The sequence below is a fragment of the Alosa sapidissima genome, chromosome 15, assembly GCF_018492685.1.
Source record: "Alosa sapidissima isolate fAloSap1 chromosome 15, fAloSap1.pri, whole genome shotgun sequence".
Classification (NCBI taxonomy): domain Eukaryota; kingdom Metazoa; phylum Chordata; class Actinopteri; order Clupeiformes; family Clupeidae; genus Alosa; species Alosa sapidissima.
Window position 1 is genome coordinate 20,859,002 of NC_055971.1, and position 144,179 is coordinate 21,003,180.

General features: G+C 41.1%; 8 protein-coding genes and 1 long non-coding RNA gene across 9 annotated transcripts; 4 read left to right on the top strand and 5 right to left on the bottom strand.

The window, feature by feature from the left end:
* The first annotated feature begins 867 nt into the window (after positions 1-867).
* On the top strand, positions 868-3,710 carry LOC121684588. Its single transcript, XM_042064648.1, has 2 exons — positions 868-2,118; positions 2,241-3,710. Exons 1-2 carry the CDS (start codon positions 868-870, stop codon positions 3,708-3,710), a joined length of 2,721 nt encoding a protein of 906 aa, XP_041920582.1.
* An 18,378-nt stretch (positions 3,711-22,088) lies between these two features.
* Positions 22,089-23,564, top strand: LOC121684589 (piggyBac transposable element-derived protein 2-like). Its single transcript, XM_042064650.1, has one exon. It carries the CDS (start codon positions 22,089-22,091, stop codon positions 23,562-23,564), a length of 1,476 nt encoding a protein of 491 aa, XP_041920584.1.
* A 1,805-nt stretch (positions 23,565-25,369) lies between these two features.
* LOC121684590 (olfactory receptor 52E4-like) lies at positions 25,370-26,305 on the top strand. Its single transcript, XM_042064651.1, has one exon. It carries the CDS (start codon positions 25,370-25,372, stop codon positions 26,303-26,305), a length of 936 nt encoding a protein of 311 aa, XP_041920585.1.
* A 9,051-nt stretch (positions 26,306-35,356) lies between these two features.
* LOC121684591 (olfactory receptor 52Z1-like) lies at positions 35,357-37,294 on the bottom strand. The gene is made up of 2 exons (XM_042064652.1): positions 36,361-37,294; positions 35,357-35,412 (listed from the first exon to the last, which is right to left on the bottom strand). Exons 1-2 carry the CDS (start codon positions 37,292-37,294, stop codon positions 35,357-35,359), a joined length of 990 nt encoding a protein of 329 aa, XP_041920586.1.
* Positions 37,295-39,196: 1,902 nt separating this feature from the next.
* LOC121684593 (olfactory receptor 52Z1-like) lies at positions 39,197-40,180 on the bottom strand. Its single transcript, XM_042064653.1, has one exon. The coding sequence runs from the start codon at positions 40,178-40,180 to the stop codon at positions 39,197-39,199; it is 984 nt and encodes a 327-aa protein (XP_041920587.1).
* A 24,667-nt stretch (positions 40,181-64,847) lies between these two features.
* On the bottom strand, positions 64,848-66,325 carry LOC121684475 (olfactory receptor 52K2-like). Its single transcript, XM_042064539.1, has 2 exons — positions 66,268-66,325; positions 64,848-65,842 (listed from the first exon to the last, which is right to left on the bottom strand). Exon 2 carries the CDS (start codon positions 65,802-65,804, stop codon positions 64,848-64,850), a length of 957 nt encoding a protein of 318 aa, XP_041920473.1. The 5' UTR covers positions 65,805-65,842; positions 66,268-66,325.
* Positions 66,326-74,698: 8,373 nt separating this feature from the next.
* Positions 74,699-75,634, bottom strand: LOC121684594 (olfactory receptor 52J3-like). Its single transcript, XM_042064654.1, has one exon. It carries the CDS (start codon positions 75,632-75,634, stop codon positions 74,699-74,701), a length of 936 nt encoding a protein of 311 aa, XP_041920588.1.
* Positions 75,635-81,928: 6,294 nt separating this feature from the next.
* On the bottom strand, positions 81,929-82,864 carry LOC121684597 (olfactory receptor 150-like). Its single transcript, XM_042064657.1, has one exon. It carries the CDS (start codon positions 82,862-82,864, stop codon positions 81,929-81,931), a length of 936 nt encoding a protein of 311 aa, XP_041920591.1.
* Positions 82,865-121,942: 39,078 nt separating this feature from the next.
* Positions 121,943-123,541, top strand: LOC121684700. Its single transcript, XR_006023176.1, has 3 exons — positions 121,943-122,001; positions 122,621-122,734; positions 123,482-123,541. It is a non-coding gene; the product is annotated as an uncharacterized LOC121684700 (long non-coding RNA).
* The last annotated feature ends 20,638 nt before the right edge of the window (positions 123,542-144,179 follow it).

Here is a 144,179-nt window from a genome sequence, read left to right on the forward strand (position 1 = left end):
TCAATACACTTCTGGCAGTGCATCCCTCAATCACAGCACCCCAGCCACGAACAGGGGGCTGACCAGCAATATCGTCCACTGTCAGCCACCTGTGTTTGTCTCGAGAAGGGTTGACACGGTGGCTGGCAGGCTTGGAATACGTGCATGTGCAGCAGGCCGAGTGGCACTGTTGCTGAGGCTGCAGCTAGCAGACCAGTTTCAGGCATTGAAGCATGGAGACTGTGTGGCCCTTATGAAAATGTCTCAAGCACTGTGATATGTCTGTCTGTCTCTTCAGAGAGTTTGGCTAGCATGCATTCCAGATCAAGTCCTACGAATGTCAGCTTTTGACTGGGTTTGAGCCCACATCCAGCATAGTCAGGAGCGAGCCTGAGCAGAGCCATGTGATGTGGATCTGGACAGCTGATGTCGACGTCCTCTCTTGACCATGACCACGGCCCAGATTATTGTATCCTATATTCCTACTTGTATCTCTTTGAGGCCAAATTCCAAATCATAAAAACTAACTTTTCCTGACATCTTCTACTGTGGTGTGGATCATGAAAAACTCCCTGTCACGTTTAAGGAAATGGTAGCTTCAGCGAAAGTTCTATTAGGAAGACTCGTAGTGTAGCCTTACTCCTCCCATGCTTACTCGGAGCCAATAGTAACTGCCTACTTTCGGGAAAGCCCCGCAATCTGATCATTCACTCATTTAATCAGCGCTAGCCTATAGGAATTCAGCGGGCTCTTTAAATATGTACCACCTAACACTGCTTCTACTTCTCAGTACGCTGACCTTGACGTCCTATTGCAGTCGTCTTTGTTGCTCTGAACGAATCACGTTTCAACCTTACCTTGCCAATCTAGGGGCCGAACACACGGACCATGTCCGTCGGTTCTCCTCTGCTCCAAATCGAGTCGTCTGACTCGGACTCGGACGTCGTTCCTCCAACCCAGCCCAGGAGGAGCGTCAGGTCGATCCAGGCCAAGTCCGACTGGGCCCGTTTCTCCGCTGTCGATATCGCGGCGGCGTTGACGGAGGCGGGGATTCCCTTCGACGCCGGCCTGCGGAAGGGTGACCTCGTGCTTCTCGCACACAATGCCATCGGCAGTCCCGCTGTCCCCGTTGCGGCTGGTCTGTCGGGTCCCGTTCCTGCTCCCGCGGCCGACCCGGAGGAGCCTGAGCAGCCTCCGAGGAAACGCCGTGCCAAGGCCAGGCACGTCGCCCCGGCGCCGCGTGGGCGGCCACCTTCCGCTCGGCCCCCGGCCACTCCAGCCCCGGCTACCCCCGCCCTGGTCGCTCCGGCCACGCCTCAGCCCATCCTGGATGCCGTTCTCTCCCTCGCTGCTTCGGTGAGGGCCATCGATTCCAGGATTCAAGCGCTGGAGACCCGGCGCCCGGCCCCTCCGTCGTCCTCGCCTCCCACGGCGCCTCCGGCTCTCGCCTCTCTCCAGTGGCCGGCCTCCCTCCCGGCCCCGAGCTGCAGCGCAGCTATTCCGCCTGCAGCGTCTGCCGCTGTTTCCCTCTGCGCTCTGGCCGTGCCTGTCTTCAGCCTGGCATCGGCTCTCCCTGCTCCTCCGCTGGGTAGGGGCTTCGTTGCTCCCTCCGCGGTCTCAATCTCTCCGCAACTCCGGCAGAACATCATTCAAGGTAAAGACGTTAATCTCGCTTCCTTGTTATTGCCATCTCCCGCTGTCGACCGTCAGCTCGTTGACTGCGGTGACGTCTCAGTCATCCTCAAAAATTCTGACCCGAGGCTTTCAAAGAGCCTGTCGTTCTGTGACTTCGTGATTGCCTTCGGCATGTACCGCAATGTCCTCTGCAGTGCCTTCCCTGATCGCCGACTGGAACTGGACACGTATCTCGCTATGATGGCCGATTTTAATCAGCGTTATGGGGGCACGCTGTTCTATCAATATCACAACTCGTTCTCCGCAAAGTCTGCTTCCTACATTTCCCTCTACAATTCCCGTTTAGACTGGTCCGTCGTCGACACGGAGCTGCTGGTCAGGCACTTCAGCAGTCAGCGATCGCTCAGCTGCAATATTTGTAGCTCCCACGGCCACTCGGCCAGTCTGTGTCCTCAGACAGTCTTCAGCGCACCTTCCGTTCCGGCCACTGCCCGGGGCGACGGCGTAAGGGCTCCTCTCGATAGGCAAGGGTGGCCCGTTTCCTATTTTAACGGGCTCGCTATCTGCAACAATTTTAACGAGGGCGTCTGCTCCCATACTAACTGTCTTTTCTCCCATGTCTGTAGCCAGTGCAAGGACCCTCATCCAAAGTCCGTATGCCCCCGTCGCGTAAGGCCGCCGCGGGGAGGAAAGGTGGTTTCTGCAAAGAAATTCTAGCGTCTCACCCGTCCACGCCTATTAATGTATCCGTTTTGTCATATTATCTCTCTGCCCATCCTGACTCTGTGTTTGTTGATTTTTTGCTCACTGGTCTCTCTCAGGGGTTTAGGGTTGGTGTCCTGTCCCCCCTCTCTGACTCGTACGTGGCTAGGAACCTGCAGTCTGCCCTGGCCGAACCTTCTGTCGTGTCCGAACTCCTGTCAAAGGAACTTAATAAAGGCTATATTCTCGGCCCTTTCTCTGTCCCTCCTTTCTGCCCCTTCCGCGTTAATTCCCTCGGCGTGGCCACTCGGAAGTACTCCGGTAAGAAAAGGCTGATCTTCGACATGTCCTCGCCTCACTCCGACATCTGGTCCAGCGTTAATGAAATGATTCCCCTTGAACCGTTTTCACTCCACTACGCTTCCGTCGACAATGCCATTTGCCTTATTAAAATCGCCGGCAGGGGCGCTCTCCTGGCTAAGGCCGACATCACAGACGCGTTCAAGGTTATGCCGATTCATCCCGCTGATTGGCCGTTGTTCTGCGTTAAGTGGCAGTCCAACTTTTATTTCGCCGTGCGGCTCACGTTCGGCTGCAGGAGTAGTCCCCACATTTTCAATTGTCTGTCGGAAGCACTGTGCTGGATTTTGCTCAACGTCTGCCGCCTCCCGTTCGTCCTCCACCTCCTGGACGACTTCCTGCTAATTGATTTCCCAGCGGGGTCTAGTTCAGGTCTGGACGTCCTTCGCGCTGTATTCTTGGAGCTCGGTGTCCCTCTGTCGGCGGAGAAGACTCTGGGCCCCGTTCACTCTCTCGAATTTCTGGGCATTATCCTCGACTCGGTTGCAATGCGGGCCTCTCTCCCGGGGGAAAAATTAGCTAGGATTCGCGAAGTGTCCGCCTCATTTCTCTCTGTGGGCACGGTGACCAAGCGAGACCTTCTCTCTCTCTTGGGTCATCTGAATTTTGCCATGCGCATCATTCCGCAGGGTCGCTCCTTTATTTCTCGCCTGTTAATTCTGGCCCACTCCGTTGTCAATTTATCCGACCCCGTCGTGCTCGACCTGGGTTGTCAGTCGGATCTTGGTTTCTGGTCTAAATTGCTTGCTGAATGGAACGGCATCTCATTTTTCTATAATGATCACTCTGATTCGTCTGTCTCTCTCGAGCTGTTCACGGATGCCGCTCCGTCTCTCGGTTTTGGGGGATTGTATAAAGACGCGTGGTTCGCAGAAAGATGGTCGGACGAATTTATGGCATTCGCCTCCGATGCTGCCTCGTCCGCCCTCTTCGAGCTGTATCCCATCGTGGTAGCCTGCGTACTCTGGGGTACCCACTGGTCAAGAAAGTGCATCACTTTCTTCTGTGACAACGAGGCAGTAGTGGCATCGTAAACAAAGGTCGCTCTCGCTGCCCTAAAATAATGTCCCTTTTAAGGAGGCTCACCTGGCACTCTGTTATACACAATTTCATCGCAAATGCCATTCATGTCCCCGGTTATTTTAACGTTCAAGCTGACGCCCTCTCTCGTCTCCGTTTGCAGGAATTCCACCGGCTCTGCCCTTCAGCCAACAAAGTGTCCACACCGTGCCCTCGTTTCGCCGAGCTGATTCTGGATTAAATCCTCTTTGCCTCAGTTCACTATTAGAGAAAGCCAAAACGTATATGTTAAAAGGCGTCGCTAAGTCCACAATCAAAGCCTATAATTCAGCCTGGTCCTGGTTCTCCATATTTTGTCAGCACCACCACACACCTATCCTCCCAGTTCTCATTTCTACCGTCTGCGCTTTCCTGGTCTACTGCTTTGATCACCGCGGCCTCAAACTTGCGTCAATTCGCAAAACAGTCGCCGGTTTACAATTCCACGCCAGGCTTCACGACCCTTGTTTTCCTCAAAGGCTTCCAAAATTCTTCCCCGCGCTCCATTGACACTCGCCTCCCCATTACGGCGGATATTCTAAACATCATGGTGGCGGTGCTTAGACGCGGCTACCACTCAGAGTACGTTGATAGCCTGCTGGAGGCCGTCTTCCTCTCGGCTTTCTATGGCTTCATGCGGTGCGGAGAATTCACTACAAATTCTCTGTACGACCCCACGCGTAATCTCTCTCTCTCTGATCTTTCTTTTTTCCCCACTTATTTCACCATTTGTCTGAAATATTCTAAAACCGATACTTCTGGTCGTGGTACTACTATTTCAATTGTAAAAATAAACAATGCATTATGCCCGTTCGCCTCCATGGTTCATTACCTTAAATTACGGCCTCATACTTCACCAGTTTCCCCCCTATTTATCACACCAGACGGTCAGGCCATGACTCGTCGCTGGTTCAGCAGCCATCTAGCTAACGTGCTGCTCAAATGTAACCTCTCTCCAAAGAGGTTCACTTCACACTCATTCCGGATTGGCGCAGCCACGACTGCCGCCCAAAAAGGGCTGTCCACGTCATCCATCAAAACGCTAGGAAGGTGGTCATCCGACGCCTACACATCATACATCAGACTAACGCCTCATGATGTTTTCGATGCTCAGAAATTACTCTCTCACGCTAACTCAGGTACCTCTTTACCTTCTCAAATTCTGGTGGCGGTGGTTAAATTCTGGCATTCGCCTGCTCTAATCGCCGTAACGTATCGGGGCCCAGCATGCCGGTAGCTTGCGGTGATTTAGTCTCAGCCACGGGCCTGTTGCCCTCTTCACTGGTTGCTCGTTCGACGCTTATGGTTCAGGTCAATACTCGCCGGTTGCCCGGCTCGTGATGCTCGTCTAGGTTGCCCTAGACGCTGGTTGCCCAGTTTGGTCCAGGTTGCCCTGGATGCCGGTTGCCCGGCCATCACTTGGTCTAGGTTGCCCTAGACGCTGGTTGCCCAGCTAATGGTCCAGGTTGCCTTGGACGCCGGTAGCCCGGCACGTCTCGTGGTCTAGGTTGCCCTAGACGTTGGTTGCCCAGCTCGCATAAGCACTAAAATCCAGGTTGCTCTGGATGCCGGTGGCCTGGCTCGTCACGATGTACTAGCTCGCTAGTCACTGGGCGCCCAGATCGTGAAGTGCTTATGGTCCAGGTTGCCCTGGACGCCGGTTGCCCGGCCGCCGCATTGGTCTAGGTTGCCCTAGACGCTGGTTGCCCAGCTCGTCAAGCTCTAAATCCCACTAAAGCGAAAGCATGCTGCGGGCCCCACTACAACCCTAGGTTATGGTTAACACCTAGCTACCTTAAAATTCTGTCGGCGTCCTGGCACGTCATCACCCCGGCCTGGTCATGACGTTTAATTCATCTTGTATGTATACTAATGTCTCTGCTCCTCTCAGAACCAGATTACTGAGTCACCGCCCCGGCGGTCATCACTCATCCTTTTGGGGGTAGGCTCCCCGCCCCTGCCTTCATCCATCGGCAGGAGACGAGATCCGCTCATCGCTGGACGGATCCGAGACGGGGCCTACGCCAAAGACCGTTACCTATTCAGGACTCTATCATGCTTGTATCCAAGCTGTTCCGTTACTCATTAAATTGTTAACTGATCCTATTCTGTCTACTGAGTCTTTCTGGTAGAACTGGCTCTTATTTTCACCTCACAGCGAATTATCGATCCAGCCTTCTCCAATCCCTGACTGATTTGAAATAATAGTTAACAAGGCCTCATTTTGCTGCACCTGAGTGCTCAATGGTGTTTTAAGCCCCCACCTTCGACTTCAAGGCAGCACTGCAACCGTCAACTTCAAGGCTCCTAACCCTAACCTTAACCCTAACCCTAATCCTAGTGCCTTCCAAGCAGCGCTGCCTGGAAGACGGCATTGGGGGCTTAAAACATCAAACACCCACCCTGACCACCAGAGGGAAGCACAGACTACTGGTGTTGAAACTGTCTGGCCTTCACCTAGGAATGGGGCCCATTCAGGATTCTTCTCTCTCTAAAGATCATATTAATGAAACGTTATAAATTGTTTACCAAGGTCATATTACTGTAGAGCTATCAGATTATCTGAGATATGGACACTGTGCATTGTTTTATGAGTTATAGAGGGACATGCATAAGAAATATGCCTTTGGCCAACATCTTTTTAAGAAGCAAACACAACTAAGTATAAGTATATATACTCTTTTGATCCTGTGAGGGAAATTTGGTGTCTGCATTTATCCCATTTAGCACAGCCAACCCCGCATCGCTGTTTAAACATTTGTAGAGACTGGTCCAATCCGGTGAAAATATATGGCCGCAACCAAAGGAGCCATTGTTGCAGAACATCTAGTTAAGATCTTTTCGGCAGCCTACTGTCCGAAGCACTTTCAGAATGACATTTTATTTTTCTTTATTGCATTTTGCATTTTACATTATCCATTCATTAAGTCAACATTGTCTTTGTAATCCCTGGAATATGTCAAGATATGACATCATTTTCATTTAGCAAGTTAATATAGAACCTCAAAAACTCACATACCACTTGTTTTTTCATTTCCATTTAACTTAATAAGAATACTGAATGAACGCAAAAGTACATGGACCGTGGAAGAGGCAAACAAACAATTTTGTTACATTCAAAAGAGAAAAATGGACAACTGAAGAATGAATGCTTTTAACATTCAGTTACATTTCATTAAAATATTTTAAAATTCAATTGTGTTTTTTTTTTTCAAAGTTACATTTCATTCACAATTATCATAGACAACAATTACAGAGAAATCAGAGAATAAACATGGACATGCACTGGCTTCTCTGAGATGACATTTAGTATTTCCCTCTGGGGAAAGACCATTTTGACAAAACATTTTGACAACAATGAAAATTGTGTCATATTTTCTTTTCACATGGTCCTCCTGCCTATTACTACCCTGGAAATCAAGAGTTAGACCCTTAATCTTTCTAGATTACTAGGGTCTGGATTTTCCAGGCTAGCCTATTACACAAATTGAAGTAGATTTGACATACATTATCTGAAACACTTACAGAATATTCTGTATTCAGAAAACCTAATCTAATTATTAGATTATCTAATTAATTAATTAATTCTGTTTACAGGGTCATGACTTTTTAACTTTAATGTGTTAATTTGAATTGTTGTAAGTCACTATGGATAAAACTATCTGCCAAGAAACAAACACATAAACATAAACATATGAACATACTTTATACATAAAACATACCTTATACATGCTAAAATTGAAGGACCATTTGCTATCTTTGTATAAGATGTCAAATGAGGCTCACCCAGTTATTGTGTTCAGTCTTGGTTTCCCCAAATCATTTCTGTGAAATATTTTGTGGTTGTATAACTGTTTTATCTTCTGCTTTATCTCTTTTGTTTTTGCTCCATATATGATTGGGTTGAGACAAGAAGGAAATAATACAAATGACATTGCCATGAACTTCTTCAGATTTACAGGGCTTTGAGGAATTCTGTATACAAGAACAACTACAACAGCAGAGCATTCATAGACCACAAACACAAGGAAGTGTGTAGCACATGTATACAAAGCCTTTGATCTAGCATCTGAGTCCTTATTTCTGAAACATGCAATTAGAATAAATGTATAGGAAAACACAATTGAAAACAGACCAAGTCCATGATAAAAGCCTGTGATAAATAAACCGTAAATATTGTTTATGGTGATGTCCTTTGCACAAGTCATCCTGAGCATTGACATATTGTCACAGTAAAAATTTAGGACATTTGTTGAGCAAAATGGGAAACGCAATGTGAGCCCAAATACAAACCCCACCAGAACAAAATTAATGAACCAGCATAAGATTAAGATATACTTGATTGCACTTTTGGACATAATTGCATGATATCTAAGAGGGTGGCATATAGCAATGTATCTATCAAAAGCCATTGCTGACAAAATTAGGTAAGAGGCACCACCATACCAGTGTATACATAATCCTTGAAACAGGCATGCAAGGAAACTTGTGTGTCTGTATTCTGACAGCAGGTTATAGATGACTGGTGGAACCATGGCACTCACACCTATAATGTCATTGAAAGATAAACTGAACAGCAGAATGTACATGGGCTGATGCAGATGTGCATGGACAGCTATGATTCCTAGAAGAAGCAAATTAGCACACATTGCAAATAGATAAATTAAAATTCCAATGACAACAGTAACATAGGCCTCTTCGGGTGCTAAGTCAAAGCTACCAATTGTAAAAACCGACAGGAAAACATTCACAGTTCTGTTGTCTGTCATATTTGGTCGTTTTCTCACTCAGGGATTTGAAAGAGGTTCAACAGTCTGAAGTGATGTTAGAATTTCTACATTCATATAAAAGTCAAAAAACAGCAGTGATCAGTCAGTTCCAGTCTGTTCTTTTAATATGTGATGTAGTCAGTGGTTTATCAAGGTCACTTATACATTCAACTCTCCAAAGACAAACACAGGAGAGCAAATCGGAATACGTCATCTGATTTCATCATCAGGCACACACCACTGAACTGTGCTGTGTTTCTATGGGGGCCCACTAAACTGTACATTACTGTAGCCTTATGGCAAAATAAACATTATTGCACTATACACAGCAAAGGGGAAATAAATCATTGACCAAAGTATCAGTTTTGAGATTAACCCTCCTTGAAGGGTACCTGTCAGATGATCTGACCTCATCCGGTAACACCAAGGCCATTGTCAAGAAGGCCCAACAGCGGCTGTATCCACTCAGCAGGTTTAAGTGGGCTAGCCCATCCACTACAGACCTTACCACCTTCTATAGCGGGACCATTGAAAGTGTTCTGACCAACTGTATCAGTTGCTGGCCTTTTTTTTATTCAATTATGACTTTTTCCATAACCAATTTCTCTGCCTCATCTACTTTTTCACAATATATAACAACCCTGGGTTTTTGAGAGGTGCAATATTATTATTATTACTGCTGGTTGTGTAGTCCATGGAACCAATGTCAATGACATTGACTACATCATGTTATTACTAGTGGATGTTACATGTTATTGCATGTTATGGGACCTAATTTAAATTATTTCAGTCAGGACCACTTTAGTCAAAATAGTTTATTGATATGTAATAAGTTACATTTGGCGGTATGGCTCTGTTCTGGGACCTCCCTACCCTTCCGTCAACACAGAAAGCCTAAGGCAGGGAGAGCAGCAAGGTAGATCCCCCCATAAGCAATACAGAACAGAGCAAGCATCAATGACAACAACATTGAATAAGACAATAACCAATCAGGTGGAGTTGGGGGTGGAGGTGGGTAGCAGAGTGGCTTGCAAAGGGAATGGCAAGCCCAGCCATGTTAGAGCAGCTTAAAAGTAGGGCCTAATCGCCTCTCAGCCAATGACGAGCTAAGGGTACTCTCAGCTGACAGGCCAGCTGATCAACCAGCTGATCGGCCAGCTGATCAACCTGGCTTGACTCCGTGGCCTGCCAGAACTAACGCTGTGCTCAATTTAAATGAAATTGTTAAAATCAGATTTTTTCATGGCTGTCGCCAAGTCACATGAGACAATGAGACATAGAACAGAATCAATGTGGACAGAGAGGACATTCAACAGTCGGATGCAGTGAGGATTCTCTCTATACACTGTCAATCTTGTGTGTGTCAAACACACACGTCGGCGCAGGCCACTCATTTGATTCTCGCAGCCACCTTTTGGGGAACCGTGTCATAAGGAAAACACAAGATGGGGACAACAAGGGGAAGTCATCCCTGCATGACGTCATTGATCGGAACCAATTACCAACCAACTATTTTAGGGAATTTTTCGCAGGCCTTTCACTATATAAGGGCACTCCACAATAAACTAGTCCTCTTTTAGACCATCTCATGTTCTTTTTCAGTCAAGTTCTCACAACGTTAACCAATGGGAAAACATTTTGCAGTCCTCATTGTGGCGATGGTCACGTAATTCACTGAGAACCATCAGTGGGTGCTATTGCACACAAATGACTGATAAGCTACAAATGGTAGCTGTAGGGTACATGGTAGCTGTTGGGCACATTTCCTCTCAGTTCACCTGTAAGCCAAGGTGACTAAGTGTGGCCATCAGGTGGTGCCAGGGATGGATTACTGAACGGGCCTACAGGGCCCAGGCCCAGGGGCCCAAGGGGTCAGGGGGCCCTGAAGCCCAAGCCTTTGCATGGAATCATTGCCTGAATATCAACAAGTCAGGATATAGGCTATGAATCTGATTGAATTTAGTATTGGCCATCCCCAAAATGCACCAGAATACAGGAAATCACATCAAACAATTTAAAAAATGTTAAATTAAAAAAAAAAACCCACCCACATATACGACAATTAGTGGGGGGCCCTTAATACATCTGGGCCCAGGGGCCCGGAAGTTCATAATCCGCCCATGGGTGGTGCTACAGGATTGTTGGAGAGGGAGCCATCAACATCCAGTCATCTAAAAAAATGAATATGCAGATGCTAGCTTGTCTCAGGAGAGCTAGGGCCCCATCTATGCATTTCAAAAAAGGGACAGTCTTGGCCTAACTGGTTAGGGCTTCGGGCTTGGAACCGAAGGTGCATACCGCACTAAGAATAATAAACTGCTTGCTATTGTGGCTGAGACATCATTCCTTTGAAATACTGGAGTGAACCTGTTACGGTCTTTCCAAAAGTATGTGTACAGACATCCCAAGTCTCCCGGAAGTTCAGGGAGTCTCCCGCATATTGATAACGGCTCCCTGATGCCCGCAAATTAGATAAAATCTCCCGGAATCTAGAGCAAACAAACAGGAGCGCACACACGAGACCGAAACCTCAAATCGTGTGTGCATCTGAGTGTAGCGCGCACACGACGGGGATGAAGAGACAGAGAGAGAGAGAGGGAGGTAGTGTGTGGGTGCCTGTTCAAGACAGAAAGCATCCTGATTGGCATGTTTCAGTTCAGTTCAGTAGGAACAGGAGCGTCATGGCAGAGGCAGAGTGCCCCCCTAAAAAGACCCATTTCACATCAGACTACACGAAAGTGTACCCTTGTCATAAGAGTTCAAAATAACGATAGTCTTGCATTTTGCACTGTTTGTAACAGTGACTTTAGCATTGCCCATGGCGGGTTAAATGATTGCAAAATACATGTTTAGGTGATTTTAACAAGTGTCATTTCATGTGCATATTATTCAGGACTAGTCAGCTAGATGGCTATTTGCCAACATAAAGACCAAACTACCAAAATCTACATATTTTATCATCACAATTTCTAACTATAGGCCTTCCTTATTTGGTGTGCTGAGTAGGGACAATTAATTAACAAAAATAGGCGCGTGTTTGGTCACAAGCGGCCCACGGTCGCCCGATATTTTAATCAACCCGACCGCAACTCGGACCGCGAATATTAATTAGGACAAAATTATACCCGACCCGCGATCCGACCCGCTTATTTACAAAATGTGTGCTTTTGGTTATAGCCTGCATGCAGTGTGACAGTAGGCCATTTCTGTAAAACAAACTAATTTATTTGCGAAACTTTATGCAGTAGAACTACACGCAGTAGGCATGCAGGACATAATGTTTGCGCAGGAGAGAGAATGAGAATAAGAGCGCAAGCACGCACGCAACCACCAAGGATTAGAACACTAGAATAAGATTTGAAGGCCATGCACATACATTTTTCTTTCGAAAACAGAAATGGTGAGGCAAGGTAGGCAAGAGAGATACATTGCTGGTCAAAACGTTAGCGTAAGAACTGGTTTATAATGCTGAATGAAGCACAAAGCTTTACTAAAGCACATTCACTGTTTAAAGGCACAAACACAACGAACTAAGGTAACTTTTATGCATGCGCGAACCTATACATACCGGTAGATATGGCTGTGTAGTCTGTGCCATAACATTTATTCCTGCAGGCTGCCCGTTTTGGCTGTCATACTTTTAAATGGCTTCGCAAGAAGTAGGCCTACATAGACCATAACTTGTACTACTGTCATCTTCTTTAAGAACTTTTCCCAATATTTCTCATAGCCTATATCGCTTTTCCTGAAGGGGTGTCTTTATTATTTTAACTTGCGTCTTCAGCTTCTTTACTGTTGACTTTACTGTATTGTAGTGATGGCAGTCTGACACTGAAGCTTCAATACGTGCTTCAAACCAGTAACTAGTGATGGGCAAATGAAGCTTTGGTGAAGCACTGAACCACTTTGAACAATTGATTCAAAAATGGGTTCATTACTCGAAGCTTCAGTAACAGCGACTTCTCCTGGTGAAAAGCCAAGACTGCATCTAAATTCCCGGCTAGATAGTGGACAGGAAGCTTTACTAGTGAAATAAATCTAGTGCACGCACCTAACCACCCCACCCCCACACATACGTAGTGCACATGAATAAGAATGGGATATCATTATTTATACAAATAAAGATTGATCAGGAGCCATCAGAATAAAGTTTTCCCACGTAGCCTATCTCTTACATTGTAATAAAAATAAATCGATATGAACAAACTATGCTTGTCACAGTAGAGGCTATGAACCAAACGCAATGTTTTGCATTAGCCTAAAGTGTTTATGCTTTGAGCGTGCTACAATTCAGACTAGAAACGAGGCCGTGCCAGTTGCAGTGGCAGCACGATTGGTTCACGAGGCGGTGGCGCTGCGAACCACTCAGGTGATTCTTTCAGAGAATGAAGCAGTTTCTGCTTCGGACGTCATATGTCACGTGATTTTTTCCGTAGCAAAGCAAGCTTCTGAGCAGTGGTTCAAATAAAATTGTAGTTACTGGTTTGAAGCACGTATCGAAGCTTCAGTGTCAGACTGCCATCATTACCAGTAACTACAATTCCATTCCATTCCACTCGCCCACTCTGTCAAAGAGACGTGAATCATGTTTTGGCCTACAAACCTTTTAAAATATCGAAAACGGATCATTGGTCGGAAAAAAAATATCATGGATCAGGAAAAAATAATTTTCCTCGGCCCTCCCCCCAGGCCAAAAACTTTCTCCTGGGCCTTCCCCTAAGGCTTAAAAAATTCTCTTAGGCCCTCCCCCCCCCTGACGACCGGCCTTCCCCCCCGGTAAATATCGTACAGTCCCTTAGGGTTTAGGGTTTAGGGTTAGGGTTCATGTGTCATGACAGTGTCATGTGTTCATGACAGTGTCATGTCACTCTTATGTCGACACTGTCAAGTAAAGTGTTACCGGGGATTTTAATGCTGATCTATTTGCTCACTATTTGCAAAGGATCTGACACTAATCTAATTTCGTCTAGTCAGTTGTTTCTGCCGAACAGTTTTACATACGTTAGTGATGCCTGGCATACAACCTCATGGCTTGATCATTGCATATACAGCAGATGCTCATTCCTCTATAGTCAATGTAACGCTAAACTATGAGATGTCCACTTCTGATCATGTATCAAAATAGTGCCCCTAGGATTCCCATTCCATTTCACCCAAAAACGACAATGCGGACAAGCTTAAAAGTGACGCTCGGACGTAGCCTAATTATGCTTTTAAACTAAAGTTCGACTCAGGTGCATTCACAAAAACACCCTAGGATGCATTTTAGCGAAAGTTTTTCTTTAAGGTACACTATGCAAGATTTTCACCTTTATGAAGCCAATTTGATGGCAAACAAACTTGTAATAGGTGAATCATTCACCTAACATAGCCATACAGCATAGACGTAATAAATGAAGGCACAATACAAAAAAATATGTTCTGACCGTTATGTAGGCTACACAGAAAAAGTGCTATAAATAGCAGCCATTCGTTATAAAGTCGTTATAATAGGTAGGTCTCCCACCCGGCAAGAATGGATATTGACACTAATTGTGAACCATGTCACATCATCACGTTACAACCAATTGCATTCTAGTGAGTATGGATCAAATGAGGTCACCGAGTGAACTGAAACAATCGGTTTTACCTAGCTTGAGTTGCTACAGCCAGCAGCTAATGCAGCTAGGCATGCTACAGCACTACAGTCTGGGGGCATGTACATGGGAATTCACAGACATGCCCCCAGAGGGTCAAGAAATGTAAATCCATGTGGAAACTCGCCAGATTTTTCCTTTAACTTATTCCATAAAAAGATAGCTTGAATATAGAACATGTAGAAAGGATTGTGTCAGGTTACTTTTAACCACATAGATCTCAATACAAATTTCAAGTTTTTGCCTGAAATTGCACTGTGCCTATTTACAAGGGCATTGTTCCCACCTCTTTTGGGGCCTACCATCAAATGTTGGACCTCTATAGAAAGCTGAGAACCTGTAGTTTTCATAGGAAACAGTCAAAATAACTGTGTGATGTACACAGAGTTACAGAGGCTAGAATATATTTTTTTCTTTCTGCCGGATTACAAGCATCTCTGAACTGACCACATTTCAGCCCTCTGGGTCACTTGGTAGCCCTTAGAAACACAACTGAGCCCTAGCACCAGGTCTTGTGAGGCTGTGTGCAAAAGTAGTTTTGGTTTTTTCCCCCCACTCCAAGTTTTTTTGTAGAGCACTTATTGTTCAAAAGCACTTTAAAACAATTTTAGCACTTATCTGGACTTAGCCCCTATCTCCTACTTATCCCTCTCCCCCAGTCCCAACTCCTGACCCTAACCCAGTCCCAATCCCTAACCCCTTCCCCCAGCCCCATTCTTTAACCCTAACCCTTCTCTAACCCCAACCCTTCCCTAGCCCTTACCCCTCCCCCTGTCCCAACTCCTAACCTTAACCCTAGTCCCATGTCCTAACCCCAACCTTCCTCATTCCCCAGTCCTTACCCCAACCCCTCCCCCTGTCCCAACTCCTAACCTTAACCCAGTCCCAACTCCTAACCTTAACCCAGTCCCAATTCCTAACCCTAACCTTTCCCCATTCCCAATTCCTAACCTTAACCCAGTCCCAATTCTTAACCCCAACCCCGTCCCCTAGCCCCAATCTCTAATCCTAACCTTTCCCCAGCCCTAACCCTAACCTCTCCCCCAGTCCCAATTCCTAACCCCTACTCCTCTTAGCCCCAATCCCCTACTACATGGTTATTACACAGTTATTACACAGTTATCACACATTTCTCAGTTATTACACATTTATTACACAGTTTTTACACATGTATTACACTTATATTACAATAATATTTTATTTTTTGTACACATAGTCTACACCAGTTCCCACCTTCTTGTTTGTTTCCTCTATGTTCCTTTTTGTTTTATACTACCCTCCGACACAAGACAGTTTTCCCTCACTTCCAGCACCAGTCTGTTCCGACCCAATTGGCCAGCGCACTCTAGGCGATCTTGCCCCCAAAAGATAATTTTCCCTTCACCTAACCCTAACTTGTTATGACAAAAACCGAATGTCACTTAATAACAGAAGCATTATGTCATAAACGTTTATGACTTGTTTGTGACACATTCATGACAGTGTCATGTCTCTCTTATGTCGACACTGTCAAGTAAAGTGTAACCAATCCTTGTTATATAACTTAAATTATTTGATACCATTACAGGTTAGATACCGGGAAGATGAGCTCTTGTCAGTTAACCGCTGGGACAAGCGTCTCCTCAAGAGAGGCCAATCCTTGAGGCAATAGGGCTCAAAACAAGAGGGCTTTAAAATCGCTAGCAGCAACCAAATTTATAGGATATGGAGTGGTATCTCAATCTAGCATACAGTACCAGATATTCTGACAACGTTGTTGTAATTGCTCTAATGTCATCACTTTGTTTAGTTTTATCTAAGACACAGACTAAGTATTGTAAGTACTTTTAGTGTCAAACCAAACTGATTTTATTGTTGATTTCCATCAGCAATGGTATGCCATTTCATTTCCTCAGTCAGAAGCTTTACAATAATCCAATATTGGAATATTGAAATGACAAAATAAATATGTATTTTTCTTATCGGCTATTCTCAAATATTTTACAACACACTTATTTATGTACAGTCTGTAGTAAGTGTAACACACATTTTTTTCTTTTTTTTTTCTTTTTGCAATCAAATGTTTGCAGGCATTGCTACTACCGTTCACCACAGCCACTTTTGATTTTGTAACTATAGCGTCATCTGTTCTTGCCGCTAATTGGGTGGTACTTTTCTGATCTGATGAAAACATTAGTGAATTATGGTGTTCCAGACTAGTATCTCCCTGAAAGTAGATCTAGGAGGGCGTAGTCAGGCTATGAGAGGATAGCCAAAGTTCTTTTTAGGCAAGTCCCTCCACTCGGCGGCCATATTGTATCACTTCTTGGGCACTTATCCTGCATCTATTTCGGCAGAAATGCGAGTGCGCAAGGCTTCACGACACCAACCTTGCTCCAGCGGCAAGATCACAACACATGACAATGTATTCACGTGTCGACTTTGTTGGAAGGGGGGGGGATATGTGTAGACAACTCGTTACAAACTAACCCCATGTATTTCTATGGAGAATTTTTTGAGTGCTGTGTCTCCTCATTAGAAAGTCTCTGGGATAGCTTAGATATAGAACATATTAGGACCAGTTTGAATTTAGAAACAGTCTTTGACGTAGGCCCCCATCACTGATGAATCTAAAGGCGAGCAGATCTCTATTCCTGCCATCGGACAAATGCAGGGGCAAGGAGCCTACCCCCAGATGTCGAGACAGGGACCAACTAATGGCAGTGGCTGAAGGGGGAGACGACGATGTCAGCATACAGCAGGGGTCAAGACAGAGACCACTGGCAATGGTGGCTGGAGGGGGGTAGGAGAAGATGTCAAAGTCGGCGTACAGAGGGAGCAGAGAGAGGTGTTAGATGAAATGCAGACAGAATTCCTGTCACCTAATATTGATTGTATTAATGAATGACATAGATCACAGGTTTCCTGGAAAGACTGTAGTAGATGATGGCATAGATTGTGGAGTACAATTGTATTCTTTGCATAAAAAAAACACTCACAACTTGTCACACAGTCAAGAAAAACAGTCACAATTTGTATTTAAGAGGAACTCCGGCCATTTAAAACCCTGTTGTTTAAGGTCACCAAGGGTCCGTCCCATTTCTCCCCCCTTAAAACTTCCACTTGGTTTTGATTGCCCTCAACATTAAAGCCCCCTCGACAAGGGAAGTGGAGGTGAAGATCTTTCCCTATGAATTGGGACACCACTCTTAGGGCCCGTCCCAATACCTCCCCTACCCCTAGATTTTTGCCCTAACCCTCTTTTTTGCGCGTGCACGAGTAGGGCTAGGGTGTCCCATTACTTTAGGGAGAAAGGGGAAGTCCTATTTTCCCCTTAAAATCGACCCTTAAAATATAGCCAGGATCGATGCAGGCTTAAAAAGAAGTGGGAGATGAGATTACCCAGGATACCGTGCAAGCTCAGCAAGCCGGCCAAATTTTTCATATATTTTCGCAAATAAGCATATTAAAATTTCAAAATATGTTGGAATATGTTAGTTTGATGCACATCTGATGGACTGTTGAGTATTGAACACTAATGTTAGAAAATATCTCACGAAGCTATCTGACGATGTTCATGATATCTGCTGAGTGCTTTGAGAGAGTCTGCCCATCAAATAACGTTATCTGATCTGGGTAGTTTCGTCAATATTTAAGGTGTGTGTTCTGGCGTTCACATGAACACGAATATCTTTGTTGATTAACCAGAGGTAGATAAACCAGCACAGCCCACACAACAATGACCGCTGGAACGGGCATGTTCCTGAATGAAAATAGTAGCAGGCTACTACCGGTAGACACGTCGGCGCTGCGCGTGTCGTAGGTGAGCACGTTCGCTACGCTAATTTGCATATAGTGGTGTCCCAATTCATAGGGAAAGATCTTCACCTCCACTTCCCTTGTCGAGGGGGCTTGTTGAGGGCAATCAAAACCAAGTGGAAGTTTTAAGGGGGGAGAAATGGGACGGGCCCTTATTAACGCACCCGTGATGATCTACATCTCCATTTAAACCAAATGTTTTAGAGCGCATGTTGAGAGATGTATCCAGGGCAGGGCTGTACCTACACATATTTGTTGCACGTTTTACAAAAATCATTCTTTGCGATGGATGATTTAGTACCAACGTTACACCGGTCCGATACAGTTTTGCCTATGGCTACCGTGAGACTGAGATACTTTTTGGTGGGTTGGGTTCCATTTAGAAGTGTCCACTTCATTCGCGCTTTCCGTGATTAACACAGCTGCGTGAAATGTATTACTACTGATATGCAAAACGATTAACTTTTCGCCAAGAGGTGGCAGCTTGTGAAGTCCGCTTGATAATGCAAACATGCGTGCAATCAAACAACTGTATATAGGCCTATGCCATGTAAAAACGTGACATTATTGCGAATTAAATTTAGTTTAGTTTGCATGCATTTTTTTTTTAAACTCATGTCGTAGGCTACGGCCCGGTTAGGAATGTCCTGCGGCCCGGTACTGGGCCGCGGCCCGGTGGTTGGGGACCGCTGAACTAGATGACTAAACTTATGCATATGTAGAAGAAGAAACATTCACAAAAATCCATGACATGACCTCTCTTCTTGATAGCTGTTGAAAACTGCATGGAACTGACAGGGATTGTTTTGTTTAACCCTCTACTGCAGCGGTCCCCAACCACCGGGCCGTGGGACATTCCTAACCGGGCCGTAGCCTACGACATGAGTTTATAAAAAATGCATGCAAACTAAACTCAATTTAATTCGCAATAATGTCACGTTTTTACATGGCATAGGCCTATATGCAGTTGCTTGATTGCACGCATGTTTGCATTTTGCAAGGTCTATTTTCTTACGTCTGTCTGTCCCGCCTTCAACACTTTACATATTGCCTTCAGCACTGCGCAGCCTTAGGTCAGCTCACTTCACTTGATCAGTTCTTGGCGAATGGTAGTGTCACACAAAGTTAGCTAAACTGCTAGAATGAGCAACAAAAAACAAGCATCTTTAGCAGGTCACTGGTCAGAGTGTTCGAGAGCCGCTGCAGAGATTTCTTACAGAAAAAAAGTCACAGCTGCACATTTTAGTGATGAAGACTAGGTGCCAAAACTCGCTTATCTGTGTGGCATATTCGGGTTGCTTAATTACCTCAACCTGTCACTCCAGGGGAGAATGACGACTGTCTTTAAACTGGCAGATAAAGTCGCTGCATTTAAAGCCAAGCTTGATTTGTGGGGACGAATGGGGACGGGGTGTATTTGATATGTTCCAAACAGTAGTGGGGGTTTTGGGAGAGACTGAGGCAGGGCCCTTTCTCTCGCAGCTGGTGCGCGATCACCTTGTTGCGCTTTCAAATGAGTTTGAGCGTTAGGCTACTTCCCATCCTCCAAAGATCCACGGCAAACCAATGAGTGGGTCCGCAACCCATTTGTCAATATCCCGAATAGTCATAACTTGTCAGCGCAGGAGGAAGAGCAGTTGATCGAAATTGCAAATGACGGTGGTCTTGTGTATGAGGAAACCTCTCTGGCGGGTTTTTGGATCAAAACCAAAGCAGAATATCCCGAGATAGCCGTAAAAGCGCTGAAAACGTTGCTGCCATTTCCCACCACGTATCTATGCGAGGCCGGGTTTTCTGCAATGACTGCAACTAAGACCAAATTGCGCAATCGACTGGACATTTCAAACACACTGAGGTTGTCACTGTCTTCCATCACCCCCTGATGGAACCTTCTTGTTGCAGGGAAACAAGCACAGGGCTCCCACTGATTATATTCGTAATGCACGTTTAGTTCCATTTGTATTTTGTGAAGCATGTTCACACTTGATAGATGTAGCTTCAAGTTGTTCAATTTTCATAGTTCATATTGTTCAATTTTCACTTCTTCAAGTTCACGTTTTTCACATTTTTAAGAGTTTGTTACCTTCACTGTTAACTGGAGCTAGTTCTTTTCAAGTAATGCATGCACAACACATATGGAACATGGAACCCCCGACCCCCGGTCCGTGAAAAAAAAATGGGAATGAAACCGGTCCATGGTACATAAAAGGTTGGGGACCCCTGCTCTACTGCACGATGTTGCCATATGGCAACATACCCTTTCTTTTACCATTTCTTTAAATTTGAAAATAAACATGAGCTATGATTGGTCTTAAATTCATGGTAGAATCTGGTGGCAACCAATGATATGCTTTGATTACATCACATGACACTATGCTGCCTTGTACTGTCAGTCTTGCCCCACACTTTTGATGACTACAGTCGCTGCAAAAGTGCTCCTGAATATGTGAAGATTTTCCTCAATATTTCATATTTCTGCAGAATTTAAAAAAAACTTTATGCATCTGGGGTAAGTTCTTATCTTTTTTTAATCATTGTCACATTGTTTTGATAGGATTATTACCTTTTTATTCAATAAAATAGGTATGTTGCCATATGGCAACATTGTGCGGTAATGGAACCATATTTGCTCATGCTAATGCAAAAGCATAGTAGCTTTGTTTGAATGAGACATTTAGATGTATAGGTGGACTGATATAGTTGAATGGTTGTATTTTGCTCATTTATTTATGTTTTTTGTTTATTTTTATGAAGTTTAATAGTAAAATATACACTTATTTTGTTTAGAAAATGAACACGGCAGTATTCTATGGCAAGGCTAAGAGGAGGGTGGCTATACCTTCCCATGAAAGTGAGGATGAGTTTGGGATCAGCGACGAGGAGTTTGAGAGGCAGACAGAATTAGGCCTAGTTCAGTCAGAGGACGAAGGGACAGGTGGGCTTTTCTCAATACAAAGTACGCTAAAGAACGGTCTCCCGTTCTTGAAAGTTTGAACTTGAAAAGTTAAGATCGTGAGTCCAGACTCTGGAGAACGCGAGGACACAGGACGCTCAATTTGCAGTTTGAGACAGCAGCGTTCTTGCCAACGGCAGCTTCTCTCGGAACAGCTCGGGAGTCTAGTCATTTACCTATTGCTCTATTGGTCTACTCAGTATTTCTGACATTTACTATAAAATATATAATTCACCAGCTTGTTTAAGTTTGTTTCTCATTGATTTTTTTTAATATTAAATATTAATAACAATATATTCACTTGCCGATGGCGGGAACAACATTTGAAGTTCGCAGTTTAAGTGACAGTTATGATTAACGTTAGTTGTGAAGCCTGTAGCCTACCGTTTATAGCCTAAACATGGATCGGATTGTAGCAGCAATTATGATAGGTAGGCCTATTATGTATCAATGCTGCCATTTCTCTTATGTGAGTGTCACGGCTGTGCTGACGTAATGCATTGTGGAATCTTCAAGCCACCAAGTCACCACCCGATGCATCCTTGCTAAAACCAACGATTCGAGAACACTTCTGGGAATGTTATGCGTTCTTGAATAAATGCGAACTTGTGAATTGGAACAGTACTTCGGCGGTGATTGATGACGTTTCAGAACGATTTTCAAGTTCATGAGAACACAAGTATAGAAAACAACGCATATTGAGAAAAGCCCAGGTATGTATCTTGTTCTATTCCGGTATATTCAGCATTCAGGTTACATGTTGTTTGTGTGGTGTTAAGCTGATGTTGGGAAGAGTATAAGGTAGGTCAACAATTTGAGGTTGTTGTCATTCCAAAATCTGTATGGTTAACAAAAAAGCACATACACAAGTCATTGTGCAGTCCCCATTCAGACAAACAGACACACACACACACACACGTACACACACACACACACGTTTTTACCATTCTATACTTGATAGGAGCTGTATCTAGTATTTCATTTGAAATGCCAATTGTTCATGCACACTAGGGTAAAAAAGGTTACAGTGTATCATCTTTTGCCTCTTTTCATGTATTTCAGTTGAAGTTCAGGAGGAGGCACCACCTCAGGAGGAGGCACCACCTCAGGTGGAAACTATCCAGAACCTGAAGTGGCAAAAGAGGCGAACCATCCTGCCCCGTACCTAAATGGAAAGGTGCACTACCGTGTCCAACGATGGTACGTGAGCCAATTGAGTACTTTGAAAGCCTTCTTGGTAGAGACGTTTTTGAAGATATGGCGACGCAGACGAATCTATATGCTGTACAAGAAGATCCCAACAAGCCACTTAATGCCTCAGTAGGGGAGATTCAGCAATTCTTTGGCATATGCCTTTACATGTCTGTTTATGGCTTACCGTACACCCGTATGTACTGGGGCAAAGATACCCGTGTTGATAAAGTGTCAGATGTCATGTCCCTGTCCCGCTGGGAGGCGATGAAAAGGTTCTTGCACTTAGCCGATAACAGTGACCAAGTTGCTGAGGGCCAACCTGGATTTGATAAACTGTTCAAGGTGAGGCCTTTCTTGAACGCACTTTTGAGGAGCTTCCAGGACATCCCAATGAATGAAATGCTCTGTGTTGATGAACAAATTGTCCCCTTTAAGGGTAGAAGTGGGCTGAAAACGTACAACCCCAAAAAGCCCAAGCGATGGGGATACAAAGTCTTTGTGTTGGCTGATCAACATGGAATTGTCCACAATTTTGAATTTTATACCGGTGCTGTTCCTGCTGCTGATGGAATGCCTGACATCGGTGCAAGTGGAAATGTAGTGTTAAGACTGGCCTCAGTCATCCCTCCCAACATGTCGCACAAACTGTTCTATGACAATTGGTTTTGTGGGGTTGACCTACAGGTTACACTTGAGAAATCTGAAATCCACAGCGTGGGTACTGTGAGAAAGAACAGGCTTGCCGGTTGCATCTTCACAGAGGACAAAGAGATGAAGGCTAAAGGTCGGGGAACATTTGAGGAAATGGAAGCAAAACATGACGGCGTCACACTGAAAGCCGTAAAGTGGTATGACAATCGTTCTGTGATCCTCCTCAGCACCTTTGCTGCTGCAAACCCTACTTCCCCAGTGCAGAGATGGGACAAGAAGGCAAAGGAGATGGTGACAGTGCCACGGCCCAACATTGTCACCATCTACAACAAGAGCATGGGGGGTGTTGACTTACTAGACTCCCTCATTGCCCTGTACCGTACCAAGATCAGATCCAAGAAGTGGTATCACCGGATTGTATTTCACTTGTTGGATCTTACAGTGGTGCAGGCATGGTTCCTCTACCGCAGGGATTCTGATGCCGTGGGAATTCCACAGAAAATGCAGCTGAGCTTACTTGACTTCAAAGTCAATGTGGCACTTTGCCTTACACAGGTGAACAAAGGAACCATGAAACGAAAAGGGAGGCCCTCACAGAGTCTGGAGATCCGCATTGAGGAGAAGCGGCACAGAGGACCTACTTCCCCCCTTCCACCAAGCAACATCCGTCTTGACCGCCTTGATCACTGGCCAGAGATGGGTGCACCGAAAGGAAGATGCAAGAATCCTGGCTGCAAGGGCATCATCAGAGTGGTTTGTTCTAAGTGCAAGGTGCACCTCTGCTGTAACGGAGAGAACAACTGTTTTAAGGCATTACACATTGAGTAACAGACAAGACACATGAGAATAAGAATTTCAGTGTAAATGTACATATGCTTTTTAAATGTGTTTTCCATGTTATAAATATCTATCTAATACTACATTTTGTTACATTTGTACATTTGTACAACATTACATTTGTTACATTTTGACAACAGTTTGCATCAGATGTTTTGTGAATGCTGCTGTTGTTTTGTTTGTTTGTTGTTTTGTGTGTTGTAAACAACACATTAAAAATATTTTTGTTGTTATATGTTTGATACACAAACCTGGAATAGATTTCAAGTGATTCTTACACATGTAATGTGAATGTATGCATGCTTTGTGAATGTATTTGCTGTTATGATGTAATTATACCTGTTACTACCTCTTACCGTTTGACAACAGTTCTTATGAATTTGCATCAGATGTTTTCTAAATGGTGTTAAAATAATGCTTTTGATAAAGCTCTTGATAACATTTTAACATTTTAATAATAAAACAATATAATTTCTAAAAGAAGGGTCTGTAATCATTTATGAAATTCCTGCAATTTTGGGAGACAATACATTAGGCTGCTCCATTGTCGCACAATGTTGCCAAATGGCAACATACCCAAAAGTACCCCCTAAAAAATAATAATAATATAAAAAAATTATAAATATGTTCATTTGAGTCCATTTTATATGTTAAAAAACACTGTAACATTTTTTTCCATGATTGCATAATAATGTGTGCAGTAGAGTTGATAATAAATAAATAAATAAATAAATACATTATGCTGCTACCTTCTGCTTTTCCCAAATACATTGTAGCCTACAGGTGTACCTTTCATCAGTCCAGTTGCAATGGATGGACTGTGATGAACTGCCCTACTTGTGATTGTTTAGAGATTTTAAAAGTTTTATAACAATGGTACAAATTTTTTGGCAAGTGCTACAAATCTATTCACCTTTGCAGCGCCAGTAGGCGACTTTGTGTGCAGCCCGCACACACAAATTCCAAACAAGCATACACAAAAGTTTCAAGAGTGGGGGATGGAGTAGTAGAAGATGGAGACAAATTCATTAATATGATTTATTTTCGCGGAATGGATGTACAGGACTGAGCGGCGGTCATATTTTGTACCACTATGCGGTACATCTAGTTTTGAGTGAGGATTTGCATCCTTTGCAGAGTGAAATGTAATTGTGTGATGTGCGGCGCTGCATTTTACGAATACATTTACTGATGTTTGCAGTGATCCTTGTTGTGTAATCCTCAAGAGATGTCAATCCTTGAGGCAATAGGACTCAAAACAAGAGGGCTTTAAAAACCCTAGCAGCAACCTAACTGTAGGAAATGGAGTGGTACCTCAATGTAGCATACCAGATATACTGACAACATTGTTGTAATTGGTCTAATGTCATCTGTTTGTTTAGTTTCATCTAAGACACAGAATAAGTATTGTCAGTACTTTTAGTGTGAAACTAAACTGATAGTATTGTTGATCTCGATTTACTCAGTCTGAAGTTTAGCAATAATGTAATGTGGAATGACAAAATGTATTTTTCTCATGTATAATCTTTAATCTATTTGCAATCTTTCATTTAACCACAATAGTTTCTTGATTCATGAAACTTGAAATTTTACATTTTATGTGTTTTCATTATTGCACACAGTATCAATGTCAGTGTAAAATATTTTAAATGTAAGTTAAACTTCAAAAGAAATGTTGTTTTAAGGTTTGTTGAATGATATGAAATGATCATATTGTAAAACCAATCTATCTACAAGCATATATCTGCAATAACATTTCTTATAGGCCTGAAACAGAGGGAGCCTACTCTATGAAGATGGACAACGTTTCAAATGTATCGTCAGTGTTGACACTTCAAGGCTTCGATGTACCACAGGAAACGTCTTTCCTGGCTTTTCTTCTGGCCACACTAGGATATATGGTTATTGTGTTCTGCAACCTTCTTCTGCTCATTACCATCATTCTCAACAAGAATCTTCATCATCCAATGTACTTTCTTCTGATAAACATGCCAATCAACGATCTCATTGGCTCATCAGCCCTATTTTCTCAGATCTTCAGGGAGTTTTTGTCTAACTCCAAATCTATAGAGTTCCCTGCCTGTGTCACTCAAGCCTTTTTCATTCACATCTATGCCACAGGGGTCGTGTTTATTTTAGCAGCCATGGCCTATGACAGATACATTGCCATATGCAGACCACTGCAGTATGCCACGATAATGACCAATGCCCACCTCATGAGGATCATTGCTCTAGTCTGGGGTTCGAATTTGATTTTGATTGGAGTGCTTTTCATCCTCCTTCTGAGGCTACCTCGCTGTAGAAATAATGTAACTCACACTTACTGTGACAATCCATCATTGCTAAGGCTGATGTGCGGAGACACAACCATTAATAACATCTATGGTCTCCTGACTGTGTCTTGCACACAGCCAATAACTGTGGGTCTCATTCTGTACACTTACCTGCAGATTCTGATCACTTGTTTCAGAAGCAAAAGCACAGACACAAGAAGCAAAGCCATGCAAACATGTGCAACACATCTTGTTGTTTTTCTCCTTTTTGAGTGTTTAGGGCTTTTTACTATAATTTCTTACAGGATACAAAACATGTCTCCTGGCCTTACAAAGTTTATTGGTGTTTCAGCTTTAATATTTCCGCCTACCCTGAATCCAATTATTTATGGAATCAATACAAAGGAAATCAGGAAAAGAGCTATCATGCTCTTTAAGAAAAATTTATTCCCAATGTGAATATAGCATGTATGTAATACTGTTTCTCGGTTTTAAGAGTACTGATTTACTGAATTTGACTCTAATACTGATTGAAAACTGATATTGACTGATATTGATTCACTGAAATATATAATACTGGAGGATATTTTTCATCCAAATATGAATATCTGTACATATGATAGAGAATATGTGTAACTTTACAGTACAGTATATTCAGAGTTTCTGCATAAGGTATGACTTGCAGTATGAGACAGCACACACTGTTATATTTCTGTCTCTTCAGTTTGTGAGTCTTGAGGTGGTCATAAAGATTCTGTATCATATACCTTTCCATTTACATGTTGAATTATGGTTCAAAAGTTAATAAAAAAATGTTAATAAAAAATGTTAATAAAACCTTTGTACATCACATTATCCATTCATGTCTATGACCATTTATGACACAACCGAGAGCTGAGGAGTATAAAGAAAGTTTACGGATTCCATAAAATGGGTTATTTTAAACTACCGTACAAACCGTCTATCTCCTGCCTATGCTTTCATAGTCATTAAAAGTTACAACTCTTAATGCCTCTTATCATTGATAATCTCTCCTACCCCTTTGGCTAAATTTCAAGGAACTAAATCACAGTCATTTAAGAGACAAGATAGGTGACCAGTTATGTAATCTTCATGTCACAAATAGAAAAGGCCATGCCATGATATGTAAGAAAAGTTTTTATAACAGATGATCTGAATCACTCTCTTACAGATTATTAAAATAAGGTAAAGGGAGGAACAGTATCAATCCCTTTTAATTAGACTGTACTCCCCACCCAATACAGTTGGCTCCCTTTAGTGTGACTGTGAGTATGGGGACATTTTTTCAACCACTAATTAAGTGTCATATACTGCTCATATAAAAAAAGAAATACACCTTTATTTTATCAAAGAAATACACCTTTATTTTTTTATAATACATTTAATAAAATGCAGTCCCGTAATGTATCATGTAATATGAATGTTAGTTTTACTATGATTTTTTCCAATGGCATTTTCCACCACACATATCAGATAAAAGTGTATTGCTGTCAGGAAGAGCTAGAATTATCCAGAGAAAAATTCCCCAAAAGGCATGTAGCCTACAATGTACAATACATTTAATAATTGTGATCTAATCAGTAATGCCTGGTACTCCAATCAGAGGATCCTAGAATATGCAACCCAGTCTCATTATGACAGAGAGGATTCCAAGGTCTTGTAGGCCTTGTAAGGCGTATTACCATACTGTAGATATAGCATGGCATAGGTATTGCACCCTTAACAATACAACCATCACTACAGGTAGTACACTAGGGCTAGGCTATTATTACAATAAGCTCAAGTTACAACCTCTACCACAACTTATTTGCACACCGGAGTGCGGCCAATTAAGTTAATTATAGTGTTTTCTTATGAGCAGGTGTTCAAACAATAGAGAATGGATCATTTTACCAGTGCCTGATCAAAGTCACAACAGCAACAGCAACAGATTTGCTCCCCAAGCACCTGGCTTACTCACTGCTAAAGGATAAATGACAATGAGAAAATCATCATCACGTGCTGCTGGCCTGTGTTGGATACCACATCACCAGGGAAGCCACAGGTGTGACCTACATCTAAAGCTGGCACAATCAGCCATGGGAGTCATGGCAGATGACAAGCCATATAGCTGGGAGGAGGCCCCCTGAGCTGATTGTGTTACAGGAGACCCATGAGAACCCCCTTTAAATCTATAATTTTGTACAGCAGAGTACAATGACATGTCCATAACTGCCCTATGGCTGGTTCCTTAAGATTGGTTTGTTAAGACTGTGACTACAGCACAGAAACACCAAGAAATGCAACTACATGTTATACAGAGTTGGAAACAAAAGTGCTTGCAATTGGAAAGGAAGAAGAAAAACAGTTGGTTGCTGAGAACTGTAAAATTGGCTTGTGGCTCACAATATAATCAAGGATTGAAGTAATGATGGGTGGTTTATTAGACAGGGAGGAAGAACACTTGAAGTTTATCTACGCATCCAAAGTTTGCAAGTTCATTATGAACTTTCATTAGCCTGACGAGCCAGACCCACATTAAAATGTAGGGTCTGGGCACTCACCGTTCGCAGTGCTCAGTCCGAGGGGCGGGATAATCAGTTGTCTTTCAAATTCCCTCTGCACGCAATAGGACAGCGACAGCGCTATGAGTCCCATGCGTTTCCCACCAGCGGAGCTAGTTGGCTAGTTCAAACGTTTGGCAACTTAATAAAAGCTTAACTCGTGTCACACTGTTCGCCAACAGCAACATCCATCTATAGGTTTAGGCAGATTTGTTTTTTTTTTTCTTTTTCGCATGTCCAAATTTCCGTCAAGGATTCCCGGGACACTGAAAGACCGGGGTACACGAAACTTGGTGGGCATGTAACCCCACATGGATAGCATGGAACCACCTTTTTTTGTTTTGATCTGTAGCCCCCCCGCTGGACTGGACCCCCTGAAAGGAGGGTAGGGCAGACACAGTTTTCTGTGAATATCTTGAGAACCGTAGGGCCTAGGATGACCAATTTTTTGCGTGTGTTTGCCTCCAGGGGTCATGTAAACCCTTTCCATATGCACACATGTGCATAAACAGATACACACGCACACACATACATTCACAGTAATCCTACGTATGACACATACTCACACAGTAGACATACAGTGGGTCCCCGTTAAGTTTGGACGGGTTCCTTCAGGAATCACGATCCCCATTTTCTCAGCAGAAATGGCACAAACGGCAGTTGACACAAACAACCACAAGGTGTCACTTTGGAGTTCTGCCACTACTATTTTTGATGCGACTTGACTTACTGCTTCCATGATGCAGTTTCCAAGTCAGTAGAACAATCAGAGAAAGCTGAGCCATTACCAAACATATATGATAATACAATAGCGTGAGTTTATATATCTTATACCCTATTTGTCACGGTTACTTATAGATTTGATAGTGTAACGATAAGAGCATAAGAGACTTTCAGCGGGGGCACGGAAACTTAATTTGATCACGGTAGTTTAAGCTTACACTTGACAAAACATTCTAATATGAAAATGTAGATGCAATTGTTGTAAGATGGTGCAGCTCCTTTAAGAAAGCACCGTGCAAAAAAGTATATAGATGACTTCTGTGAAATCTCTGCTTTAAAGCAAGACCTAAATGAGAGGAGTTGTGTTGGGAATGTCGGTGCAATGTCCATGCTATAATGGTCTGACAAACGTACTGCCTTTTCAAGCAGTTCATCATCACCTGCGAGTTGAAGGATCATAGGACGTAAAGACTCAAACACATAACAAGTTTCCCGCATGCTTGCACATCTTTGGGAGAGCTGACTGATTATGATGTCCAGAGTTGCATTAAATACCTGCACTTTGAAGTATCTCTCTGCATCGGTTAAGCGTTTATCTTCCGATAGTTCGTCAAAGTGACGCTTCACTCTTCACATTTTCAAATGTACTCTGAACCCCCATTTATTTGCGAGTGTCTGCGCTGTAGCCTTGGCCTGGTCAAAGGCACGCAGGTAGTCAGAAAGGACCGGTATAGAATTTTCCAGCAATTGCATTGCGGGGGTAGCGACGGAGGTCACAGGCCCTGGTGCGACTGCACTTGCTGCACCTACTAGGCCTAGTTACGCCACTGCGTGGAGCGCTAATGTGTCTACTGTAAATCATTCATGTGTGAAAGTCATTAGGCTGGAAGCGCTAATATGTCTAAGCTCATTAGTCTACTTTCAATAGGCCTACTGTACAGCCTGAGAGGGGGAACATAACCTATAGCCTAGGCTACTGTAGAGTAGGCCTACAGTAGGCTACTGTAGGCTAAACAATCAGTTGTGAAAGTCTGCAACGAAAGTTTCCTAATGGAAGCGCTAACGTGTCTATTGAGCTCATTAGCCTACTTTCAATAGGCCTACTGTACAGCCTGAGAGGGGGAACATAGCCTACTGTAGAGTAAACAATCAGTTTACTTAGTTACATTTGTTTAGTTAAATCCAGTTTTCTACTCTATCTCCATGATATGCTTAGCCTATAGAAAGACGAAGTCGGGAAAGTGCTTCAGAGAAAACGTATTTATTGAAATAATGAACAGTCTACATTCTACATTCTACAGTCTAAATTTAAAGCACGTTGAATCCCTGGGAAGATCTGCGTGTTGTGCGGAGGAATTCGTTGATCTTATTGATGCAGTCCTTCAGTTCACTCCTCCCCATAGCAGGGAACTTTCGTTGTAGTGTTGAGACCACAAAGTTTTTCACATTTTGCGGCAGTGCTCGCTTGCCCTTCGCTCCATCCCAGTTGGTGGTTTTGCTCCAGGCTTTATAGTGTTCCTCTGTGACGAATGACCTGAAGAGCAGGCATCCGTATCTGCCCACTTGGCCGTAGCTCTGTTGGTGAATCTTAGCGTCGTTAGCGTGTTGTAGGCTATGCATTTTTCCGACACTTGGCTGCAAGCTCTCCTCCCCCACCCCCTTCTTTCACAAGCAGTGCAGCTTTCTGAAGCGGTGCCTTTTGAAGCTAATGTAACAAATACCACCAATATTGTTGTGTGGCAATAAAAGTATCCAGGGTTTGCGCAAGTAGCCTAAATATATAAATAAATTAAGGACATACAATCCTTAACGTGAAAAAGCTTAACGTAGCTTAATGTCCCAAACAACAAGTCGTTTTATGCGCATTATAAAGAAAGTTTAACGTGTCCCAAAACAGCTGTCAATTAATCACCAAACGTCAAGACCCACATAACAAATTAACAGGAAAACACCTAAGATGTATACCAACACCTAAGATGTTGTGGTTTAGTAATAGATTACTACAATATAGGCCTATAATAAAGTATTCTGGTCAAACAGTTCCTATCGCGGGTAATCTGCAGTACCCAGAAGTTCGCATCATATTGCGGGTGACTTTGTAGTTCTTTAGAGCCCTATTTCTACTAGCCCTGCTGTCTGTACCACATCCATTACGGACACTATTATCACGATTACCACTGCAACCTCCAAGCTATGTTGGGCAGAGGGTCGAAACAAGCATGGTATGCTTAGTGGACACCGTTGTATACACGCACCTCCATTCAGAGACGCACCGTGACTATCACTGTCATAGACGATCGATCATAATCTCCAAAAGGATATTCTTCTTCAGAATTAGAATAGGTGAATAACATAGCTTACCTAAGACTTCATCACACGTGAACGTTTTTCAACATTTGGTGTAGGCCTATTTCTGTTTAATTTCTGCTTCAATTTCTGCAACACTATGGCCTGCATCGCTTCCGCGTCATTACATAGCCTATGCACGTCTTTGTGTTTCTCGCGTGTAATTCAAGTATTTCCTGAAAACTTTGCGCAGCGATTTTGGGTTTGAAGAGTAGAGTAGGCCTACAAATGAGATTTGTCACCGTACCTGGATCTATCGTCTATTTTAAGCAGTATCGTTTGTCGCAATTAATAGCCTCAAGGGCCGGATTACATTATTATTTTGTCATACGTCGCGGGCCGGAATTGGGCAGGACGCGGGCCGGGTGTTTGAGACCCCTGCTGTAAATCATTCAAAATGTGTGAAAGTCATTAGGCTGGAAGCGTGTCTACTGTCAGTGACTAATGCGAGAAGCGGGTTCTGTGTTGTAGGCTATGCATTTTTCCGACACTTGGCTGCAAGCTCCCCTCCCCCACCCCCTTCTTTCACAAGCAGTGCAGCTTTCTGAAGCGGTGCCTTTTGAAGCTAATGTAACAAATACCACCAATATTGTTGTGTGGCAATAAAAGTATCCAGGGTTTGCACAAGTAGCCTAAATAGGCCTATATAAATAAATTAAGGACATACAATCCTTAAAGCTTAACGTAGCCTACATGTAGATGAATGTCCCAAAACGTCAACAAGTCGTTTTATGCGCTCATTATATATGGATTTCTATGAAACGCCACGAAAACATGCGTGCGCAACCAAGAGGCAGAAAGCACCATAGAACAGCATAGAGCAATGCAAAAGAGCAAAAGAATAAAATTAGTTTTTGTGCTGACAACTGCACCAATTCGAAATCACGATGGTTAGAGAATGTTAAATATGTTCAATATCCCTAACGGAATGCATGTCTTCGCCAAAAATGACAAAATACGATGTTATGTTAATAATGCAAATGAACGGCACACTTTGAAATATAGTCGGAAATGAGATGTTATCATCATTGAGACAACAGGGGTATACAATAAAATCCGATTGTAGCTTACAGCAGCCGACTATTTAGGTTAAGTTTATAACGTTGTGGACGGCCACCAAGCGTCTTCTGCCCCACGGCTGCGGCACAGTCTTGAGTGACCGGATTCGTTTTCCTTTGTCATATGAATGTTGTCATTTTGTTAACTTTACTGTTAAGGAGATGCTGTAGGCAAAGGCTATATTTCAACCTCGTTAGTATCAGAACTATTCACAAGGTTTCTGGGCAGCATTTTTATGTTCTGTTAGCAAGCGAACTTCTCATGACTACCGACAAAGTAGCCTACTGCCAGCTGACGAAGCTCTCATTTTAAAACATTACTGAGAGACAGGCACTATACAATCAAGAAATCTTGCCACTGAATCCAAAACTATGTTTAACATTATGTACAAAGCTTAGGCTACAGTGGATTAGCATGTTGCAGGGGCTGCTAAAAACAGAGAAACGCACTGAAAACTCGGCCAATCACAGTCCTTGCTGTCGAATGCGCCGTCCAGTTCGACCGTTGAACGCCACAGCGGACTATGCTGCCCCCAAGCGGCTGCAGTTGTACTTACATGTCACCCAGCTGCGTGAATCACCATTATCGTGAATGAAGTGTCAATTTTTAACGGGGACCCTCTGTATATACTGTACGCATGCATGCACATGCACACACACATGCACATAAACAGGCAAACACACAAGCACATGCACATGCACTCACACACACCCACCCACCCACACACACACACACACACACAAACATAAACATGTACACGCACACATGCACACAATTCAAGAATTTCTCAGAATTATGAACAGGCAAGATGGGGGTGGGGTTGTATAAAATGTATTTTACATGTGAAATCTAAGAACTAATCATGTTTTGGTACTTGTTGTCTAGCAGATACCAGTGAGAATTGAGTGTGTATAATGCAATTCAGTGAGACAGTTAGAATCATATATGCCTTTCAGCGTGACTTATTTTTGTGGAAAACATGTGCTGGACTGGGCGGCGGTCATATTTTGTACCACTCTGCGGTACATCTAGTTTGTTTTCAAGTAGCAGGGAATTCAAGCCAAACCGTTGCAACTCTGCCATCAATCATTATGTTAAGCCTACCTAACGACTCTATACACGATTTCATTGGCCTGATTGAGTTTCGATTTCTGGAGCTCACAAGCCAACGGAGAGTTGCTAGACTAGCCCTGGCAGCAAATGTAATTCAGTGTAGCGGCAGCAAATGTAGCGGCAGCAAATGTAATTTGCTGCCGCTAGGGGCGCGTCTAGATTTCTAGGCTAAACTTTCATGCCAGTTTGAATGCAATGAGCCTACATTTTAATGAAATATTCCTAAGACTAACAATGTGATTTTCAGGCAGGAATTTGTGGTGGCCAATTTATGTGTGGAAATGATTTTTCATGAACTGCTCCCTGAGCCCCTTTTCATAATATGAGCATTCTGACTCATTTCTGAATTAATGCTTGAAAATCCATTGATGGAATTACCTGGTCATTCATGTAGTCTGAGTTAATTTGACAGACACAAAACATTTCTGTGTCCAGACCAACTGATACCCCACACTTTGCTGTGGGCAGTACCCATGAGAGGTGCATCGCCTTATACTGTATGCTCCCTTTCATACTCTCATACAGGGGCGCCTGCAGGAATTAATGTTATGGTACGTACACCCATCACTACCCCCCTGGGCAAAAAAAAATTCACGCGTGGACAATATTTGTCCGTTTCCCGGTTTACATAGCATAGCAACATTCACATGCAATAATACAACAACAACGTCTTCAATGACCTATTCATTTGGACAACTTGATACAGCCCTATACAGGCTAAAGTTCTAAAGTTACCTTTAGTTTTGTTCTAGCTTACCGTGAAGTCTGGCTTTAAACAGCTGTCTAATGCAGTCTAACGTTCTGACAAGCAATTGCCTACCTTGTTCTTGCCCATCTGGAATAACTCCTAGCTTTGCTGCATCCATCCTTTCTGTTTTCGTTGTTTAAACTTGTGATATCCATGATGAGTATTGAGTTAGTGATAGCTCAACATTGTGTGCTGATAACTATAGATAGCCGAGTAAAAGAAAACAAGTAGCCTAGTTGCGTGCCTGCATGCGTACTCTCTCTCTCCTGCTCAATTAAAATGTGTGCGCGTTAATTTTGATAACGTGTTCACTAACTTCAATAGAAAATTGTAAATTGTAGCCTGATGGCATGCAGCTAATGGGATACTGTCCATCGTTGGGAAGGTATGGTGGGCCAAAACACACACACAGGAAATTTTCTCTTGTTGTTGAGTAGCCTGATGGTACGCACAGTGCGTACGGACGTACACCTGCAGGCGCGTCTGCTCTCATATGCCAATCACTCTGGAACAGGGTTAGTCTGGAGTCATCAGACCACATGACCTTTTTCATAGAGACTGACTACACAGTTCGATCTCTATTCTCCCTTCATTCCAATATGCCTAATAAAAAAGAAGTTGTCTGGCCCCAGCTGTGGCGCAACTGGCTGGGGCACCTGCACCATACGCAATCCCACCCCTGCTCTCTCTCCCATTCGCTTCCTGTCACTTTCCACTGTCCTATCATTAAATAAAAAGCCCCCAAAAATATTTAACAAAATAAATAAAAAAGTAGTTGTCTTATGGCCACACAGCCCCAAGGTGTGTGTTGAAATCCATCAAGTATAGTACCCACTGCACAAAGCCTGTGGAAGCAATGTTGGCTTGTTCAGCTGAATAGCACCTTCAGTGGCAGGCTAATCTACCATGTTACACAGAAGGTAATTCCTTCCAATGCCCATCAAACCCTACAATTATTCACCTCTTTGCTGCAGTGATGCAACATTTTAATTTTTCCCTTCTTTTTAACTTATTTCACGTTGACGTCTATGTTTGTTTGCTTTTACAGGACGGTGCTGTTGTGACAGTCAAATTTCCTTCAGGATAAATAAAGTATTTCTGATTGTTAATCGTGTAAATTGCTTCAATCTGTTCTTCCGCGATTGCATTGGCATATTGCAGGATGATAATGCCAGGATTCATCTGCCTCCAACTATGAAAGAGTGGTTCGGGGGAGGAATCATTTTCAAGATGAATTGCCACCACAGAGTCCTGACTTGAACCCTATTGAGTATTGAAAGTCTGTGGAATATGCTGAAAAAACTTTTATGTGGTGGGTTTTAAGACTCCTGTCATTAATGCAAAATGTTAGCAAAAAATAATGCAACTCTGGACAAAAACAAATATTGTCAGGCTGTATGGGGTTGTCAAAATGAAATGCCATAGTGAACGCATGAAAGTGTGCCAAAATCATAGTGAAATGCAACCCAATTAAATCTTACAGTTGGCGACTTGGCTGGGCAGTGTATAAAAATGATACTAAGCAAATGCTCAGAACAATGTTTTAATAAGTTAAAATAAGTTAACTACTATGGTTAGTTTACAGATGTACACTTTATATCCCACAAACAAATTAAGGCACAAACAAATTAAGGCTCTCCTCTACTGTATCACAACATGACCATATACATATATTAATAGATTTCTTTCACAAATCAAGATGAATTTTGCAGAATTAAAATGAGAAGAAAAATATATGTGCTTGCATATGGGAGCTGAATTAATAAATCATCTGTGAGTAGACAGTATAGGCTATTTCTTAGGATTGCATGGGGCATAATTACTTTATCTTCCTATATTTTGACATTAATTTATTAACATTGAAATATTGTCACATGCGATTGTGTAGCAGCATTACAAATTCATCAGTGCTCAACCCTTACCTGGGAGAATTTTAGTCCTAAAAAAATTAAAGGTTTTGTCTTTGATTTCTTTAGTCTTTAGGCCATAAATAATTGGGTTTAAAGTGGGAGGAAATACCATAGTTAAAACACCAATGAATCGTCTTGTTTGAGGGGAAAGATTTGGTATCCTGTAAGAAATAATTGTAAAAAGACCCAAGCATTCCAAAAGCAGAAACACAATTAAATGTGTTGCACAAGTCTGTAGAGCTTTGGTTTTTGTATCTGCCCTTTTACTTCTGAAACAAGCAACAAGGATCTGAATGTACGTGATGAAAATGATGGCAAGAGCTACCACTTGTGTTATTGCTACCAATGCCAGCCCATAAATGTTGTTGATAGTTGTGTCAGCACAGACAAGCCTAAGAAGTGAGGGATTGTCACAGTAAGAATGTGACATTTGGGAGCCACAGCGTGGCAATCGTAAAAGAAGGAAAAACAGACAACCAATCAAAAGCAAGTTACAAAGCCACACCAACGTAATTATTCTTATAACATGAGCATTACTCATAATTGTTCCATATCGTAATGGACAGCATATAGCAACATATCGGTCATAAGCCATGGCAGTCAATATGAACACAGAGCCTGCTCCATAGATATGAATAAGAAAAGCCTGGATAATACAGGCAACGTATGATATACGCCTAGAGTCAAACAGCAGTTCATTTATAACCTGTGGAAAAAGAGCAGTAGAGCCTATAATATCATTGATGGGTAAGTTCAGCAGCAACAAGTACATTGGCTGATGGAGGCTCTTGTTTAAGAGAATGGTGAGGAGGAGTACAAGGTTGCAGAAGAGAATGAGCATGTAATTCAGACTGGCAAATAGAAAGGCAGGAATAACACTGGCAGAAGGCAGATTGAAGCCTTGCAAAATTAAAACTGAGGACACATTTGAGAAACCAGTCTGTAATATAATTTCTTTCAGTGATGCATTTGAGACGTCCCCCATAATTAAGTTTCCTCCAGTGCTCCAACTGTAAAAAAATATTGAGACATTGAAGATATTAATGTAAGAGTTAATTGTAAATGCCTTGTAAGCTATCACAGGCATAATGACATATAAAACTGATGATACACAATATTTAATTATTAAAATGTCTAAATTCTCTGATTTTTTTCTCGGATTTTAAACTGGAGAGATGCATGAACTTGAATGCTTAAACTTGAAATACCACAAAATATTTTTCAAAAGTGGGTGGTCATATCACCTAATATCACACTGAAATACTGAAAAATTATACCAACAGAATACCTTACCAGTAATTGGTTCATATTAAATAACACAACTACAAGGCATATGTCTAAGTAGAGACATTATTTGTGATAAGCTTTAACAATTTAAATGTAATATTTTCCCTGACTTGAATATGCCCAGGGATCAATACCTGCCCTAACCTTCCTCAGCCTACTAGTTGTGTCTGGTACTTATATACTTTATCTTCTACAATCACATTGGATGCTCTGAGAAAAAAAACTTGAGGACCTCTCTCTTGGGAAAACAGAAGCAACATGACTGTGTGTCAGCTGTGTTACCAGTCCGTTTTCATTTTGGTGCCCATGTTAACAGGTTAGAGTGTTGTTTCCATTTGTTGCTCTCAGGTTGAAATGTGAGGATGAGGAGCTCCGGATTTGTCTTTTGACATACGAAAAATTTAGCTAAAAGGTTTAGTTTGTAAGTGCAATGCAGACTTTACTAGAAAATATGACCGCCGGTCAGTCCTGCACATTCAGTCTGTGTGTAATGAGCAGAGGTGGAAAGTAACGAAATACATTTACTCACGTTACTGTATTGAGTAGTTTTTCTGTGTATTTTGTATTTTTTAAGTAGTTTATAAAATTGGTATTTTAAATTTTACTTGATTACATTTTGAGTGAAGTATTGTACTTCTACATCAAAAATCCCATCCGTTACTTGAGTAAAAAAAAAAGTTAAGACTAACAAAAACAGAAAGGGAGAGAAAAAAAATTGCGCCCTAAACCACTAGCCTAGTGATAATGATCAGCATGTAGCCTACAACAGAACATGAATCAAGCTGGCGCCATGCAGTCTTTCTGAAAGTGATGGAGATGGAGCTGGATCACAAGATGCCTCAGATTACATGTGTAGCCTAACCTATGAAAGTGTATTTTCCGCTATTTCAATGGGTTGTCTCAGTTCGTTTTAGCACTAATGATTGCGGAGATAGCCTATTCAAGCAAACACCATGGGTTTCGTGTTTTGACGTTTGTGCTGTGGAATATGCTGAAAAAACTTTTATGTGGTGGGTCAAGAAGACTCCTGTCATTAATGCAAAATGTTAGCAAAAAATAATGCAACTCTGGACAAAAACAAATATTGTCAGGCTGTATGGGGTTGTCAAAATGAAATGCCATAGTGAACGCATGAAGGTGTGCCAAAATCATAGTGAAATGCAACCCAATTAAATCTTACAGTTGGCGACTTGGCTGGGCAGTGTATAAAAATGATACTAAGCAAATGCTCAGAACAATGTTTTAATAAGTTAAAATAAGTTAACTACTATGGTTAGTTTACAGATGTACACTTTATATCCCACAGGCACAAACAAATTAAGGCTCTCCTCTACTGTATCATAACATGACCATATACATATATTAATAGATTTCTTTCACAAATCAAGATGAATTTTGCAGAATTAAAATGAGAAGAAAAATATATGTGCTTGCATATGGGAGCTGAATTAATAAATCATCTGTGAGTAGACAGTATAGGCTATTTCTTAGGATTGCATGGGGCATATTTACTTTATCTTCCTATATTTTGACATTCATTTATTAACATTGAAATATTGTCACATGCGATTGTGTAGCAGCATTACAAATTCATCAGTGCTCAACCCTTACCTGGGAGAATTTTAGTCCTAAAAAAATTAAAGGTTTTGTCTTTGATTTCTTTAGTCTTTAGGCCATAAATAATTGGGTTTAAAGTGGGAGGAAATACCATAGTTAAAACACCAATGAATCGTCTTGTTTGAGGGGAAAGATTTGGTATCCTGTAAGAAATAATTGTAAAAAGACCCAAGCATTCCAAAAGCAGAAACACAATTAAATGTGTTGCACAAGTCTGTAGAGCTTTGGTTTTTGTATCTGCCCTTTTACTTCTGAAACAAGCAACAAGGATCTGAATGTACGTGATGAAAATGATGGCAAGAGCTACCACTTGTGTTATTGCTACCAATGCCAGCCCATAAATGTTGTTAATAGTTGTGTCAGCACAGACAAGCCTAAGAAGTGAGGGATTGTCACAGTAAGAATGTGACATTTGGGAGCCACAGCGTGGCAATCGTAAAAGAAGGAAAAACAGACAACCAATCAAAAGCAAGTTACAAAGCCACACCAACGTAATTATTCTTATAACATGAGCATTACTCATAATTGTTCCATATCGTAATGGACAGCATATAGCAACATATCGGTCATAAGCCATGGCAGTCAATATGAACACAGAGCCTGCTCCATAGATATGAATAAGAAAAGCCTGGATAATACAGGCAACGTATGATATACGCCTAGAGTCAAACAGCAGTTCATTTATAACCTGTGGAAAAAGAGCAGTAGAGCCTATAATATCATTGATGGGTAAGTTCAGCAGCAACAAGTACATTGGCTGATGGAGGCTCTTGTTTAAGAGAATGGTGAGGAGGAGTACAAGGTTGCAGAAGAGAATGAGCATGTAATTCAGACTGGCAAATAGAAAGGCAGGAATAACACTGGCAGAAGGCAGATTGAAGCCTTGCAAAATTAAAACTGAGGACACATTTGAGAAACCAGTCTGTAATATAATTTCTTTCAGTGATGCATTTGAGACGTCCCCCATAATTAAGTTTCCTCCAGTGCTCCAACTGTAAAAAAATATTGAGACATTGAAGATATTAATGTAAGAGTTAATTGTAAATGCCTTGTAAGCTATCACAGGCATAATGACATATAAAACTGATGATACACAATATTTAATTATTAAAATGTCTAAATTCTCTGATTTTTTTCTCTGATTTTAAACTAGAGAGATGCATGAACTTGAATGCTTAAACTTGAAATACCACAAAATATTTTTCAAAAGTGGGTGGTCATATACACTTAATCAGAATCACCTTATATCACACTGAAATACTGAAAAATAATACCAACAGAATACCTTACCAGTAATTGGTTCATATTAAATAACACAACTACAAGGCATATGTCTAAGTAGAGACATTATTTGTGATAAGCTTTAACAATTTAAATGTAATATTTTCCCTGACTTGAATATGCCCAGGGATCAATACCTGCCCTAACCTTCCTCAGCCTACTAGTTGTGTCTGGTACTTATATACTTTATCTTCTACAATCACATTGGATGCTCTGAGAAAAAAAACTTGAGGACCTCTCTCTTGGGAAAACAGAAGCAACATGACTGTGTGTCAGCTGTGTTACCAGTCCGTTTTCATTTTGGTGCCCATGTTAACAGGTTAGAGTGTTGTTTCCATTTGTTGCTCTCAGGTTGAAATGTGAGGAGCTCCGGATTTGTCTTTTGACATATGAAAAATTTAGCTAAAAGGTTTAGTTTGTAAGTGCAATGCAGACTTTACTAGAAAATATGACCGCCGGTCAGTCCTGCACATTCAGTCTGTGTGTAATGAGCAGAGGTGGAAAGTAACACATTTACTCACGTTACTGTATTGAGTAGTTTTTCTGTGTATTTTGTATTTTTTAAGTAGTTTATAAAATTGGTATTTTAAATTTTACTTGATTACATTTTGAGTGAAGTATTGTACTTTGCTACATCAAAAATCCCATCCGTTACTTGAGTAAAAAAAAAAGTTAAGACTAACAAAAACAGAAAGGGAGAGAAAAAAAATCGCACCCTAAACCACTAGCCTAGTGATAAAGATCAGCATGTAGCCTACAACAGGACTGAATCAAGCTGGCGCCATGCAGTCTTTCTGAAAGTGATGGAGATGGAGCTGGATCACAAGATGCCTCAGATTACATGTGTAGCCTAACCTATGAAAGTGTATTTTCCGCTATTTCAATGGGTTGTCTCAGTTCGTTTTAGCCCTAATGATTGCGGAGATAGCCTATTCAAGCAAACACCATGGCTTTCGTGTTTTGACGTTTGTGCTCACCTTTCTTTGGAAAGAAGTTTATTAGTTGTTTCCCCTCATTTTGATGTCTCTCTTTTTCCTGTTTCGGCCTTTGTTTTTGGTAACCTGACTTGGCTTTCTTGGAGAAAGACATTGCACCAGCAGCACAACAATTAGCGGTCCACTACTAGCGATGCTCAACTAAATAAAGAAAAGATAGACTATCGTGCAGGCGGACTAAACCATTTAGCTCTTTTAGAGTGAGCGTGACCTTAGACCGTTTTCACTATGTTTTGCATACAAAATCCAGTTAGTCAAACTTTACATTTCGTCTGACATTCATTTTGACATTTAATTTGGAAGTTAAAATATTCAGGTAAAATAAATATATGGTGAAAATAAGTATTGAACGCTTAATATTTTTTTAATTAGCCTAAACTTCCAGTGAGTCTATTCAAATTTTTCACCACACATTATATTAACACACATATAAAAAATCCAAACATAAGAGTTATGTGTAATAAAGTGGAATGACACAGGAAAAAAAGTATTGATATCAATACTTTGTGGAAAAGCCTTTGTTTGTAATGACAGCTTCAAGACATTTCCTGTATGACAAAACGTATTAGTCGCAGTATCAGGTGTGATTTTGGCCCATTGTTCCAAACAGATTCCAGGGGTCCCTCTTGTGAATCCTGATCTTTAGTTACTTCCAGAACTGTTTAATTGAATTTAATTGAATTGGCTGCCTTCAAGTCTTTCTGGAGCTTTCTCAGAGAGGTCCTTGGCCCTTGGAATTGACTATCCTTCTGACTCCCTGGTCAGAAATATTGCGAGGAGATCCTGTGTATGGCTGGTTGATGATGCAGTGATGTTCCTTCCACTTGCAGATAATGGCTTCCATGCTGCTTGGAAGATTCTGAAGTTTTGAAATGCATCTATAACCAGTTTCATTGATATGTTTTGCAACAATAAGGTTGCAAAGGTCTTGGGAGAGCTTTTTGCTTTTATCCATCATGAAATGTTTCTTGTGTGACACCTTGGTAATGAAAAACCTTTTTATAGCCCATCAATATGTAGGCTACTAACCAAGCTTATATTAATTTGCACAGATAGAAAGGATAACTACTCTCTAACTACTTACAGATTCCAGCTCGTTCCTTCCCTTTCCTTGCCTTAGTGCTTTTTCTTAGCGTGTTCAATACTTTTTCCCTGTGTTATTTCACTTCATTACACATGACTCTACTTATGGAGTTGTTTGGATGTTTTATGTGTGGATTATCTGAGTTATTACTAATGCCCCCCCCCCAGTCCGACACCCTTTAATCTGCTGAACCTTCTGCTCGTTTCCAAATCTAAAAAAACTCTCTGCAACTCAACATTGGCCTGCCTGCCTCAGCTGCCTGTGAGGGGCTTTTCAGTTGTGCTGGATTACTGTTCACTGCAAAGCGATCAAGGATGAGTGCAACTAACTTTGAAAATCAACTACTGCTCAAACTTAAAGGAGAACTCCGGTGATTTTTCACATAGATCTCCATTTCTCAACGTCACTGAGTACTGTCGGTATGAACAAAACTGAAACAATCGGTTTTACCTAGCTCGAGTTGCTGCAGCTACAGCGCTACACACTGGGAGCATGAACATGGCTGCCTTAGCTGCTGGCTGCAGCAACTCGAGCTAGGACCAAAGTCCTTTTAGGCAAGTACCTCCACTCGGTGGCCATATTGCAACGCTTTTTAGGCACTTATCGGGTATCTATTTTGGCAGAAATGCGTGTGCGCAAGGCTTCACGACATCAATCTTGCTCCAGCGGCGAGATCACAACAGATGATTGGCACGATGTCTTCACAGCACACCACATGATTGGCTCAATGTATTCACAACACACCACATTATTGGCTCAATGTATTCACATGTTGACGTTTTGCCGCGGAAGGGTTGTGATATGTGTAGACAACCCCATGCATTACTATGGAAGATTTTTTGAGTGCTGTATCTCCTCATTAGAAAGTCTCTTGTAAAACTGGTTGTTCTGGTACCCCCCACCCCCCACCCCCCCAAAAAAAGTAACTAAGTAACTTTTACTTAAAGTACATTTTAAATGAACTACTTTTTACTTTTACTTGAGTACATTTTCAGATCGGTATTTTAACTTGTACTTCAGTAATAGTAAGTATTGGTACTTTTACTTGAGTACAATATTTTCATACAATATATTATACTTTTTCCACCTCTGGTAATGAGTTTGTAGATGTGTGTATATGTGTGTTTGCTTCTGTGTGTATGTGTGTTTCTGTGTGTGTGTGTGTGTTCACTCGTGACTGTGTGTGTGTGTGTGTGTGTGTGACTACGGAAGCGTATTGCTGCCACACAAAAATAAATAAAAAGGCTCGGTATTATGTAATTACGTGAAAAGTTTCTTGTTATAACAATATCTTTTTCACGTCTTAACAAGATATGTATCACGTTATTACATGAAATTATCATGTTATTTCACGATAATCACGATATCACGAATCACGATCATGTTATTTAAAGATATGATATTTCCACGTTTTTACAAGACATTTATCACGTTTTTGCATGAAATTATCACGTCATTTCAAGATAACGAAACTAAACGAACTAAGGTCACGAGAGCTCATGGCTGGCATAAATAATAACTAGTGGTGAACTTGCACCCTGACTGCTATTACACAGTGCTGCTTGATGAGTGTTTATTTTTGTGCATGTCTGTATGTGTGTGTAGGCTACGTGTGTGTGGTCTCTTCCCAGCTGACTGAGGAGCTGCGAAGAGGGATGTGTGTGTATCGGCAGAGAGCCGCTGAAAAGGAGGCCGAGAGAGAGGTTCTGTGAAGAAGTAGCCTGCTCACACAGCCTGATAGTTCTGCTTCATCTTCTTATCAACACAATAAACAAAACTTTCGCTAACTTGACGCAAGAGGGAGAAAGGGCTTTGATAAATATGCGAATCTTCACACAATGTGGGTGAATGTATAGAGCGCTCTGGCTCAGTAGCCTGTATGTCAGGTCATCGCAGTCATTTCCAGGGCTGTCGGGAGGGGACGCGGGGAGTGAGAAGTGAAACGCTGCAGTAATAGCATGCAATAGCTATTACTGCAGCGTTTCAATAGCAATAGCATGTATTTTTTGAGATCACACTACAGTAATCAGCCCGGCCCCACCGGGAATCCTCCCGACTCTCCCGATTGCCACTCCGCTAGGCTACTGCATGGACGGATTATGAACTTTTGGGCCCCTGGGGCCAGATGTATTAACCCATTTACTCCTAAAATGCCTGCTAAAAACGCCTATAGAATCCTATAACATTCTCGACTAAATAACCTTATTTTCCTGAGGGTTTTCTGAAAACATACAAAAAATTGTCAACGTCTACCAAAATGTAATATCTAAGCCTCTGTAGCACCTAGAAACATGAAATAAAAAGCATGCTGCGCTACACAGCATCCAGCGGGAGGGTCAATGTTGCACTACGCAGCATCCAGCGCGAATGGGTTAAGGGCCCCACATTAACTGTCGCATATGTAGGAGGGGGGAGGGGGTTTGGGGGTCCTCCCCCAGAACATTTTTAATTTGTTTGATGTGATTTCCTGTATTCTGGTGCATTTTGGGGATGGCCAATACTTTAATTCAATCAGATTCATAGCCTACATCCTGATTTGTTGACATTGAGGCAATGATTTCATGGAAAGACTTGGGCTTCAGGGCCCCCTGACCCCTTGGGCCCCTGGGCCTGGGCCCGGTAGACCCATGTAGTAATCCATCCCTGGGCTACTGCACACAGGTGCAGAATATTCTGGACAATGCTTGGGTGTTCGCATAGGCGATAGGCATAGGCTATAGGCCTATAACAATATCATCCACCGTGTGAATATCATCTCACCATGTCTTAAACCGAGCTTAAAATAGAATTTGATTGTATAAATGAGCATAGCCTTGAAATAACGTGATAATTTCATATAATAAAGTGATATATCATATATATTAACGGTTTACGGCTCCCTCATTGTTTACATGTGTTGAATGGAAGTCATTAGGAGCCATAAATCATTAATAGAGGTGACCAAAGAATTTCTCCGGATAGCGTGACTGCGGTGCTGGTAGGAGGACAGTTGGTAAGTGTAAAAGTCTTCTGTAATAAATCCAGGCATTAAAAGAATTGGTTGAAAAATGAATGATATCTTTGTTTACCAATCACTTGTTGGCACCTGTTACACTTGTGAATGGAGCAAGGTAGACCAACCAGCCATTGAGACTGATCATTGAGGGTCTAAGTCATTATCATGCAGAACAATAAAATACGGACAGAACTGCTTTGATTGAACTTTAGTCAATGCATCTACCAAAATACATCTTTCCTCACGGTCATAAAATGAATGTACTTTGTTTGTGGCTAAAGTGAGACATTCTAACATGTACTGCTCTTTTTTTGTCCAGCTATGAGAGAGAACTGAGAGCAGTCACATCAACACCAATGAAGGGAAAGCCCTCTAGTATTAACTACTCCAGAAGTGTCCAGCATTTCTAGTGTGACAGACAGGTCAGTCACTGCATCTTCCACTCTCTCCTCGTCATCTTTGGAGTCTTACTTTTTCTTTGCCTAGGAGGTCTCACCGATCCTCTGCCACCGGCTCATCGCTTTTCTTTACCTTTCCCTTGCACCTCCGTTGCATCGACTGATCTCTGACTCTGCTCACTGAGAAAAATAGTAGGTTGCGCTGTAAACATTGCCTTTACACTATTAATCTCGCACATACAGAATAACGATAGCACTGATACTGTACTAACATTAGCATGCATTCGTTTGGGAACCTGATAGCTGATGCTAGCAATGAAATAGTAGCCTACCAAAATAACGAAAACGTAAAACTATTAGGCTATTCACTTTACATAGAGGTCATAGAGGTATGTACCTCATACTTGAATTTCCCCTGGGGATCAATAAAGTATCTATCTATCTATCTATCTATACCCAACATGTTTACTGGCTATATAACTAAATGCAATGTGTAATTGTTTTCTAAAGTAACCTCATCACTGGAAGGAACACTGGACCAGAGTCAAGTCAAGTCAAGTCAAGTCGGCTTTTATTGTCAATTTCTTTACATGCACTGGTCATACAAAGAATTGAAATTTCGTTTCTTACTTTCCCATGCAGACATAGACATGCTTTAAATACAGACATAGACATACTATGGACATAGCCATAGACAATAAACATTAAATTAAAGTGCAAGACTGAAATATAGAACATGTATGTATCAAAATAGAAATATAGGACATATATATAAAAAAAAATAGAGGTAGTTGTGTTGTATATTTCTGTAGTCTTAACAGTTACATGAAGTTTAAATGTAGCCCTTATTAGACATTCTCTGACTGGACGAAGTCGTAGTACTGGAAGCCATGTTAACCTTGGCATGAAACGGCCACCGTAGGAGTTAAAATGCGCTCGGAATGGGAGGGGTTAGAAAGTAATATTCAGTTGGTTGTCATATTTCACCGCTAGATGGGAGAAGTTCTTACACAAGGTAGCTTTAAAAATAATCAGAATTGACCTGTCGCTAAGCGCCACCCTTAGAACGCTGATGAGCCAATGACAGTCCAGCCTCAATGGGACTCGGACATCAGCTCGGACAACTCCATAGGAAACAACAGGGAGCAGGCATAAAATGACAAATTAATGGTTATTTATGGAGTTTATTAACTCAAAAAACCCCGACGGATAACCATGGTCAAACGTTTTGCATGGGGGACATGTAATTCTGATAGCTGGTACCCCGAGAGGCTAGAAAACGGGGTATATTTTCATCAGCAGTAGCCTACAGGACGTCTCTCGCGTTTGCAACAGCTCGACGTAATGTAGGTGTCAGGATCTGGCCCGGACTGTTGGAGTTTGTGCCACCCTGGTGGCCATTTTGTGTATTGTCCTGTGTTTGTTTTTGCCTGTTCCCCATGTGCTTTGTGTTACCTGCCTGTCATCTGTCTTTGTCTCCGCCCCATCTCTTTATTTGGTCTGTGCTTCCTGTCTTGTTTGTTTTCCCTCCATTTCTGCCTCCTCACCTGATCCCTGTTATTGTCTCGTTGGTTTCGTCCAGTCCTCTGTCTCTTTGTTAATTGCTCTGTGTATTTCTACCCTCCTGTTTCTCTGTTCCTTGTCAGATTGTCTCTCTGTTTCTCCTGGTCTAGCCCAAGTCCTGTTTGTTGTAAGTAAGTCTAATTGTTAAGTTCGTGTTAAAATAAATCGTGTTTTGTCTGTAATTCTGCCTCTTGGTAGGGATGGGCAGAACGAGGCTTTGTGAAACAACGAAACGTTCGAAGCAATTGCGCCAGAATGTGTCGAGGTTTCGAAACAATCCGACACACGTAACTCCATGGTGACATCTAGTGGCCAGTTTTGCTAACATCACATTTTGACCGTGAAGCACAACTGCTTCAGACGAAGAATATAAATAGCCAACATGGAACGCAACATTTCGTCCACAGCCACGTGGTTCAGTGGTTAACACACTTGCATTCGGCCGGAGCGGCCGGAGTTCGACTCCCTGCTGGTGCTTAGAAATTTCAGACTCGTATATGCGTTCAGTAACTAGAACATTTTTATATCTGCCAGTTAGATGTTTTGTTATTTCAGTTTCATAGTACATTATCCTTTGGAATATGCTGGAGAGGAAAATGCTACAATGGTTTTAAAATGTAGGCTATGCTTATGGCCCAGGGGTTTTTTTGGGAACATGTTGTAGGGAAATAAAGGATACATGTGAAGCAGGTTAGACTAATCAGGTACAACATGGGAAAAATAAACAACACATTTTTTGTATGTCAACATACATTTTTATTTAGGAATAACAGTTGTTCTGCCGTCTTGGCATTTAATCTGTTTCTTGTTTTTGAATAAACCTCCCCAGCCTTGGAAAAAATTCTTTCACAAGGCACACTTGTTGCTGGCATGCACAAATATTTTTTTGCCATCACAGTTAGGTTTGGATAAACCACTCTCCTCTCCTGCCAGTATTTCAAAGGGTCAGCTGTTCTTGAAATAAAGGCATCAGTCATATATTTTTTTTACTTCTGCTACTATCTAAATATTAACGTCACTAGACTATATCTATCTAAACTATCGCTTACTGTCTGTCTCTAGCCTGTCAATTAATCTATATCACTAACCTATCAAGAATGCACTATAAATCGCTATATCTCTATATGTCTCTATGTCGCTATATCTCTTAAAATCTCTCTCCTCACAAAAAAACCACAAAGATAGGATGTGTTTGAATGACTTTTAAGCATTCTGGGACTTTGTAATTTAGATCAAACAGGTGTTTACTCGGGTAATTGGCTCGCGCGGCAAGTGTGCCACCTGTCCAAACCAAATTGAAACACCACGAAGCCTCACTAAGCCATGGTCACGTGACATGGGCATTTTGAACCACACTTCGAAACACTGTTCGAAACACTTGCGTTTCGGAAGCTCGACACTGTTTCGAAACGTCAGCTTCGAGCGTCACATCCCTACCTCTTGGAGTCTTGCACTTGGGTCCTCCTGCACAACCCTGACAGAACGATCCGACCAGAAATGGACCCAGCAAACTCTGACTTCCCAATGGAGGAGCTGAGTCAAGTGGATTACACTCTCAGCAGGCTCAACTCTGAGCTAGTGAAGTCCACTGACTTGGAGCGCCGGCATGCTATCGTTACCTTGATGGAGAGGACTATTTCCTCAAGGCCTTGGCTACAGAAGGTTCCAGGAATGGCTACCCTGGCTGACCAGCTCTCAGGTCTGGGTAAGAGCCTTCAGTCGCTCCTTGCTCCCTCCAGTGAGGCTGCTAGTCTCCCGCCGGACCCTGCCCCTCCAGCTCATTGCCAGGGGCTTAGGGTGGGCGTGCTGCGCCTTCAGCCGGCCGCTTCAGGTCCAGAACCCCAGCCTGAGGAGTTCCAGTTCCCCCCAGAACTCATCCAGGAGGAAACGTGCCAAGCGTCGGCCAACCCAGTCATCCGACACCATGCCTCCTGTGCCCAGCCCAGAGGCGCCCGCTCCTATGCCCGCAGCCCAGTCTGCAGCCCAGTCCGCAGCACAGTCGCCCGACGCCACGCCGGCAGCCCAGCCTCTGCCTGCCTGTCCAGCCCCACTTCTGCCTGAGCCGGATCCGCCTCCCTCTGACTCTCCGGCCCCGCCTCTGCCCGAGCGGTCCCCGCCTCTGCCCGAGCCCTTCTCTGTTCCTGTCTCTCCTGAGTGGTCTGTCCCTGTCTTTTTGCCAGTCACCGTGCCCGTCTCTGTTCCCGTCACCGTCTCTGTCTGTCTGTGTCTCTGTCCCAGTCACCATTCCAGTCACTGTTCCTGTCACTGTCTTTGTTCCTGCCCCTGTGTCGGAGTCTGTCGTGTCGGAGTCTGTCGTCCTGCCCGAGTCAGTCCAGTCTTTGTCTGTTTGTTCCCTGCCCAAGCCGTCTAAGTCTGCCCCGTGGTCACAGTCTGTATGACCAGTCCCTCCGTCCAGGCCCCCTCCGCCCACCCTGGTTGGACTTTTCAGGGGACGCCAGGAGGCGTCCGTAGAGGGGGGGGTACTGTCAGGATCTGGCCCGGACTGTTGGAGTTTGTGCCACCCTGGTGGCCATTTTGTGTATTGTCCTGTGTTTGTTTTTGCCTGTTCCCCATGTGCTTTGTGTTACCTGCCTGTCATCTGTCTGTCTCCGCCCCATCTCCTTATTTGGTCTGTATTCTATATTCTTACTATATCAAATATTAACGTAACCTAACATATCTTAGCATCAATCTTCCACTAGCTAACTAGCTAGCATTAACGTCAGTGGTTTTTGCACGGCTACTCGCCACAGCTGCTTGTCACCTTGTATGTATTCTAAAGTTTTGAATACACCCCTCCATAGCATAATTAAGTCCCTTTTGATTGCTTCTGGAGGAAAGTAAATCCTCTTATCGATCAAAACGTCCTCAAAGCTTGCTTTCATATACTGTCAGCTGCCATTGTCCACAATGTATTTCTTATCAAGTCTGGTTTGTTTGTCTGAGTTTTCACACGGTAACAATGGGGGGCGGGGCTTAGCTACAGGTCAATTATTTGTGGTTGAGCTGGAAATTTCAACTAATCAAAGTTTTGGATTTCATGTTGACCGTGACTTCAGAGCATTGTTACTTGTGTCAGTGTAAAGTTAGCTAGCCTAGTCTAACCAAATATTTGTCTTACAAATCTAAACCACAGGCTCACGTTAATCTAATCTGCTTTGAGACCTCTGTTTTGTCTTGTGACAAAGTCTCCTGGTTCAGTTGTTTCCAGTTTCATAGAAACGAGGGTGTTACATTTGCAGTAGCCTAACTACAAAATCCAACCTAATATAACGACCCCCACTCACCGGGGCTAGGTGGAAGGTGTTAATAGCCGATTGGCGTAGCTTACAGTGGACTAGGGCTGTCAAAATTGCTCAAAAATGACGTTCAAATTTTCCCTTTAAAATAAACATATGTATTTGAATATATTGGAATATCTAGGCTATATTCGTCAGGACTCTCGTATGGACTGTTGTTTTTGTCTCCCCCTACCTGTTGTAGTGTGATAATTCTAGACTTTGTTTTTGTAGCCATGTGTTGGGTCATGTGCCCAGTCACACCCATGTCCTTATTTGGGCAACTTCCTGCCTTTGCTGAATTCCCTCCAATTTCTCTGTTCACCTGTCTCTCATTTTGTGTTGATTTGTGGAGTATTTAAACACTGCCCTTTTAGTTCACTTTTGTCAGATCGTCATGGTATGTACTGTTTGCTATCTGGCTGCCACGTGAGTGAGGACTAGCGTGAAGCTCTTTAAAGAGATTAGTTACTGTTCTTCCCGGTTTGAACCCTGCCTGTTTTTGACGAAGTCTTCTGCCTGTCGGTTTTGGATTACCTGCCTGTACCTGTCCGTCTGTTTCTGCCTGCCTGCCTGTTTACGAAACCTGCCTGTACCTGGACTCTGATTTGCCTGATGGACTGTTTTGTAAATAAATCATTTTGATCTGCAACTGATTCCTGTTCTGAGTCGTGACAATATTATTTGCGCATTATGTCAATAATGCGCATCACGTCATCTGTTTTTAACTTTTTGGAAACTTTTGAATTAACTGAAAGAAAATAAATATTTTTCGTTAGTTTTGGAAGTTTATTTTTATGTAGCCTACAATGGCCAGTTCCGACAAAGCCGAAATCACTCCTTTTGAAACAATGAGTGCAGGCCGCGGGTTTGTATGGTTACATGTATATTGCTTGACAGGGGGGATCCCAAGCAGCTTTCAGCCATAAGGCTACTTTGGGAACATTTCCTAATTCACCCGACACTAATATTCAAAATGTTAAACTATTTCGGCATAGCCTATAAGCAGTTTAATTAAATGTAATGTTAGTTGTAAACAAACGGCCTCACAGATGAAAAATCTTCACAATATAGGCCTATTAACTGACCGCCTGACCGGGGGTCTATGAATTGTTATTCCAGCCCTGCCCCTTCACCCCTTTTCACCTCTGTGACCGCTTAAAAGAAGTCGAGAGGACTCCTAACTCAGACCTATTCACAAACGGGTTTTTCTGGCATTTCGCCATGTTTTGAAATCCTATGTGGCTACAGAGCTGCAATCGTGAGGAAGCAATTTTGCATTGTAGGCATAACTAACATGCAATAACGCCACCAACAACAACCAAAACTAGGCTACTCATTGTCAACATGTAAATTAAATGTAACGTTATTATGAATCACCTTAAAATGTTCTCTTTGCAAACATAGGCATAGTAACAGATTAATTTAATAATGTTACAAAGATACTACATCAATCCCTATGTTTCATTAGGCTACTAGGCTATTTGTTTTGCCTTACTCTTGATTAATTTAGGCTACATGTAGGCCTTTTTATTCAGTTATTCATCATCATCTGTCCTTGTGTAGCGCACACATTCTCAGACCTGTCACCTGTCACTCATCATTGTAAGGGAGGTGTTTGGAATCATTCCCGCGTTACAATCATCAGCCAATCAAGGTGGTTGACTTCAGACTACGTTTACACGAAGCAGGGTATTTTCCTAAACTAATATCTGGCCATCATTTGCAAATAAAACTGCATTTACACGAACCCGTGTACATACATGCTGTCATGAGCACGCCAAACCACAGTGGCAGTCTAACGATAAGCTCAAGCTCACATTAACCAATCAGAACCCTGAAAAGTCGCACGTGAGAACATGTAATTGTAAACATTGGTCGCAATGTGACATACTGTGACGTTGGCTGCCCAAAACTCTGTTTACCACAGTTTACAACCAAACGCATAAACAAAGTTTTCCAAAAAAATCACTTTAGCCGGAGTTTTTTTGGATAACCGTTTTACGGGGCGAATTCTCCGTTTGCGTCTAAATGAAAGGCTCAAACGTAGGGAAATGTCTTCGTTTATAAAAATACACATGCTCGTGTAAAAGTGTAATGAGCTTATTCATTATCGAAGGTGCATTGTGAAGTGAAATTCTTACTTTGGAAAACAAACATTTGCCGATATCATTGGATGGGGGATACTTGTTTACAGGGCTGGACTGGGATCAAAAAATGGCCCTGGCATTTTTGGCCATGGCGGCCCACCATGATTATTTATACGATATGCTGAGGCACACGACATACCAGAGGATATATGCGCACATTGTGTTTCAAAAAGTGAAAATAAAGCGCAGTAGCCTACATGGTTAAGAGTTTAACATGTTAAAATGCATACGCTCTTTCACTACTTACAGTGACTTTCATCTTGGGAGAGATGGCTACAGTGCCACAATTCCCATCTTAAAGTGAAAGTGGTTGTCAAAGAGACACTGCTAGAACAGTCTTTTCAGTATTAATGAAATATACTGTTTATACAAATACAAATAAGACAATTAGGCCTACAGTAAGACCATACATCCATGTAAAAAAAGCTCCTCAAAGTGGCACCATATGCTGAGACAAAAGGCTGCTAGACCTTGGTGCTAATGAAAGAAAAAGAACACATGTGAACTCCACATCAGGGAAAGGCAAACCCAAACCTTCACTCCAAATATGCTAAATGTGAATAATGCCTGTGAGCCACACCAATGAAAGGCACATCCCAGGAACATCCCTGAGGGACAGGGCAGCTGGTTGAGAAAATGTTGAATGGCCCTCCAATAATCCTGAGAGAGGAGAGGAGAGAGCAAAGCAATAATCACATTGCTTTCTGTCAAAACGTGTAATTAAATCACTAATTTAACACAAATGTATTCATTTATCATAAATCTCACTTTACAAAAGCAGTTTCTTCAATAATTCGCTCTTCTCCGCAACTCTGTCAATCACTGTGTCACAAGGGACACAAGTACATCCTTCTCAATGGCCATCAACATAAAGGCTTCCAGATTGCTGGCAGACAGGCAACTCTGTTTTTGATGTAGCGGAGGGTTGAAAATGACCGCTCACAGGACACATGAGTTATTGACAGGGTCAGCAAAAACTTGTATGCCAACCCAAGTAGGGGGTATGCTTGAGTCAGCATATTAAATTTGAGAAGGATTTTGTAGCAGCACAGGGGGCACTCTTTGCAAGAGACACTGGTTTTGCTTATTATGTCCATCTCTTCTTGATCATCTGATTCCTCTTCAACTGCTCTAGTTGTGTAGTCGGGCGATTGTACCAGCCTGTCCCATTGCTGTGCCAAGTTTCTCAGTTCAATTTGTAGATTGGTAACAGTTGCCCTGCTGTCATACACAACTAGGCACTTGCTGAGTTCTTCAAGTGCAGATTCAGGGAGCGCACTGCCACTGGTCTGGATAAGTGGGACGTTTTTGGGATGTAGGAGGGATAAATCTGCATACAGGGTGCCATGGGTGAGGAATCTTTGGTGCATGGCCTCAACAACTGTATCAAGAATCTGGTGGTGAACATTCACCTCATAGGCCTTTTCTGAATCACTCAGGCTTTCATCCTGGGCCATCTCTCCTGGCAAGACGTTCTTCCTGCTCACCCTTTTTTGAGGCAGTGCAGCCTCCACTTCCAAATCTAGTTCATCGTGCTCCTCTAACTTTTCATGGACAAAACAGTCAGCTGCCGAGACTGCCGGGACATCTCTTGCTATCTTTTTCAGTGAATCCTGTGTTGTGGTGACCATCCTATGTGCTGAGAGGATGTCCATTCCTCTGGTCTGTAGGTATTTTGATAGTGGTGAAGTGAACTCAAATATCTGGAGGAATAACTGAGCTGTTAGCACAGTTTCATATCGGAGTAAGCCATCTCGGTATCCTCTGGCTTTGGTTCGTCCATTTGATGCAAGTGTATTCAGGTTCATTATGGCAGAGAGTGTGGACACCACTTCAACAAAGAGGCCACCAGGTCTGCCATAGTTTCCGAAAACTTTCCTCAGGGCATGATGTTTAGCCCACCATCTCGTCTCTCCAATTGTTGAAATGCGTTTGTGCCTCTTGTCCTGGCTCTCGGTCTCCCACACACTCACCCTTGTATATGATTCCCTGATGAATACAGCAACATCATTCAGCAGGTTTAAATAGTGAGCCACTTTCAATAACACTATGGGTGGTATCGGACAACACGAGGTTCAGGACATGTGCATAGCACCACACATGCTGATGGGTGGGGTATTTGGATGCCATTAATGCAGAGAAACTTCTGTATCGCCCCTGCATATTAGAGGCTCCATCGGTGGAGTTGCCAATGCACAGGCCTATGTCCAATTTCAGACGTTCAAGGACTTCAGTTAACAGAGTCACAAATGACTGTCCTGTAGTTGCGCTGCATTGTACGACTGTAACCAGCCTTTCATGAACTGCATCCGTGACAAACCTCAAAATCACAGAACACTGCTCTTTCCCTTTAATATCTTGAGTTGTGTCTAGTTGCACAGAAAACATCCCTGCTTTCTTAATGTCTGCAGAGATGCTCTCTTGAATTAAATGTTTGATAGCATCGATTACTGCATTCACAGTTGTTTTGGACATGAGGGTGATCAGAGAGCCTCTGCCTTGTGTGCCCGAAGCATGGATCTGCTTGCTTCTTTCAATTACACTGCTGAGGTGCTCTTTTAAGAAAACATCATATTTCCCCAACAATATAATTAGTTCTAGGAAATTGCCATGGTCGAGACTATCAATGTCCAAGGTGTACGCAGCTTCACTGTGCTCCTGTCTGTAGCTTAAGCCTATGACTTTCACAACCTCCACTACACGTTCCAACACCTGGCGTCTCTTCCTAACCTGCTCACGGTGTTCTGTCAACTGTCTTCCCTCAAGGAGGTGACCAATGCTTGCTCTGGAGCAGTTTAAAAAGTATGCCTCAGCACATTTTCTGTGTGTCATGCCTCTCTCATGCTCCTCTATTCTTTGGTGCACATGCCTCCAGTCTGTCATTCCTCTAATGAAAGTACTTGGATCATTGGGTTTGCTAAAAGCAAGGCAAAGAAAACAAAATAAAGCATGACGTTGACCACTATAAGTCAGCCATTTCCATGCCATGTCGTCCGTTCTAGTGAAGAGCCTCTGGACGACAGGATTTGTGGCATCCTCTTGTGGGTGAAACTTAAAGAATTCCTGCCTCTTTGTGGAATGAGGGCGGCTAAAATAGTCTACATCTGCCTGTGACTCCTCCACTTCTATTTCAACAGTCTGGCTTGTCAATCGAAAGCGGAGGAGCAGGTGGTCACCCAGCCCTCCACACACACACAACAGCCCTCTCTGCATGAAACGTCCCTCTTCATTCTGCTAACATTTACAGTAGCTATTCTGAATCTGACCTCTTCCTCAATTTGTCCCTGCTGGGTAACGTCTCTCTCCTCCTCCTCCTCCGTAAAATCTCTCTCCACCTCCTCCGAATCCACCTGTACTTTTCCCTGTGTGTCACTACACTGCACATCAAACGACGGCCCTGCACCCGCTGTAGTCGTCGGCCTTGGGGTGAACATTTCAGTGATTTTTGCACATTTTGCTGCGTCCACTTGTAGGCTTTTCAGCCTTTTGTCTCGCAGCTTCTGTGCGCCCCCTTTGCGCTTTTGTGCTTTATTATCCATTTTCTAAATTTCACAGACGGAAACAAACTTCTCACCGCGGTCAGACAGCTCAAATGGCAACATTTGATAACCCTGTGAGGTGAGGGGGAGGGCTGAGAGATGTCATTGGACTAGCCCAATGTCCGTCAGGAAAATCAACCAATGGGCTGCGTTTCGTGTCTCAAATACCGTCGCAGTGGATTTTTAAAAAAAACATTTTTTTTTATTATTATTATGACAGCCCCGGCCTAAAAATGTGCGTCGGCCCACCAAATGCCGGTACGCCCGAAGGCCAGTCCATGCCTGCTTGTTTATTTTTACGTAGCCTACAATGGCCAGTTCTGACAAAGCCAAAATTACTCCTTTTGAAACAATGAGTGTGCAGGCCGCGCATTTGTATGGTTATATTGCTTGACCTAAATCCCAGAGAGTAGGCTACCACACCCCACAGTGATGGGCCTAACAGTCTTACGCGTTCAGTGTGGGGTATAGCCTAAACAAGCTGAGAATTTAGCGGTGTCACGTCTGCCTGTCACAGACGTGGGGAGCTCTTTGAAGCTTGGGATAATGTGGTACAGTTACTACAGTAACAGTATTTTATTTGACTTCTTATGGAATATTTTTTCACTATTATAAAGGCTTTGTTTGAATGCTGTTGGAACAAATAGTAGTTGATTATAAAGGCAGCTTTCTGTTGCAATATTCTGTGTGTTCTGGACTGCAGGTAACTTGTTAAGCCAGTGGTTCTCAAACTTTTTCTTTCATTCCCCACTTTGATCAAGGGGGCATTTTCGAGTCCCACCTCGCTCTAAGAAAGTGGTAGGTCAAGCTTAAAATGGTCAAATTTATTGAAATAATGACAAGTTCTAAATATATCCTCTTCAGCAGAGTTAAAATCAGCTGGTGCTGCAGATATACTAATAAATAAATACATAATGTGCCATTGTAAATTAAACACACATAAAAACGTTGCTAGATAGTATTAAATCGCCACCAACATTGTTTTCTGCAGAAGCCTACCCAAGGCTACAGATTCATTCTGAACAGTTATTTCTCTACTGACTCAATTATCAAAAAGGTGCTTTCTCTTCGTCCTCTGCAAATGAAGCAGGTAGTTCCGTATAGGGACGTTAGAATAAATTAGCGCTTGCAATTGACAACGTTGTGATAAGTAGGCTATAACACTAACTTTGCAAAGTTATCTTGAATGCATCAATTTTGAACAAAGTTGGGTCACCAAGTTAATTAATTGGTTCATATAGGCTGACCTTGTAAATTAACGACTGCTTTGAATTAACGTTTAACGTTTTGCATTGAGCTCAATGATCATCAAACCAGCTAATAGACTAACTGAAATAACACCATGCCAATCTCTAGGTATGGTGAAGGGTATGTGATTATGTGGGGCTATGTTTGTGCTGGTTAATGGTGCTGGTTGACTTGGGATTTCAAGGATTGTTTAGTTGTACCTAAAATAGCCATGTGATTTCAGTATTATTCAAATGTCAATTGTTTGGTTTGTAAGTTGGGATCTTTACTGATTCACCCCATTCACTGATTAGTCAATTTTCTGTTTACTTCCTCTTGGATGCAGCACAAATGAATTAAAATTCAAATAAATAAAATAACCGAAACCTGCTATCTCCGTGTCATCACTCCATACCATTGAGCCTCCTGACCAAGGCACCACACACTCACTCGACCCATATTGCCCCTACAGTTCCTTCAATGGTCCTTCGAGCCGGAGACTGAGAGATGGATACCATGGCAGGCATTGGTATGGAGTCACCAGATGGAAAAGAGTTGGATGAGAGGGCTCTCCCAGTCAAACCCAGTGATACTTTATCCGGGCGTGAGGAGTGCTGAGAGAGACGCCAAGTTGACCGCTATGACTTCCCGGCTCCTGATGGGAAAGTCTACAGTAAACCCAAGAGCCTCCCTCATCACAGCCAAGCAGCCAAACCATCTCCTACTACGACTGCTGCTGCGCAGGCAGATACCCTCGAACAGCCTGAAGAGGAAGAGATGACAGCAGCCGAGGATGGAGAAGTGGAGGAAGAAGAAATCACCCACAAATGTCCAGCCCGAATCGGTAGAGGAGATATCAGCTCCACAACCAGCTCCACCCTTATAGGGAGAGGTGAGACCCGACATATCTAGAGGGATAAGCGTGTGTCATTACCAAGATCGAAGAAGGTCTCCTCTTATACTTACACTTATGCCAGTAGAAGTTCCCAAAGCTCACGGAAGAGCTCACGGAAGAGCCACCAGGTGGAGCTCCAAAGTCAGATCCAGGAGGAGCAAGCCCTAGATGATCAGGCTCAAGAACTGGACAGGCAAGTTCAAGCAGTGTTGAAGGAGCGAGAGAGGTTGACCCGATCCCTGACTCTACAGCAATGGCTGCAGAGAGTTCAACGAGAATTGGAAGAGGCTCAGCTAATAACCTTGTTCACCGGAGAAGTGACCACAGAACACCCACCTGCTCCGCCAGCTCGGTCCAGTGATTATAACCCACCTCAAGTGCTGGCCCCATTTTCCATGAGCTCAAGAAGATTCAGGTGAACATGTTGACCTGTTCTCAGAGCAGCAAGCTCCCTCTGCTGGTCCTCAAACATCTGCCTCCAATCCTGTTCCAGTGAATCAGGCAACCACTTCTTTGTTCCAATCCTTGCCTCTGGCTGTAAATCGGCCCGTAAATACTGTAAGTCTGAGACTCTCCATTCTGTTCAAGGGAGCCACCCAGTAGTTCAGACGTCCAGTCCAGAGCAGGCTGCTCCCTCACCTCCTTCGTTCCACCATTTAGTGTGGACCATACCTCATCCTGCCAAGATTCAAATACCCTTGTTACGTCCCTGTATGTTTTATTAGTGTTTGTTTGCTTTGGTCTGTCCTGTGTATGTTTTGTTGTGTTTCAGACAGTCCAGCAGGGGGCTTAATTGCTGGGCCGGCCTATAAAAGGTGCCGGCTGACGTCATCCGGGAGCTCGTGTAGCAGGGGTAATTATGCTTCCCTGAATTTCCCCATCGTTTCATCAAGTTCTATGAGCTTATTTTGTTGTTTCCCACGCCTCTGAGGTACAGTAAGTGGTAGGGGGGTGTGGCTTGGGTGTGGCAGGGGTTGGTTCCCACGCTGAAGACCCCTTAAGTGTTCGGGTAGCCCCCTCCTCTGTCTCTTTTGCTACTGTCCTGAGGCAGAGGTATGTGGAGTCTTGCATACAATACATCATATCTTTTATATACTGTACTTGTATTGTGCATTTTTCACAAAGAACTGTTTTCTGGTGTTGCACACCTTATATACGAGTTACGTTTGTTTAATCACTGTTTTTATGTTAGCTCGTTACACAATGCATATTACCTCAGTTTTACATGCTACAGTCTGCTAACGTGGCTGCAGGTGTAGCTGCGTTAACTAGTTAGCTTACAGACCTTCATACTGGTGAATTGACTGAATGTATTTAAACATGGGTTACCTGTTTGATTGGCAGGAGCTGTGACGCGACTGGCTTGCTCTCTGCCTGATTTGTGTTTGTTTTGTCCTATATTCCAGGTATGCCATGTTTTATGTACTTTTGTTATTGTCTTTTCACATGTACTTTTATGGCGATTCACGCCGTTAACTGCGTGTCTCGTGGTCTTGCCGCTCTCTTTTGCTACTGTCCTGAGGCAGAGGAGCTGTGACGCGACTGGCTCGCTCTCTGCCTGATTTGTGTTTGTTTTGTACTATATTCCAGAGAGCAATAAACAGTAAAATCAAGGTCGGTTGTGGCGTCCATCCTTTATACACAACGCAGAGTGATCGAGGGAGGGGAGAGACGACCTCTGTTACACTCGCTCGTTCGCTCGCTCGCTTTCGGGATTTTGCTTGGGGTTGCCGCTGCCATGCCACGCTACGCCGCTGCTTAGCGCAAGCCACACGTTCCAGCAGTTCTGTCTCCGTCGCTCCTGCCTGCTCTCGGAGTGAGAGTCCGGGAAAAGGCTGGGGATTGCCTGGGCCTGTGTTCGAGGCCTTTTGTTTTGGACTTTTGTTGCAGCCTTAGTTTTTGTTCTATAATACTTTTTCTTATATTTTTGTAAATAAATATTTTTGAATTGATGTTCCGCAGTAGTTTTTTGGCCGTCTCCTATCTTTTGCTCATGTCCCACAAAACCCCTAGACTGGGACGTGACAAATTGGGGGCTCTTCCGTTTTTTGAACTTGTTTTTTGCTTCATGCGTGTTTTGTCTTTTCAGAAACACGCTGTGATCGTGAAACTCGTGGTGAGTTAGACTTTTGATTGTTTGTTTGGGTTGGGTTCTGAAAGCAACTCCGGGGGGAGGTTCCTTGTGGACCTTCAATTGGTACGCTTTTGAAGCTACGCAAGGTTTAAGTTAGTTTTGGGGTAGGTAAGTAGGGACCAGAGTTTCGTGCCCAAGCCGGGGTAGGTTACAGCGTTGTATTTTCGAATTATCGTTTTCTGAGATTTTTTGGTTAAACTTTTTTGGAGATGTCATTTTTGTTAGTCTAGTTGCAAGCCTGTTTTTTGACTCGTGCAATTTTTTTTTCGCTGTGTGCATTTTTTCTGTGTCCAAATCGTTGTTCGGGTTGGACAAAGGACGTGTTTTTGCCGTGGCTTGTAGCAAAAGCTTAGTTTTCGTGGCTTTCGATTTGTTTCCGTCTTTCTGGTTAATTGTTTTTGAGCAGTAGGCCTGTTCTTTGGGTGTGGAGGGAGGAAACAAAATCGGTAAACCTAGTTCTTTCATACTGGATGTTCTTTCATACTGGATATTTTTGAGCAATATAGGCCTGTTCTTTGGGTGTGGAGGGAGGAAACGAAATTAGTAGCCTAAACATAGTTCTTTCATACTGGATATAGTTCTTTCATACCGGATATTCTGTCTATCACAGACCTTTTCGATTTCGTTAGTGGCAATTAGTCAAAATGTCTGTGGTAGAATTTATTGCGAGTCCGTCAGTATTCTTTTGGCACAATGCACTAAAGAGCAATTAGTTGAGATTGCGGCTAATTACTCGATTTGTCTTTCGAGTGATGTCTTTATATAAAGCTGTTGAGTCAGGCCTAGTGGAGAAGCAGATTTTCTCAGCGAAAGCTGAAGGCCCTGTTTCTCTGCTAGCTTCAGAGTCATCATCTGCAAGCAATGAGCTCAAACTTCGGGAATACTCATTCCAAGAACGGAAAATGCAGTTAGAGGCAGCAAAATTACGGGCTGAACGTGAAAGCAGAATTGTCAGAGAAAAGGAAATTGACAAAGAGATCAAGCTTAAGAAATTGGAGCTTGATTTCAAGCGATTAGAATACGAGGAGCGAGAGAATGAATGCAAAAGACAATTTCAACGCGAAGAGCATGATTTCACGTTGAGAAAACTTGAGATGGAATTGGCTATAAAGAAACTTACCGTCGCTACAGTTCCTCCAGGTTTTCAATCAGATGTTTCTTTGCCTACTTCTCCCGTTCGCTCTAGTGTCAATTTTACTGTGCCTGTGCTATCTGCCCCTTTGGGAGATTCTCATGAAGTTGCTCCGCTGTCTGTTCTGTTGGATGCTTCAGATAATGTTGTCTCGTTTGCTCCTTTGGCTCCGTTAGCGTCTCTGATTCCGCCGAACCAACCTTTCGATGTCAGTCTACATATTCGCATGGTTCCTCCTTTTAGTGACCGTGACCGCGGCCTGGCCTGTTGAGTTCTGGACCCTGCTGTTACAGTGCGTGCTCACCGGAAAAGCACAGGAGGTCTATTCTGCGCTCACTGTACAGCAGAGCTTAGACTACAGTTTAGTAAAAACGACAATTCTAAACGCATATGAGTTAGTTCCTGAGGCGTACAGGCAAAAATTCCGTGGCCTTCGAAAAACTGAGCGGCTCACATTCGTTGAGTTTGTGAGGGAGAAAGAGAGCGCTTTTGATCGGTGGTGCACTTCTCAACGTGCCCATACTAAAGAACAACTCTGAGAACTCGTACTGCTGGAAGAATTTAAAAACTGTGTTCCAGAGACTGTAGCTACTTATTTAAACGACCAAAAGGTAACAACGCTGTCACAGGCTGCTGTCTGTGCTGACAAATGTGTTGACACACAAAAGTTTGTTTCTTTTTTTTTCTCCTCCTCCTTGTCGTCATTGTTCAGCTCAGCCTTCCAGTCCGAGGCAGAACGGAAGAGATTCAGAGTTCCAAAGGCCTAAGTCACCTTCTGAAGGTGAGACTCGTGAGTGTTACTACTGTCATGAGGTGGGTCACCTCATTGCTGTGTGTCCAACTCTGGAAAAGAAAAATTTGTCTCCTAAGCGGAGAAATTCGAAAAGTGTTGGCTTTGTGCACACTTTAAATTCAGTTAATCCACACCGGGAATTAGATTCAGTCTTTGATCCGTTCGTTTTGGAAGGAATGGTGTCGCTCTCAGGGTGTGAGAGGGACAGTGTTCCTATCAAGGTGCTCAGAGATACTGGTGCAGCCCAGTCTTTTATTCTTTCTTCTGCTTTGCCGTTCTCTAAGGAGACCTATTGTGGCTCTGATGTGTTTGTAAGAGGAATTGAGCTTGGACTTTTAAAAGTCCTGTTACACACTATGCACCTCAGGAGTGCTCTGGCTTCTGGTTTTGTTAAAGTCGCTGTTATTCCGCAGCTACCTATGAAAGGGTTAACCTTTATTTTAGGTAATGATTTAGCTGGCCAAAAAGTTATCGCTCGTTCGCCGGTCATTTCGACTCCATCAGTGGAGAATTCTGAATTGGATTTTAGTCTTTCTCAAGTCTCGTCAGCTGCTCAATCAGCAATAGTCCACACTGGAGAATCGTGTAATATTTTAACATCACCTGAGAATAAGTTGGTGTCTTTTTCCGAAGCTAACTTGGAACCTCGGTCGCTGTCTACGTCTGGTGCTGAAGTTTCTGACGTGCTGAAGCTGATCCGTCGTACACAGAGAACTGACCCCTCTCTGGCTTGTTGCCACTGCATGAGCTGTAAAACTTGTGAATGTCGCAGTATGTTAACATATTATATCTCCAGGTAAACCATGAAGAATCCTGATTGTCCTGTGTCTGTGTAGCTCCTGTGACCGCCTATTCTCATGGTGATGTGCCTGTGTATTGCCTGATACATTTTGTGCCTTGTTTAACTCATTAATTGATCAACATTAGACGCTGATTTTTGGTGGTGGGGGTGTTACAGTACGTCCCTGTATGTTTTATTAGTGTTTGTTTGCTTTGGTCTGTGCTGTGTATGTTTTGTTGTGTTTCAGACAGCCCAGTCCAGTAAGCCAATATCATGGGGCTGTTAGTAGCCACTGCTTTTGGTATCACAAGGCCAAGACTGCCTTATTTTGAGAGTGGAAAGGAAAGTGAATTTGTTCTGCTTAATATGGTGTTGGAAAACCTGTTATACATCCATGCTCACCTCTCTGAACAATACAAGTTTCAGGTCCTCATGGACCACTTGAGGCTGCCCAGTGCGTACAAGCTAGCAAAGTCAGACCAACGGATACCTTGTCTTAGCTGAATTACTGAAGCTAAGCAGGTGTGTGCCTGGTTAGTACTTGGATGGGAGACCTCCTTGGAAAACTAGGTTGCTGCTGGCTAAATTCCCAACCTGGCTCATTCAATCTGGCCCCCTAATCATCCCACACAGCAATTGGCTTATTCACTCCCTCACTCTCCACCTCAAGCTGGTGTGTGGTGAGCGTTCTGGCGCATAATGGCTGCCATGCATGCACGCCTCAACTCCCTACACATCTGCTCTTGCTGCCCTTTATGTCACAAGTGATGTCCCATTCCTGTTATTAGCATGTTCACAGAATTTAATGTGACATTTGAAGTGAGTTGAACAGAGTTAGATGCCAGTTGACTTTTCTTTTGAGTTGAGATATCTTTTAGGTCATCAGATAAATGCAAAATATATGTGTCATGGATCATTCTAGTTTTGTGTGTGTGTGTGTGTGGGGGGGGGGGGGGGGGGTGGTAGCATTCCTAAATAGTACAGTACATGTAAACCAGTTCTGTTCAATTGACCTCATAATAGTCATCTCTGTCCAACCATGCCTATTTTCTGTGGGTGTGAGACAAACAAGATGTACAATTTAAAATATAGAAAATACCTCTACAAAAAACACTTAACCTACCCTAAACAATGTATTTACACAAACACAAATAAATGGACATTACCATTGTTTAAATGTTTTCAATCTCTGTGTGTAGCACTGACCACACAACTCTGTAATTCTATTTAGACTGACATTCAGATAAATAAAGGTTAATTTGATTAAACTGCACACATTCACTGTGTTCTGATAAACTCTTTAATACTGGACCACTAAATAGGATTTGTAAACATTTCCCTCTAAGCAGATAAAATACAAATATCAAAGGTATTGATCTCTGTTAACAGTTAATGAACAGTTATTCTATTTTTACTGAAGACAATGGTAATTTTCTGTTTAATTTCTTTAGTCTTCAGGCCATATATTAAAGGGTTTACAAAAGGAGGAAATGTAAGCATCATTAATGCAAAAAACTTATGCAGACCTATTGGTAAACCTTGTATGCGATAAGAAAGTACATTGAACAAAATCGTGCCCTCAAAAATCAAGAAAACTGCCAAATGTGTGGCACAGGTTTGGAGTGCTTTGCTTCTTGCGTTTGTTCTATTTGCTGATGAGACACAAGCAATCAAAATGCGTAAGTAAGTGTAAATCACCACAGACAATGATAAGCCTTGGAAAAATGCAGTTATAAACAGACCATAATAGTTATTCATCGTTGTGTCACCACACGTAAGCCTAACCAAAGCAGGGTTACTACAGTACGGATCCATTATTTCTGTCCTGCAAATTTTAGGCCGCGTGAGTAATGTAAACAAAATGATGATCAGGCTGAAGTCCACAGTCCACATGAGAACGATGAGTTTAATCAGGTAACCGTTTGTGAAAATGGAGTTGTACCTCAGAGGCTTACATATGGCAACATACCTGTCATATGCCATGGCGGTTAGAATGAGAAGGGCTCCAGCTCCATACAAGTGCACAAGAAATGCTTGGAAGATGCACGCAAGATGGGATATAAAAATATTCTGGGACAAAAGACTAGAGACCATATGTGGGAAAAAAGCAGTTGCACCCACCAGGTCATTAAGTGGCATGTTGAATAATAAAATATACATGGGTTTATGCAAATCTTTACTGATGACAATAACATAAAGAATCATTGTATTACAAAGGACAATGCTTAAATAGGTTATAGTCCCAAAGATGAATGCAGGATAATTTTGTGGTGGTGCAAGTTTTAGTGTTTCCATTGTCAAAACAGCAGAGAAGACTGGATAGACAGACATATTAGAAGACATCATGGGTGATTTTGTTGTACTCTTCAAGGTAACCACCTCACCTACAATATAAACAATGTCTTTTAACCCATTTGTGCCATTGTGAAGCTAAGACATTCAACTTACTCTCATTCAACAGCAGGATGCAATCTGATATTTGTAACTAAGTATAAATCGGCATATATCCTGTATAGAAGGATCATAGCCTGCATATTTTCTTTATGTTTTTCTTTTGAATATATATTACGCCTGCACAGATCATAATTAGAAAAGTCATAATTATATGAATTATATATATATATACATACATACTTAAATATTTTATACTAGATTCAATATACTAGAAGATCTGTAAAAAAAATAATTAAAAACCGAGTATAATAAATAAAATAAATCATGAAGGTATTTCACTAGAATTGTGTGTGAGTTGTACAGTTGTTATTAATAAATGAATAATAGTATAAATAACACAAACAGCTTCACCTACCTTTTTTCTACATATATTTGTAGCACTCAAACTATGTGCATAACAAACAAAGGCAAAAAGACTGCATTGATTAATCTCAGACACCCACTGTGGGGAAACAGACTACCCCCTGCTCTAAGTGTAGCTGTTTTATACTCTCATATTACGGTGAAGGACACCCATGGTAAATACCTTAACTGGGTGCTCTGAAATGATGGGTGGGGTGTACATGTCTAAAAATAGTGCTGTGGCCATGGAGCCTTCACTGTTGTCTGATCATTATCTGATCCAGAACAGATAGTGAATTACAAATACACTGAGTGAGTAAACTACCACAACAACAAAAATAATAATAGCACCTTTAAAAATAGATGTTGTCACCTATAATATGCAAAGAAAACAAAGCATGAATCCAAAGCCCCCTCATTTACTACTCCTACTCTGTTGTGCATTATGTCCAGTTAATAAAACCTATTAAGATACAAATTCAGATTGAATTGAAACAAACTTTGTATCAGTGCCAAAAGAGTGCTGACACACTTATTGGTAAATAAACTAATATATTGAAGTTGTTATCCAACTAGTTAGTGTGTGTGTATAATGATGTTTATGTGTGTATGCATTGAAGGTACAATGAATATATTTTATGTAGATTGTTTGATGTTTGATTTAGGACAGGACATGGGTAGCCAATATCCTAATAATAAGTTAAGTTAAAACAGAGACTTTCTAATGAGGAGACACAGCACTCAAAAGAGTCCTCCATAGAAATGTATGGGGTTAGTTTGGCACACAGATTGGGGACAGTCCCTTGATTCTTCTCACCAAGTTTCATGTCTGTCTTCAATCATGTCGCTCTAGCGCCACCAACAAGTTTCAAGTTGGTTTATTTTCAGAAATGAGGTATCGTTGGAATCCTTGGGCCAAGCCATTTCTAACACACCCTATGACATTTTAACCTGACTCTGACTGAATTTCGTTCCGCCTAGCTCCACTCACATCCATCTGGGATTGCTTCCGTTGGGAGTGATTTCGGCACCAGATTTTATGGTAGAGCCAATCAGGACGCAGGGCGGGAGATGTGACGTAGCGTAGAAGCGACTGTGAGACTGTTCTCAGCGTCATGGGTTGCCTTCGGTGTGAGTGGTTGAAGTAGCACGTCAATATGATGACGGAAAAGTGGCTTATCCAATCATATGCAAGGCCCAGCCTTCTGAAACACCTCTCCAATGGAGCGATCCCAGATGGATGAGTGGAGTTAGGCGGAATGAAATTCATCTGGCGAGAGTCAGGTTAATGACGTTTCACCCAATTTCTGTCATGATGGATTTTCTGCCATATTGGATTTTAGAAAAAGTGAAACAAAACTTTTACAGGTCAAAAATGTTGTCCGATCGTCAAAAAACTTGACACACATGATCTTCAGACCATGCCTTACTATTGATTACTTTCTGGAGCTATTGACAAAAGTGTTCGCCTATGACAGCCAATCAAAATTGGCAGTGAAGACGCCAAACAGGAAGGGAGCTCATATCTCAGCAACCCTTTCATGTATCAAAACCAACCTTGGTACATGGACTTAGGACCCAATAAATTTGGTGACCTTTGACCTACAGTATAGGGGGCCCCGCAATTGCCAAAATTACATTTTGGCCTGTAACTGTTGATGTGTTTGGAATTCAAACTTACTAGTGGTGTTTGTTAATACCGTGGGAGGTCCTAAGGCCGACACATGTCAAGTTGTGATGTCAACGTAATAGATCAAGCCGCCATATTGGATTTCATCAAAAACACTAAAAAGTTTTCACAGGTCACAAATTTCATCCAATCTTCACCAATTGGCACAGACAGGGGCGGACTGACAATCTGTGCATTCTGGAAAATCCAGAACGGCCGTCCATCTGATGGCCATCGACTGCCTGGCTCAGTGCCTCATCGGCCAAGTAGGACGACTGTCTAGCTCTCCACATACATATATACGTCACTCAGGCTTAATCAAAGCTATCAGTATGTCTACGCTATCAGTTGTCATTGTCATCCAAAAAATATTTGCGCCATCATGTTTTCAATGAATGACACTAGGCAAGATGATGCAGCCTTTATATTTCGCACCTCTCTGTGGTTCAGTCTTGCGCATAGCCTTGCGCTTCAAAAACGTGCTAGAATTGAATTCCGTACGTGCAGAACAGGTGGTGAATGTCAGTTAGAGCCAGTCATCATGGAAGAACTTGGGATAGGCCTAACATAAAACGGAGTCGTAGAACAGCGACATTTAACCAGTTTTCCACCAAAGGTAGGCTATGGTCCTGTCCCAATATTTAGACTATTGACAAACTTTACCTCTCAAATAATTTATCGTAGGCCTAGCCTATCTTGCATTTGGTGTGACTTAAACCTTACCCCTTATCCAGTTTACACATGATACTAGCATATGAAAATGTGAATATGTTTTTAAAAGGAGCTATGAAATGGCGTGCTGCACATCTAGGCATTACCGTTTATTTTTTGCTATTCAACAAAGTGGTAGGCTACGTATTCATAAAACACTGACAAAACACAAGAGCTTGGTCTCAATATGGGTCCTTAACTGCTTAGTAAATAAACGTTGCATATATTTATATAACTTTCTTTAGGAGAGCTGTAGCCTTTCTGGATTCTGCTATCAAGCATGAGTAGACATACACTAGGCCTATACATACATCTCACAATAGCCCCTTTTCAAATGAAAAGTCCCCATAGACTTGCTTAAAATGAGTTGAATATAACAACCTGTGTAGGTTTTTATAGACCGTATTATGCTTTCAATGTATGTAATATATTTTAAGTCAATTTATCAATTAGTTCCACAAAATTCACCAGAAGTCATTTTAGGGGTTATTTTTCAAAATTTTCGTCACGGGGGAGCATGCCCCCAAACCCCACTAGCATTTGGGAGACCCAAAAGTATTTTATGTTTTGGGGCCCAAATTCTCCAGCAGCAAATAATTTGCATTTTTGTACATTGTGACCACCTATTTAATTTTTGAATCACGAAGTATGTGTGACGGCAAGGGACAAGTGTGTGTGCACGTACGCCACAGCATATTCTGTGTTATAGCTATGAACACATACAATGGCTCGTTTGAAAGGTGAGACTTTTAGCTCTCAGTGGGTGCAAACCGTGTATTTCTACACGCCTCTGTTCCTGAGAAATCCCAAGCTAAACAGTGGCTAGTTTTCATTAAAATCTAGAAATGGAGATATAACGTCTTTCATGAAATGATGAAAGTGAAAGTGTTGAAAATGATGAAAATGAAAGTGTTGCCTGTAAAGTTTCCGGGAAGTGACCTGGCGAGACTGCCACCTAGTGATAGACCCACGAAAATGGCCTGGTTTTGAGCTGACGTGCATGCGTCACTGATTCGGCCCAAAGCGGCAACCGAGTTATGATAAAATGTCCAGATAAAATGTCCAGATTGTTCGTTTTCATGAGTTTTCGATCGTCATATATTTCATTTCCATTCATCACAGAGTTCCCAAAATCACATATAAGGTGTGTTAGAGTGTCGTAGTTTCGTAATTAAAAAAAAAGTTACGAAAAAGTTACGAAAAAAAAAACTCAACGCATGGGAAGGAAAAATGTAATATTACATTTTTGGCACTCAATGAGTTAAAGATCCCATGGCACTTATCGCAAAGAGTAGGTGGTAGGGCTGGGACGGTATGGATGTTTTCTTACCGCGGTCGGTAAGCAAGAAATGACCGCGGTTTCGCGGTATACATCCCCCCCCCAAAAAAAAAAAAATGATTATGAATTTTGTGCCGCCATCAGCCATCACAGCCAGTTAAACTTTAGACAGCCGCAGCAACTTCAATAGCCATAGTATCTTGTAACTTGACAGTAATACACATTTATTTACTTTAGGTACCCAAACAGAATACTTCATGAAAAGTATGAGTATTGATACAAGCACTTTGGATACACCATGGGCATGGGGGCCTGCTACTTCTACTGCCATCAAGCCTCGGGTTGATCAAGAGGAGGAGAAGGATGAAAGCGACATCTCCACAATAACACCTGATGGCTCCACCTGGACCAGCACAATCAAAGAGCAATGTAATAGAATCATCACAGCCAACGAATGTGTTTTGTGTGTTGTCCCTTCGGATCCCCAGGACAATACAAGCCGAAACAACAACTCAGACCTTTTTCCCTAAATAATCCCAGCACCATCTTACAAAGGATCTGTAGGCCAGATGTCTGCATCGTCTGGCAAAAAGAGGACATTGTTAATTCTGTGCATAGTTTGGATGTTCTTGTTTTGTGTTTGCATTATTTTAATAGACTGCAATATTACTATTTGTCAGTGTTTCACAGACCTAGCAAAAAAAAAAAAAACAGTAGACCTACTTCAACAGTATATTACACAATAGGCCTTCTCACTGAACCACCTTGCTTATTGTATTTGCATCTTGCTTATGGTGTCAGAGGATTCATATGATTTAAACTGGCATAGGTTACATCAGTGTTGCAGAACTGTTTGGATTTACATACAAGTTGGTTCAATATTGCAAACAACTCATTTATTATATTTTACCACGTCTACTTGTGGAACACTTGAGATAGCTTGCGGACCACACTTTGAGTACCACTGCTGTATGTAAATATGATAAAGTTATTTATTGAAAATTGACCTGTTTTGTATATTTGTTTTAGGAGTTTCATCAGTTTTTGTCCCTTTTAAGCTAAAGGTTTATCTTACCTTTCATATCTTCTGTTTCACAGAGGGCCATGGTCGTCATAGTCGAATGTTTAGTGCATTTTGAAGGGAGTACATTATGCTAAGGCAGACTGGTTCTAATCCTGGGTACAGGGTCATACAGACAACAGGGGCACTGGTGTTGCCCATTTTTCTAACCACATGAGCAATTCCCTTTACGAAAAAGTAGTAGGCCTATAGGAATCTTATAGTATTTGGGACAAAATATTATAGTAATCTTATAGGAATAATTATTATAGGAATAATTGGGACATTCTATAGAAGTACTACTAATAACTATAATATCCTGTAACCGCTATAGTTTTTTATAGTAGTCTTATAGTACCTATAGTATGTCCCAAATACTATAGTATTCCACTATTCCTATAAGATTACTGTAGGCCTAATATTTTCCCAAAATACTATAAGATTCCTATTAGGGGTTTGCACGGCGTGTCATCAGATCTGGACATCGCCATATTGGAGAGACTCGCCTCATTAGAAAGCATTAGGCACTGAAGTAAATCCCTAACATCGTCAAGGAAAATGGTTAATTATTGCCATGTTTTAGGTTGTACCAATAGGTCAGACTGAGAAAAACATCTGGTGTAGGTATCGACTTCCAAAAGTTATTAAAAAACCAGGGAGAAGGGACAATAATGCCAGAAGTTATCAGAGGAAGAGGGGCGCTTGTGGTTGAACTTGGTACTTCGTCTCCCTCGCCCAACTCATATGGATCTGCGCTGCCAATAATCCGTAATTTCTCGAAATATCGCGCCTTTTCTTGTGGTCCAAGTCCTGCCCTATATGCCTTTGCATTTTAGACGCTTTTTGATTAGCTTTTCTGTTGTTTAGACACGGCTACAATCACGTAAGATATCCAAAGTGCATAATACTCCATTGTACTTCATTCACTGAGTATCGCCAATATGGCCGCGCGTGCTGGGTTACCATAGTTACCGGCCAGAACGTGACGTCGGTGCAAACCCCTAATAGTAGGCTACTTTTTCTGTCATACGTGACAGAAAACAACTTGAGTAGGCTAACCTCTGCCAATGTCATGTCAGGCTATCAAAGCCATAGTTCTCATTACCGGAGAAGTCTTGCACATTCTCTGCTTCTGTAGGCATTCTGGTACAATTCCAGCAAAATATAGGACAGCATTTTTTTCACCAAAACCGGCTCACAGGGCATTCATCAATACTACAGACCACTGCAAAATTAATGAAAAAACGATGAGATGAGACCTTTAAATTCTTAACAAACATATTTTTTAATTCTTTCATGAACTAAGCATGTATGACTCCTTTCTGGCCAAATTTCACAGCTTTCACGTTTAACAGCTTTATGTAAATCGAGTTTGAACGGAGAGAATAGAAAAGTGTTACGATTGTGCCAGTTCTCCATACTCTCGCATAGTAAACAAATGGAATGGAATGCGCTCCCCAACACAAACGCGAAAGGTCGGGTTTGCTTAATCTTTTGATGATAAGTTTTGTTTTGAAAACGGAGGGTTAGCGTAACTGTGGTTCTCTGAGTATCAATGTCATAAGATGCTTCATTACATTACACATCATGACATTACATAGGCCTACGTGCACACATGTACAGGCAATTATAGGGAGATTGGACTTCATGCTAGCCACCTGCAGACGTCTAAGCTGACTGCATAACGTGATTATCTCTGAGATTCTGCTACGTTTTCAACCCGGAATTGTGCATATTCATAAAACTTTGACGTCGAATCCCCCAAATGTTTCACAATTTTTTTTTTGCGGTGATGACTGTAACGAGCTCAGACCCGCGGTAGGGGTCACCTTCCCAGCCCTAGTAGATGGTTCCCTGATTTGCTTCATTTATGTACACATACACAAAGACACACACACATGCGCACACATACATACACACATACACACACACATACACACACACACTACACAAAAACACACACATACATGCACACACACGACACGCACAAACACGCACACAAACACATATGCACCCACACATACAAACACACCTACATACACAAACACACGCACACACACTCACACACAAAAAAACACACACAAAACACATATACACAAAAACAACCACACACTCTGCACACACTCAATTACAAACACACAAAAAAGGAACAAAGTAGGAAATTAACACAATTTGACAAGCGTGACTTATTTTTCTGGAAAAATGTGCTGGACTGGGCGGCGGTCATATTTTGTACCGCTCTGCGATACATCTAGTTTAATGTAAGATAGATAGATAGATAGATACTTTATTGATCCCCAAGGGGAAATTCAAGAGGTAATGATAAAGAGGTTTGACCATGAAGTTTCAGTGGAGCTGTCATGAGTTGTTTAACTACTAAAGAGAGAAGTTACCCAAAGTGTGTTAGCTCACATGCATTGAAAATTACAATTCCAAGTCTGGCAGCGTCATGTTGGCACAGCCAGTTATTTCTGCAGTAACGCTTTGAAGCACTTGACATAAATACATCCTTTTACATGATTCTTTTGTAAGCAACATGAATATCATTAGGCCTACAAATGCACTTTCTGAGATTGCTGTGTGACTCTTGATTGGTCTTCTAGCTTTGTTTTGTATTTTGGTTATGCCAATATCCAAGTGTGAAATACTGACTATCAACAGGATGGCGTAATTACATTATTGACATTAACAATAACTGTTTAGAGTGTGGTATTAAACTCACTGTTTAGTGTGATCAAATAGCACTATTCAGTTATCACAAGTCTTTTTGCTTTCTACAGTCATTTTTATAATTTACATTTAAAAGCTGTGACAACCTCGACTCGTATGCCTCTGTGCCATGCCAGGGGCAGGTTCTTTTTTATTATTATTATTATTATTATTATTATTATTATTATTATTTTATTTATTAGGAACCATGCACAATTTTAAACATTGTACTAGAGTTAGCCTCCGGCTAATTTACATCTCATTTTACATTTCTGTTCTTGGAGGCTGGACTGCTCCCACCTTGCCAGGACCAAACGACTCATGGTCTGGGCCATGGGGGCTGTCCATGTGGCAGAAAACATGGAACATTCACCACCATCCACTGGGGTGAGTGAAGAGTAGGGTAATATGTGGTGCTTTTACTTTGAGACACAGAGAGAGAGAGAGAGAGAGAGAGAGAGATTTAGAAAGAGCTGAGCCACTTTGAGTGCATCCACCCCAACTGGAATTCACCACCTTTCAAGCAGAAGGCATCAGAGGATCACAGTTTGTGTGTGTGGTAGGACCTATCTTTTGACATTGAATAAAGCACCCTTATGGCTTTGAACTGCACTCTTTGTCTACTGCCTGCCACATTCTACCACATATTACTGTAAGTTGGTAGCCTTGAAAAATCCAGACTCATTCACAAAGTTTCACGATTGGGATTCATTTCCAACACTTGCATCGCATTGCATTTGAAATCTTTGGTCAAGCCTACCAATCACATTGATCAGAGATTGTTTCATTACTACTCATTGAATATCACTTTTATCTGTTTAGGGTTTCATTGTCAATTAACAACCACAAAGACATGTTTAAAAACATTGTAAATAACTGTATTGTCATATACAGCATGTTATTTATAATTTAAAATATACATCATCATTTAATAATTCAGTGCTGGCAAATACATGTGTACACCATAACCAAGTAAAATTCTTCATGTATAGATTATGTAAATAATCAGAAAACACTTAGAAGGGTGATGTTTTTCTTTTAAGGAATTGCAAAATATGTTTTCTGATTTCCTTTGTATTAAAGCTATATACCAATGGATTCAATAGTGGAGGAAATATCATCACGGATACCCCCAAAGCTCTCCTTAAGAAGAGGGGTGCAGTTTCAATACGATGTGCAACTAAAGCAATGAAAGCATTAAATTCCAAAAATAAGAAGACTATTAAATGAGCACCACATGTCTGAATGGCTTTACTTCTGGCATCTGCTTGTTTCTTAAAAACACAAGTAAAAAGGATTTGTAAATACGTAAACAGAATTACAGCCAATGATATGCCCTGCAAAAAGGCTATAGTAAACAGACCGTAGAAGTTGTTCACATGCGTCCCTTCACAGGCCAGTTTTGTCAAAGAGGGGTTGTTGCAGTACATGTCGCTTATAGTGTTCTGGCAAATCTTCAATCGGATTGCCAGTGCAATGAGGGTAAATATTAAAATTGTATCGGTGAGCCAAATACCACTAATAATTTTGATCAAGTTATTATTGGTCATTATGGTATTATATGACAGAGGGGAGCAGATAGCAATATAACGGTCAAAAGCCATGGCTGTCAAGATGAGAAGAGATCCACCCCCATATGTGTGTGTAAGTAATGCCTGCACTACACATGCCCAATATGATATAACTCTTGGCTGATACAGCATACTGGAAATCATCTGGGGGAAAAATGCAGTTGCTCCTATCATGTCACAAACAGGTAAATTAAGAAGTAACAGATACATAGGCTTGTGCAGGTTATGGTTGAGAGCAATAGTCACAACAATCATCAAATTACAACACATGATCATGAGGTATGTAAGGGTTGAAAAAACAAGAGCAGGAACTCTGGTTGATGGAGGAAAAGTGAATGAAGGTAAAAATATAGTTGTTGAACTTGATGAATTGAGAAACATGGCTGATGTTATGTCCTCTTAAATTCTCCACCTAAAATAAATTAATGTATGTTAATTCAGCATCTTGTAAAACAAATTACTGACCTCACCGAAAACCTCATAATTCCATTTTGCTACATGAAACAATACAGTGCCTGAGTACAGAAGTATTATAATTTAAAATAAAGAACTTTACTTTAGCTCACGTTCCACACTGACATGAGGAGTTGCTATTGTGAGCTGAATATATATAGTGAAATCCTCCAGGTAACACCCAGTACAGACATCACACATGACACCACATGACACCACATACATGTGTGACCACCTCAGACAAAATGTGGGACAAGTAGCATGTAGCATAAACTTAAGATATATTGTCTATCTAATTTACCAAGAAACATTTTTTAAACCCACCAACCAAAAGATTAAGACACTACCTGACCCAAAATACAACCCAAAGTTTCTACAGCTTAAGGCATAGGCCTATAAAAGACAAAACACTAATTTTGCAACTGTCCAAAGGACCAGGCATTATGCAACTAAAGAATGCTCTCAGTGAATCAAATTCACCTTAAAATACAAGACACAAAAAATATTAGGCCTAGCCCAGCGTTTCTCAAACTGTGGGTCGCGGAGACATGCCGAACTGACGTGAAAAACAGGAGTTTTTTTATTTGTTTTTTTATCTGTAGCCTGGGCCCAGCCAGGTAGCACCCGATGCGCAATGGACGCACTGTGTTATTCACAAGGAAGCGCTCGTGTCAAGGCAGTTTAGTTAGTCGCGACCTACATGAGATTTTGAACGTTGTTGTGAGAGTGGTGAATTTAATCAAAACCCGGCTCTTAAAAGCGCGTCTATTCTCCGCACTTTGCGAAGAGATGGTAGTTGACCAAAAGGCTGTAGGCTACTGTTTTACAGCGAGGCAAGGTGGCTTTCCCGAGGTAAAGTACTGATGCGCGTGTTTGAGCTCCGAGTCGCCTCTTCTTGGAGGAAGAGCGCATGTTTGAATCTGCAAGCACGTTCACTAATGAACATTTCTTGACGAAGCTGGCCTATCTTAGCGATATATTTGATATATCTTAGCGATACATTTGAGTTAAATGTCCAGTTACAAGGCAAAGACAAGCACCTACCTCACCTAGCAAATAAGATTACTGCATTCACCAAAAAAACTTGAGTATGGGACAGGCGCCTCGATCGCGACAGTATTATGCCTTTGAGATTTCTGAGCGAAATCGCTGAAACGTCTGATTGGGAGGCACTCTTGTGATGCCATGTATTAAACAGTAGGCCTACATCACATCCCTGCAAAGTTTATTTCAAAAATATTTCCCAACCAGCAGTGCTCAGTATGACTGGATTATGGATCCATTTAATGCTGCATGTTGGTATTTCATTGAATATATTGTACAATGCTGTAAAATGGCCTATGCTTCCTAATATGTTGCTGGAAAACAGAAATATGTGTGTTATGTATTTATTTATTATTATATCTGCAGCACCAGCTGATTTTAACTCTGTTGAAGAGGATATATTTAGAACTTGTCATTATTTCAATAAATTTGACAATTTTAAGCTTGACCTACCACTTTTCTAGAGCGATGAGGGACAGGTGGGGCTCGAGAATGATAGATGCTCATCACTTCTGCTGTCGAAACTTTGTCAGCCTCTGGGTCATTTGGTTTATTGAAGAACGATTGCACTGATTTGCATGTTTCTTGATGATAGGCCCTATGCTTTTTTTCTGTGGGACTCACATGCACCATGTCGCTTCACATCGTATTCTCCACCATGACCCACAGAAAAACTGCTCTTGCATGAAATGCAAAAAGCTCTCTCTGCTTCGCCATCTACAGTTCTTAACCAAGAGTATGTTGCGGTCCATTCACTATTAAAAGTGCATCTTCTCTTTTTCGTGGCCACACTGGCCATGGCTGCTTAACCCGACCGAACAGCGCGTTCTCCAATTTGAGATTGTTGTGCACAGTTCATTGCATGTTTTTTCTATTTTAATGTTTAAAACAAGCAACCAAGTTGAAAACAAGCAACCAAGTTGTTCGGATATTCAACAGATATTCAATTTTTTTTAATGCGGCCGGTTTCACCCCGTGTTTGCAGACAACGTACAAACAGATGACCTGTCTACTTGCTCCCAGCCGACCTACTTAGGTACCGTCTATAAAGTACCTTCTGAATTACCTTCATAGTCTTTTTTGTCAATAGCTTTGACATCATGTGACCTAGTGACTCCAAACCAATGCAGAATAGTTATCCTATATGGGACTCATCAGACACACCTCTTTAGTCACTGTATGCACACTGCATTTTAGATGAATATTTTAAAGAAAATACATTATTTCCCATAAGGAATGGTCTCCTTTTTTCAATACCTCCCAAGTCATGTGACCTAGGGACTCCAAATCCATGCCGAATAGTTATCCTATATTGGACTCATCAGACACACCTCTTTTTATAACGACTGTATGCACGCTGTATTTTATATGATTTTTTTTAAAGAAAATACATTATTTCATATAAGAAACAGACTCCTTTTTTTCAATACCTCCCAAGCCATATGACCTAGTGACTCCAAACCAATGCAGTCGGGTCAAGAGAGCATCATCAAAATCAAATTGTTTCTTGATTTCCCCGCAGGCAACCTGTAGAAAGTTCTGACAGCGCACATAAAAATCTGTTAGATTTGCTGGCAACATTTTTGCCTGCTGCACATGCTGCATCACCTTTATGCACAAGTACATTGAGCTCAGTGTGACCTTTGGGCCATTATTGATGTCAATGTCTTTCAGTGGAGTGCGCATGACATGGTCCCTATCCATGAACGTCAGAAGCAGATCTTTGTAAGTCTCGCAGACCTTGCTTCTCAATTAAGTGATCACCACCTTTTCACTCTGAAAATAATGATTAAGATCTGTGAATTTCGGTAGGACCCATTCAAGGAAATAATTGAAGAGGCATAGAGACTGGTTATTGAGAGTGAAAAATAATCTCCGCAGCAGTCTGGCCTCAAGCCACTGATCTGTGAAAAAAAGACGGAGAGCATCCCATTGCGCAGACACACGTTTTACAACGTTGTTCAGTGATGGCTGTCTAGTCTGTGCCGGCTTGAGCATTTTGTGGGGCTCAACATGCCAAAAATCTTGAAATTCTCTGAGTTGCGCGATATGTTTTGCGCTGTTTTTGAAGCACCCATACATGTCTCTGTCTAAATCCTCACACCTGCGAGGGAGTTGTCTGCATGCCTCGCTTGCGCAAAGGTGCAGTGAATGGCACACGCAGCGCTGCAATGTGATGCCTGGAAGATCACTCCTGAGGTGGCTGGAGACAGAGTTGTGTTTCCCCATCATTGTGTTGCAGCCATCTGACCCGAACCCCACAATATTTTTGAGTGGTACACCTGCATCAGTGAATGACTTCATCATCTCGGCGTAAAGTCGTCCCGCAGTGGCTCCCTCTCTAGCACGTCTGTGGTCGTCTGTGTTACCAGTTTCCAAAACCTGGTCTGAATCTTCCTTGGTCCCTTATCAAAAAAATCCCGAACAACTACACACAGCGTTTTTACATTGCCTGTGTCAGTTGATTTGTCAATCAAAACACTGAATTTCTTTCTTTTAAGAATGTCTGTTAGACTTTCAGAATAACAATCCCCAATGACATGCTTGGTTATAGCAGTTGTCTTTGTGCGCCCAAGGGTCATATTTTGGGCTATTTGTGAATTGTGGAAAATATATTTTAGGACCAAGACCAAATGGTCTGAGATTCTCAGTGCTTTGCCATGAACCCTGTTAACTTGATTTCAGCATTCTTCACAGATTCATCTAACTTTTGTTTTTCAGATGGTTTTTGTAGTCAGTGTGCTATGGACCTTTGTGATGGGGCTAGAAGAAGATGAAAATGAAGACTTCACTCACTCATCCCCCCTGCATTCACTCACACATTCACTCCATCTACCTCTCTCATACACACAAATCTAACTCACAGACACCATATCTTAGTCTCTCTCTACTCTTTACTCTCTCTTTCTCACTCTAACTCCACTCACGCTCCATCTATCTATCCAACCACTCACTTTGATCCCCCCCCTCCACACACACACACACTAGCTGTCCTTCTCTTACTCACTCAGTCTCTCTCTCTCTCTCTCTCTTTCACACACACCTGCTATCTCAATTCAATAATCTTTGTTGGCTGTTTCTGTCACTCTCTCACTCATTCACTTGCCATTAAAATAGTGATCTCAGTAGGAACATAACTGTATGTAACTGTATGTTTGCTTTGCTTCTTTTGTTGTTTCTAAGTTCTGAGCTGGATTACTGCGTTTCATACTAGCTAAAATGTTAAAATCATCTTTCTTCTCATACTTTGTGTTCACTACAAGAATGTTGTCCCACCTTCCCTTTGAGAGCCTTCTGTCTCTCATTCTGTAGTATCAACACAGACTGTTATCCATTATCCAATTGTCAATTTGTCTACAGTGAACTTCAATCAATCTCCAGCTGTAGACTACGTAAGGGATAACGGCCGCCGAGGTGTCCTGTTATACGGAATTAATGGATGAGGGCGAGGGGCAAAAAACTCCCCGACTCGCAGCCGAGTCCATTAATTCCGCATAACTGGACACACCTCGAAGGCCGTTATCCCGCTTATCACCCAGTTGCCACTGTAAAGCAAAGGAAACACGCGGTTCCATTTAAAAAGAAGCTCAAGTTCAGCTTGTGTGTACAACTTCCATTGGCCCTATAGCAGCGATAGCATGGACAGTCAGCTTGTTTACAGTTGGTTCCATTGCTGCGAAGCCTGCCTCCAGGCTCAACCGTCGTCCTACTATCGTTGTTATAGTTACCATTCATAAGCATTGATATGGAATGGCGATTAAACTTTTTTTACCAGATCTACTTCATAGGTGTCCCGTTATTCAGAATTAAAAGCCACCCGCCAGCCAATCAGAAAAGATTATTTCTTCTCTCCGGGTGCTAAATATCTTTAAAGAACTAGATTGTTGTATTACCTATTATAATGTTGCACTTTCTATCTGGACACAGAGCATAATAAACATGCATGCAACTTGTTCATTATCATTACCTGTGAAACTGTTGATTTCTACATGACAGTTAAATTAATATTGTATTTTTAGACCATTGGTATTGACTGGTTTGCGTTATTTTATTGGTATAGGCAAGGGACATGGGCGTCGCCATCATATATTTTAGGGGGATGCAACTGACCAAATAGCAAATAACAAATATGAGTCGTTATGTGTGAAACATTGAAATTCACACACAAATTTATCGTTGAATGATTTGGGATCTCCAGCCCAAATTTGCTTTTAAATTTTTGATTTTTTAAAAAAAAGTTGCTCAACCACTGTTGTACGACGCAACTTGCGACCAATTAGTTCGAACTACCTTGTCTAGAAACAACAATGAATCCAAGAACAATGGAGCAAACTACCAAGGTTGCGATGCAAGTTAGCCAACAACGCTTTCTAGAAACACACCCTAGGTTGATTTTAGATCATTAGAATTGGGCCTAATATCCTTCTGAGGACAAAATGTGACCAGATGTACAGTACGACTGTTCCACATGCAGGCACTGATCTACAATGTATTTGCACAAACATTTATTTCATTACTCGAAACTTGAAGTTCAATGGAATAAGGATTTATTTATGTCTTAAAAGAGTTGGTTTGACTTGTAAAGCCTTATGGAGTGTAGGCTACGTCTAACCAAAAAATTCCAAACGCACACTGCTTTTTATAGTTAAAAAGCCTTTAATTTAGGTGGGCTTACGCGTTGCGACAAAAAAAGATTTATTTATGCAATAATGTGAAAAGAATATATAGTGCTCAAAGAAATTAAGGGAACACTTCAATCATAAACTGGATCGGTACTCTGACACTGTTTGGTTCTGAGCACAAGTAAAACTTTTGAGGCGAGTGTTTTATTTTGCAAGAACTGTCAGACATTCTGTAAATGTAGTTTGAGAATTGAGAAAAGGGTGGAAGGTTTCAAAAAATGTGTTTTAACAATTATGGAAAACTGTAAGTGTTCCCTTCATTTTTTTGAGCAGTATATTTTATCAAGAATGTCAGAGCAATTCATTATACATTATATCCATATGACCATTCAAGGTTTACAAGTGGACATAATAAATCAAAGAGTTAAAGTATCAAACCTTTGATTTTTCGTAGCTAATGTTACAAATATACAAAGAACTGAAATTATACACCTAAAACATTATTTTCATTCGACAGATCAGACACGAGCAGACCAAACCAGTACACAAACATCTACTATGATGATGAAATTTTCCCTTTCTTCAAAATGCGAAAAAATGCTGTTCTAATATCTTTGATTTTCATTCCATAGATAATGGGGTTTAAAACAGGTAGAATCAGAAAAATAAGCATTCCACAGGCTTTTCTTGCATTAGGGGTTATGTTTGGAAACCGATAAGACAGTATTGTGAACAAACCGACAATCTCAAAAAGAATAAATGCAATTATCTGCGCTAAGCAGGTGTTTACAGCCTTTGATTTGGCATCTGATTGTTTGTTCATGACACAAGTTAAAAGGATTTTGATGTATGAGAACAGCTGAATTGTTACAGTGGTTACATGCATAAATGCTGTTATAGATAGTCCATAAATATTATTTATTGTAAGGTCTTTTCCACAGGAAAGGCTAAGCAATGAGAAGTTATCACAAAACACATTTATAATAAAATCACTACACTTTGTTGCTCTGACCTGAAGCAGGAAAAGAACTAGAATTAAGGCAAAATTAACTCCCCAAGCTAATGATATAACAGCAGTGACACCTAGTGAGGTCAGAATTGAATTGTATCTGAGTGGCTTGCATATAGCAATATATCGGTCATATGCCATTGCTGCTAGTATAAAGGGTATGCCACCACCATACATATGGAGCAAAAATGCCTGAAGGACACAAAGTGGGTAGTTGACAGTGTTCTTCATGATCACAATGTCCACAAGCACACGGGGAAACATTGCAGTAATTCCAATGAGGTCATTCAGTGGAAGGCTGAAGAGGATGTAAAACATCGGTCTGTGGAGACTCCTCTGAGTAACTATGAGCACCAAGATCGTCACATTTGAGAGGACAGAAAATAAGTAAACCAAAAGGCCCATAATGAAAATAGGGTAAACAGCAGAGGGGTGGATGTCAAAGCTGGAAATTCTGAGGACAGAAGAGATTGTTTGATTCATTGCAATACTCATTTGAAGAGGCAGTCCATCTAGTAGTTCCTATGTGATAAAAAATCCTGTGAAACAGACAAAAGGTTTTAAATGCAGTTAGAAAACATAGAATAATAATCTTTTCAATAAATTAATTTGTCAGGCACTGAATTCAAGATCACTACTGTGTTAACAATGGTCATGTATATAGATAAAACAGATATATTTAATAAAGTTTAGTAAAATAATTAAGTAAAAAATATTTTAGGTATGGATATCACCGTCAGGCACCAATCTCTTTACATTTCCTTTGTATACTAAGGTGATGTGTACAGATACAATATTATTTAAATACAGTTAACACATAAAAAATATATAATTCTGTTCTAAGTATACATTACAGTCAAGCACCAAATGGCATGGCTCATTTGTATGTCAGTATATGCCTTGTTTATCTGTACACAGAAGGTATAGCAATCGCTTAAGAAATGGAATACTCTCTGGCTGAGTCATATTTAAAGAGCAACCTCCATCAGGAAATAATGTACAACCAATGAAATGCAATTCGTCAAGCCCTAGGGCAGTGTTTACCCATTTGTTTCTCTTGCAGCACACTATGGAATGACTACTATGAAAGAACAACTATTCAATTTCAATTTTATTGTGCTTATTGAGCGCCAAAACATTACACATGTATCATGGCGCTTTACAGAATGTAGGCAATCAGAGAAAAAGAAAAGCGGAAGAAAAGGAAGAAAGAAAGAAGGCCCATGGGTAACAGGGGCGAGGAAAAACTCCCTAGAATTGGAGATACATATAGGAAGAAACCTCGAGCAGATCCACGACTCAAGGGCCTGACCCACCTGCCTAGGGTCAATACGGACAGTAAGGTCTGTATACATGACAAATGCATATTATAGTCAGGTGTGGAGAATAGGACATGGTGTTTAAAGCACCTGAGGTGAAAGTTACAAGAGGTGGGATGATTACGTATCCGGTATGATAATGCATTAATCATGATTTAGTGAGAGAAAGTGCAAATAGTCCGGCGTTGGAATTGTCCAGGGAAAGGGAGGAAGTAAGAAAGGGGGCAAGTACCATGGCATGTGAATAAACATACAAAAGCCACTAAAAAGGTTTATTGCTCTTTATTGCCACCCTCAACCTTTGAATATAAGTTGCCAAGCAAACCTACGAACAACACCAGTTACAGTGTGCCGTATTGAAAACACTGCATAAAGGGCCGTTCACGCCAGACATCATTTTGGGCAATGTCGACGCACAAGCCGGCAGCAAAGCTCGGCAGGCTACCCCCGAGAGAGCGAGAGAAAATAGATTTGCGTTTAAAAGAACGTGCAAACTCAATGACGCTATAGGCTACTAAGGGCTGGGCAATATGGCTAAAAACTCACAATATAAGTGTTTCATATCAGTCGATATTGATAATTATTGATTTTTTTTTAACCTATTTCAGATAAGGACCAGAAGGAAAAAAAGTTAAATTTAAACACTTTTATTTAAAACTTAACCTTCCTCTGATTTGAATCACCTCAGTTATCAATCAAAGCAAACAGGGAAAAGAAATGTCAACAATCATGAAAAACACTCAAATAAATAAATGTGCACATTAGTCTGAATGAAAAGCAGCACTGGTTGAAGCCTGGAAATATTGTAAACAAAGTACATTACATTTAGTGTTAGGGGTTACACATTACAATTCAAATTTCAGTAATTCGTTACAGTTACAGAATAACTGTAACGTCCATTCCTGCGTTACTCACAATATAGCCTATATTGACTTATTGTTGGCATGCAGTGATTGATTATTGAAAATATAGATTAGCCTAGATACATTATTTCATTGCGCAGGGTAGAGCACGCATTCTCTCCATGCACCGCTCTCCCTTAAACAGGTTGGCTTCAGGCTTTGTTCAAAATTGATGCATTCAAGTTAACTTTGCAAAGTTGGTGTTATAGCCTAATTCTCACAACGTTGTCAATCGCAAATGCTAATTTATTCTAACGTCTCTCTATGGACCTGTAGCTTAATTTGCGGAGGACGAAGACAAAACACCTTTTTGATAAATGACCCAGTATAGTGAAATAACTTTTAATAACTAATCTGTAGCCTAGGGTAGGCTTCTGCAAAAAACAATGTTGTTTGCTATTTAAATTATCTAGCAGACGTTTTGAAAGGCTACAAGCAATAGAGGCTTAGACTATGGCCCACGTTTCTATATATCTACTGTATCTATCTATCTAGCTTGATTTAGCTGTGAGAAATGCACCTTCAAAACGGATGCAGCGAGCAGGAATCGAACACCGGTCTCCTGCGTCACAGAGCAACCTGTTACTGACTGAGCTACATCCCTATCTGTGTTTTTTTGGCAGAAAATGTTCATATTGATTCTATATTCCGATAATGTTCTATATCATACCAGCTATGCTTTTTACAAAATTTGTCTCTTGGAAAAGTGGTGTTTAATTTCCATAATCTTTGTTCAGTGAACGCATAAAACAGTTTGTCAGCAGTCTAAAGATATTATGCCAGCTTTGTATATAGTACAGTGGGTCCCAGTTAAAAATTGACACTTCATTCACGATCATGGTGAATGGTGAAATGTAAGTACAACTGCAGCCGCTTGGGGGCAGCATAGTCCGCTGTGGAGTTCCACGGTCGAACCAGACGGCGTATTCGACAGCAAGGGCTGTGATTGGCCGAGTTTTCAGTGCGTTTCTCTGTGTTTTTAGCAGCCCCTGCAACATGCTAGTCCACTGTAGCCTAAGCCTTGTACATACTGTTAAACATAGTTTTGGATTCAGTGGCAAGATTTCTTGATTGTACAGTGTCTGTCTCTCAGTAATGTTTTAAAATGAGAGCTTCGTCAGCTGGCAGTAGGCTACTTTGTCGGTAGTCATGAGAAGTTTGCTTGCTAACAGAACATAAATATGCTGCCCAGAAACCTTGTGAATAGTTCTGATTTTTTTTACTACACTAACGAGGTTGAAATATAGACTTTGCCTACAGCATCTCCTTAACAGTAATGTTAACAAAATGACAGCATTCATATGACAAAGAAAAACGAATTCGGTCACTCCAGTGTAGGCTACAGTCCTACCCAATAGGCCTACTCGAAGCAGATAGCGTTGTCTAACGGTCGAGTGGGTTAATGCAGTGTTTCTCAAACTTTTTCAGATGGAGGACCACTTAACCAATAAAAAATGCATGGACCACCTAGCTAAAAAAAATAGATTAGACCTACTTCAACAGTATATCAGCACAATAGGCCTACTCACTGAACCACCTTGCTTATTGTATTTTCACTTTGCTTATTGTGTCAGAGGATTCATATGATTTAAACTGGCATATCTTACATAGACAGTGTTGCAGAACTGTTTGGATTTACATACAAGTTGGTTCAATATTGCAAACAACTCATCTATATCATATTTTACCACGTCTGCTCGCGGACCACTTGGGATAGCTTGCGGACCACACTTTGAGAAACACTGGGTTAATGCACGTATTTCCAGAACAGGTCTGCAACTTTCAGGCAGTTCTGAGTTTGAATCTAGGCAGGAGCAGAGCCATATAAAGGCCTAGGCCTATTGTTATCATTTTTTGCAAGGTGTTGCTCCTGGCAATACTTGTTTATAAGACGTTTGGTGATTAATTGATAGCTGTTTTTGGGACACGTTAAACGTTCTTTATAATGAGCGCATCCGGGGAGTAAAACGACTGTTACGCGCTGTTACAACTGTAGGCTACAATGATTGCAATACAAAAATATGCGCGTGTTAGTTTAGTTAGTTTTGTGATGTTTTGCACTTTTGCCTCATGTGTTTGAGGGCTTTTTTGGCAAGATTGACCTTGGTCAGACTCTGCATATGTTATTTCTCCGTATGGAAAATAAAGTCAATTTTCGACACACGTCTGTTATTAGTTCAATAACAAGTGTTGCTTGTTAAAACATGTGACTAGTGAAACTCAAATGATTTTAGAAATATTTAGCCAAAGCCAAAAAGTGTTAGAGAAGGAGAGACGCCGGTGCAGCTCAGATGTCTTCTTAATTTTCTTTATTCTTTAGTAAAAGGTGCAGAACATTATTAAACTTTGACTAATGTTTCGATGTTCGTTAGTCAAAAACATCAACACATCGAAATGTTAGTCAAAGTTTAATAATATTCTGCACCTTTTACTAAAGAATAAAGAAAATTAAGAAGACATCTGAGCTGCACCGGCGTCTCTCCTCTCTAAAATATCTGTCCTGGCCTGGTTGCAACGGATTGTGGCCAAACGACAGAAGCGCGGAGAACCCTCCTTTGTCTACCAAAAAGTGTTACTTTGTGCCCCGCGCTCCCCCACTGCTTGTGAAAGAAGGGGATGGGGGAGGGGGGCTTAACGTGAAAAAGCTTAATGTCACAAAACGGCAACGAGTCGTTTTAGGCTACAGGCCTTCATAATGGTAGGCTACAGGAAGTGGGGGGAGGGTATGGGATGACCAGAGCCGTCATCTATCTTTCCAGACACACAGCTCGTTATATAGCCTATCGACTGCCTTAACAGATAGGCTTTGCTCTTGGGTTTGGCCTTACAGCGAACTCAATGCTCTTGTTGCTTGCAGTTTGTTAAATAAAGCGATGCAGATTACATTATTTATTTCTGATTAATTGCATCTTTTGATGTATTTTGCAACATTTGCTTGTTAGGCTGGGCTACTGTCAATGTCCTGTACAGGGGGTAGTTTCTAGAAAGCATCATTTGCTAACTTGCGTCGCAACCTTGGTAGTACACTCCATCGTTCTTGGATTTGGTGTTTCTATAAAGGGTAGTTTGAACTCTCAATCGCAAACAAGGACGCAAAGTTTGGTCGTTTGAACTACTGCCCCTAGGCAGTCGCACTTGTGTCGTTCCTTGGTAGTTCCTGTTGGTGTCCGGAGCGCCTAACCAAAAATCACAACCGCCTAACCAAAATTTGCGAAGTGGATGTTTATCTCGTGACTCAATGATTGATCTATCCTGTAGCTTAATTTTGATTAAGACACTGCTCCCCTACTTGGCTCATTCTTGCTATTTATGTTAATTCAAGTATTGCCTTGTTTTTAGTATTCTAATCTTCACAGTCCCTAACAACAGCAGAGTTAAATGGTGTAGTGGCTAAAGCAGATGACTTATTATCCCAACGTTGTAGGTTCGATTTTCTTATGATGTGAGATTGTCCTCTTGCTTCTCGCTGCAGGTGAACTAGTGTGACACGTAGATTCAATTGTTTTTGACTGATGTATTGTACCTATGGTCTCTCGATGTAGAGTAACTATATACATAAATATGTATGGTCAAAACCTATTGTTGTGTCTCGTAGGCTCTTACTCAGAGATGAAAAGAAGAGATAGGATGCGAACTCAGGCCGAGCGCGCAGTGCACCAACGCGCTGCCGTTAAGCCACGAGACAGTTGATAACCTATGGGATACCCAGATATTTGTCCAGGCTATATTTTTTTTCCAACACCTAGATATTTAACACAAATAATGACTCATATTGGTCTGCTTAAGTTAACTGTTTTATATGCTTGCAATAGGTTTAGGTTTTGGCTGATGGCAATGACAATACCAGCATTAATCACTCGGTTTAGATTAGAAACATGCCGACATAGGCCGTGACAGAACATTTCTAGGGGGTGGGGTATTACACGTTGCCACTGTTTCCACCAATGATATGTATCGCTGCATCATCAACAACGTTGTTGGAACTATGGTGTTCGAACGTCGGAGGTAGCGAATTGCGACACAGGTACGATGCTTTCTGGAAACAGGTGTAACAGTGTCGTTGTTTGGTCGCAAGTTGCGTCGTACCATGGTGGTTGAGCAACGTCGTTGCTAACTTTTCTAGAAACGACCCCCAGGTCAATGTTCAACAATTGCTGGTGTAGGCCTAGGCTATTAATCAATTAGGGACTGTTCGTTATTTATTTAATTAAGGGGCTACCGGAGGAGTTTTGGGAGCGTTAGTCAAAAAAGACGTGGCCCTCCCTCGCCAGCAAGAATTTTTTCTATGACCCTCCAAAGTGATTGAGAAAAAACGCATGACCCTCCCCAGTCCCAACAATTTATTGATGCCTTAGGCTACTGGGTCAATTTGGGAGCTTGCATGCTACGACTCCTTCCTTGAAATGCCTTGAAAAGGCTGTCGTTTGCACAATTTCACAAATAATCACCGGAACCGAAACAAACCTGTCAACTTTTCCCGGGTTTATCGCGTATTTTAACTTTTTCCTCGCTGTCTTAGGAGGAGCTGCAGGGCTGTCGCAAGGGGATGCGAGGCCCTGTGCGAACTTGACAGATGCAAGGCCCTTTTCACTTACGTGCATGAAATCATGCGATAGCTTACTTTACACATAGCCAAGGCTACCGTCGGTGTATTTTAATAGTAGCCTAGTCTAATAAGCTACACCAGCTTGCCTTTAAGAGGGGAAATTCAATTGTATAGCCTATAACATTAGTTGAGTCACATATTTTGCCATATGGTGTTTATCATAGGCTACATCACGAAACCAAATAGTGTAACAAAGGCGAACTTTAACAGGGGGAATTAATTGGGCATGAATCATTGTGCTGAACGGTATTTGTCAATGAGCAGAAACACACACGACATTCAAACTATTGATAAGATTTACTGGTCTGTATCTATAGGCTAACATTGGACAAATAAATGACACTGACTCGCCATATCCTGACTCAGGAAAAAAAACATTTTCTTGCTTTGCCGCAAACTCAGCAATGAAATCATAGGCCAGTTTGCAGGTAGCCTAACGTCTTTTTCATAGAAGGGAGAGCCCAGTCTCTCCTGTGACATGGAGGTGCGCAAATAGTTTTTAATAGCCTGTTCAACTTCGAAAAGCTTCGTTCACCCGATGCCAGTCACTGATCGCAATTTCAAAGTTCGGAAAGCTTCATCTTTTTAAGTTTTAAGTGCAGTGGCCCCTATCTGCCCCCTTTGGAATTATATCTCGAGCCTATTATAAGGTCCAGTGCGTTATGTCCTGGGATTCGGATGTGCTCAAAAAGAAAAGAAAAAACACTTTTTTATAGATGGTTATGAGGAGCAATGTGAGAGAGAAATTTGATGATCATTGATCGTTGTTTTGGGACGTTAAGCCTTTTCCATAGGCGTCAGTGAAGGAGATTGAAGAATGACCATTTTTTTATACGAAAATATTTCTTAACTACAAAAACTCAGTGTCTAAAAACTCAGTGTCATTCAGACTCAACCCTCTTGTTGTTTTATTATCTTTTTCGTTGTCGTTTGAACGTTGGCAAGCAGGCATGTTGCGGTTGCAATTTAAGTGAAATTTCTACAGTAGGCCTACAACATGCTGTTAGGCTGGGCTACTGTCAATGTACTTGTACAGGTAAATGTTCAACAATTGCTGGTGTACAGGTTATATAATCAATTAGCTAAATCATTTGTCCAGCTGTTTAAACATTTTTTCGTGCTACATTCAAACGCAAAAGGTGCTTTGATATATTTTTCGTTTGAACGTCGGCAAGCAGGCATGCTTTGGTTGCAATGAATGAGGATAATTGCTTTTTTTTGCATTATTTTGAATATGACTCGCTCCAGTCTCAACAGCACGTAGGCCTACTTTTTCCACACGCTAAGTTCTAACACACATACTGTAGGCCTATCCCCTCTCGCTTTCTCTCCATCCCTGCACACGGTGCTTTCTTAAAGGAGCTGCACCATTTTACAACAATTGCATCTACATTTTCATATTAGAATGTTTTGTCAAGTGTAAGCTTAAACTACCGTGATCAATTTAAGTTCCCGTGCCCCCGCTGCGTCATGGAAGCAGTAAGTCAGTCGCATCAAAAATAGTAGTGGCACCCAAGTGACACCTTGTGGTTGTTTGTGTCAACTGCAGTTTGTGCCATTTCTGCTGAGAAAATGGGGTGCGTGATTCATGAAGGAACCCGTCCAAACTTAACGGGGACCCACTGTATATAGTTGTATGGTTACCTAGCAACCGAGGCTTAAAGACGACAAGTGGGTGCATTCAAAGTCGCAAACATAGGCGAACGTTTTCAGTTTGTCTTGAACAGAGGCGAACATTCGTGGTCTGTTGCTGCATTAATTAAACACCACTTTTCCATCAGAAACACATTTGTAAAAAGCATAGCTGGTATGATATAGAACATTATCGGAATATAGAATCAATACGAACATTTTCTTTAAAAACACAGATAGGAATGTAGCTCAGTCAGTAACAGGTCGCTCTGTGACGCAGGAGACCGGGGTTTGATTTCTGGTTGCTGCATCAATTGAAGGTGCATTTCTCACAGCGAAATCAAGCTAGATAGATAGATACAGTAGATATATAGAGATAGAAGGTCGGACTTGTGGAGCTATAGGCTACGTGGTCCTCGCTTTAGATTGGGGGGCTGCAAAATGTACTACAAATAGGTAAGAAAGGTCATATTAAGCGTATTAGTTATCCACTTCTTTATCTTATACACCATTAACTCATTGAGTGCCAAAAACATAATATTAAGTTTTTCCTTCCCATGCGTTGAGTGCCAAAAACGTAATATTTCGTTTTTAGCTTTTTTTTTAAAATTACGAAACTAGACACTCTAACACACCTTATATGTGATTTTGGGAATGATGAATGGAAATGAGATATATGATGTTCGAAAACTCATGAAAACGCACAATCTGGACATTTTACCTGGACATTTTATCATAACTCGGTTGCCGCTTTGGGTCGAATCAGTGACGCATGCATGTCAGGTCAAAACCAGGCCATTTTCGTGGGTCTATCACTAGGTGGCAGTCTCGCCAGGTCTCGCTGATCACTTCCCGGAAAGTTTACAGGCAACACTTCATATTTCATGAAAGACGATATATCTCCATTTCTAGAAAAAAACAGCAATTTTGATGAAAACTAGCCACTGTTTAGCTTGGGATTTCTCAGGAACAGAGGCGTGTAGAAATAGAGAAATAGAGCTTACAGTCTCACCTTTTAAACGAGCCATTGTATGTGTTCATAGCTATAACACAGAATATGCTGTGGCTGTACAAAAATACACTGAGCTGCACTGAGGTTTGTCCTACTTTATGCTTCTTTCATCCTCTCAAAGATATTGATATTGATGTTCCTTTATAATATTAACTAGTGCAGTGCCCGTTCAAACATGCTATTCCTGTAGCCCAATTACATGCCTGCAGGTAGGCCTGCTTTAAAAATAGGATGATGGGGAACATAATTCCAGGTAAGCATTCAATAATGAATACAGATAATATAATAATATAATAAATGTGAAGTGAGCACTCGTTGCTTGTCACTGGTCATGCTTTGCATGTGTGGCATTCTGAGACGTTCTTTAATTCGGGACCATTATCGCTCATTTCAATTTAGGACCTTGCAGTTGGAATTGTCGTTTGCTTATTCAAAGTCCAAAGTAGCCTGGGCTATTCGAAGTGTCCGTTTATTGCACATCTTTTTTTACGTCATTTTGAAGATCCACTGCATACCTGTATGTGTTGGCGTGTTGTTGCAAAATCCGCGGAGTCATTTTATGCAAGCAAACCGCATACAGCGGGTCTTTATTGTTGAGGTCAGACATGTTAACACATGTTGCACTCGCTTACGTTTTTACCCGTGTAACCTACACTGATCCAGTTCTGCCAAAACCTAGCTTCTATCCTCACTGGTAGCTTAGGCCTACAGTACAGTAAGTATATAAGTATATATACTTTTTTGATCCCGTGAGGGAAATTTGGTCTCTGCATTTAACCCAATCGGTGAATTAGTAAAACACAAACAGCACACAGTGAACACACAGTGAGGTGAAGCACACACTAATCCCGGCACAGTGAGCTGCCTGCTTCAACGGCGGCGCTCGGGGAACAGTGAGGGGTTAGGTGCCTTGCTCAAGGGCACTTCAGCCGCGGCCCACTGGTCGGGGCTCGAACCGGCAACCCTCCGGTTACAAGTCCAGAGTGCTAACCAGTGCTGTGTGGGAGGGGGAGTGGCTAGCGGCGAAAGCCAATGTGCTTCTTTTACCGATATATGTAACGATATCTTTTGCATTTCTTATTCAAACAACTTGGCAGTGCTTGGCAGTCATATTTGGCAGTGCACTTACTCATGCCTGTAGCAAGACACCTGCCAAGTTTGAAATCAGTCTGACAAACGGTCAGCGAGATATGCGTGCCACAGACACACACACACACACAGACGCTTCTTGCTTTATAGATAGATATAGCCTAAATCATGCTTCTCCCAACAGTGCAATCTACTAGGCTACTTGCACTGACTACTAGCCTTAAAAAAGTTCATGTTCACAGAGTAGCTTAATGCAAAATTAATTTGAATTAATGCAAATTGTTTTATGTTGACTTCTGCTGACCTTGACTCCCACGGATGTGTAAGGAGATATTGCTTTCGTGAACAAAATATAAGTGCCAATAATAAGAAGCCATAAAACTTTTTCAGTGTCAGATTGAGTTATTGCACTCCAGTGTCGGCGCTATGGTGGGGCATTCGAGGGCCATGCCCCCTAGAGGTCATTGATGCCCCTCCTACCAATTCAAATGTCAGTGATAAGTTACAGTTACTGAATAACTGTAACGTCCATTTCTGCGCTACTCACAATATGTCTAATACATTGACTTATTGTTTCCATAGCAGCACACAGCTTATTTAAAATATAGATTAGCCTAGATATACATTATTTCATTGCAGAGATGTGTGCAGGGTAGGCCTAGCACGCATTCTCTCCCTGCGCCGCTCTCCCTCAAACAGGTTGGCTTAAAGAAGCCCTATGCAAATCTGGTTATTCCTTCGCTGTTTCTGGGTTTTTGCCTGATTTTGGCTCGCATGTGGAAGGGAACTTTTGGTAACACTTTACGGTAAGGGTACATGAATTATCATGAATTCATGCATGAATTCCATGATTTCCATATTACTTCATTCCTTAATATCTCATGAATCACCAGGAATTTACATGAGTTCATTCATGACCTCATACATAAACAGCACATCAACTAAAGCATTAAGTATGGTGAGCATCATTATGATTTATTAAGAATGATCATGATTTCTTTTTCTGCCAAAATTGTAGTCATCACTATACTCAAATTCTGATTTGAACACAACTTGTGCAGTTCTCTAAACACATGCCATTGTTCACACTTTAGTTGAGGGGCCACAAACCTGATGAACTCATAAGTAATTAACCTGATATGTAATCATGATCTTGCTTAAAAAATCATAAATCATAATGATGTACCCATCGTAGAGCCACCACCATGAGTGGGAAGTAAGTCCATCTGAACAACATTCAGATGCATTACACTTGGTGCCCTTATAAGCTATGATGTGACGGCTAAACGAAATCATGAGTGTTATCCTAGTAAGAGCTAAAGAGACTAGGCAGCAAATTAATCTGACTTATTTACTGTAAGTGAATGAAATGGTAAACAGGCAACATTTTTTTTTTTTTAGGTCTAAACCTGCCTTGGCACATTTTCAGTTGAATGTATTTGACAAATTCTCAGTGAAATGTTGGTGTATGTTAGGCTACTGTTTGTAGAAATTAAATGATCGTTTTCAGAAAATAAAAACGTTTTACCTGAAATCTTTGTTTTGGATCAACTTACTTACATATGGGGTAGGCCTATACCCTTATCTATATCCCCTTATAAGTTATCAAAAAGTTGTTGGTTACAGAAGTTGTAGAACATTTTGAATTTTTGTTTGGTGTGAAGGTTACAAAACAAAATCTCTTTGACCCATTAGAATGATGAAGAGTGTAAAGAATGGCTCATCTTACCCCGTTCTCCCCTACTGTAGCCTACTTGGCAACTGGATGCGTCATGGAAGCAGTAAGTCAAGTCGCATCAAAAATAGTAGTGGTGGCAGAACTCCCAAGTGCCACCTGGTTGTTGTTTGGGACAACTGCAGTTTGTGCCATTTCTGCCAAGAATATGGTGCGCGATTCGTGCGTGATTCGTGCATGATTCATGCAGAAAACCGTCCAAACTTAACTAATACCAGAGAATGTCTAATAGGAAGAGTATTGGCACTGTCTGGTTACTTCCGGTTTCTGGACTGGTTGCAGTTCCTCCTCAGATTCCACATTCCTTTTTTGAAGTCACGTAAGTCTTCTAAAAAGCCTTTCAAATAGGCCCATGTCAATGACTTCATTCATTAGCACAATGCTTGCGTGATATGGGCAACAACGACCCAACCTGTAAGAAATGAAAAGGACATAAGTACTCGTTCATTCAACTTCAGATCTAAAATCTAGATTGAACTTGCATAAACTACAATAAAATCTATGATTCTTCCACGACAAGCAGGTGAAAGAGAAATTTAGCCGTCTAGCTCCATAGACCCCCATTCAACATGCGCTCGCCCGCGATCACCCCCAGTGGAATTCTAATGGAACTGCAACCAATTTCGATACAATGGGGCTTAATAGGAAGTGCCAAGGCTCTCCATAGACGGGCTCTGCTAATACCCACTGTAGCTTGATTCAGTTAGACCATGTTAAAAAAGCTTTCTGGCTGAAAACAAAGCCAAATTGATCCAAGATAGTCCAAGATGTCTCCTGCGACACTAGCCTTCCTCATTATTGTTAAGCCCCATGAATCGCTAAACGATATACACCTGGAAGTCATGTGATTCTAATTATCATTGAATTGAGCATGAGCGTCATGCCTTTATAAGCCTCCATAAGGCCTGCTTGAACTCAACCTTCTCATTGTTTTTGGTGATTCAACATGGCAGTAATGGCAAAGGTTGTTGTGTTGGTTCTGATTGCTACTTTCAGTAATGGTTAGTGTTTTAAGTGTCTTTTTGCAGTTTAATTATTTTTTTAGAAATCCTGATTTAAGTAATAATTTCTTTTTTCTTTTGAGCAGTCTTCTGTCTTCCAAAGAGGCATGTCAAGGAAGGAGGTGCTCATGAGGTTGATGTTTCGACAAAACTAAATGTTGATGTTGTAACTGCAACCCCAAGTCTCCAAAACCAGACAACAGCTGCTGCCCAAACTGGAGAGGCTGGTAAGGACTTCTACACTTATGTGGAATATAAAGATGGGGCAAGTGAAGATGATGTGGTAACTGCAACCCCAAGTCTCCAAAACCAGACAACAGCTGCTGCCCAAACTGGAGAGGCTGGTAAGGACTTCTACACTTATGTGGAATATAAAGATGGGGCAAGTGAAGATGATGTGGTAACTGCAACCCCAAGTCTCCAAAACCAGACAACAGCTGCTGCCCAAACTGGAGAGGCTGGTAAGGACTTTGGGTCACTTGTGGCTTCATAAATGTAGCATGTTGTTGTAGTTATGGACCATTCCACTTCCACCCCTCACTAAACTACACTTATGTGGAATATAAAGATGGGGCAAGTGAAGATGATGTGGTAACTGCAACCCCAAGTCTCCAAAACCAGACAACAGCTGCTGCCCAAACTGGAGAGGCTGGTAAGGACTTTGGGTCACTTGTGGCTTCATAAATGTAGCATGTTGTTGTAGTTATGGACCATTCCACTTCCACCCCTCACTAAACTACACTTATGTGGAATATAAAGATGGGGCAAGTGAAGATGATGTGGTAACTGCAACCCCAAGTGCCCAAAACCAGACAACGTCATCTGCCACTGATGGAGTAACTGGTAAGGGAATTTATTTATTTGTTACTTGGAAGACTCTGTAGTTTACACATTTGCTTTGAGTTTTGTTAAACATTGTCAAGTACATTAAATTGGGTTTCAATCAAGGAAAAAGGCTATTGTGTATCAACTTGACTTAAATGCTGAGGGAAGTCTACTGTCCACTGATTGCTTGGGCCACAATGGTTCCAATCTTTCTCTAAACCAGCTGATTTTAATTGGCACATTTCTTATGCAAGTGTGAGTAAATTGAAGACACCTGTCTTGTGAATGATCTCCTGTAGAAAGCAGATCGCAGTGCTTGCATCTTTCTAACCTGTAAGTGTTTTCAAACAAATCTCCAAATTTGGTTTACAGGGTCAAATTTTTGCATTCATGGAAAATGCATCTAGGCATGGCAAACACAAACTGAGCTTTCTGTGACTTAACTCTTACTACATATATAGTTCTAAGTATTTACTAAACCTGGCAGCACTCTTCAGCAGAAAATCTGTTTAATTAATGTCTTGTTTACAACTGCTGTTCGTGGGATTTCAGCTGGCTTTTATGATCACCACAGTTTGGTTCTAAAATCGGATCCATGCTTTTTTTTTTTTTCTCTCTCTCTCTCGTGGAATCCCAAGATGGTGCGAGTGAGGATGCTGTTGTGTTAACCACTGTACTGAATCTGCAAAATGGGACTACCTCTGCCCAAGATGGAACCACCATCACTGGTAATTGTTTGGCTTTTTGTCATATTTCCTGTTGTGTAAGAAGATTTTTGGGTTGTCAAGAATTTCAATCTTGATGAAATGTTGACTCAGATCAGACCTGGTGCTCTGCATTAGAATCTGCTTTATTAAGATTTGAGTACTTTCTACTGCATTTCAGTCATGACTATTTTGTGTCTGCAAGAAATGTGCAGAACTTTTGGTGTGTCAGAAGGCAAATACTAGTTACTTGTAGATTGTAGAGCTGTGAAGGTGCAGTTCACGTTAGCTACTACTCCACACAAGGGATTTTCAGAGCAATGGTACAGAAACTGAGCACTGTGGGCTGGCTTGGTTGTGGTTAAATTTTAGCCCAGCAGGTCTCTTAAAATCAGTGCCAGTAGTCAAACTTCTGGTGATTATCCAGCCCCATATTGGAACAATAGCATATTGTGGTTGGAACAATAGCATATTGATTGCTCACCAATGATTTCTAGTGTTGTATTTATCTCCTGTTTTTATCATCTTGCATTATACTATGTAAAAAATGTACTGTAGGCAGTTCATGTTGGCCCAACAACATGCTGTACAAGGACCCTCTTTAGAGCAAGGGTGCAGAAATGGAACATTGTGGGCTGGCCTGGCTCATATTTCAGACTGTAGCTTCCTCATAAATCAGTAGTCACAACAAAATGTCTGCCAGTTAACTAACCCCAGGTTGAAGCAATGGCTTATTGTACTGAAAGTGAAGTCTGCTTTTTATCCCTGTAGATTCCCATGATGACTCCTGAAGTGACTGCTCAGAATGCTAATGGTGAATGGAACTTCTCCTTTATCCTGGGTCACTTTCTGCACTTGGGCTTTCTCCATCTTGAATTCAATAAAGGCCAAATTTTATCAGACATTGTCTTTCCTTTTTTTGAAGTGTCTTCATGATTTGGGTCTAGTTTGGTGGTTAAGCTGACTAGCAACCTCTTTACTGACTCTCCTGTAGTATATACTTAAGACTTCATTCTGTAATGTGAACATCATTTTTGGTTCAAAGTTTGTTTTAGAGTCTGTCTTTAGAATGGAATTTGTGGATATTGACCTTGCTTTAGTTAATTTTCCTAACACACTGGCAAACTAATTTGCTTGTCTAATTACAAATCTAAGGTGTCTACTGTGAACGAGAAAGGAACAATAGGAGGATGGAGGCATGAGCAGGACATCCCGTATCTGTCTCCTTCACTCACAAATTACTTTAAGAGCCGTCAACTACAGGCTCGATGGTGTGTTATGCCCCCAACGTCGTCTTCCAGGCAGCGCTGCCACCGCTGACTTAAAGGCACCTAAACCTAACCCCAACCTTAACCCATGCCTAACCCTAGTGCCTTCCAGGCAGCGCTGCCTTGGCGACAACGTTGGGGGCATAAAACTCCAAGAAACTGACTGCTGATGCAGTAAATCACCTCTTGGCCTAGAATCAACAGACAGGCAAATTGCAAAGAATATAAACTTGTGCCAAAGCCTAAAAAATGTGATTAACATGGACTCATCCCACTTACTGACCCCTGATAATGAGGTAGGCTAATGTTTTCTAGTTCTTGAGACATGAATGAATACTTATTATATACAATGTGTGTACAAAATGGGTATGAACTTTTTAAAAGTTTGCATGGTAGTTCATGATTCCAGCATACAAAGGGCTTTTCTTGGCCTATCTACTAGTTTATTGTTGCAAATAAATCCTTATGAACTTGTTTGGAATCGAAAGTTGACATGTGGAAGGGAACTTTTGGTAACGCTTTACGGTAAGGGTACATGAATTATCATGAATTCATGCATGAATTCCATGATTTCCATATTACTTCATTCCTTAATATCTCATGAATCACCAGGAATTTACATGAGTTCATTCATGACCTCATACATAAACAGCACATCAACTAAAGCATTAAGTATGGTGAGCATCATTATGATTTATTAAGAATGATCATGATTTCTTTTTCTGCCAAAATTGTAGTCCTCACTATACTCAAATTCTGATTTGAACACAACTTGTGCAGTTCTCTAAACACATGCCATTGTTCACACTTTAGTTGAGGGGCCACAAACCTGATGAACTCATAAGTAATTAACCTGATATGTAATCATGATCTTGCTTAAAAAATCATAAATCATAATGATGTACCCATCGTAGAGCCACCACCATGAGTGGGAAGTAAGTCCATCTGAACAACATTCAGATGCATTACACTTGGTGCCCTTATAAGCTATGATGTGACGGCTAAATGAAATCATGAGTGTTATCCTAGTAAGAGCTAAAGAGACTAGGCAGCAAATTAATCTGACTTATTTACTGTAAGTGAATGAAATGGTAAACAGGCAACATTTTTTTTTTTTAGGTCTAAACCTGCCTTGGCACATTTTCAGTTGAATGTATTTGACAAATTCTCAGTGAAATGTTGGTGTATGTTAGGCTACTGTTTGTAGAAATTAAATGATCGTTTTCAGAAAATAAAAACGTTTTACCTGAAATCTTTGTTTTGGATCAACTTACTTACATATGGGGTAGGCCTATACCCTTATCTATATCCCCTTATAAGTTATCAAAAAGTTGTTGGTTACAGAAGTTGTAGAACATTTTGAATTTTTGTTTGGTGTGAAGGTTACAAAACAAAATCTCTTTGACCCATTAGAATGATGAAGAGTGTAAAGAATGGCTCATCTTACCCCGTTCTCCCCTACTGTAGCCTACTTGGCAACTGGATGCGTCATGGAAGCAGTAAGTCAAGTCGCATCAAAAATAGTAGTGGTGGCAGAACTCCCAAGTGCCACCTGGTTGTTGTTTGGGACAACTGCAGTTTGTGCCATTTCTGCCAAGAATATGGTGCGCGATTCGTGCGTGATTCGTGCATGATTCATGCAGAAAACCGTCCAAACTTAACTAATACCAGAGAATGTCTAATAGGAAGAGTATTGGCACTGTCTGGTTACTTCCGGTTTCTGGACTGGTTGCAGTTCCTCCTCAGATTCCACATTCCTTTTTTGAAGTCACGTAAGTCTTCTAAAAAGCCTTTCAAATAGGCCCATGTCAATGACTTCATTCATTAGCACAATGCTTGCGTGATATGGGCAACAACGACCCAACCTGTAAGAAATGAAAAGGACATAAGTACTCGTTCATTCAACTTCAGATCTAAAATCTAGATTGAACTTGCATAAACTACAATAAAATCTATGATTCTTCCACGACAAGCAGGTGAAAGAGAAATTTAGCCGTCTAGCTCCATAGACCCCCATTCAACATGCGCTCGCCCGCGATCACCCCCAGTGGAATTCTAATGGAACTGCAACCAATTTCGATACAATGGGGCTTAATAGGAAGTGCCAAGGCTCTCCATAGACGGGCTCTGCTAATACCCACTGTAGCTTGATTCAGTTAGACCATGTTAAAAAAGCTTTCTGGCTGAAAACAAAGCCAAATTGATCCAAGATAGTCCAAGATGTCTCCTGCGACACTAGCCTTCCTCATTATTGTTAAGCCCCATGAATCGCTAAACGATATACACCTGGAAGTCATGTGATTCTAATTATCATTGAATTGAGCATGAGCGTCATGCCTTTATAAGCCTCCATAAGGCCTGCTTGAACTCAACCTTCTCATTGTTTTTGGTGATTCAACATGGCAGTAATGGCAAAGGTTGTTGTGTTGGTTCTGATTGCTACTTTCAGTAATGGTTAGTGTTTTAAGTGTCTTTTTGCAGTTTAATTATTTTTTTAGAAATCCTGATTTAAGTAATAATTTCTTTTTTCTTTTGAGCAGTCTTCTGTCTTCCAAAGAGGCATGTCAAGGAAGGAGGTGCTCATGAGGTTGATGTTTCGACAAAACTAAATGTTGATGTTGTAACTGCAACCCCAAGTCTCCAAAACCAGACAACAGCTGCTGCCCAAACTGGAGAGGCTGGTAAGGACTTCTACACTTATGTGGAATATAAAGATGGGGCAAGTGAAGATGATGTGGTAACTGCAACCCCAAGTCTCCAAAACCAGACAACAGCTGCTGCCCAAACTGGAGAGGCTGGTAAGGACTTCTACACTTATGTGGAATATAAAGATGGGGCAAGTGAAGATGATGTGGTAACTGCAACCCCAAGTGCCCAAAACCAGACAACGTCATCTGCCACTGATGGAGTAACTGGTAAGGGAATTTATTTATTTGTTACTTGGAAGACTCTGTAGTTTACACATTTGCTTTGAGTTTTGTTAAACATTGTCAAGTACATTAAATTGGGTTTCAATCAAGGAAAAAGGCTATTGTGTATCAACTTGACTTAAATGCTGAGGGAAGTCTACTGTCCACTGATTGCTTGGGCCACAATGGTTCCAATCTTTCTCTAAACCAGCTGATTTTAATTGGCACATTTCTTATGCAAGTGTGAGTAAATTGAAGACACCTGTCTTGTGAATGATCTCCTGTAGAAAGCAGATCGCAGTGCTTGCATCTTTCTAACCTGTAAGTGTTTTCAAACAAATCTCCAAATTTGGTTTACAGGGTCAAATTTTTGCATTCATGGAAAATGCATCTAGGCATGGCAAACACAAACTGAGCTTTCTGTGACTTAACTCTTACTACATATATAGTTCTAAGTATTTACTAAACCTGGCAGCACTCTTCAGCAGAAAATCTGTTTAATTAATGTCTTGTTTACAACTGCTGTTCGTGGGATTTCAGCTGGCTTTTATGATCACCACAGTTTGGTTCTAAAATCGGATCCATGCTTTTTTTTTTTTTCTCTCTCTCTCTCTCTCGTGGAATCCCAAGATGGTGCGAGTGAGGATGCTGTTGTGTTAACCACTGTACTGAATCTGCAAAATGGGACTACCTCTGCCCAAGATGGAACCACCATCACTGGTAATTGTTTGGCTTTTTGTCATATTTCCTGTTGTGTAAGAAGATTTTTGGGTTGTCAAGAATTTCAATCTTGATGAAATGTTGACTCAGATCAGACCTGGTGCTCTGCATTAGAATCTGCTTTATTAAGATTTGAGTACTTTCTACTGCATTTCAGTCATGACTATTTTGTGTCTGCAAGAAATGTGCAGAACTTTTGGTGTGTCAGAAGGCAAATACTAGTTACTTGTAGATTGTAGAGCTGTGAAGGTGCAGTTCACGTTAGCTACTACTCCACACAAGGGATTTTCAGAGCAATGGTACAGAAACTGAGCACTGTGGGCTGGCTTGGTTGTGGTTAAATTTTAGCCCAGCAGGTCTCTTAAAATCAGTGCCAGTAGTCAAACTTCTGGTGATTATCCAGCCCCATATTGGAACAATAGCATATTGTGGTTGGAACAATAGCATATTGATTGCTCACCAATGATTTCTAGTGTTGTTTTTATCATCTTGCATTATACTATGTAAAAAATGTACTGTAGGCAGTTCATGTTGGCCCAACAACATGCTGTACAAGGACCCTCTTTAGAGCAAGGGTGCAGAAATGGAACATTGTGGGCTGGCCTGGCTCATATTTCAGACTGTAGCTTCCTCATAAACCAGTAGTCACAACAAAATGTCTGCCAGTTAACTAACCCCAGGTTGAAGCAATGGCTTATTGTACTGAAAGTGAAGTCTGCTTTTTATCCCTGTAGATTCCCATGATGACTCCTGAAGTGACTGCTCAGAATGCTAATGGTGAATGGAACTTCTCCTTTATCCTGGGTCACTTTCTGCACTTGGGCTTTCTCCATCTTGAATTCAATAAAGGCCAAATTTTATCAGACATTGTCTTTCCTTTTTTTGAAGTGTCTTCATGATTTGGGTCTAGTTTGGTGGTTAAGCTGACTAGCAACCTCTTTACTGACTCTCCTGTAGTATATACTTAAGACTTCATTCTGTAATGTGAACATCATTTTTGGTTCAAAGTTTGTTTTAGAGTCTGTCTTTAGAATGGAATTTGTGGATATTGACCTTGCTTTAGTTAATTTTCCTAACACACTGGCAAACTAATTTGCTTGTCTAATTACAAATCTAAGGTGTCTACTGTGAACGAGAAAGGAACAATAGGAGGATGGAGGCATGAGCAGGACATCCCGTATCTGTCTCCTTCACTCACAAATTACTTTAAGAGCCGTCAACTACAGGCTCGATGGTGTGTTATGCCCCCAACGTCGTCTTCCAGGCAGCGCTGCCACCGCTGACTTAAAGGCACCTAAACCTAACCCCAACCTTAACCCATGCCTAACCCTAGTGCCTTCCAGGCAGCGCTGCCTTGGCGACAACGTTGGGGGCATAAAACTCCAAGAAACTGACTGCTGATGCAGTAAATCACCTCTTGGCCTAGAATCAACAGACAGGCAAATTGCAAAGAATATAAACTTGTGCCAAAGCCTAAAAAATGTGATTAACATGGACTCATCCCACTTACTGACCCCTGATAATGAGGTAGGCTAATGTTTTCTAGTTCTTGAGACATGAATGAATACTTATTATATACAATGTGTGTACAAAATGGGTATGAACTTTTTAAAAGTTTGCATGGTAGTTCATGATTCCAGCATACAAAGGGCTTTTCTTGGCCTATCTACTAGTTTATTGTTGCAAATAAATCCTTATGAACTTGTTTGGAATCGAAAGTTGACATGTGGAAGGGAACTTTTGGTAACACTTTACGGTAAGGGTACATGAATTATCATGAATTCATGCATGAATTCCATGATTTCCATATTACTTCATTCCTTAATATCTCATGAATCACCAGGAATTTACATGAGTTCATTCATGACCTCATACATAAACAGCACATCAACTAAAGCATTAAGTATGGTGAGCATCATTATGATTTATTAAGAATGATCATGATTTCTTTTTCTGCCAAAATTGTAGTCCTCACTATACTCAAATTCTGATTTGAACACAACTTGTGCAGTTCTCTAAACACATGCCATTGTTCACACTTTAGTTGAGGGGCCACAAACCTGATGAACTCATAAGTAATTAACCTGATATGTAATCATGATCTTGCTTAAAAAATCATAAATCATAATGATGTACCCATCGTAGAGCCACCACCATGAGTGGGAAGTAAGTCCATCTGAACAACATTCAGATGCATTACACTTGGTGCCCTTATAAGCTATGATGTGACGGCTAAATGAAATCATGAGTGTTATCCTAGTAAGAGCTAAAGAGACTAGGCAGCAAATTAATCTGACTTATTTACTGTAAGTGAATGAAATGGTAAACAGGCAACATTTTTTTTTTTTAGGTCTAAACCTGCCTTGGCACATTTTCAGTTGAATGTATTTGACAAATTCTCAGTGAAATGTTGGTGTATGTTAGGCTACTGTTTGTAGAAATTAAATGATCGTTTTCAGAAAATAAAAACGTTTTACCTGAAATCTTTGTTTTGGATCAACTTACTTACATATGGGGTAGGCCTATACCCTTATCTATATCCCCTTATAAGTTATCAAAAAGTTGTTGGTTACAGAAGTTGTAGAACATTTTGAATTTTTGTTTGGTGTGAAGGTTACAAAACAAAATCTCTTTGACCCATTAGAATGATGAAGAGTGTAAAGAATGGCTCATCTTACCCCGTTCTCCCCTACTGTAGCCTACTTGGCAACTGGATGCGTCATGGAAGCAGTAAGTCAAGTCGCATCAAAAATAGTAGTGGTGGCAGAACTCCCAAGTGCCACCTGGTTGTTGTTTGGGACAACTGCAGTTTGTGCCATTTCTGCCAAGAATATGGTGCGCGATTCGTGCGTGATTCGTGCATGATTCATGCAGAAAACCGTCCAAACTTAACTAATACCAGAGAATGTCTAATAGGAAGAGTATTGGCACTGTCTGGTTACTTCCGGTTTCTGGACTGGTTGCAGTTCCTCCTCAGATTCCACATTCCTTTTTTGAAGTCACGTAAGTCTTCTAAAAAGCCTTTCAAATAGGCCCATGTCAATGACTTCATTCATTAGCACAATGCTTGCGTGATATGGGCAACAACGACCCAACCTGTAAGAAATGAAAAGGACATAAGTACTCGTTCATTCAACTTCAGATCTAAAATCTAGATTGAACTTGCATAAACTACAATAAAATCTATGATTCTTCCACGACAAGCAGGTGAAAGAGAAATTTAGCCGTCTAGCTCCATAGACCCCCATTCAACATGCGCTCGCCCGCGATCACCCCCAGTGGAATTCTAATGGAACTGCAACCAATTTCGATACAATGGGGCTTAATAGGAAGTGCCAAGGCTCTCCATAGACGGGCTCTGCTAATACCCACTGTAGCTTGATTCAGTTAGACCATGTTAAAAAAGCTTTCTGGCTGAAAACAAAGCCAAATTGATCCAAGATAGTCCAAGATGTCTCCTGCGACACTAGCCTTCCTCATTATTGTTAAGCCCCATGAATCGCTAAACGATATACACCTGGAAGTCATGTGATTCTAATTATCATTGAATTGAGCATGAGCGTCATGCCTTTATAAGCCTCCATAAGGCCTGCTTGAACTCAACCTTCTCATTGTTTTTGGTGATTCAACATGGCAGTAATGGCAAAGGTTGTTGTGTTGGTTCTGATTGCTACTTTCAGTAATGGTTAGTGTTTTAAGTGTCTTTTTGCAGTTTAATTATTTTTTTAGAAATCCTGATTTAAGTAATAATTTCTTTTTTCTTTTGAGCAGTCTTCTGTCTTCCAAAGAGGCATGTCAAGGAAGGAGGTGCTCATGAGGTTGATGTTTCGACAAAACTAAATGTTGATGTTGTAACTGCAACCCCAAGTCTCCAAAACCAGACAACAGCTGCTGCCCAAACTGGAGAGGCTGGTAAGGACTTCTACACTTATGTGGAATATAAAGATGGGGCAAGTGAAGATGATGTGGTAACTGCAACCCCAAGTCTCCAAAACCAGACAACAGCTGCTGCCCAAACTGGAGAGGCTGGTAAGGACTGTGGGTCACTTGTGGCTTCATAAATGTAGCATGTTGTTGTAGTTATGGACCATTCCACTTCCACCCCTCACTAAACTACACTTATGTGGAATATAAAGATGGGGCAAGTGAAGATGATGTGGTAACTGCAACCCCAAGTCTCCAAAACCAGACAACAGCTGCTGCCCAAACTGGAGAGGCTGGTAAGGACTTCTACACTTATGTGGAATATAAAGATGGGGCAAGTGAAGATGATGTGGTAACTGCAACCCCAAGTCTCCAAAACCAGACAACAGCTGCTGCCCAAACTGGAGAGGCTGGTAAGGACTTCTACACTTATGTGGAATATAAAGATGGGGCAAGTGAAGATGATGTGGTAACTGCAACCCCAAGTGCCCAAAACCAGACAACGTCATCTGCCACTGATGGAGTAACTGGTAAGGGAATTTATTTATTTGTTACTTGGAAGACTCTGTAGTTTACACATTTGCTTTGAGTTTTGTTAAACATTGTCAAGTACATTAAATTGGGTTTCAATCAAGGAAAAAGGCTATTGTGTATCAACTTGACTTAAATGCTGAGGGAAGTCTACTGTCCACTGATTGCTTGGGCCACAATGGTTCCAATCTTTCTCTAAACCAGCTGATTTTAATTGGCACATTTCTTATGCAAGTGTGAGTAAATTGAAGACACCTGTCTTGTGAATGATCTCCTGTAGAAAGCAGATCGCAGTGCTTGCATCTTTCTAACCTTTAAGTGTTTTCAAACAAATCTCCAAATTTGGTTTACAGGGTCAAATTTTTTTTTCATGGAAAATGCATCTAGGCATGGCAAACACAAACTGAGCTTTCTGTGACTTAACTCTTACTACATATATAGTTCTAAGTATTTACTAAACCTGGCAGCACTCTTCAGCAGAAAATCTGTTTAATTAATGTCTTGTTTACAACTGCTGTTCGTGGGATTTCAGCTGGCTTTTATGATCACCACAGTTTGGTTCTAAAATCGGATCCATGCTTTTTTTTTTTTTTTTTTTCTCTCTCTCTCTCGTGGAATCCCAAGATGGTGCGAGTGAGGATGCTGTTGTGTTAACCACTGTACTGAATCTGCAAAATGGGACTACCTCTGCCCAAGATGGAACCACCATCACTGGTAATTGTTTGGCTTTTTGTCATATTTCCTGTTGTGTAAGAAGATTTTTGGGTTGTCAAGAATTTCAATCTTGATGAAATGTTGACTCAGATCAGACCTGGTGCTCTGCATTAGAATCTGCTTTATTAAGATTTGAGTACTTTCTACTGCATTTCAGTCATGACTATTTTGTGTCTGCAAGAAATGTGCAGAACTTTTGGTGTGTCAGAAGGCAAATACTAGTTACTTGTAGATTGTAGAGCTGTGAAGGTGCAGTTCACGTTAGCTACTACTCCACACAAGGGATTTTCAGAGCAATGGTACAGAAACTGAGCACTGTGGGCTGGCTTGGTTGTGGTTAAATTTTAGCCCAGCAGGTCTCTTAAAATCAGTGCCAGTAGTCAAACTTCTGGTGATTATCCAGCCCCATATTGGAACAATAGCATATTGTGGTTGGAACAATAGCATATTGATTGCTCACCAATGATTTCTAGTGTTGTATTTATCTCCTGTTTTTATCATCTTGCATTATACTATGTAAAAAATGTACTGTAGGCAGTTCATGTTGGCCCAACAACATGCTGTACAAGGACCCTCTTTAGAGCAAGGGTGCAGAAATGGAACATTGTGGGCTGGCCTGGCTCATATTTCAGACTGTAGCTTCCTCATAAACCAGTAGTCACAACAAAATGTCTGCCAGTTAACTAACCCCAGGTTGAAGCAATGGCTTATTGTACTGAAAGTGAAGTCTGCTTTTTATCCCTGTAGATTCCCATGATGACTCCTGAAGTGACTGCTCAGAATGCTAATGGTGAATGGAACTTCTCCTTTATCCTGGGTCACTTTCTGCACTTGGGCTTTCTCCATCTTGAATTCAATAAAGGCCAAATTTTATCAGACATTGTCTTTCCTTTTTTTGAAGTGTCTTCATGATTTGGGTCTAGTTTGGTGGTTAAGCTGACTAGCAACCTCTTTACTGACTCTCCTGTAGTATATACTTAAGACTTCATTCTGTAATGTGAACATCATTTTTGGTTCAAAGTTTGTTTTAGAGTCTGTCTTTAGAATGGAATTTGTGGATATTGACCTTGCTTTAGTTAATTTTCCTAACACACTGGCAAACTAATTTGCTTGTCTAATTACAAATCTAAGGTGTCTACTGTGAACGAGAAAGGAACAATAGGAGGATGGAGGCATGAGCAGGACATCCCGTATCTGTCTCCTTCACTCACAAATTACTTTAAGAGCCGTCAACTACAGGCTCGATGGTGTGTTATGCCCCCAACGTCGTCTTCCAGGCAGCGCTGCCACCGCTGACTTAAAGGCACCTAAACCTAACCCCAACCTTAACCCATGCCTAACCCTAGTGCCTTCCAGGCAGCGCTGCCTTGGCGACAACGTTGGGGGCATAAAACTCCAAGAAACTGACTGCTGATGCAGTAAATCACCTCTTGGCCTAGAATCAACAGACAGGCAAATTGCAAAGAATATAAACTTGTGCCAAAGCCTAAAAAATGTGATTAACATGGACTCATCCCACTTACTGACCCCTGATAATGAGGTAGGCTAATGTTTTCTAGTTCTTGAGACATGAATGAATACTTATTATATACAATGTGTGTACAAAATGGGTATGAACTTTTTAAAAGTTTGCATGGTAGTTCATGATTCCAGCATACAAAGGGCTTTTCTTGGCCTATCTACTAGTTTATTGTTGCAAATAAATCCTTATGAACTTGTTTGGAATCGAAAGTTGACATGTGGAAGGGAACTTTTGGTAACACTTTACGGTAAGGGTACATGAATTATCATGAATTCATGCATGAATTCCATGATTTCCATATTACTTCATTCCTTAATATCTCATGAATCACCAGGAATTTACATGAGTTCATTCATGACCTCATACATAAACAGCACATCAACTAAAGCATTAAGTATGGTGAGCATCATTATGATTTATTAAGAATGATCATGATTTCTTTTTCTGCCAAAATTGTAGTCATCACTATACTCAAATTCTGATTTGAACACAACTTGTGCAGTTCTCTAAACACATGCCATTGTTCACACTTTAGTTGAGGGGCCACAAACCTGATGAACTCATAAGTAATTAACCTGATATGTAATCATGATCTTGCTTAAAAAATCATAAATCATAATGATGTACCCATCGTAGAGCCACCACCATGAGTGGGAAGTAAGTCCATCTGAACAACATTCAGATGCATTACACTTGGTGCCCTTATAAGCTATGATGTGACGGCTAAACGAAATCATGAGTGTTATCCTAGTAAGAGCTAAAGAGACTAGGCAGCAAATTAATCTGACTTATTTACTGTAAGTGAATGAAATGGTAAACAGGCAACATTTTTTTTTTTTAGGTCTAAACCTGCCTTGGCACATTTTCAGTTGAATGTATTTGACAAATTCTCAGTGAAATGTTGGTGTATGTTAGGCTACTGTTTGTAGAAATTAAATGATCGTTTTCAGAAAATAAAAACGTTTTACCTGAAATCTTTGTTTTGGATCAACTTACTTACATATGGGGTAGGCCTATACCCTTATCTATATCCCCTTATAAGTTATCAAAAAGTTGTTGGTTACAGAAGTTGTAGAACATTTTGAATTTTTGTTTGGTGTGAAGGTTACAAAACAAAATCTCTTTGACCCATTAGAATGATGAAGAGTGTAAAGAATGGCTCATCTTACCCCGTTCTCCCCTACTGTAGCCTACTTGGCAACTGGATGCGTCATGGAAGCAGTAAGTCAAGTCGCATCAAAAATAGTAGTGGTGGCAGAACTCCCAAGTGCCACCTGGTTGTTGTTTGGGACAACTGCAGTTTGTGCCATTTCTGCCAAGAATATGGTGCGCGATTCGTGCGTGATTCGTGCATGATTCATGCAGAAAACCGTCCAAACTTAACTAATACCAGAGAATGTCTAATAGGAAGAGTATTGGCACTGTCTGGTTACTTCCGGTTTCTGGACTGGTTGCAGTTCCTCCTCAGATTCCACATTCCTTTTTTGAAGTCACGTAAGTCTTCTAAAAAGCCTTTCAAATAGGCCCATGTCAATGACTTCATTCATTAGCACAATGCTTGCGTGATATGGGCAACAACGACCCAACCTGTAAGAAATGAAAAGGACATAAGTACTCGTTCATTCAACTTCAGATCTAAAATCTAGATTGAACTTGCATAAACTACAATAAAATCTATGATTCTTCCACGACAAGCAGGTGAAAGAGAAATTTAGCCGTCTAGCTCCATAGACCCCCATTCAACATGCGCTCGCCCGCGATCACCCCCAGTGGAATTCTAATGGAACTGCAACCAATTTCGATACAATGGGGCTTAATAGGAAGTGCCAAGGCTCTCCATAGACGGGCTCTGCTAATACCCACTGTAGCTTGATTCAGTTAGACCATGTTAAAAAAGCTTTCTGGCTGAAAACAAAGCCAAATTGATCCAAGATAGTCCAAGATGTCTCCTGCGACACTAGCCTTCCTCATTATTGTTAAGCCCCATGAATCGCTAAACGATATACACCTGGAAGTCATGTGATTCTAATTATCATTGAATTGAGCATGAGCGTCATGCCTTTATAAGCCTCCATAAGGCCTGCTTGAACTCAACCTTCTCATTGTTTTTGGTGATTCAACATGGCAGTAATGGCAAAGGTTGTTGTGTTGGTTCTGATTGCTACTTTCAGTAATGGTTAGTGTTTTAAGTGTCTTTTTGCAGTTTAATTATTTTTTTAGAAATCCTGATTTAAGTAATAATTTCTTTTTTCTTTTGAGCAGTCTTCTGTCTTCCAAAGAGGCATGTCAAGGAAGGAGGTGCTCATGAGGTTGATGTTTCGACAAAACTAAATGTTGATGTTGTAACTGCAACCCCAAGTCTCCAAAACCAGACAACAGCTGCTGCCCAAACTGGAGAGGCTGGTAAGGACTTCTACACTTATGTGGAATATAAAGATGGGGCAAGTGAAGATGATGTGGTAACTGCAACCCCAAGTCTCCAAAACCAGACAACAGCTGCTGCCCAAACTGGAGAGGCTGGTAAGGACTGTGGGTCACTTGTGGCTTCATAAATGTAGCATGTTGTTGTAGTTATGGACCATTCCACTTCCACCCCTCACTAAACTACACTTATGTGGAATATAAAGATGGGGCAAGTGAAGATGATGTGGTAACTGCAACCCCAAGTCTCCAAAACCAGACAACAGCTGCTGCCCAAACTGGAGAGGCTGGTAAGGACTTCTACACTTATGTGGAATATAAAGATGGGGCAAGTGAAGATGATGTGGTAACTGCAACCCCAAGTCTCCAAAACCAGACAACAGCTGCTGCCCAAACTGGAGAGGCTGGTAAGGACTTTGGGTCACTTGTGGCTTCATAAATGTAGCATGTTGTAGTTATGGACCATTCCACTTCCACCCCTCACTAAACTACACTTATGTGGAATATAAAGATGGGGCAAGTGAAGATGATGTGGTAACTGCAACCCCAAGTGCCCAAAACCAGACAACGTCATCTGCCACTGATGGAGTAACTGGTAAGGGAATTTATTTATTTGTTACTTGGAAGACTCTGTAGTTTACACATTTGCTTTGAGTTTTGTTAAACATTGTCAAGTACATTAAATTGGGTTTCAATCAAGGAAAAAGGCTATTGTGTATCAACTTGACTTAAATGCTGAGGGAAGTCTACTGTCCACTGATTGCTTGGGCCACAATGGTTCCAATCTTTCTCTAAACCAGCTGATTTTAATTGGCACATTTCTTATGCAAGTGTGAGTAAATTGAAGACACCTGTCTTGTGAATGATCTCCTGTAGAAAGCAGATCGCAGTGCTTGCATCTTTCTAACCTGTAAGTGTTTTCAAACAAATCTCCAAATTTGGTTTACAGGGTCAAATTTTTTTTTCATGGAAAATGCATCTAGGCATGGCAAACACAAACTGAGCTTTCTGTGACTTAACTCTTACTACATATATAGTTCTAAGTATTTACTAAACCTGGCAGCACTCTTCAGCAGAAAATCTGTTTAATTAATGTCTTGTTTACAACTGCTGTTCGTGGGATTTCAGCTGGCTTTTATGATCACCACAGTTTGGTTCTAAAATCGGATCCATGCTTTTTTTTTTTTTTTCTCTCTCTCTCTCGTGGAATCCCAAGATGGTGCGAGTGAGGATGCTGTTGTGTTAACCACTGTACTGAATCTGCAAAATGGGACTACCTCTGCCCAAGATGGAACCACCATCACTGGTAATTGTTTGGCTTTTTGTCATATTTCCTGTTGTGTAAGAAGATTTTTGGGTTGTCAAGAATTTCAATCTTGATGAAATGTTGACTCAGATCAGACCTGGTGCTCTGCATTAGAATCTGCTTTATTAAGATTTGAGTACTTTCTACTGCATTTCAGTCATGACTATTTTGTGTCTGCAAGAAATGTGCAGAACTTTTGGTGTGTCAGAAGGCAAATACTAGTTACTTGTAGATTGTAGAGCTGTGAAGGTGCAGTTCACGTTAGCTACTACTCCACACAAGGGATTTTCAGAGCAATGGTACAGAAACTGAGCACTGTGGGCTGGCTTGGTTGTGGTTAAATTTTAGCCCAGCAGGTCTCTTAAAATCAGTGCCAGTAGTCAAACTTCTGGTGATTATCCAGCCCCATATTGGAACAATAGCATATTGTGGTTGGAACAATAGCATATTGATTGCTCACCAATGATTTCTAGTGTTGTATTTATCTCCTGTTTTTATCATCTTGCATTATACTATGTAAAAAATGTACTGTAGGCAGTTCATGTTGGCCCAACAACATGCTGTACAAGGACCCTCTTTAGAGCAAGGGTGCAGAAATGGAACATTGTGGGCTGGCCTGGCTCATATTTCAGACTGTAGCTTCCTCATAAACCAGTAGTCACAACAAAATGTCTGCCAGTTAACTAACCCCAGGTTGAAGCAATGGCTTATTGTACTGAAAGTGAAGTCTGCTTTTTATCCCTGTAGATTCCCATGATGACTCCTGAAGTGACTGCTCAGAATGCTAATGGTGAATGGAACTTCTCCTTTATCCTGGGTCACTTTCTGCACTTGGGCTTTCTCCATCTTGAATTCAATAAAGGCCAAATTTTATCAGACATTGTCTTTCCTTTTTTTGAAGTGTCTTCATGATTTGGGTCTAGTTTGGTGGTTAAGCTGACTAGCAACCTCTTTACTGACTCTCCTGTAGTATATACTTAAGACTTCATTCTGTAATGTGAACATCATTTTTGGTTCAAAGTTTGTTTTAGAGTCTGTCTTTAGAATGGAATTTGTGGATATTGACCTTGCTTTAGTTAATTTTCCTAACACACTGGCAAACTAATTTGCTTGTCTAATTACAAATCTAAGGTGTCTACTGTGAACGAGAAAGGAACAATAGGAGGATGGAGACATGAGCAGGACATCCCGTATCTGTCTCCTTCACTCACAAATTACTTTAAGAGCCGTCAACTACAGGCTCGATGGTGTGTTATGCCCCCAACGTCGTCTTCCAGGCAGCGCTGCCACCGCTGACTTAAAGGCACCTAAACCTAACCCCAACCTTAACCCATGCCTAACCCTAGTGCCTTCCAGGCAGCGCTGCCTTGGCGACAACGTTGGGGGCATAAAACTCCAAGAAACTGACTGCTGATGCAGTAAATCACCTCTTGGCCTAGAATCAACAGACAGGCAAATTGCAAAGAATATAAACTTGTGCCAAAGCCTAAAAAATGTGATTAACATGGACTCATCCCACTTACTGACCCCTGATAATGAGGTAGGCTAATGTTTTCTAGTTCTTGAGACATGAATGAATACTTATTATATACAATGTGTGTACAAAATGGGTATGAACTTTTTAAAAGTTTGCATGGTAGTTCATGATTCCAGCATACAAAGGGCTTTTCTTGGCCTATCTACTAGTTTATTGTTGCAAATAAATCCTTATGAACTTGTTTGGAATCGAAAGTTGACATGTGGAAGGGAACTTTTGGTAACACTTTACGGTAAGGGTACATGAATTATCATGAATTCATGCATGAATTCCATGATTTCCATATTACTTCATTCCTTAATATCTCATGAATCACCAGGAATTTACATGAGTTCATTCATGACCTCATACATAAACAGCACATCAACTAAAGCATTAAGTATGGTGAGCATCATTATGATTTATTAAGAATGATCATGATTTCTTTTTCTGCCAAAATTGTAGTCATCACTATACTCAAATTCTGATTTGAACACAACTTGTGCAGTTCTCTAAACACATGCCATTGTTCACACTTTAGTTGAGGGGCCACAAACCTGATGAACTCATAAGTAATTAACCTGATATGTAATCATGATCTTGCTTAAAAAATCATAAATCATAATGATGTACCCATCGTAGAGCCACCACCATGAGTGGGAAGTAAGTCCATCTGAACAACATTCAGATGCATTACACTTGGTGCCCTTATAAGCTATGATGTGACGGCTAAACGAAATCATGAGTGTTATCCTAGTAAGAGCTAAAGAGAATCTTTAATTAATCTGACTTATTTACTGTAAGTGAATGAAATGGTAAACAGGCAACATTTTTTTTTTTTAGGTCTAAACCTGCCTTGGCACATTTTCAGTTGAATGTATTTGACAAATTCTCAGTGAAATGTTGGTGTATGTTAGGCTACTGTTTGTAGAAATTAAATGATCGTTTTCAGAAAATAAAAACGTTTTACCTGAAATCTTTGTTTTGGATCAACTTACTTACATATGGGGTAGGCCTATACCCTTATCTATATCCCCTTATAAGTTATCAAAAAGTTGTTGGTTACAGAAGTTGTAGAACATTTTGAATTTTTGTTTGGTGTGAAGGTTACAAAACAAAATCTCTTTGACCCATTAGAATGATGAAGAGTGTAAAGAATGGCTCATCTTACCCCGTTCTCCCCTACTGTAGCCTACTTGGCAACTGGATGCGTCATGGAAGCAGTAAGTCAAGTCGCATCAAAAATAGTAGTGGTGGCAGAACTCCCAAGTGCCACCTGGTTGTTGTTTGGGACAACTGCAGTTTGTGCCATTTCTGCCAAGAATATGGTGCGCGATTCGTGCGTGATTCGTGCATGATTCATGCAGAAAACCGTCCAAACTTAACTAATACCAGAGAATGTCTAATAGGAAGAGTATTGGCACTGTCTGGTTACTTCCGGTTTCTGGACTGGTTGCAGTTCCTCCTCAGATTCCACATTCCTTTTTTGAAGTCACGTAAGTCTTCTAAAAAGCCTTTCAAATAGGCCCATGTCAATGACTTCATTCATTAGCACAATGCTTGCGTGATATGGGCAACAACGACCCAACCTGTAAGAAATGAAAAGGACATAAGTACTCGTTCATTCAACTTCAGATCTAAAATCTAGATTGAACTTGCATAAACTACAATAAAATCTATGATTCTTCCACGACAAGCAGGTGAAAGAGAAATTTAGCCGTCTAGCTCCATAGACCCCCATTCAACATGCGCTCGCCCGCGATCACCCCCAGTGGAATTCTAATGGAACTGCAACCAATTTCGATACAATGGGGCTTAATAGGAAGTGCCAAGGCTCTCCATAGACGGGCTCTGCTAATACCCACTGTAGCTTGATTCAGTTAGACCATGTTAAAAAACCTTTCTGGCTGAAAACAAAGCCAAATTGATCCAAGATAGTCCAAGATGTCTCCTGCGACACTAGCCTTCCTCATTATTGTTAAGCCCCATGAATCGCTAAACGATATACACCTGGAAGTCATGTGATTCTAATTATCATTGAATTGAGCATGAGCGTCATGCCTTTATAAGCCTCCATAAGGCCTGCTTGAACTCAACCTTGTCATTGTTTTTGGTGATTCAACATGGCAGTAATGGCAAAGGTTGTTGTGTTGGTTCTGATTGCTACTTTCAGTAATGGTTAGTGTTTTAAGTGTCTTTTTGCAGTTTAATTATTTTTTTTAGAAATCCTGATTTAAGTAATAATTTCTTTTTTCTTTTGAGCAGTCTTCTGTCTTCCAAAGAGGCATGTCAAGGAAGGAGGTGCTCATGAGGTTGATGTTTCGACAAAACTAAATGTTGATGTTGTAACTGCAACCCCAAGTCTCCAAAACCAGACAACAGCTGCTGCCCAAACTGGAGAGGCTGGTAAGGACTTCTACACTTATGTGGAATATAAAGATGGGGCAAGTGAAGATGATGTGGTAACTGCAACCCCAAGTCTCCAAAACCAGACAACAGCTGCTGCCCAAACTGGAGAGGCTGGTAAGGACTGTGGGTCACTTGTGGCTTCATAAATGTAGCATGTTGTTGTAGTTATGGACCATTCCACTTCCACCCCTCACTAAACTACACTTATGTGGAATATAAAGATGGGGCAAGTGAAGATGATGTGGTAACTGCAACCCCAAGTCTCCAAAACCAGACAACAGCTGCTGCCCAAACTGGAGAGGCTGGTAAGGACTTTGGGTCACTTGTGGCTTCATAAATGTAGCATGTTGTTGTAGTTATGGACCATTCCACTTCCACCCCTCACTAAACTACACTTATGTGGAATATAAAGATGGGGCAAGTGAAGATGATGTGGTAACTGCAACCCCAAGTGCCCAAAACCAGACAACGTCATCTGCCACTGATGGAGTAACTGGTAAGGGAATTTATTTATTTGTTACTTGGAAGACTCTGTAGTTTACACATTTGCTTTGAGTTTTGTTAAACATTGTCAAGTACATTAAATTGGGTTTCAATCAAGGAAAAAGGCTATTGTGTATCAACTTGACTTAAATGCTGAGGGAAGTCTACTGTCCACTGATTGCTTGGGCCACAATGGTTCCAATCTTTCTCTAAACCAGCTGATTTTAATTGGCACATTTCTTATGCAAGTGTGAGTAAATTGAAGACACCTGTCTTGTGAATGATCTCCTGTAGAAAGCAGATCGCAGTGCTTGCATCTTTCTAACCTGTAAGTGTTTTCAAACAAATCTCCAAATTTGGTTTACAGGGTCAAATTTTTGCATTCATGGAAAATGCATCTAGGCATGGCAAACACAAACTGAGCTTTCTGTGACTTAACTCTTACTACATATATAGTTCTAAGTATTTACTAAACCTGGCAGCACTCTTCAGCAGAAAATCTGTTTAATTAATGTCTTGTTTACAACTGCTGTTCGTGGGATTTCAGCTGGCTTTTATGATCACCACAGTTTGGTTCTAAAATCGGATCCATGCTTTTTTTTTTTTCTCTCTCTCTCTCGTGGAATCCCAAGATGGTGCGAGTGAGGATGCTGTTGTGTTAACCACTGTACTGAATCTGCAAAATGGGACTACCTCTGCCCAAGATGGAACCACCATCACTGGTAATTGTTTGGCTTTTTGTCATATTTCCTGTTGTGTAAGAAGATTTTTGGGTTGTCAAGAATTTCAATCTTGATGAAATGTTGACTCAGATCAGACCTGGTGCTCTGCATTAGAATCTGCTTTATTAAGATTTGAGTACTTTCTACTGCATTTCAGTCATGACTATTTTGTGTCTGCAAGAAATGTGCAGAACTTTTGGTGTGTCAGAAGGCAAATACTAGTTACTTGTAGATTGTAGAGCTGTGAAGGTGCAGTTCACGTTAGCTACTACTCCACACAAGGGATTTTCAGAGCAATGGTACAGAAACTGAGCACTGTGGGCTGGCTTGGTTGTGGTTAAATTTTAGCCCAGCAGGTCTCTTAAAATCAGTGCCAGTAGTCAAACTTCTGGTGATTATCCAGCCCCATATTGGAACAATAGCATATTGTGGTTGGAACAATAGCATATTGATTGCTCACCAATGATTTCTAGTGTTGTATTTATCTCCTGTTTTTATCATCTTGCATTATACTATGTAAAAAATGTACTGTAGGCAGTTCATGTTGGCCCAACAACATGCTGTACAAGGACCCTCTTTAGAGCAAGGGTGCAGAAATGGAACATTGTGGGCTGGCCTGGCTCATATTTCAGACTGTAGCTTCCTCATAAACCAGTAGTCACAACAAAATGTCTGCCAGTTAACTAACCCCAGGTTGAAGCAATGGCTTATTGTACTGAAAGTGAAGTCTGCTTTTTATCCCTGTAGATTCCCATGATGACTCCTGAAGTGACTGCTCAGAATGCTAATGGTGAATGGAACTTCTCCTTTATCCTGGGTCACTTTCTGCACTTGGGCTTTCTCCATCTTGAATTCAATAAAGGCCAAATTTTATCAGACATTGTCTTTCCTTTTTTTGAAGTGTCTTCATGATTTGGGTCTAGTTTGGTGGTTAAGCTGACTAGCAACCTCTTTACTGACTCTCCTGTAGTATATACTTAAGACTTCATTCTGTAATGTGAACATCATTTTTGGTTCAAAGTTTGTTTTAGAGTCTGTCTTTAGAATGGAATTTGTGGATATTGACCTTGCTTTAGTTAATTTTCCTAACACACTGGCAAACTAATTTGCTTGTCTAATTACAAATCTAAGGTGTCTACTGTGAACGAGAAAGGAACAATAGGAGGATGGAGGCATGAGCAGGACATCCCGTATCTGTCTCCTTCACTCACAAATTACTTTAAGAGCCGTCAACTACAGGCTCGATGGTGTGTTATGCCCCCAACGTCGTCTTCCAGGCAGCGCTGCCACCGCTGACTTAAAGGCACCTAAACCTAACCCCAACCTTAACCCATGCCTAACCCTAGTGCCTTCCAGGCAGCGCTGCCTTGGCGACAACGTTGGGGGCATAAAACTCCAAGAAACTGACTGCTGATGCAGTAAATCACCTCTTGGCCTAGAATCAACAGACAGGCAAATTGCAAAGAATATAAACTTGTGCCAAAGCCTAAAAAATGTGATTAACATGGACTCATCCCACTTACTGACCCCTGATAATGAGGTAGGCTAATGTTTTCTAGTTCTTGAGACATGAATGAATACTTATTATATACAATGTGTGTACAAAATGGGTATGAACTTTTTAAAAGTTTGCATGGTAGTTCATGATTCCAGCATACAAAGGGCTTTTCTTGGCCTATCTACTAGTTTATTGTTGCAAATAAATCCTTATGAACTTGTTTGGAATCGAAAGTTGACATGTGGAAGGGAACTTTTGGTAACACTTTACGGTAAGGGTACATGAATTATCATGAATTCATGCATGAATTCCATGATTTCCATATTACTTCATTCCTTAATATCTCATGAATCACCAGGAATTTACATGAGTTCATTCATGACCTCATACATAAACAGCACATCAACTAAAGCATTAAGTATGGTGAGCATCATTATGATTTATTAAGAATGATCATGATTTCTTTTTCTGCCAAAATTGTAGTCATCACTATACTCAAATTCTGATTTGAACACAACTTGTGCAGTTCTCTAAACACATGCCATTGTTCACACTTTAGTTGAGGGGCCACAAACCTGATGAACTCATAAGTAATTAACCTGATATGTAATCATGATCTTGCTTAAAAAATCATAAATCATAATGATGTACCCATCGTAGAGCCACCACCATGAGTGGGAAGTAAGTCCATCTGAACAACATTCAGATGCATTACACTTGGTGCCCTTATAAGCTATGATGTGACGGCTAAATGAAATCATGAGTGTTATCCTAGTAAGAGCTAAAGAGACTAGGCAGCAAATTAATCTGACTTATTTACTGTAAGTGAATGAAATGGTAAACAGGCAACATTTTTTTTTTTTAGGTCTAAACCTGCCTTGGCACATTTTCAGTTGAATGTATTTGACAAATTCTCAGTGAAATGTTGGTGTATGTTAGGCTACTGTTTGTAGAAATTAAATGATCGTTTTCAGAAAATAAAAACGTTTTACCTGAAATCTTTGTTTTGGATCAACTTACTTACATATGGGGTAGGCCTATACCCTTATCTATATCCCCTTATAAGTTATCAAAAAGTTGTTGGTTACAGAAGTTGTAGAACATTTTGAATTTTTGTTTGGTGTGAAGGTTACAAAACAAAATCTCTTTGACCCATTAGAATGATGAAGAGTGTAAAGAATGGCTCATCTTACCCCGTTCTCCCCTACTGTAGCCTACTTGGCAACTGGATGCGTCATGGAAGCAGTAAGTCAAGTCGCATCAAAAATAGTAGTGGTGGCAGAACTCCCAAGTGCCACCTGGTTGTTGTTTGGGACAACTGCAGTTTGTGCCATTTCTGCCAAGAATATGGTGCGCGATTCGTGCGTGATTCGTGCATGATTCATGCAGAAAACCGTCCAAACTTAACTAATACCAGAGAATGTCTAATAGGAAGAGTATTGGCACTGTCTGGTTACTTCCGGTTTCTGGACTGGTTGCAGTTCCTCCTCAGATTCCACATTCCTTTTTTGAAGTCACGTAAGTCTTCTAAAAAGCCTTTCAAATAGGCCCATGTCAATGACTTCATTCATTAGCACAATGCTTGCGTGATATGGGCAACAACGACCCAACCTGTAAGAAATGAAAAGGACATAAGTACTCGTTCATTCAACTTCAGATCTAAAATCTAGATTGAACTTGCATAAACTACAATAAAATCTATGATTCTTCCACGACAAGCAGGTGAAAGAGAAATTTAGCCGTCTAGCTCCATAGACCCCCATTCAACATGCGCTCGCCCGCGATCACCCCCAGTGGAATTCTAATGGAACTGCAACCAATTTCGATACAATGGGGCTTAATAGGAAGTGCCAAGGCTCTCCATAGACGGGCTCTGCTAATACCCACTGTAGCTTGATTCAGTTAGACCATGTTAAAAAAGCTTTCTGGCTGAAAACAAAGCCAAATTGATCCAAGATAGTCCAAGATGTCTCCTGCGACACTAGCCTTCCTCATTATTGTTAAGCCCCATGAATCGCTAAACGATATACACCTGGAAGTCATGTGATTCTAATTATCATTGAATTGAGCATGAGCGTCATGCCTTTATAAGCCTCCATAAGGCCTGCTTGAACTCAACCTTCTCATTGTTTTTGGTGATTCAACATGGCAGTAATGGCAAAGGTTGTTGTGTTGGTTCTGATTGCTACTTTCAGTAATGGTTAGTGTTTTAAGTGTCTTTTTGCAGTTTAATTATTTTTTTAGAAATCCTGATTTAAGTAATAATTTCTTTTTTCTTTTGAGCAGTCTTCTGTCTTCCAAAGAGGCATGTCAAGGAAGGAGGTGCTCATGAGGTTGATGTTTCGACAAAACTAAATGTTGATGTTGTAACTGCAACCCCAAGTCTCCAAAACCAGACAACAGCTGCTGCCCAAACTGGAGAGGCTGGTAAGGACTTCTACACTTATGTGGAATATAAAGATGGGGCAAGTGAAGATGATGTGGTAACTGCAACCCCAAGTCTCCAAAACCAGACAACAGCTGCTGCCCAAACTGGAGAGGCTGGTAAGGACTTCTACACTTATGTGGAATATAAAGATGGGGCAAGTGAAGATGATGTGGTAACTGCAACCCCAAGTCTCCAAAACCAGACAACAGCTGCTGCCCAAACTGGAGAGGCTGGTAAGGACTTTGGGTCACTTGTGGCTTCATAAATGTAGCATGTTGTTGTAGTTATGGACCATTCCACTTCCACCCCTCACTAAACTACACTTATGTGGAATATAAAGATGGGGCAAGTGAAGATGATGTGGTAACTGCAACCCCAAGTGCCCAAAACCAGACAACGTCATCTGCCACTGATGGAGTAACTGGTAAGGGAATTTATTTATTTGTTACTTGGAAGACTCTGTAGTTTACACATTTGCTTTGAGTTTTGTTAAACATTGTCAAGTACATTAAATTGGGTTTCAATCAAGGAAAAAGGCTATTGTGTATCAACTTGACTTAAATGCTGAGGGAAGTCTACTGTCCACTGATTGCTTGGGCCACAATGGTTCCAATCTTTCTCTAAACCAGCTGATTTTAATTGGCACATTTCTTATGCAAGTGTGAGTAAATTGAAGACACCTGTCTTGTGAATGATCTCCTGTAGAAAGCAGATCGCAGTGCTTGCATCTTTCTAACCTGTAAGTGTTTTCAAACAAATCTCCAAATTTGGTTTACAGGGTCAAATTTTTGCATTCATGGAAAATGCATCTAGGCATGGCAAACACAAACTGAGCTTTCTGTGACTTAACTCTTACTACATATATAGTTCTAAGTATTTACTAAACCTGGCAGCACTCTTCAGCAGAAAATCTGTTTAATTAATGTCTTGTTTACAACTGCTGTTCGTGGGATTTCAGCTGGCTTTTATGATCACCACAGTTTGGTTCTAAAATCGGATCCATGCTTTTTTTTTTTTCTCTCTCTCTCTCGTGGAATCCCAAGGTGGTGCGAGTCAGGATGCTGTTGTGTTAATTGAATCTGCAAAATGGGACCACCTCTGAATCTGCAATCTGCAAAATGGGACTACCTCTGCCCAAGATGGAACCACCATCACTGGTAATTGTTTGGCTTTTTGTCATATTTCCTGTTGTGTAAGAAGATTTTTGGGTTGTCAAGAATTTCAATCTTGATGAAATGTTGACTCAGATCAGACCTGGTGCTCTGCATTAGAATCTGCTTTATTAAGATTTGAGTACTTTCTACTGCATTTCAGTCATGACTATTTTGTGTCTGCAAGAAATGTGCAGAACTTTTGGTGTGTCAGAAGGCAAATACTAGTTACTTGTAGATTGTAGAGCTGTGAAGGTGCAGTTCACGTTAGCTACTACTCCACACAAGGGATTTTCAGAGCAATGGTACAGAAACTGAGCACTGTGGGCTGGCTTGGTTGTGGTTAAATTTTAGCCCAGCAGGTCTCTTAAAATCAGTGCCAGTAGTCAAACTTCTGGTGATTATCCAGCCCCATATTGGAACAATAGCATATTGTGGTTGGAACAATAGCATATTGATTGCTCACCAATGATTTCTAGTGTTGTATTTATCTCCTGTTTTTATCATCTTGCATTATACTATGTAAAAAATGTACTGTAGGCAGTTCATTTTGGCCCAACAACATGCTGTACAAGGACCCTCTTTAGAGCAAGGGTGCAGAAATGGAACATTGTGGGCTGGCCTGGCTCATATTTCAGACTGTAGCTTCCTCATAAACCAGTAGTCACAACAAAATGTCTGCCAGTTAACTAACCCCAGGTTGAAGCAATGGCTTATTGTACTGAAAGTGAAGTCTGCTTTTTATCCCTGTAGATTCCCATGATGACTCCTGAAGTGACTGCTCAGAATGCTAATGGTGAATGGAACTTCTCCTTTATCCTGGGTCACTTTCTGCACTTGGGCTTTCTCCATCTTGAATTCAATAAAGGCCAAATTTTATCAGACATTGTCTTTCCTTTTTTTGAAGTGTCTTCATGATTTGGGTCTAGTTTGGTGGTTAAGCTGACTAGCAACCTCTTTACTGACTCTCCTGTAGTATATACTTAAGACTTCATTCTGTAATGTGAACATCATTTTTGGTTCAAAGTTTGTTTTAGAGTCTGTCTTTAGAATGGAATTTGTGGATATTGACCTTGCTTTAGTTAATTTTCCTAACACACTGGCAAACTAATTTGCTTGTCTAATTACAAATCTAAGGTGTCTACTGTGAACGAGAAAGGAACAATAGGAGGATGGAGGCATGAGCAGGACATCCCGTATCTGTCTCCTTCACTCACAAATTACTTTAAGAGCCGTCAACTACAGGCTCGATGGTGTGTTATGCCCCCAACGTCGTCTTCCAGGCAGCGCTGCCACCGCTGACTTAAAGGCACCTAAACCTAACCCCAACCTTAACCCATGCCTAACCCTAGTGCCTTCCAGGCAGCGCTGCCTTGGCGACAACGTTGGGGGCATAAAACTCCAAGAAACTGACTGCTGATGCAGTAAATCACCTCTTGGCCTAGAATCAACAGACAGGCAAATTGCAAAGAATATAAACTTGTGCCAAAGCCTAAAAAATGTGATTAACATGGACTCATCCCACTTACTGACCCCTGATAATGAGGTAGGCTAATGTTTTCTAGTTCTTGAGACATGAATGAATACTTATTATATACAATGTGTGTACAAAATGGGTATGAACTTTTTAAAAGTTTGCATGGTAGTTCATGATTCCAGCATACAAAGGGCTTTTCTTGGCCTATCTACTAGTTTATTGTTGCAAATAAATCCTTATGAACTTGTTTGGAATCGAAAGTTGACATGTGGAAGGGAACTTTTGGTAACACTTTACGGTAAGGGTACATGAATTATCATGAATTCATGCATGAATTCCATGATTTCCATATTACTTCATTCCTTAATATCTCATGAATCACCAGGAATTTACATGAGATTCATGACCTCATACATAAACAGCACATCAACTAATGGTGAGCATCATTATGATTTATTAAGAATGATCATGATTTCTTTTTCTGCCAAAATTGTAGTCCTCACTATACTCAAATTCTGATTTGAACACAACTTGTGCAGTTCTCTAAACACATGCCATTGTTCACACTTTAGTTGAGGGGCCACAAACCTGATGAACTCATAAGTAATTAACCTGATATGTAATCATGATCTTGCTTAAAAAATCATAAATCATAATGATGTACCCATCGTAGAGCCACCACCATGAGTGGGAAGTAAGTCCATCTGAACAACATTCAGATGCATTACACTTGGTGCCCTTATAAGCTATGATGTGACGGCTAAACGAAATCATGAGTGTTATCCTAGTAAGAGCTAAAGAGACTAGGCAGCAAATTAATCTGACTTATTTACTGTAAGTGAATGAAATGGTAAACAGGCAACATTTTTTTTTTTTAGGTCTAAACCTGCCTTGGCACATTTTCAGTTGAATGTATTTGACAAATTCTTAGTGAAATGTTGGTGTATGTTAGGCTACTGTTTGTAGAAATTAAATGATCGTTTTCAGAAAATAAAAACGTTTTACCTGAAATCTTTGTTTTGGATCAACTTACTTACATATGGGGTAGGCCTATACCCTTATCTATATCCCCTTATAAGTTATCAAAAAGTTGTTGGTTACAGAAGTTGTAGAACATTTTGAATTTTTGTTTGGTGTGAAGGTTACAAAACAAAATCTCTTTGACCCATTAGAATGATGAAGAGTGTAAAGAATGGCTCATCTTACCCCGTTCTCCCCTACTGTAGCCTACTTGGCAACTGGATGCGTCATGGAAGCAGTAAGTCAAGTCGCATCAAAAATAGTAGTGGTGGCAGAACTCCCAAGTGCCACCTGGTTGTTGTTTGGGACAACTGCAGTTTGTGCCATTTCTGCCAAGAATATGGTGCGCGATTCGTGCGTGATTCGTGCATGATTCATGCAGAAAACCGTCCAAACTTAACTAATACCAGAGAATGTCTAATAGGAAGAGTATTGGCACTGTCTGGTTACTTCCGGTTTCTGGACTGGTTGCAGTTCCTCCTCAGATTCCACATTCCTTTTTTGAAGTCACGTAAGTCTTCTAAAAAGCCTTTCAAATAGGCCCATGTCAATGACTTCATTCATTAGCACAATGCTTGCGTGATATGGGCAACAACGACCCAACCTGTAAGAAATGAAAAGGACATAAGTACTCGTTCATTCAACTTCAGATCTAAAATCTAGATTGAACTTGCATAAACTACAATAAAATCTATGATTCTTCCACGACAAGCAGGTGAAAGAGAAATTTAGCCGTCTAGCTCCATAGACCCCCATTCAACATGCGCTCGCCCGCGATCACCCCCAGTGGAATTCTAATGGAACTGCAACCAATTTCGATACAATGGGGCTTAATAGGAAGTGCCAAGGCTCTCCATAGACGGGCTCTGCTAATACCCACTGTAGCTTGATTCAGTTAGACCATGTTAAAAAAGCTTTCTGGCTGAAAACAAAGCCAAATTGATCCAAGATAGTCCAAGATGTCTCCTGCGACACTAGCCTTCCTCATTATTGTTAAGCCCCATGAATCGCTAAACGATATACACCTGGAAGTCATGTGATTCTAATTATCATTGAATTGAGCATGAGCGTCATGCCTTTATAAGCCTCCATAAGGCCTGCTTGAACTCAACCTTCTCATTGTTTTTGGTGATTCAACATGGCAGTAATGGCAAAGGTTGTTGTGTTGGTTCTGATTGCTACTTTCAGTAATGGTTAGTGTTTTAAGTGTCTTTTTGCAGTTTAATTATTTTTTTAGAAATCCTGATTTAAGTAATAATTTCTTTTTTCTTTTGAGCAGTCTTCTGTCTTCCAAAGAGGCATGTCAAGGAAGGAGGTGCTCATGAGGTTGATGTTTCGACAAAACTAAATGTTGATGTTGTAACTGCAACCCCAAGTCTCCAAAACCAGACAACAGCTGCTGCCCAAACTGGAGATGCTGGTAAGGACTTCTACACTTATGTGGAATATAAAGATGGGGCAAGTGAAGATGATGTGGTAACTGCAACCCCAAGTCTCCAAAACCAGACAACAGCTGCTGCCCAAACTGGAGAGGCTGGTAAGGACTTTGGGTCACTTGTGGCTTCATAAATGTAGCATGTTGTTGTAGTTATGGACCATTCCACTTCCACCCCTCACTAAACTACACTTATGTGGAATATAAAGATGGGGCAAGTGAAGATGATGTGGTAACTGCAACCCCAAGTCTCCAAAACCAGACAACAGCTGCTGCCCAAACTGGAGAGGCTGGTAAGGACTTTGGGTCACTTGTGGCTTCATAAATGTAGCATGTTGTTGTAGTTATGGACCATTCCACTTCCACCCCTCACTAAACTACACTTATGTGGAATATAAAGATGGGGCAAGTGAAGATGATGTGGTAACTGCAACCCCAAGTGCCCAAAACCAGACAACGTCATCTGCCACTGATGGAGTAACTGGTAAGGGAATTTATTTATTTGTTACTTGGAAGACTCTGTAGTTTACACATTTGCTTTGAGTTTTGTTAAACATTGTCAAGTACATTAAATTGGGTTTCAATCAAGGAAAAAGGCTATTGTGTATCAACTTGACTTAAATGCTGAGGGAAGTCTACTGTCCACTGATTGCTTGGGCCACAATGGTTCCAATCTTTCTCTAAACCAGCTGATTTTAATTGGCACATTTCTTATGCAAGTGTGAGTAAATTGAAGACACCTGTCTTGTGAATGATCTCCTGTAGAAAGCAGATCGCAGTGCTTGCATCTTTCTAACCTGTAAGTGTTTTCAAACAAATCTCCAAATTTGGTTTACAGGGTCAAATTTTTGCATTCATGGAAAATGCATCTAGGCATGGCAAACACAAACTGAGCTTTCTGTGACTTAACTCTTACTACATATATAGTTCTAAGTATTTACTAAACCTGGCAGCACTCTTCAGCAGAAAATCTGTTTAATTAATGTCTTGTTTACAACTGCTGTTCGTGGGATTTCAGCTGGCTTTTATGATCACCACAGTTTGGTTCTAAAATCGGATCCATGCTTTTTTTTTTTTTCTCTCTCTCTCTCTCGTGGAATCCCAAGATGGTGCGAGTGAGGATGCTGTTGTGTTAACCACTGTACTGAATCTGCAAAATGGGACTACCTCTGCCCAAGATGGAACCACCATCACTGGTAATTGTTTGGCTTTTTGTCATATTTCCTGTTGTGTAAGAAGATTTTTGGGTTGTCAAGAATTTCAATCTTGATGAAATGTTGACTCAGATCAGACCTGGTGCTCTGCATTAGAATCTGCTTTATTAAGATTTGAGTACTTTCTACTGCATTTCAGTCATGACTATTTTGTGTCTGCAAGAAATGTGCAGAACTTTTGGTGTGTCAGAAGGCAAATACTAGTTACTTGTAGATTGTAGAGCTGTGAAGGTGCAGTTCACGTTAGCTACTACTCCACACAAGGGATTTTCAGAGCAATGGTACAGAAACTGAGCACTGTGGGCTGGCTTGGTTGTGGTTAAATTTTAGCCCAGCAGGTCTCTTAAAATCAGTGCCAGTAGTCAAACTTCTGGTGATTATCCAGCCCCATATTGGAACAATAGCATATTGTGGTTGGAACAATAGCATATTGATTGCTCACCAATGATTTCTAGTGTTGTATTTATCTCCTGTTTTTATCATCTTGCATTATACTATGTAAAAAATGTACTGTAGGCAGTTCATGTTGGCCCAACAACATGCTGTACAAGGACCCTCTTTAGAGCAAGGGTGCAGAAATGGAACATTGTGGGCTGGCCTGGCTCATATTTCAGACTGTAGCTTCCTCATAAACCAGTAGTCACAACAAAATGTCTGCCAGTTAACTAACCCCAGGTTGAAGCAATGGCTTATTGTACTGAAAGTGAAGTCTGCTTTTTATCCCTGTAGATTCCCATGATGACTCCTGAAGTGACTGCTCAGAATGCTAATGGTGAATGGAACTTCTCCTTTATCCTGGGTCACTTTCTGCACTTGGGCTTTCTCCATCTTGAATTCAATAAAGGCCAAATTTTATCAGACATTGTCTTTCCTTTTTTTGAAGTGTCTTCATGATTTGGGTCTAGTTTGGTGGTTAAGCTGACTAGCAACCTCTTTACTGACTCTCCTGTAGTATATACTTAAGACTTCATTCTGTAATGTGAACATCATTTTTGGTTCAAAGTTTGTTTTAGAGTCTGTCTTTAGAATGGAATTTGTGGATATTGACCTTGCTTTAGTTAATTTTCCTAACACACTGGCAAACTAATTTGCTTGTCTAATTACAAATCTAAGGTGTCTACTGTGAACGAGAAAGGAACAATAGGAGGATGGAGGCATGAGCAGGACATCCCGTATCTGTCTCCTTCACTCACAAATTACTTTAAGAGCCGTCAACTACAGGCTCGATGGTGTGTTATGCCCCCAACGTCGTCTTCCAGGCAGCGCTGCCACCGCTGACTTAAAGGCACCTAAACCTAACCCCAACCTTAACCCATGCCTAACCCTAGTGCCTTCCAGGCAGCGCTGCCTTGGCGACAACGTTGGGGGCATAAAACTCCAAGAAACTGACTGCTGATGCAGTAAATCACCTCTTGGCCTAGAATCAACAGACAGGCAAATTGCAAAGAATATAAACTTGTGCCAAAGCCTAAAAAATGTGATTAACATGGACTCATCCCACTTACTGACCCCTGATAATGAGGTAGGCTAATGTTTTCTAGTTCTTGAGACATGAATGAATACTTATTATATACAATGTGTGTACAAAATGGGTATGAACTTTTTAAAAGTTTGCATGGTAGTTCATGATTCCAGCATACAAAGGGCTTTTCTTGGCCTATCTACTAGTTTATTGTTGCAAATAAATCCTTATGAACTTGTTTGGAATCGAAAGTTGACATGTGGAAGGGAACTTTTGGTAACACTTTACGGTAAGGGTACATGAATTATCATGAATTCATGCATGAATTCCATGATTTCCATATTACTTCATTCCTTAATATCTCATGAATCACCAGGAATTTACATGAGATTCATGACCTCATACATAAACAGCACATCAACTAATGGTGAGCATCATTATGATTTATTAAGAATGATCATGATTTCTTTTTCTGCCAAAATTGTAGTCATCACTATACTCAAATTCTGATTTGAACACAACTTGTGCAGTTCTCTAAACACATGCCATTGTTCACACTTTAGTTGAGGGGCCACAAACCTGATGAACTCATAAGTAATTAACCTGATATGTAATCATGATCTTGCTTAAAAAATCATAAATCATAATGATGTACCCATCGTAGAGCCACCACCATGAGTGGGAAGTAAGTCCATCTGAACAACATTCAGATGCATTACACTTGGTGCCCTTATAAGCTATGATGTGACGGCTAAACGAAATCATGAGTGTTATCCTAGTAAGAGCTAAAGAGACTAGGCAGCAAATTAATCTGACTTATTTACTGTAAGTGAATGAAATGGTAAACAGGCAACATTTTTTTTTTTTAGGTCTAAACCTGCCTTGGCACATTTTCAGTTGAATGTATTTGACAAATTCTCAGTGAAATGTTGGTGTATGTTAGGCTACTGTTTGTAGAAATTAAATGATCGTTTTCAGAAAATAAAAACGTTTTACCTGATATCTTTGTTTTGGATCAACTTACTTACATATGGGGTAGGCCTATACCCTTATCTATATCCCCTTATAAGTTATCAAAAAGTTGTTGGTTACAGAAGTTGTAGAACATTTTGAATTTTTGTTTGGTGTGAAGGTTACAAAACAAAATCTCTTTGACCCATTAGAATGATGAAGAGTGTAAAGAATGGCTCATCTTACCCCGTTCTCCCCTACTGTAGCCTACTTGGCAACTGGATGCGTCATGGAAGCAGTAAGTCAAGTCGCATCAAAAATAGTAGTGGTGGCAGAACTCCCAAGTGCCACCAGGTTGTTGTTTGGGACAACTGCAGTTTGTGCCATTTCTGCCAAGAATATGGTGCGCGATTCGTGCGTGATTCGTGCATGATTCATGCAGAAAACCGTCCAAACTTAACTAATACCAGAGAATGTCTAATAGGAAGAGTATTGGCACTGTCTGGTTACTTCCGGTTTCTGGACTGGTTGCAGTTCCTCCTCAGATTCCACATTCCTTTTTTGAAGTCACGTAAGTCTTCTAAAAAGCCTTTCAAATAGGCCCATGTCAATGACTTCATTCATTAGCACAATGCTTGCGTGATATGGGCAACAACGACCCAACCTGTAAGAAATGAAAAGGACATAAGTACTCGTTCATTCAACTTCAGATCTAAAATCTAGATTGAACTTGCATAAACTACAATAAAATCTATGATTCTTCCACGACAAGCAGGTGAAAGAGAAATTTAGCCGTCTAGCTCCATAGACCCCCATTCAACATGCGCTCGCCCGCGATCACCCCCAGTGGAATTCTAATGGAACTGCAACCAATTTCGATACAATGGGGCTTAATAGGAAGTGCCAAGGCTCTCCATAGACGGGCTCTGCTAATACCCACTGTAGCTTGATTCAGTTAGACCATGTTAAAAAAGCTTTCTGGCTGAAAACAAAGCCAAATTGATCCAAGATAGTCCAAGATGTCTCCTGCGACACTAGCCTTCCTCATTATTGTTAAGCCCCATGAATCGCTAAACGATATACACCTGGAAGTCATGTGATTCTAATTATCATTGAATTGAGCATGAGCGTCATGCCTTTATAAGCCTCCATAAGGCCTGCTTGAACTCAACCTTCTCATTGTTTTTGGTGATTCAACATGGCAGTAATGGCAAAGGTTGTTGTGTTGGTTCTGATTGCTACTTTCAGTAATGGTTAGTGTTTTAAGTGTCTTTTTGCAGTTTAATTATTTTTTTAGAAATCCTGATTTAAGTAATAATTTCTTTTTTCTTTTGAGCAGTCTTCTGTCTTCCAAAGAGGCATGTCAAGGAAGGAGGTGCTCATGAGGTTGATGTTTCGACAAAACTAAATGTTGATGTTGTAACTGCAACCCCAAGTCTCCAAAACCAGACAACAGCTGCTGCCCAAACTGGAGAGGCTGGTAAGGACTTCTACACTTATGTGGAATATAAAGATGGGGCAAGTGAAGATGATGTGGTAACTGCAACCCCAAGTCTCCAAAACCAGACAACAGCTGCTGCCCAAACTGGAGAGGCTGGTAAGGACTTTGGGTCACTTGTGGCTTCATAAATGTAGCATGTTGTTGTAGTTATGGACCATTCCACTTCCACCCCTCACTAAACTACACTTATGTGGAATATAAAGATGGGGCAAGTGAAGATGATGTGGTAACTGCAACCCCAAGTCTCCAAAACCAGACAACAGCTGCTGCCCAAACTGGAGAGGCTGGTAAGGACTTTGGGTCACTTGTGGCTTCATAAATGTAGCATGTTGTTGTAGTTATGGACCATTCCACTTCCACCCCTCACTAAACTACACTTATGTGGAATATAAAGATGGGGCAAGTGAAGATGATGTGGTAACTGCAACCCCAAGTCTCCAAAACCAGACAACAGCTGCTGCCCAAACTGGAGAGGCTGGTAAGGACTTTGGGTCACTTGTGGCTTCATAAATGTAGCATGTTGTTGTAGTTATGGACCATTCCACTTCCACCCCTCACTAAACTACACTTATGTGGAATATAAAGATGGGGCAAGTGAAGATGATGTGGTAACTGCAACCCCAAGTGCCCAAAACCAGACAACGTCATCTGCCACTGATGGAGTAACTGGTAAGGGAATTTATTTATTTGTTACTTGGAAGACTCTGTAGTTTACACATTTGCTTTGAGTTTTGTTAAACATTGTCAAGTACATTAAATTGGGTTTCAATCAAGGAAAAAGGCTATTGTGTATCAACTTGACTTAAATGCTGAGGGAAGTCTACTGTCCACTGATTGCTTGGGCCACAATGGTTCCAATCTTTCTCTAAACCAGCTGATTTTAATTGGCACATTTCTTATGCAAGTGTGAGTAAATTGAAGACACCTGTCTTGTGAATGATCTCCTGTAGAAAGCAGATCGCAGTGCTTGCATCTTTCTAACCTGTAAGTGTTTTCAAACAAATCTCCAAATTTGGTTTACAGGGTCAAATTTTTGCATTCATGGAAAATGCATCTAGGCATGGCAAACACAAACTGAGCTTTCTGTGACTTAACTCTTACTACATATATAGTTCTAAGTATTTACTAAACCTGGCAGCACTCTTCAGCAGAAAATATGTTTAATTAATGTCTTGTTTACAACTGCTGTTCGTGGGATTTCAGCTGGCTTTTATGATCACCACAGTTTGGTTCTAAAATCGGATCCATGCTTTTTTTTTTTTTTCTCTCTCTCTCTCATGGAATCCCAAGATGGTGCGAGTGAGGATGCTGTTGTGTTAACCACTGTACTGAATCTGCAAAATGGGACTACCTCTGCCCAAGATGGAACCACCATCACTGGTAATTGTTTGGCTTTTTGTCATATTTCCTGTTGTGTAAGAAGATTTTTGGGTTGTCAAGAATTTCAATCTTGATGAAATGTTGACTCAGATCAGACCTGGTGCTCTGCATTAGAATCTGCTTTATTAAGATTTGAGTACTTTCTACTGCATTTCAGTCATGACTATTTTGTGTCTGCAAGAAATGTGCAGAACTTTTGGTGTGTCAGAAGGCAAATACTAGTTACTTGTAGATTGTAGAGCTGTGAAGGTGCAGTTCACGTTAGCTACTACTCCACACAAGGGATTTTCAGAGCAATGGTACAGAAACTGAGCACTGTGGGCTGGCTTGGTTGTGGTTAAATTTTAGCCCAGCAGGTCTCTTAAAATCAGTGCCAGTAGTCAAACTTCTGGTGATTATCCAGCCCCATATTGGAACAATAGCATATTGTGGTTGGAACAATAGCATATTGATTGCTCACCAATGATTTCTAGTGTTGTATTTATCTCCTGTTTTTATCATCTTGCATTATACTATGTAAAAAATGTACTGTAGGCAGTTCATGTTGGCCCAACAACATGCTGTACAAGGACCCTCTTTAGAGCAAGGGTGCAGAAATGGAACATTGTGGGCTGGCCTGGCTCATATTTCAGACTGTAGCTTCCTCATAAACCAGTAGTCACAACAAAATGTCTGCCAGTTAACTAACCCCAGGTTGAAGCAATGGCTTATTGTACTGAAAGTGAAGTCTGCTTTTTATCCCTGTAGATTCCCATGATGACTCCTGAAGTGACTGCTCAGAATGCTAATGGTGAATGGAACTTCTCCTTTATCCTGGGTCACTTTCTGCACTTGGGCTTTCTCCATCTTGAATTCAATAAAGGCCAAATTTTATCAGACATTGTCTTTCCTTTTTTTGAAGTGTCTTCATGATTTGGGTCTAGTTTGGTGGTTAAGCTGACTAGCAACCTCTTTACTGACTCTCCTGTAGTATATACTTAAGACTTCATTCTGTAATGTGAACATCATTTTTGGTTCAAAGTTTGTTTTAGAGTCTGTCTTTAGAATGGAATTTGTGGATATTGACCTTGCTTTAGTTAATTTTCCTAACACACTGGCAAACTAATTTGCTTGTCTAATTACAAATCTAAGGTGTCTACTGTGAACGAGAAAGGAACAATAGGAGGATGGAGGCATGAGCAGGACATCCCGTATCTGTCTCCTTCACTCACAAATTACTTTAAGAGCCGTCAACTACAGGCTCGATGGTGTGTTATGCCCCCAACGTCGTCTTCCAGGCAGCGCTGCCACCGCTGACTTAAAGGCACCTAAACCTAACCCCAACCTTAACCCATGCCTAACCCTAGTGCCTTCCAGGCAGCGCTGCCTTGGCGACAACGTTGGGGGCATAAAACTCCAAGAAACTGACTGCTGATGCAGTAAATCACCTCTTGGCCTAGAATCAACAGACAGGCAAATTGCAAAGAATATAAACTTGTGCCAAAGCCTAAAAAATGTGATTAACATGGACTCATCCCACTTACTGACCCCTGATAATGAGGTAGGCTAATGTTTTCTAGTTCTTGAGACATGAATGAATACTTATTATATACAATGTGTGTACAAAATGGGTATGAACTTTTTAAAAGTTTGCATGGTAGTTCATGATTCCAGCATACAAAGGGCTTTTCTTGGCCTATCTACTAGTTTATTGTTGCAAATAAATCCTTATGAACTTGTTTGGAATCGAAAGTTGACATGTGGAAGGGAACTTTTGGTAACACTTTACGGTAAGGGTACATGAATTATCATGAATTCATGCATGAATTCCATGATTTCCATATTACTTCATTCCTTAATATCTCATGAATCACCAGGAATTTACATGAGTTCATTCATGACCTCATACATAAACAGCACATCAACTAAAGCATTAAGTATGGTGAGCATCATTATGATTTATTAAGAATGATCATGATTTCTTTTTCTGCCAAAATTGTAGTCATCACTATACTCAAATTCTGATTTGAACACAACTTGTGCAGTTCTCTAAACACATGCCATTGTTCACACTTTAGTTGAGGGGCCACAAACCTGATGAACTCATAAGTAATTAACCTGATATGTAATCATGATCTTGCTTAAAAAATCATAAATCATAATGATGTACCCATCGTAGAGCCACCACCATGAGTGGGAAGTAAGTCCATCTGAACAACATTCAGATGCATTACACTTGGTGCCCTTATAAGCTATGATGTGACGGCTAAACGAAATCATGAGTGTTATCCTAGTAAGAGCTAAAGAGACTAGGCAGCAAATTAATCTGACTTATTTACTGTAAGTGAATGAAATGGTAAACAGGCAACATTTTTTTTTTTTAGGTCTAAACCTGCCTTGGCACATTTTCAGTTGAATGTATTTGACAAATTCTCAGTGAAATGTTGGTGTATGTTAGGCTACTGTTTGTAGAAATTAAATGATCGTTTTCAGAAAATAAAAACGTTTTACCTGAAATCTTTGTTTTGGATCAACTTACTTACATATGGGGTAGGCCTATACCCTTATCTATATCCCCTTATAAGTTATCAAAAAGTTGTTGGTTACAGAAGTTGTAGAACATTTTGAATTTTTGTTTGGTGTGAAGGTTACAAAACAAAATCTCTTTGACCCATTAGAATGATGAAGAGTGTAAAGAATGGCTCATCTTACCCCGTTCTCCCCTACTGTAGCCTACTTGGCAACTGGATGCGTCATGGAAGCAGTAAGTCAAGTCGCATCAAAAATAGTAGTGGTGGCAGAACTCCCAAGTGCCACCTGGTTGTTGTTTGGGACAACTGCAGTTTGTGCCATTTCTGCCAAGAATATGGTGCGCGATTCGTGCGTGATTCGTGCATGATTCATGCAGAAAACCGTCCAAACTTAACCAATACCAGAGAATGTCTAATAGGAAGAGTATTGGCACTGTCTGGTTACTTCCGGTTTCTGGACTGGTTGCAGTTCCTCCTCAGATTCCACATTCCTTTTTTGAAGTCACGTAAGTCTTCTAAAAAGCCTTTCAAATAGGCCCATGTCAATGACTTCATTCATTAGCACAATGCTTGCGTGATATGGGCAACAACGACCCAACCTGTAAGAAATGAAAAGGACATAAGTACTCGTTCATTCAACTTCAGATCTAAAATCTAGATTGAACTTGCATAAACTACAATAAAATCTATGATTCTTCCACGACAAGCAGGTGAAAGAGAAATTTAGCCGTCTAGCTCCATAGACCCCCATTCAACATGCGCTCGCCCGCGATCACCCCCAGTGGAATTCTAATGGAACTGCAACCAATTTCGATACAATGGGGCTTAATAGGAAGTGCCAAGGCTCTCCATAGACGGGCTCTGCTAATACCCACTGTAGCTTGATTCAGTTAGACCATGTTAAAAAAGCTTTCTGGCTGAAAACAAAGCCAAATTGATCCAAGATAGTCCAAGATGTCTCCTGCGACACTAGCCTTCCTCATTATTGTTAAGCCCCATGAATCGCTAAACGATATACACCTGGAAGTCATGTGATTCTAATTATCATTGAATTGAGCATGAGCGTCATGCCTTTATAAGCCTCCATAAGGCCTGCTTGAACTCAACCTTCTCATTGTTTTTGGTGATTCAACATGGCAGTAATGGCAAAGGTTGTTGTGTTGGTTCTGATTGCTACTTTCAGTAATGGTTAGTGTTTTAAGTGTCTTTTTGCAGTTTAATTATTTTTTTAGAAATCCTGATTTAAGAAATAATTTCTTTTTTCTTTTGAGCAGTCTTCTGTCTTCCAAAGAGGCATGTCAAGGAAGGAGGTGCTCATGAGGTTGATGTTTCGACAAAACTAAATGTTGATGTTGTAACTGCAACCCCAAGTCTCCAAAACCAGACAACAGCTGCTGCCCAAACTGGAGAGGCTGGTAAGGACTTCTACACTTATGTGGAATATAAAGATGGGGCAAGTGAAGATGATGTGGTAACTGCAACCCCAAGTCTCCAAAACCAGACAACAGCTGCTGCCCAAACTGGAGAGGCTGGTAAGGACTGTGGGTCACTTGTGGCTTCATAAATGTAGCATGTTGTTGTAGTTATGGACCATTCCACTTCCACCCCTCACTAAACTACACTTATGTGGAATATAAAGATGGGGCAAGTGAAGATGATGTGGTAACTGCAACCCCAAGTCTCCAAAACCAGACAACAGCTGCTGCCCAAACTGGAGAGGCTGGTAAGGACTTTGGGTCACTTGTGGCTTCATAAATGTAGCATGTTGTTGTAGTTATGGACCATTCCACTTCCACCCCTCACTAAACTACACTTATGTGGAATATAAAGATGGGGCAAGTGAAGATGATGTGGTAACTGCAACCCCAAGTGCCCAAAACCAGACAACGTCATCTGCCACTGATGGAGTAACTGGTAAGGGAATTTATTTATTTGTTACTTGGAAGACTCTGTAGTTTACACATTTGCTTTGAGTTTTGTTAAACATTGTCAAGTACATTAAATTGGGTTTCAATCAAGGAAAAAGGCTATTGTGTATCAACTTGACTTAAATGCTGAGGGAAGTCTACTGTCCACTGATTGCTTGGGCCACAATGGTTCCAATCTTTCTCTAAACCAGCTGATTTTAATTGGCACATTTCTTATGCAAGTGTGAGTAAATTGAAGACACCTGTCTTGTGAATGATCTCCTGTAGAAAGCAGATCGCAGTGCTTGCATCTTTCTAACCTGTAAGTGTTTTCAAACAAATCTCCAAATTTGGTTTACAGGGTCAAATTTTTGCATTCATGGAAAATGCATCTAGGCATGGCAAACACAAACTGAGCTTCCTGTGACTTAACTCTTACTACATATATAGTTCTAAGTATTTACTAAACCTGGCAGCACTCTTCAGCAGAAAATCTGTTTAATTAATGTCTTGTTTACAACTGCTGTTCGTGGGATTTCAGCTGGCTTTTATGATCACCACAGTTTGGTTCTAAAATCGGATCCATGCTTTTTTTTTTTTTCTCTCTCTCTCTCATGGAATCCCAAGATGGTGCGAGTGAGGATGCTGTTGTGTTAACCACTGTACTGAATCTGCAAAATGGGACTACCTCTGCCCAAGATGGAACCACCATCACTGGTAATTGTTTGGCTTTTTGTCATATTTCCTGTTGTGTAAGAAGATTTTTGGGTTGTCAAGAATTTCAATCTTGATGAAATGTTGACTCAGATCAGACCTGGTGCTCTGCATTAGAATCTGCTTTATTAAGATTTGAGTACTTTCTACTGCATTTCAGTCATGACTATTTTGTGTCTGCAAGAAATGTGCAGAACTTTTGGTGTGTCAGAAGGCAAATACTAGTTACTTGTAGATTGTAGAGCTGTGAAGGTGCAGTTCACGTTAGCTACTACTCCACACAAGGGATTTTCAGAGCAATGGTACAGAAACTGAGCACTGTGGGCTGGCTTGGTTGTGGTTAAATTTTAGCCCAGCAGGTCTCTTAAAATCAGTGCCAGTAGTCAAACTTCTGGTGATTATCCAGCCCCATATTGGAACAATAGCATATTGTGGTTGGAACAATAGCATATTGATTGCTCACCAATGATTTCTAGTGTTGTATTTATCTCCTGTTTTTATCATCTTGCATTATACTATGTAAAAAATGTACTGTAGGCAGTTCATGTTGGCCCAACAACATGCTGTACAAGGACCCTCTTTAGAGCAAGGGTGCAGAAATGGAACATTGTGGGCTGGCCTGGCTCATATTTCAGACTGTAGCTTCCTCATAAACCAGTAGTCACAACAACATGTCTGCCAGTTAACTAACCCCAGGTTGAAGCAATGGCTTATTGTACTGAAAGTGAAGTCTGCTTTTTATCCCTGTAGATTCCCATGATGACTCCTGAAGTGACTGCTCAGAATGCTAATGGTGAATGGAACTTCTCCTTTATCCTGGGTCACTTTCTGCACTTGGGCTTTCTCCATCTTGAATTCAATAAAGGCCAAATTTTATCAGACATTGTCTTTCCTTTTTTTGAAGTGTCTTCATGATTTGGGTCTAGTTTGGTGGTTAAGCTGACTAGCAACCTCTTTACTGACTCTCCTGTAGTATATACTTAAGACTTCATTCTGTAATGTGAACATCATTTTTGGTTCAAAGTTTGTTTTAGAGTCTGTCTTTAGAATGGAATTTGTGGATATTGACCTTGCTTTAGTTAATTTTCCTAACACACTGGCAAACTAATTTGCTTGTCTAATTACAAATCTAAGGTGTCTACTGTGAACGAGAAAGGAACAATAGGAGGATGGAGGCATGAGCAGGACATCCCGTATCTGTCTCCTTCACTCACAAATTACTTTAAGAGCCGTCAACTACAGGCTCGATGGTGTGTTATGCCCCCAACGTCGTCTTCCAGGCAGCGCTGCCACCGCTGACTTAAAGGCACCTAAACCTAACCCCAACCTTAACCCATGCCTAACCCTAGTGCCTTCCAGGCAGCGCTGCCTTGGCGACAACGTTGGGGGCATAAAACTCCAAGAAACTGACTGCTGATGCAGTAAATCACCTCTTGGCCTAGAATCAACAGACAGGCAAATTGCAAAGAATATAAACTTGTGCCAAAGCCTAAAAAATGTGATTAACATGGACTCATCCCACTTACTGACCCCTGATAATGAGGTAGGCTAATGTTTTCTAGTTCTTGAGACATGAATGAATACTTATTATATACAATGTGTGTACAAAATGGGTATGAACTTTTTAAAAGTTTGCATGGTAGTTCATGATTCCAGCATACAAAGGGCTTTTCTTGGCCTATCTACTAGTTTATTGTTGCAAATAAATCCTTATGAACTTGTTTGGAATCGAAAGTTGACATGTGGAAGGGAACTTTTGGTAACACTTTACGGTAAGGGTACATGAATTATCATGAATTCATGCATGAATTCCATGATTTCCATATTACTTCATTCCTTAATATCTCATGAATCACCAGGAATTTACATGAGTTCATTCATGACCTCATACATAAACAGCACATCAACTAAAGCATTAAGTATGGTGAGCATCATTATGATTTATTAAGAATGATCATGATTTCTTTTTCTGCCAAAATTGTAGTCATCACTATACTCAAATTCTGATTTGAACACAACTTGTGCAGTTCTCTAAACACATGCCATTGTTCACACTTTAGTTGAGGGGCCACAAACCTGATGAACTCATAAGTAATTAACCTGATATGTAATCATGATCTTGCTTAAAAAATCATAAATCATAATGATGTACCCATCGTAGAGCCACCACCATGAGTGGGAAGTAAGTCCATCTGAACAACATTCAGATGCATTACACTTGGTGCCCTTATAAGCTATGATGTGACGGCTAAACGAAATCATGAGTGTTATCCTAGTAAGAGCTAAAGAGAATCTTTAATTAATCTGACTTATTTACTGTAAGTGAATGAAATGGTAAACAGGCAACATTTTTTTTTTTTAGGTCTAAACCTGCCTTGGCACATTTTCAGTTGAATGTATTTGACAAATTCTCAGTGAAATGTTGGTGTATGTTAGGCTACTGTTTGTAGAAATTAAATGATCGTTTTCAGAAAATAAAAACGTTTTACCTGAAATCTTTGTTTTGGATCAACTTACTTACATATGGGGTAGGCCTATACCCTTATCTATATCCCCTTATAAGTTATCAAAAAGTTGTTGGTTACAGAAGTTGTAGAACATTTTGAATTTTTGTTTGGTGTGAAGGTTACAAAACAAAATCTCTTTGACCCATTAGAATGATGAAGAGTGTAAAGAATGGCTCATCTTACCCCGTTCTCCCCTACTGTAGCCTACTTGGCAACTGGATGCGTCATGGAAGCAGTAAGTCAAGTCGCATCAAAAATAGTAGTGGTGGCAGAACTCCCAAGTGCCACCTGGTTGTTGTTTGGGACAACTGCAGTTTGTGCCATTTCTGCCAAGAATATGGTGCGCGATTCGTGCGTGATTCGTGCATGATTCATGCAGAAAACCGTCCAAACTTAACTAATACCAGAGAATGTCTAATAGGAAGAGTATTGGCACTGTCTGGTTACTTCCGGTTTCTGGACTGGTTGCAGTTCCTCCTCAGATTCCACATTCCTTTTTTGAAGTCACGTAAGTCTTCTAAAAAGCCTTTCAAATAGGCCCATGTCAATGACTTCATTCATTAGCACAATGCTTGCGTGATATGGGCAACAACGACCCAACCTGTAAGAAATGAAAAGGACATAAGTACTCGTTCATTCAACTTCAGATCTAAAATCTAGATTGAACTTGCATAAACTACAATAAAATCTATGATTCTTCCACGACAAGCAGGTGAAAGAGAAATTTAGCCGTCTAGCTCCATAGACCCCCATTCAACATGCGCTCGCCCGCGATCACCCCCAGTGGAATTCTAATGGAACTGCAACCAATTTCGATACAATGGGGCTTAATAGGAAGTGCCAAGGCTCTCCATAGACGGGCTCTGCTAATACCCACTGTAGCTTGATTCAGTTAGACCATGTTAAAAAAGCTTTCTGGCTGAAAACAAAGCCAAATTGATCCAAGATAGTCCAAGATGTCTCCTGCGACACTAGCCTTCCTCATTATTGTTAAGCCCCATGAATCGCTAAACGATATACACCTGGAAGTCATGTGATTCTAATTATCATTGAATTGAGCATGAGCGTCATGCCTTTATAAGCCTCCATAAGGCCTGCTTGAACTCAACCTTCTCATTGTTTTTGGTGATTCAACATGGCAGTAATGGCAAAGGTTGTTGTGTTGGTTCTGATTGCTACTTTCAGTAATGGTTAGTGTTTTAAGTGTCTTTTTGCAGTTTAATTATTTTTTTAGAAATCCTGATTTAAGTAATAATTTCTTTTTTCTTTTGAGCAGTCTTCTGTCTTCCAAAGAGGCATGTCAAGGAAGGAGGTGCTCATGAGGTTGATGTTTCGACAAAACTAAATGTTGATGTTGTAACTGCAACCCCAAGTCTCCAAAACCAGACAACAGCTGCTGCCCAAACTGGAGAGGCTGGTAAGGACTTCTACACTTATGTGGAATATAAAGATGGGGCAAGTGAAGATGATGTGGTAACTGCAACCCCAAGTCTCCAAAACCAGACAACAGCTGCTGCCCAAACTGGAGAGGCTGGTAAGGACTTTGGGTCACTTGTGGCTTCATAAATGTAGCATGTTGTTGTAGTTATGGACCATTCCACTTCCACCCCTCACTAAACTACACTTATGTGGAATATAAAGATGGGGCAAGTGAAGATGATGTGGTAACTGCAACCCCAAGTGCCCAAAACCAGACAACGTCATCTGCCACTGATGGAGTAACTGGTAAGGGAATTTATTTATTTGTTACTTGGAAGACTCTGTAGTTTACACATTTGCTTTGAGTTTTGTTAAACATTGTCAAGTACATTAAATTGGGTTTCAATCAAGGAAAAAGGCTATTGTGTATCAACTTGACTTAAATGCTGAGGGAAGTCTACTGTCCACTGATTGCTTGGGCCACAATGGTTCCAATCTTTCTCTAAACCAGCTGATTTTAATTGGCACATTTCTTATGCAAGTGTGAGTAAATTGAAGACACCTGTCTTGTGAATGATCTCCTGTAGAAAGCAGATCGCAGTGCTTGCATCTTTCTAACCTGTAAGTGTTTTCAAACAAATCTCCAAATTTGGTTTACAGGGTCAAATTTTTGCATTCATGGAAAATGCATCTAGGCATGGCAAACACAAACTGAGCTTCCTGTGACTTAACTCTTACTACATATATAGTTCTAAGTATTTACTAAACCTGGCAGCACTCTTCAGCAGAAAATCTGTTTAATTAATGTCTTGTTTACAACTGCTGTTCGTGGGATTTCAGCTGGCTTTTATGATCACCACAGTTTGGTTCTAAAATCGGATCCATGCTTTTTTTTTTTTTCTCTCTCTCTCTCATGGAATCCCAAGATGGTGCGAGTGAGGATGCTGTTGTGTTAACCACTGTACTGAATCTGCAAAATGGGACTACCTCTGCCCAAGATGGAACCACCATCACTGGTAATTGTTTGGCTTTTTGTCATATTTCCTGTTGTGTAAGAAGATTTTTGGGTTGTCAAGAATTTCAATCTTGATGAAATGTTGACTCAGATCAGACCTGGTGCTCTGCATTAGAATCTGCTTTATTAAGATTTGAGTACTTTCTACTGCATTTCAGTCATGACTATTTTGTGTCTGCAAGAAATGTGCAGAACTTTTGGTGTGTCAGAAGGCAAATACTAGTTACTTGTAGATTGTAGAGCTGTGAAGGTGCAGTTCACGTTAGCTACTACTCCACACAAGGGATTTTCAGAGCAATGGTACAGAAACTGAGCACTGTGGGCTGGCTTGGTTGTGGTTAAATTTTAGCCCAGCAGGTCTCTTAAAATCAGTGCCAGTAGTCAAACTTCTGGTGATTATCCAGCCCCATATTGGAACAATAGCATATTGTGGTTGGAACAATAGCATATTGATTGCTCACCAATGATTTCTAGTGTTGTATTTATCTCCTGTTTTTATCATCTTGCATTATACTATGTAAAAAATGTACTGTAGGCAGTTCATGTTGGCCCAACAACATGCTGTACAAGGACCCTCTTTAGAGCAAGGGTGCAGAAATGGAACATTGTGGGCTGGCCTGGCTCATATTTCAGACTGTAGCTTCCTCATAAACCAGTAGTCACAACAAAATGTCTGCCAGTTAACTAACCCCAGGTTGAAGCAATGGCTTATTGTACTGAAAGTGAAGTCTGCTTTTTATCCCTGTAGATTCCCATGATGACTCCTGAAGTGACTGCTCAGAATGCTAATGGTGAATGGAACTTCTCCTTTATCCTGGGTCACTTTCTGCACTTGGGCTTTCTCCATCTTGAATTCAATAAAGGCCAAATTTTATCAGACATTGTCTTTCCTTTTTTTGAAGTGTCTTCATGATTTGGGTCTAGTTTGGTGGTTAAGCT

Excerpts from the sequence above, each read along its gene's own strand:
- LOC121684588 (XM_042064648.1), top strand. The coding sequence starts at position 868 with ATGTCCGTCGGTTCTCCTCTGCTCCAAATCGAGTCGTCTGACTCGGAC. Across the intron at positions 2,119-2,240 it reads CCACTGCCCGGGGCGACGGC|CCAGTGCAAGGACCCTCATC; the intron begins GTAAGGGCTCCT and ends CCATGTCTGTAG.
- LOC121684589 (XM_042064650.1), top strand. The coding sequence starts at position 22,089 with ATGGTACGTGAGCCAATTGAGTACTTTGAAAGCCTTCTTGGTAGAGAC.
- LOC121684590 (XM_042064651.1), top strand. The coding sequence starts at position 25,370 with ATGGACAACGTTTCAAATGTATCGTCAGTGTTGACACTTCAAGGCTTC.
- LOC121684591 (XM_042064652.1), bottom strand. The coding sequence starts at position 37,294 with ATGGGGGACGTCTCAAATGCATCACTGAAAGAAATTATATTACAGACT. Across the intron at positions 35,413-36,360 it reads AAAGACTAAAGAAATCAAAG|ATAAGTTAAAAAGAAGGGAA; the intron begins ACAAAACCTTTA and ends CGTCAACGTGAA.
- LOC121684593 (XM_042064653.1), bottom strand. The coding sequence starts at position 40,180 with ATGGGGGACGTCTCAAATGCATCACTGAAAGAAATTATATTACAGACT.
- LOC121684475 (XM_042064539.1), bottom strand. The coding sequence starts at position 65,804 with ATGATGTCTTCTAATATGTCTGTCTATCCAGTCTTCTCTGCTGTTTTG.
- LOC121684594 (XM_042064654.1), bottom strand. The coding sequence starts at position 75,634 with ATGTTTCTCAATTCATCAAGTTCAACAACTATATTTTTACCTTCATTC.
- LOC121684597 (XM_042064657.1), bottom strand. The coding sequence starts at position 82,864 with ATGAATCAAACAATCTCTTCTGTCCTCAGAATTTCCAGCTTTGACATC.